The sequence below is a fragment of the Oncorhynchus mykiss genome, chromosome 13, assembly GCF_057628025.1.
Source record: "Oncorhynchus mykiss isolate SJ-2025 chromosome 13, ASM5762802v1, whole genome shotgun sequence".
In the NCBI taxonomy this organism is placed as follows: Eukaryota; Metazoa; Chordata; class Actinopteri; order Salmoniformes; family Salmonidae; genus Oncorhynchus; species Oncorhynchus mykiss.
Genome location: NC_143034.1, coordinates 64,081,159 through 64,225,337, shown reverse-complemented (window position 1 = coordinate 64,225,337; position 144,179 = coordinate 64,081,159). Strand labels below are relative to the sequence as shown.

The window sequence follows — 144,179 nt, the reverse complement described above, 5'->3', positions numbered from 1 at the left end:
CTGTGGAATGGTGTCAACCAAATGGAACCATATATGTTTGATACCATTCCATTGACTCCATTCCAGCTGCTATTATAAGCTGTCCTCCCTTCATCAGCCTCCGCTGACTTACACACTTGACTTGCTCTATTCAAGATGACTGGATTAGCAACCAAGCCTGTAAGACATTGCTCCCTCACAAACATGCCTCCCTGCTTCAAAGATGACAACATAGTGTACATAATCACAAAGTCTGAGTCCACCCACATTTTGTGAGGTTGTGCCCTAATGAATATGACCGAGGCAAATTTGCTTGTTCCTTCCTGGATCCTAGCTTGTGTCCAGCTCAGGGGCCTCTAGCTGGGTCCAGGTCAGCCCAGAGATGAACCCCTGCATCCTGGGGCCAGGTCAGCCCAGAGATGAACCCCTGCATCCTGGGGCCAGGTCAGCCCAGAGATGAACCCCTGCAGCCTGGGGCCAGGTCAGCTCAGAGATGAACCCCTGCAGCCTGGGGACAGGTCAGCCCAGAGATGAACCCCTGCAGCCTGGGGCCAGGTCAGCCCAGAGATGAACCCCTGCCTCCTGGGGCCAGGTCAGCCCAGAGATGAACCCCTGCAGCCTGGGGACCAGGTCAGCCCAGAGATGAACCCTGCATCCTGGGGCCAGGTCATCCCAGAGATTAACCCCTGCAGCCTGGGGCCAGGTCAGCCCAGAGATTAACCCCTGCAGCCTGGGGCCAGGTCAGCCCAGATATTAACCCCTGCAGCCTGGGGCCAGGTCAGCCCAGAGATGAACCCCTGCAGCCCGCTGCTCCCCTGACAGATGGGGAGGCAGGGATCAGTGAACCAGAAGTGGGGCAACGGTACCGGACGGCAGGCAGGCTCTGGGGCAGGCAGAGTGGTCAGGCAGGCGAGTTCAGAGTCAGGACAGGCAAGGGTCAAAACCAGGAGGGCAAGAAAAAGAGAGACATAAAAACGCTGGTTGTCTTGACGAACAAGACGAACTGGGAACAGACAAACAGACAACACAGGTATAAATACACAGGGGATAATGGGTAAGATGGGTGACACCTGGAGGGGGGTGGAGACAATCACAAAGACAGGTGGAACAGATCAGGGTGTGGAAATGAGCTGTGGGAAAAAAATATATATTTTCAGTTATTTGGTATGAGAGCTGTGGGAGAAAAAAATATATATTTTCAGTGATTTGGTATGAGAGCTGTGGGAGCTCTAGCTCTCTAATCAGAGACAGTATGAATATCTCTGCAGCCTCTGGTTTGTAAAGAGATGCGTGGAGATATGTGGTGAACTAGAGTCCTTTGTGTCATTATCGTCACAGGCTTGTGTTACTGGGACAAATGATGGTCAGCTCCAGTGTTATACGCTGTCACGCCCTGACCTTAGTTGTCTCTGTTTTCTTTTGGTTAGGTCAGTCAGTCAGCTCCAGTGTTATACGCTGTCACGCCCTGACCTTAGTTGTCTCTGTTTTCTTTTGGTTAGGTCAGTCAGTCAGCTCCAGTGTTATACGCTGTCACGCCCTGACCTTAGTTGTCTCTGTTTTCTTTTGGTTAGGTCAGTCAGTCAGCTCCAGTGTTATACGCTGTCACGCCCTGACCTTAGTTGTCTCTGTTTTCTTTTGGTTAGGTCAGTCAGTCAGCTCCAGTGTTATACGCTGTCACGCCCTGACCTTAGTTGTCTCTGTTTTCTTTTGGTTAGGTCAGTCAGTCAGCTCCAGTGTTATACGCTGTCACGCCCTGACCTTAGTTGTCTCTGTTTTCTTTTGGTTAGGTCAGTCAGTCAGCTCCAGTGTTATACGCTGTCACGCCCTGACCTTAGTTGTCTCTGTTTTCTTTTGGTTATTATTTTGGTCAGGTCAGGGTGTGACTAGGGTGGGTATGTTAGTTTTTGTCTTGTCTAGGTTTTTTTTGTATATCTAAGGGTTTTGTAATCTAGGGATATGTATGTCTATGGTGGCCTGAATTGGTTCCCAATCAGAGGCAGCTGTTTATCATTGTCTCTGATTGGGGACCATATTTAGGTAGCCATATTCCTTGGGTATTTTGTGGGTTCTTATTCTATGTTTAGTTGCTTGTCTGCACTGGCCGTATTAGCTTCACGGTTGTTCAGTGTTGCATTTCTTTTATAAATTAAGAATATACGCTTACCATGCTGCGCCTTGGTCTCCTCCTTATGACGGACCGCTCAGCTTGTGTGTGTGTGTCAGTGTGTGCCTGCATGTGTTCATGCTTGTTTATGTATGTGTCTGTTTGTGTGTGTGTCAGTGGTGGAAAAAGTACCCGGTTGTCATACTTGAGTAAAAGTAAAGATACCTTATTTATAGAAAATGACTCAAGTGAAAGTCCTCCAGTAAAATACTACTTGAGTAAAAGTCTAAAAGTATTTGGTTTTAAATATACTTAAGTATCAAAAGTACATGCAATTGGTAACATATACTTAAGTATCAAAAGAAAAAGTAGAAGTACAAATAATTTCAAATTCCTTATATTAAGCAAACCAGATGGCAAGGTTTTCTTGATTTTAAGATTTACTGAAAGCAAGGGGCCCAGCACTCAGACATAATTTACAAACTAAGCATTTGTGTTTAGTGAGTCTGCCAGATCAGAGGCAGTAGGGATGACCAGGGATGTTCTCTTGATAAGTGTGTGAATTGGTCCATTTTCCTGTCCTGCTAAGCACTCAACATGTAACGAGTACTTTCGGGTGTCAGGGAAAATGTAAAAAACAAAAAGTACATAATTTCTTTAGGAATCTAGTGAAGTAAAAGTTGTCAGAAATATAAACAGTAAAGTCAAGTACAGGTACCTAAAAAAAAGACTTAAGTAGTACTTAAAAGTTTTTTTACTTGAGTACTTTAGACCACCGCTGTGTGTTTAATTAGACTTTTGCACAGTGGGGTCTGAGGACCTCAAGCGATACATTTCCATCCAGTCACGAGGGTCCCCCGGGAGAGAGCCGTCTACAGTATCAATCCATGTATTACAGTAATAATACACACACACACACACACACACACACACACACACACACACACACACACACACACACACACACACACACACACACACACACACACACACACACACACACACACAGAGAAGCTATTCTTATCTTTCTCCAATGGTTGTTGAACCCAGACACCTCTTTCTGAAATGGCTGCACATGTTTTCTAGTTATTAGTGAAAGGCCTCTCACCCAGACCCTGAACTGCTGGGGGCATGCTGTTTGCAACAGTCAGACTTTTGGGAGAGAGGACGGTGATTTTGTTACTCTGGAAATAAAAAGCAGGGCGTTGGGGGCGTGTGTGCCTGTATGTGTGTGTGGTGCTTGTGTCATGGTCCAAACATCACCTTGGACCGAAACAGCTAAACTAATTTCACTTGGGTCTCAAGATGTGCCTCATCATGGAACAGCTGATTCTCTCTCGCTCTCTCTCTCTCTCTCTCTCTCTCTCTCTGTCTCTCTCTCTCTCTCTCATTCTCTCTCTCTCTCTCTCTCTCCTTCTCTCTCTCTCTCTCTCTCTCTGTCTCTCTCTGTCTCTCTCTTTCTCGCTCTGTCTCTCTCTCACTCTCTCTCTCTCTCTCTCTCTCTCTCTCTGTCTCTCTCTCTCTCTCTCTCTCTCTCTCTCTCTCTCTCTTTCTCACTCCGTGTCTCTCTCTCTGTCTCCTCTCCTTTCCCCCCTCCATTATTTTCTGCTGCGCATCTCTTCCTCAGTCCTTCTCTCTGTCTCTCTATCCAACTCTCTCTTCCTCCCTTACACCTTCACCTCTACACTTTCTATCTTTTCTATTCTCAAATGGGTCGAGGTAGAGAGAATGATGCCTGTTCTTGTTATCCATCACCTTCTGTGTCACCTTGATTTATTTTATCACTTCGGTGGTACATTTTGACAATTCTAAGCACAAAAATCAAAACACATCATCAAAACTCTAAGCACACTTTCAATCGACTGACTACGACAAACAAATTCACAAAGTAACTTGTTCACTGCACCAAATCACTCTTTCGATTTGGATACATGTTCAATCTAATTGCTGAAACACCTGTGTTGTATATACAAATATATTCCACTCATTATGTGAATGTTATTGATACAATAAGCTGATGAATTTCAAGCAGAGAGACAGGTGATACTCTATCAGTTGACTTGTCGAAAAGGTGATCTTGTACATTGTGTCATGGGGCAGAAATGGCCTACAACAGGATGCTATGTTTGACAGTAGCCAACTGCTTTACAATACCTCTATTTCTGATGATTTGTCCCCCAGTATGTACTGTATAAGGATAATGAAAGTGTAAGACTAGCATACTGTGTTACTCAGCATGCTCACCACCTGCCATTGGACACAAACAAACATGTCAAGTTATCGTAAAATACTGTACGGAAAACTATATCCACTATTTGTTCTATTCGGCAATTCAAAAATGACCGTTTTGAGATGTGTATCTTGTATATTTAATGGTAGTTAAATTGACTAAATGCTGAACCTGTCATTATCTGATGTATTGGTGACTAAATGAAATGTTCTCATGGTTTTTCACTGCTGAAACTGATTTTGCATGAATGACTCAGGGGTGAAAGATGTGTGAAACCCCAATGAAAGAACAATCAAAGGTTTTGAACATAAGATAGGGGTCATAACCAGTGTTACCAGTTTACACTTTTGTACTTAACCGCATACTTGTGAAAATAGCACCAAAGTAATTGAAAAAAATGAACTCATATATTATAATCATAATAATGATTTATACCATGTAGCAAACCCTTTTATCCAAAGTGACTTACAGTAGTGCGTGCATACATTTCCATTTCCATCCTTGACCTCCTTCAGAGTGATGTAGTAATGGCTTGACCTCCTCCAGAGTAATGTAATAGTGGCTTGACCTCCTCCAGAGTAATGTAATAATGGCTTGACCTCCTTCAGAGTGATGTAGTAATGGCTTGACCTCCTCCAGAGTAATGTAATAATGGCTTGACCTCCTCCAGAGTAATGTAATAATGGCTTGACCTCCTCCAGAGTAATGTAATAATGGCTTGACCTCCTCCAGAGTGATGTAATAATGGCTTGACCTCCTCCAGAGTAATGTAATAATGGCTTGACCTCCTCCAGAGTAATGTAATAATGGCTTGACCTCCTTCAGAGTAATGTAATAATAGCTTGACCTCCTCCAGAGTAATGTAATAATGGCTTGACCTCCTTCAGAGTAATGTAATAATGGCTTGACCTCCTCCAGAGTAATGTAATAATGGCTTGACCTCCTCCAGAGTAATGTAATAATGGCTTGACCTCCTCCAGAGTGATGTAATAATGGCTTGACCTCCTCCAGAGTGATGTAATAATGGCTTGACCTCCTCCAGAGTGATGTAATAATGGCTTGACCTCCTCCAGAGTGATGTAATAATGGCTTGACCTCCTCCAGAGTAATGTAATAATGGCTTGACCTCCTCCAGAGTAATGTAATAATGGCTTGACCTCCTCCAGAGTGATGTAATAGTGGCTTGACCTCCTCCAGAGTGATGTAATAATGGCTTGACCTCCTCCAGAGTAATGTAATAATGGCTTGACCTCCTCCAGAGTGATGTAATAGTGGCTTGACCTCCTCCAGAGTGATGTAATAATGGCTTGACCTCCTCCAGAGTAATGTAATAATGGCTTGACCTCCTCAAGAGTAATGTAATAGAAGCCAGGCTTCCCCAAAACATTTACCAAGAAAAAAATAATTAAACATAAAATAATTTAACTTTCATAAAATAATTTAACTGTCTCTTTGTGTTTTCATAGTTTTCCTTCAATTCAGAAGAGGATGAATGTATCTCACCGGAGAAATCATCCGAGCCAGTGAAACAGCGCCCCTCTGCCTCTATATATGTAGTCATCTATCCGATGCTGTCTGGTCAGAAAGAGTATGATATTGTTGCCGCCTGTAGCATTGAATGCAAGGGAAGCCAGCGAGCATTTGACCTCTAATGATACAAATAAAAGAGTAGCCAATAATAGCCAATCAGCGTTGAGTTAAACTGAGGGAGCACAACTGTGATTGGTCCTGGCACACCAAAAAAAGCATCAAGGGAAGCCAGCTTGGATTTAGCTTCTCACCAATCACATCACATCGAGAACAAAATGTAATTGACAGAAAAAAAATGTAATTGTTGCATCTTGTTGTGTTGTCCTCTGATGGCTAGCGAGCTAGCTAAAATTGTCCCTTTCCTAAATTAGCCATGGATGGAGATAGGGATTTAGACTTGCGGTTTTACTTAATTGTCCGTACTGGCCAATGATTATAAAGGCGATTCTGATCCAACCATTAATTCATACATTGTGCCCCTGGCCTGAGAGGATGGAAGTTCAATATGTAGCTAGATGTAGAAGGCTAATGTTAACTAGCTAACATTGCCCATGAATGGAAGTTACGCTAGCGAGCAAGCATTTTAGCCAGGTAGCCTAGGTACAACCATAGACACAGCCACATATATAGATACAGCTACAACCATAGATACAGCTACAACCATAGGCACAACCACAACCATAGATACAGCTATAACCATAGACATAACCACAACCATAGATACAGCTACAACCAGAGACACAGCCACATATATAGATACAGCTATAACCATAGATACAGCTACAACCAGAGACACAGCCACATATATGGATACAGCTAAAACCATAGATACAGCTACAACCATAGACACAACCACAACCATAGATACAGCTACAACCATAGACACAGCTACAACCATAGATACAGCTACAACCATAGATACAGCTATAACAATAGACATAACCACAACCATAGACACAGCTACAACCATAGACACAGCCACAGATATAGATACAGCTATAACCATAGACATAACCACAACCATAGATACAGCTACAACCATAGACATAACCACAACCATAGATACAGCTACAACCATAGACACAACCACAACCATAGATACAGCTACAACCACAGACACAGCCACAACCAAAGATACAGCTACAACCATAGACACAGCTACAACAATAGATACAGCTACAACCATAGACACAGCTACAACCATAGATACAGCTACAACCATAGATACAGCTACAATAGATACAGCTACCATAGATACAGCTACAACCATAGACACAACCACAGCCATAGACACAGCTACAACCATAGATACAGCGACAACCATAGACACAACCATAGATATAGCCACAGATATACATACATCTACAACTATAGATACAGCTACAACCATAGACACAGCCACAGCTATAGATACAGCTATAACCATAGATACAGCTGTAACCATAGATACAGCTACAACCATAGATACAGCTACAACCATAGATACAGCTACAACCATAGACACAGCTATAACCATAGATACAGCTATAACCATAGATACAGCTACAACCATAGATACAGCTACAACCATAGACACAGCTACAGATATAGATACAGCTAGAACCATAGATACAGCTACAACCATAGACACAGCCACAACCATAGATACAGCTACAACCATAGATACAACCACAACCATAGATACATCTACAACCATAGACACAGCTACAGATACAGCTTCAACCATAGATACATCAACAGACACAGCTTCAACCATAGATACATCTACAACTGTAGACACAGCTACAGACACAGCTTCAACCATAGATACATCTACAGACACAGCTTCAACCATAGATACATCTACAGACACAGCTTCAACCATAGATACATCTACAACCATAGACACAGCCACAACCATAGATACATCTACAACTGTAGACACAGCTACAGATACAGCTTCAACCATAGATACATCTACAACCATAGATACATCTACAACCATAGATACATCTACAACCATAGATACATCTACAACCGTAGACACAGCTACAGATACAGCTTCAACCATGGATACATCTACAGACACAGCTTCAACCATAGATACATCTACAGACACAGCTTCAACCATAGATACATCTACAACCATAGATACATCTACAACCATAGATACATCTACAACCATAGATACATCTACAACCATAGATACATCTACAACCGTAGACACAGCTTCAACCATAGATACATCTACAACCATAGATACATCTACAACCATAGATACAGCTACAACCAGAGACACATCTACAACCATAGATACATCTACAACCATAGATACATCTACAACCATAGATACATCTACAACCATAGATACATCTTCAACCATAGATACAACCACAACCATAGATACATCTACAACCGTAGACACAGCTACAGATACAGCTTCAACCATGGATACATCAACAGACACAGGTTCAACCATAGATACATCTACAGACACAGCTTCAACCATAGATACATCTACAGCCATATTTAACCCTTATTTTACCAGGTAAAATGACTGGGACCATATTCTCATTTACAGCAACAACCTGGGGAATAGTTACAGGGGAGAGGAGGGGGATGAATGAGCCAATTGTAAGATGGGGATTATTAGGTGGCCATGATGGTATGAGGACTAGATTGGGAATTTAGCAAGGACACTAGGGTAAACACACCTACTCTTACAATAAATGCCATGGGATCTTTAGTGACTACAGAGAATCTGGACACACGTTTAACGTCCCATCCAAAAGACAATGCCCTACACAGGGTAATGTCCCCAATCACTGCCCTGGGGCATTGGGATATTGTTTTAGACCAGAGGAAAGGGTGCCTCCTATTGGCCCTCCAACATCACCTGGTCTCCAATCCAAGGACTGACCAGGAAAAAACCTGCTCAGCTTCAGAAGCAAGCCAGCAGTGGGATGCAGTGTGGTATGATGCTGGCTAACCATACATGTAGATGCAGCTACAGCCATAGATATAGCTACAACCACAGCCAAAGCTACAGCCAGCCAAAGCCACGGCCAGCCAAAGCCAAAGCCACAGCCAGCCAAAGCCACATCCAGCCAAAGCTACAGCCAGCCAAAGCCACAGCCAGTCAAAGCCACGGCCAGCCAAAGCCAAAGCCACAGCCAGCCAAAGCCACATCCAGCCAAAGCTACAGCCAGCCAAAGCCACAGCCAGTCAAAGCCACGGCCAGCCAAAGCCAAAGCCACAGCCAGCCAAAGCCACATCCAGCCAAAGCCACAGCCAGCCAAAGCCACGGCCAGCCAAAGCCAAAGCCACAGCCAGCCAAAGCCACATCCAGCCAAAGCTACAGCCAGCCAAAGCTACAGCCAGCCAAAGCCACGGCCAGCCAAAGCCAAAGCCACAGCCAGCCAAAGCCACATCCAGCCAAAGCTACAGCCAGCCAAAGCTACAGCCAGCCAAAGCCACAGCCAGCCAAAGCTACAGCCAGCCAAAGCTACAGCTAGCCAAAGCCACAGCCAGTCAAAGCCACAGACACAGTCCTCCCACTTACAGTCTAACAGTCACGCAGACTGATTACATGGTCGGCCTTGTCTGCTGGTGACATTTCCTGGCCTGCAACGAATGGCTGATGCGAGGCAATCTATGTTTCCATGGAGACCAGCGAGCTGCAGTTGGGTTTAGATGTGCGTGGGGAGCAGAGGGAGCTGATGGAAAGGCCTAGAGGGCCCAGAGGTTTCCACACCACATCTGCGGTCCCACCTGAGCATGATAAGTGGTTCACTCTCCAAACAGGAGTGCATAATTGCAGCGATATTGAACGGATTTAGTTTAATCGCCAAGGCAACCTGAGTCGAGGTTTCGGACTCAGAGAAATCTCACCTCCCTTGCAGCAATATCTCCTTGCTGGCAACCAGGTCAGGTTTCATGATATATTACAAAGGGGACAATATTGGGTTGAGTGTTGAGTGTGTGTGAGTGTGTGTGTGTGTGTGTGTGTGGAGGGGGGGGGGGGGGGGGGGCATGCGTGAGACATGGTTGGCTAACCTGCTGCATTCACAACAGCATTGGTGTTCTTATTATCTAACTGTGATTGACCCCTGTATATAGAGGTTCTGATATACCCCTGTGTATAGAGGTTCTGATAGACACTGGTGTGTAGAGGTTCTGATTGACCCCTGTGTATAGAGGTTCTGATTGACCCCTGTGTATGGAGGTTCTGATTGACCCATGTGTATAGAGGTTCTGATTGACCCCTGTGTATAGAGGTTCGGATTGACCCCTGTCTATGATGGTTTTGGTCCTGAATCAGCAGGGATGCATTCCCTGTTAGAACGGGTGCTGATATGTAACCATGGCAACAGGGCCAACTTCTAGCTTCAATCACTCTTCAAAAGGTCACATCTGCATGTTTAATAAAGATTAACACACACACACTGCACTTACACACTCATGCACCCACCCACCCACGCACACACGCATGTACAAACACACACACAAACGTACACACAAACAGACACAGGCAAACACACACACACACTTACGATGCTAAGCTTCCTCTCTACTTTGACTCCTTTCTTTAAAGAAATTGCTCAATTGCATCATAATTATGCAATAATAAAAGTAAAGAGAATCTACCATCTAATGAATTTTACTGGGAAATCAGCTCAACTAGGAAATGCATAGATATCTGTGGCAGGACAATGTATGTAGATATTATGCTAAACGATTCATCAGAAACAGATGCTCTGTGTATTTTTTAACAGAACTCTCCATATATCCGTATTAATTAACATTTAAACACTCAAGAAGACACATCAAGGTCATTTAATTAATTAATTCCACTCCTTTCATTCGCCTTCCAAAGATTTGAGACCTCAGATATCTAACAGATGCTAAGCTACTATAAAATTACTTTTTTGCCCAGCTACCTTAGCAACAGTGACAGGGCGGGCTTGGCGGCATTCATTTGCAGTGTTGACACTTCTATTACAGCTTGGAGAGGTGTTCCATCTTCCAATGTGTTATTGTCAACTCTCAATCGTGCCTCCACTCAAACAATAGGAGTTGGTGTGAAGGGTGAAGGTGTGGGTGACTGATAAAGGGAGCGGTATTCAGCATGAGTGTGTGTGTGTGTGTGTGTGTGTGTGTGTGTGTGTGTGTGTGTGTGTGTGTGTGTGTGTGTGTGTGTGTGTGTGTACCTAGAGGAACGACACAGTGAAGAGATCCATCACAGTTTAAAGGATTAGTCATCTCTGGCCAGGACACCAGGCTCCATCTCAAATGGTATCCTATTGTAGAACACTACTTTTGACCGAGGCCCATAGGGCTCAGGTCAAAAGTAGTGCACTTTATTAGGGAATAGGGTGCCATATGGGACGCAGAACCACAACACCACAAGGACCAGGAACAGGATTGGGAAACAATGGTCTAGGCTCTAGGGGATAGATGTGCTGCTGTTGGGTGAACAGTTTCCAAATGTATTTACATCAGGATATTGTCAAAGGCAATAACAAACATAATGTTAAATTAATATAGTACAAAGTACAACTGTTTCTATTGAGAGATTACTGTCCCAAACCTTGACTCCTAAACTTCATGTTTCAAGTAAAAGTTTTTTATTTTATTTCAATAGAACATCTTGAGTTGTTTATTTATGACATTGAAAAATACTGATCTAATTAGTAGTTTTGTTTATATAGAAGAAGTCTCTGTCACTACACCCACTTTAAAAGAGTGTAGAATGAACATGGCTTAAGCAACAACCCTACAGACATCACCAGGTGATGGGATGCACCCCTCTTCACTATGGACACATGGTGAGTAGTCTGTCTGCAAACACTATGGACACATGGTGAGTAGTCTGTCTGCAAACACTATGGACACATGGTGAGTAGTCTGTCTGCAAACACTATGGACACATGGTGAGTAGTCTGTCTGCAAACACTTTGGAGAAAATTTGTGAGCAAGTTGGTCAGTCTTTGTGTATTTGTAAGAAGTGTCACTACCGAACATTTAATATATCAAAAAATATGAAGAAGACAATGTTCTCTGATCATTGGCTGGTCACTCCCAACCCATAGGAATCCCTGTCCAGTTGACAACTTTTAAATTGTGGAAGCCCTCAATGGCAACATCTATACCAAAACAAGTTATTTTTCATTTGGAGTCCTTTGTTTATTTCTGTGATTGACACTTGACACCGAAACTCCTGTTATTTTGCCTAAATAAAAATAAGGTGAACTGATAATTTAAACATCTAACAACATAATTAATTTGATGCGTAAGCGATTCAGTCAATCAACAAGTTTCAGATTCATACAATCAACATTGAACATTTTCCAGAGAACAATAGATATTATATTTTCTCTACATTCAATTGAAAAGATTTTGAAAATCAGTTTAAAATCCTGTTTTTACTGAATAGAGTAATCTGGTATGCAAATATAATTTCCAAAATGTATCTGTAATAGAAGGTTCATCAGAATGATCACTACTGTCCATGGTTCTCCCGTCACTGCAAACGTTTCAGAAGTGACACATTTAGAGGGGAGGTAAGGAATTCAGCTAAGCATTTCAAATATGCAATATAAAGTGTGTGACTAGTGTATACTGTGTATACTAGTGTATACTGTATACTGTGACTAGTGTATACTGACTAGTGTCTACCTGACATGTGTTGGAAGGCATGTGTGCTGAAAGTTTGGGAGAAGTAGAATACAAAATGTTGTTTCTACACCCAATTTACACCACTTCTGTAGAAGGACCCCATATAGGGAATAGGCTGTCATTCTGACTGGAAAACACAGCCTTTCTGACAGGTAACAGAAGACAGAAGATCACTGCAGAGGGAACAGCTTACCCTGTCGGTAGACATGCTGGAGTTGATCATTAGGCAGGAGGAACAAACAGTCTTCGACTTTACACGGTTTTCAGGCATGGAGTGTGTGTGTGCATAAGTGTGCATGTGTGCGTATGATTCAGTGTGTGTGTGTGCGCTCCACGTGTGTGTGTGTGTGTGTGTGTGTGTGTGTGTGTGTGTGTGTGTGTGCGCACATCCTGATAAATGTTGTTAATAACGCTTGCTACGGTCTCAAACCTTTCTGATTGGTTCAAAAGAGACTGGCTGCACTTAGCAGCTTCTCATAACATCTGATAATGTAATTTTCTCCAATTATATCCTTTGGCTGCGTTTCTGACTGTGAGGATGCCACATGAACCACTTGTGCTTGACTCCAGATCTACATGAAGGCCATTCATAAGGTTACACTGTTCTAATCAATTAAGTTTCACCTTTGGGATGATGAGTGTTTAAGAAGAACTGTAGAGATCTCTTGTCTGACTCAACATCATGTATGTCATCTCTATAGGCCCTGTAATGCATGCACTCGAACGCACCTAAACACTATAGAGGGGACTGCATAGTGTGTGTGTGTGTACGTGTGTATGTGTGTGTGTGTGCGTGTGCATGTGCATGTGCATGCATGTGTGCTTATGCTAGTGTGCTAAAAAATTGTGTGCATCTGAAATGGCACCCTATTCCAGGGCCCTAGTCAAAAGCAGTGCACTATATAGGGAATACCATGATATTTGAGACACAAACCTCCACCTATCCATGCCTGCTCACCTGCCTGGGCTACTGAGCTGAAGCTGAAGCATACACAAACAAGCTACCTGTTACACATTCCATGGACACACATTAAATTTGAATGTTCATGGGATGGTTCCATTACTGAACAGTTGACTATAAATGCCAGCATATTGCCTGCTCAGTATTCTACTGGGGATGTCTCTGGCATTCGTATTACCTAACTCCTACACTCTAAAAAGAAAAGGTTCCTGGAAGATCTTTTAGGGGTTCTTAAAATTGAAGCTGTGGAGGAACCTCTATAAATACCTCGAAGAACCCTTTAGAAGGGTTCTTCAAAGAACCCCCTTTAATTATTATTATTATTAATCAGCATAACAAGAACTCAATCTTTTATTTGTTAATGTTTATTATCATTTTAGTGGCAAAGCAGAATTCAAACATCTAAATATGAGATAAACTCTCAGCAGAGCTTCAAGTTCAATCAGTATATCCTCTGGCCTGTTAATGTGTTGATGACCTTGATAACCTTCGTCTCCGTAGCCAGAATGATTTTGCAGTGCATGGTGATTGAGCGGGGGGGGGGGGGGGGGGGGGGTTGAAGTGTGTGAATAGAAACATATACAGATGATCAACAAAACGTGCACCTGACAGTATTCATACCTTGGTTTTGTATTAAATGTGAATGAAAGAACTGTTCACTTTTTTACCACGGTTTTCATACACACACACCTTGTCCATAATGTGGGATCTGGGATCTTCATTGAAGAGGTCAGGGGGGAGGAAGATGGCTGCTGTGACTGAGTCCTATAATGTTTTAGAGAAACCATTAATACAAATTAGATGATAGTCTACATGTGATCTGCATAACATTATGCGACAAACCAAAACCAATTGTACATATGTGCCTCCTCGTCAGTATACCTGCAGGCATCTGGGGCCAATGCAGCTGTAGCTTACAACATATTCTTACCTCTTTGTTGATTGACATCTGTTGAATTGTGACCATTTTCTGTTTTAGAAAGACATTTAAAAGGGAGAAAGTGCCAAACATTGCCATTTTCACAAATACGAAAAATGTGATGTTATAATCATAAAACAATATACATTTAGTGTCAGTCTTCTAGTAGTGGGTTTGGAGTCAGGCCCAGAGAGCAGAGGGTTTGAATAATTGTATTTATTTCTGGTACAAACGGTCAAGCCAAAAACAGTAGGTGCATAAACTGATCGGCCCAAACACAGGACCCAAACACAGGACCCAAACACAGGACCCAAACACAGGACCCAAACACAGGACCCAAACACAGGACCCAAACACAGGACCCAAACAGTCTGGAGAAAATAAAATAGGAATGAACATCCACAAACTAACAGAGGAAGAATCCCACACAAACTTAGACGGGCCTAACAGGCTTAAATAGACATAACTCAATAAATAAAATGAGAGACAGGTGCAACCAATAAGACCAAACGAACAGAAAAGGAAAACGGGATCGGTGGCGGCTAGTAGACCGGCGACGACGACCGCCGAGTGCCGCCCGAACAGGCAGGGGAGCCACCTTCATTGAGAGTCATGATATTTAGATCAAACAAGGCAGAAACCTCAAACTGAGGAGATGTAAAACATGTTCAGTTAAGTACCTGCACCTGCTGTTTTCTCCAATTCAAATCCAAAGTTAGGTTCCTGCAGGAACCTAGGAGGTTCCTCGACGATCCCCACCTCCTATGGGGTTCTTGGAAATACCTTTTAACGGGAATGTTTCAGTGGTACAAATCCTAAGGTTCTTCAGAGATCTTTGTTTATCCTTCATTTATCTATTTATAAAATAGCCATTATATGGTTGAGTGGAAGAAAATGAGAAGAGCCCTGGATAACAGCAACACATGCACTATCAGACGATAACATCATTCATCTCCACTGAGCATTTCAACATAAGGGGTCTCACAAATGACACCCTATTCCCTGTACAGTGCACAACTTTTAACCAGAGCCCTTTGGGTCTTGGTCAAAAGTAGTGCACTATCAAAGTAGTGCACTATATAGACAATATGGTGCCATTTGAGACGCAATGACTGACAGTCCTATTCAGCTCAACCCGAGCTGTCTGTGAATAGAAGTCTGTGAATGGAAACATATACAGATGATCAACAAAACGTGCACCTGACAGTATTCATACCTTGGTTTTGTATTAAATGTGAATGAAAGAACTGTTCACTTTTTTTACCACGGTTTTCATACACACACACCTTGTCCATAATGTAGAGACCTCTGGGATCTTCATTGAAGAGGTCAGGGGGGAGGAAGATGGCTGCTGTGACTGAGTCCTATAATGTTTTAGAGAAACCATTAATACAAATTAGATGATAGTCTACATGTGATCTGCATAACATTATGCGACAAACCAAAACCAATTGTACATATGTGCCTCCTCGTCAGTATACCTGCAGACATCTGGGGCCAATGCAGCTGTAGCCTACAACATATTCTTACCTCTTTGTTGATTGACATCTGTTGAATTGTGACCATTTTCTGTTTTAGAAAGACTTTTAAAAGGGAGAAAGTGCCAAACATTGCCATTTTCACAAATACGAAAAATGTGATGTTATAATCATAAAACAATATACATTTAGTGTCAGTCTTCTAGTAGTGGGTTTGGAGTCAGGCCCAGAGAGCAGAGGGTTTGAATAATTGTATTTATTTCTGGTACAAACGGTCAAGCCAAAAACAGTAGGTGCATAAACTGATAGGCCCAAACACAGGACCCAAACACAGGACCCAAACACAGGACCCAAACACAGGACCCAAACACAGGACCCAAACACAGGACCCAAACACAGGACCCAAACACAGGACCCAAACAGTCTGGAGAAAATAAAATAGAAATGAACATCCACAAACTAACAGAGGAAGAATCCCACACAAACTTAGACGGGCCTAACAGGCTTAAATAGACATAACTCAATAAATAAAATGAGAGACAGGTGCAACCAATAAGACCAAACAAACAGAAAAGGAAAACGGGATCGGTGGCGGCTGGTAGACCGGCGACGACGACCGCCGAGCGCCGCCCGAACAGGCAGGGGAGCCACCTTCATTGAGAGTCATGATATTTAGATCAAACAAGGCAGAAACCTCAAACTGAGGAGATGTAAAACATGTTCAGTTAAGTACCTGCACCTGCTGTTTTCTCCAATTCAAATCCAAAGTTAGGTTCGTTCAGGAACCAAGGAGGTTCCTTGACGATCCCCACCTCCTATGGGGTTCTTGGAAATACCTTTTAACGGGAATGTTTCAGTGGTACAAATCCTAAGGTTCTTCAGAGATCTTTGTTTATCCTTCATTTATCTATTTATAAAATAGCCATTATATGGTTGAGTGGAAGAAAATGAGAAGAGCCCTGGATAACAGCAACACATGCACTATCAGACGATAACATCATTCATCTCCACTGAGCATTTCAACATAAGGGGTCTCACAAATGACACCCTATTCCCTGTACAGAGCACAACTTTTAACCAGAGCCCTTTGGGTCTTGGTCAAAAGTAGTGCACTATCAAAGTAGTGCACTATATAGAGAATATGGTGCCATTTGAGACGCAATGACTGACAGTCCTATTCAGCTCAACCCGAGGTCCCCATCAACACTAACAATTCCCTCAGACGACTCATAAAGACAGAACAGTCTCTACAAAGAGGTACATTTGCATGATAATAATATTGTGTCAGTTGGAGCGGCAAAACCTTGGACCCGATATAGCTGAACTGCTCTTCTATTTGACTGACAGCACTGTGTGTGTGTGTGTGTGTGTGTGTGTGTGTGTGTGTGTGTGTGTGTGTGTGTGTGTGTGTGTGTGTGTGTGTGTGTGTGTGTGTGTGTGTGTGTGTGTGTCACGGAAGGCTGGTAAGGGGAGGACAGATAATAATTATGGCTGGAATGGAGTCAATGGAAACCATGGAAACCCTGTGTTTGATAACATTCCATCAATTCTGTTCCAGCTATTACTATGACTCTGTCTTCCCTAATTAAGGTGCCACCAGCCACCTGTGGTGTGTGTGTGTGGTCCTCTTCTATCTGACTGACACCTCTGAGGCTCGAGGCTCTAACAGCTGCATGTTGCCTACTGTTGCATTATTCACATTATATTCATAGGTGTCACATAGAATTCAACTAACAGTGATGGCTGGTCACTTGGTGTGGCCATAAACCCCCACATTAAGTGCAGGTTCGTGTAAGAATGTAAGAATGCACAGAAATGCAGTTTATAATGGTTGGCTGGGACCCCACTGTCAGGGGGAGTTGGGATATTTAAAAATACATCTTGCAGAGGTTACTGCACATGCATGGAAACACGTTGCATTTAAGCACCCCCCACCTTACCTTTTCAACAAGCCGTCTGAGGTACAACGTTCAGCTGTGAATAAGGTCTATTCAATCCCCCGCTCTTCAACATCTCATTCTGCTCATGTCCTGTAAGACCCACACAATGCAGTTGGTATTCACTTAACAATGCAGACTTACTGAAACTTTGGAGTGGCAGTAGCCTCAAGGTTAGGTTACTACAGGCAGCCAGCCAAATAACAGAGTATACTTTATTTTCAACAACTTTTGAACATTGGTGAATTTTGTATTTTTGCGTCATTGTAGGTCGGTATAAATGTGTATTGTATTCTTTCACAGTTTGACCATGAAAAGCTATGAGCTATGGGAGTTCACTCACAGCTGAATGTAAAGTCGTCCCTGAGAAGCGTAGCTACAATTGTTTTAATTTCATCTCTCATATGTTTCTTTTTTTGTCCTCCAGAGGGGTGTGACCTTTCTCAGTGTATGATCCATCATCTAATCAACTGTATTTATGAAACCCTTCTTACATCAGCAGATGACACAAAGTGCTTGTACAGAAACCCAGCCTAAAACCCCAAACAGCAAGAAACGCAGATGTAGAAGCACGGTGGCTAGGAAAAACTCCCTAGAAAGGCAGGAACCTAGGAAGAAACTTAGAGAGGAACCAGGCTCTGAGGGGTGGCCAGTCCTCTTCCGGCTGTGCCGAGTGGAGATTATAAGAGTACATGGCCATTAAGGCCAGATCGTTCTTCAAGATGTTCAAACGTTCATAGATGACCAGCAGGGTCAAATAGGGTTATCCATCGCACAGACCTAACTTTATAAAAGTCAGCTTTCAAAACAAAGTTACATTCTCCTGAATCAGCCAATGAATGAGCCAGGCCTAAGGTGAATGTTTGTCGCTTATTTCCAAGTCAGAACAATTCATCTTCAGACAGATTGGCAGACAGAATGATGAACACTTGATGCTAAAGATTGACAGTGGATATCAATGAGACCAACCTGTATTCAAAGGTTCAATAAAAAATAATAATAGACAGACTGACAGACGTCCGGCTAACCTATAGATAGATAGAGATTAAATGAAACAAAACACCCACCATCAGCCGGTCTTGCCATCTGTCCCCAGCCAGAGAGGAGAGTTATCCCCTGGACAGCTGCCTGGCCTGGGTGTACTGTAGCCCCAGCAGGCTGTGCAGTACCTGGCTCTCAGCCCCAACCTCCAGCCAAGCCCTGTCAGCAAGCATGGAGCTCCACACCAGCTGGAGGCCACAGGCATTAGTCTTGAACCTGTGGGGACAAAAGGAGAAAAGAGTTCAGTATCTTTGGTGCTGATATAAACTGGACACTGTGCTGTCTGCTGCTTTAGGGAGGAGCTTGAGGCCAAGGGCTCAACTAGTATATCCATATAACGATGCGGTTTAACGCTGGCCTCACACAGTGTAAACGTTTCAAATATCTTCACCATTGCATTTCTTTGGGTTGGGTTAGGGTTAGCTAACGCCCCCTCGTTTCCTAACCTTAACCTAAGTCTCTTTAAACCTCTTAAATGTAAAGTCCCCATATTCAGGGACCCTTTTTGATTTGTTTTATTCAATTAAGTCTGGTATGAGAACGGTAGCCCCTATCTGCAAACGCAGGGTATATGCTGAAAGCTGACTATATTGGCTATTGAATGATGCCTTCAAATCTTTGGTATGACTTACTACCATATATGGGCATACAAATGTATAATGGCTGTGCCGATGACCTTATTTCAAGGTGGTTGCTACTTACATTACGGTTAGCGTTGTGAAGTATAAACTAAATTAACACGGAATACGTTGATTCACACCGAAAGCCGGGACTCCACAGATCATGAGGATATCTTACGTGTCTGCCTGTGACCTACCGTTATTCATCACCAGCCTCGAGAGTCAACATGTTTATTTTACACACCGTTTTCACCAAACAGCAATAATCTTACAAGGTAAGCTTCCATTTGGTGTGTGTTTGAGCTATGGCTACATGGGTGGTATCAAATGAATCCTTAGGTTGGTAGGAACAAATACTGCGTATTGCCTGATGATGTATGACTTAATGGCAACATCGAATGTCCACCGAGTGACTATATCTTTGCACATCAATATGATGTTGCCTGCTTCCGCGCTGAGGCATCCATATCTCCTGTATGTCCCCCGACACCACCACAATGTTTGAGAGAGGTTGATGTTGTAGGAATTTAGTTTTTATAGTGAACAATAACTTTAAGGCACATCCAGTGTGCATAAACAGTGCAATTACCACATTAGGACACTTTGGAGAGGTTGAAAGGACACCTGAATGTACCCTGGATACCCCAGAACACCACCACAATGTTTGAGTGAAGCTGATATGGTATAAATTGTGTTTTTATGCTGAACAAATAATATTTAGGGATTGCAAATATGTTATAGCACTGGAAGTATCTAATTTTCATACATATGTCACTTTGGAGAGGTTTAGGGGGACACACCTGACACAACTTACTAAAACATCTGCCCATTTCTAATTGTTAGACGTATCAATCCCATTTATTTTCTGATATTGTTCACATGTTGTGGAAGCCATGTGATGTGTTTCCAGCTCTAGTCATCAATAATTCACTTACAGCTTGTCAATGAAAGATGACCTTAAACATAAAAATAACTCTTATTTTGTGTGTACTTGATCTTGTGTATTCTGAGCTGTGTAACTCCCATCTATCTTCTGATCATTCCCTCCTAATCTCCCAGATGTCTTCTTTCCATATATACCACGTTTTTGCATGTCAGAATCATGTAATTACACGTGAATAGCAGTTACTTTTGGGTATGTCTAATTAACCAGAAATCTACATTTTGCCATTACATTTGTCTCTTAACCTGCTATCCTAACCTGCTAAATAAGATATACTAACCTGTTGTGAAAAGTCTGTATTCCCTCTAGTCAAAACAAATCATTTCCAATAATGCAATTACACCCAGATTTGGTGCCCAGTCACGCCCAGTTTGAAGGCACCAGTTTTGACACTGGGGTATAGTTTCTCCCTGTTTGTTATGTTGAGAATATAAATGTAAAGCCATGTATTATTTTTTGTATGGACATTTGGTTCATTCAGATAGGAGGGTTACCAACTGGTGTTTATGCCTGTCTGTTTCAGACCTTCAGCGCTGGAGGAAGGGGTTAAACTGCTAGTTACCTGCCTGCCTATCCTTACACAATTTTCAATGTTACACAATATCATGTTTCAAGTTTCAAGTGCGAGATGCCCGTTGTGAAGAATTCCTCAGAGGATTACAGTTCAAGGCTGAAGGACTACATTTCAAAGCTGTAGTTCACTCTCAGTGTTTGCTAAAAAGTTTATTCTAGTTCTTATTTTCTGGATTTCGTTTTGTAATTTTGTCGATTGCTGAACATTTATCACTTGCTGTAAATAAAACACCTGACTTTACCTGGGAGACTGTTATCCAGCAGCTTCTTGCCATCTCCCTTGGCCTGAGCACATTACGTTTTCTCAATCCAAACCAGTCAAATGGGAGAAATACGCAGGAATCTGTATTCTGTGTGGGCAAAACATGTAGAAATGTGTGATGTTACACATCTCTCACTCTCGCTCTCTCTCCCTCTTGTTTTCTCTCTCTTTCTTTCATCCTCATCAAACTGGCTAAGGCTTTTTAGAATAGACGTTCAGCGATGACATCTAGTGTTAGAGATACGTACATGCGTTGATGCTCAGGGATTATTATATTGAACGATAATACATTAGAGATAACATATCTAGCTAGATTATTCTCTACATGAGTTTGATCAGTGGCCCAGGCCTATGTGATGGAGATAAGTAGGCTGAAGAAAGAAGTGAAGAAGCAAGGCCACACCTTAAGGTGAATGTTCTTTCAGTAGATTAATAATTGTTTTCATATTTGGGGAACACTTTACTTGACACCCACATGACTTTGTCATAACCATGTCATAATATGTCAAAACAGCTGATATGACTTGTCATAACCATGTCATAATATGTCAAAACAGCTGATATGACTTGTCATAACCATGTCATAATATGTCAAAACAGCTGATATGACTTGTCATAACCATGTCATAATATGTCAAAACAGCTGATATGACTTGTCATAACCATGTCATAATATGTCAAAACAGCTGATATGACTTGTCATAACCATGTCATAATATGTCAAAACAGCTGAAATGACTTGTCATAACCATGTCATAATATGTCAAAACAGCTGATATGACTTGTCATAACCATGTCATAATATGTCAAAACAGCTGATATGACTTGTCACAACCTGTTATAACAAGGACCTACAAAACGTACCACACAAGGCAAAACATTGCATTATACCATAGCCTACATGTCAACAGTATGTTTATGTTGTATATATATTAAATTATCATTGTAATGTACTGTATGTGATAGGCCTATCTGGCTTATGTCATTATGGTATTCATAATCTTTTTTGACTGTCATAAAGTGTCTTCCTAGTCCAAGTAAAGTAACACAGGATGGTCATAAATCTCCATGACAGTGGCAGAAAATTATTTTAAATATGATGAAAAAAACCATGACTAATTTATTCATTACAACATCAACAAAGGATAAAAGAAACAAACTTTTAAACGAAATTACAACGTCAACAAAGGATTTAAGAAACAAACTTAAACGAAAGGAATTTTCTTTGCAGGGAAAACCTCATTTCTGTGTTTGTGGGTTTTGATACGCCTATGCAGGTCTGATAACCAGTCATAAAATAATGCAATATATGTCACAACAGGTGTAAATATATGGGTCATGACAATGTTTGACCATATTATGACAGGTTATGACATACAGTATTATGATGTGGTTATGACCATGCCATAAAGTGTCATGGCACTGGGTGTCAAGTAAAGTGTCATGGCACTGGGTGTCAAGTAGAGTGTCATGGCACTGGGTGTCAAGTAAAGTGTCATGGCACTGGGTGTCAAGTAAAGTGTCATGGTACTGGGTGTCAAGTAAAGTGTCATGGTACTGGGTGTCAAGTAAAGTGTCATGGCACTGGGTGTCAAGTAGAGTGTCATGGCACTGGGTGTCAAGTAGAGTGTCATGGCACTGGGTGTCAAGTAAAGTGTTATGGCACTGGGTGTCAAGCAAAGTGTCATGGCAATGGGTGTCAAGTAAAGTGTTATGGCACTGGGTTTTAAGTAAAGTGTTATGGCACTGGGTGTCAAGTAAAGTGTTATGGCACTGGGTGTCAAGTAAAGTGTCATGGCACTGGGTGTCAAGTAAAGTGTTATGGCACTGGGTGTCAAGTAGAGTGTTATGGCACTGGGTGTCAAGTAGAGTGTCATGGCACTGGGTGTCAAGTAGAGTGTTATGGCACTGGGTGTCAAGTAGAGTGTTATGGTACTGGGTGTCGAGTAAAGTGTCATGGCACTGGGTGTCAAGTAGTGTCAAGTAGAGTGTTATGGCACTGGGTGTCAAGTAAAGTGTCATGGCACTAGGTGTCAAGTAGAGTGGCATGGCACTGGGTGTCAAGTAGAGTGTTATGGCACTGGGTGTCAAGTAAAGTGTTATGTTACTGGGTGTCAAGTAAAGAGTTATGGCACTGGGTGTCAAGTAAAGTGTTATGGTACTGGGTGTTAAGTAAAGTGTTATGGCACTGGGTGTTAAGTAAAGTGTTATGGTACTGGGTGTCAAGTAAAGTGTCATGGCACTGGGTGTCAAGTAGAGTGTTATGGCACTGGGTGTCAAGTAAAGTGTCATGGTACTGGGTGTCAAGTAGAGTGTTATGGCACTGGGTGTCAAGTAAAGTGTCATGGCACTGGGTTTTAAGTAAAGTGTCATGGCACTGGATGTCAAGTAAAGTGTCATGGCACTGGGTGTCAAGTAGAGTGTTATGGCACTGGGTGTCAAGTAAAGTGTTATGGTACTGGGTTTTAAGTAAAGTGTCATGGCACTGGGTGTCAAGTAAAGTGTTATGGTACTGGGTTTTAAGTAAAGTGTCATGGCACTGGGTGTCAAGTAGAGTGTCATGGTACTGGGTGTCAAGTAAAGTGTCATGGCACTGGGTGTCAAGTAAAGTGTCATGGCACTGGGTGTCAAGTAAAGTGTTATGGTACTGGGTTTTAAGTAAAGTGTCATGGCACTGGGTGTCAAGTAGAGTGTCATGGTACTGGGTGTCAAGTAAAGTGTCATGGCACTGGGTGTCAAGTAAAGTGTCATGGCACTGGGTGTCAAGTAAAGTGTTATGGTACTGGGTTTTAAGTAAAGTGTCATGGCACTGGGTGTCAAGTAGAGTGTTATGGCACTGGGTGTCAAGTAGAGTGTTATGGTACTGGGTTTTAAGTAAAGTGTTATGGTACTGGGTTTTAAGTAAAGTGTCATGGCACTGGGTGTCAAGTAGAGTGTTATGGCACTGGGTGTCAAGTAAAGTGTTATGGTACTGGGTTTTAACCTGTCTACGATACTGGTTCCCAATTGGGGATCAACCCTCCCACGTTCAGCTGAAACGGTGGCGCATGGAACGCAAAAATATTCTTACAAATATTTAACCTCCACACATTAACAAGTCCAATAGCTCAAATGAAAGATAAACACCTTGTTCATCTAGCCAGCAAGTCAGATTTCTAAAATGTTTTACGGCGAAAACATAGCACATATATATGTAAAACCACCACCAGACACAGCTCATTTCAATAGCCAAAACATGCAATCAACAAACGCAGGATTAAAAAATAAATCGCTCACTAACCTTTTGAAAATCTTCATCAGATGACAGTAATATGACATATTACACAGTACATATTTTTTTTTTTCAATAATATGCCATTTATATCCATAAATGTCCATTTACAGTGAGTTCACCTTCAGAAATTACTCAAAAATGCCCGCAGGAAATCTATGTAGCGCGGCAAGATAACGTAAATAGACATCATAAACTTTGACTAAATATACATGTTCTACATATAGTTAGAAAGATACACTGCTTCTTTATGCAACCGCTGTGTTAGATTTATTTTTAATGTTACAGAAATCGCACACTATTCCATATGCTGAGACAGCGCTCAGTTCCAAGCTACATTTCCACGTAATGTTGGAGTCAACAGAAACACAGATTTAAGCATAAATATTCCCTTACCTTCGATGGTCTTCGTTCAGAATGTTCTGGAAGGCTTCATACTTACCCAATACATCGTTTGGTTTCAAGTCTTGCGTCTTTGTATTAGCTACTGCTAATAACATCAGCTGAAATGCACCCAAAACGTCCTCTGGTCCGGATAAGTTGCGCATCAAAACTTCAAAATTACACATTATATGTCGACTAAACAGGTCAAACTAAGTGCAGAAGCAAGCTTTATGATGTTTTAGACATGCAAAACAAACTTCAATTCAATCGGCCATCGTCTGCCCTTCTCTTGAGTGCTGGAAACAAAGGAATGGCTGAGACCAATTCGCGCCCATACGCACAGCCTATTCTCTCGTGGCACGCACTAATTTCCCATAGGGTCAATTCTCGCGGGATTTGAACGATTTGAAGCTCTAATGAAAGAGGACATCTAGCGGAAGAGAAAGAAAGTGTCCCCAGAATCATAGCTCGTTGGGAAGGGTGGGGGCCATGACGTCAAAGTTGCTCCAACTTTCATGGCCACAAAAACTAGTTTGGAAGAATGCCTGCCCTGTGAGTTCTGCTATACTTACAGACATAATTCCAACGGTTTTAGAATCTTTAGAGTGTTTTCTATCCAATAATAATTTTTATTTGCATATATTAGCAATTTTTGACAGATTTTTTTTCCAGTTTACTAGGGGTACCCAATCTCTCCAAAGGGGGTGTATGTCTGCCATATCCTTAACAGTAAAGTGTCATGGCACTGGGTGTCAAGTAAAGATGGGTGCTGTTAATCAGCTAGGATGCCTATCAGATGTAATTATTAATTCCTACATTAATACACACCTCCTTATGAGAGCAAGGAGCTATTTACTTTTTGCTAATAATCTCAAATCAAAATTAAATTTCTCACTTGGCACAGATATCAGTTCAATGTTTTTATTTACGTTTGGCTGAGTTGTCAACTATTGTGAATTCAGTGTGACAAAAGAGGACATTCCCTAACATTGATGACTTTTTGCAAATCCAATCAGTTTTCCACATTGATTCAATGTCATCAAGTATGTTTTGTTGTTGTTGAACTGATGTGGAAATGATATTGATTCCATGTCATCAAGTATGTTTTGTTGTTGTTGAACTGATGTGGAAATGATATTGATTCCATGTCATCAAGTATGTTTTGTTGTTGTTGAACTGATGTGGAAATGATATTGATTCAACCAGTTTTTTGCCTGGTGGGGTGCTATGCCTTAATGTAATAGGCCAGGGTTTTCAAACCTTTCCTCGGGACCTCCAGCCTTTCCATGTATTGTAACTATTCCACAGCTAGCATGCCTGATTCAACTTGTCAACTAATCATCAAGCCCTTGAATAGGTGAATCAGGTGAGCTAGTTCCCTGGCTACAACAACATTGTGTGGAACGTCTGGGAGATATGTTTGAAAACCACTGTAGCAGACTTTCACCCCTTGCAAGCTCTGAGGTTTGATATATCGGCCATTTCAGCACCATGGACAGCGCCCGCCTGACCGCACGAGACTGTAGGGCAGAATGTCGCAAATGAGTGCACTGCAATTTCACTGCACTGATTGCTTTGAAATAACATAGGCTTTTGTAATTTAGCACGAGTTGTGACGGCGTGTCACCTTTAATTTTCCCGTAGGCAAACACACATGTGTCCTTTTCAAAATAAAATCCGGAAAATTAACATTCGCTTCTAATTGTGACGTACCGTTTTGGGGCTTTACAGTGATTTGTGATGCTACGCTATGAATCTATGAACTGGCTTTATTTGAACTATTTTTACTAGATCCATGCACTGCAATGTAGGCAAAAAAATCCTATAGCCTACCATTATTCACATTAGGGAAGGTTATGCAATAATGCAATCCATGTATTTCATAAGCTATAGCGCACAGTTATGATTGCACAAATTAAATATTTTTCTGAAGAAAAAAATACATTGGTTTATTGTAGGTTTTGTGAAACGGGTTATTTATGTTTGGTGATCTCTGGCTGAGCTGCATACACCGCTGCTCATGCGCCCAGGGTTGAAGGCTGTAGGGTGACTTCAGTTGCAGCATCCTATTTCAGCCTGGTCTCATAGAATAGAAGTAACATAGTAATTATAATCCTGGATTGGAACGAGTATGATATATTATGGTTGATATGGTTACATAAGGCAGATGATTACTTAAAGGAAAAATGAAAGTAGCCTTGTTGGTTGGAATGGATGGGTGGGCATACAACACAACATCTAGCAACCCAAGGTTGAGAGTTTTATTTTTTAAATTTGATTTCACATGTATTTAACCGGGTAGGCTAGTTGAGAACAAGTTCTCATTTGCAACTGCGACCTGGCCAAGATAAAGCATAGCAATTCGACACATACAACAACACAGAGTTACACATGGAATAAACAAAACATAGTCAATAATACAGTAGAACAAAATAAAACAAAAAGTCTATATACAGTGAGTGCAAATGAGGTAAGGGAGTTAAGGCAATAAATAGGCCATGGTGGCGAAGTAATTACAATATGGCAATTACACACTGGAATGGTAGATGTGCAGAAGATGAATGTGCAAGTAGAGATACTGGGGTGCAAAGGAGCAAGATAAATAACTAAATTCAGTATGGGGATGAGGTAGGTAGATAGATGGGCTGTTTACAGATGGGCTATGTACAGGTGCAGTGATCTGTGAGCTGCTCTGACAACTGGTGCTTAAAGCTAGTGAGGGAGATATGAGTCTCCAGCTTCAGAGATTTTTGCAGTTTGTTGCAGTCATTGGCAGCAGAAAACTGGAAGGAAATATGACCAAAGGAGGAATTGGCTTTGGGGGTGACCAGTGAGATATACCTGCTGGAGCGCATGCTACGAGTGGGTGCTGCAATGGTGGCCAGTGAGCTGAGATAAGGCGGGGCTTTACCTAGCAGAGACTTGTAGATAACCTGCAGCCAGTGGGTTTGGCGACGAGTATGAAACGAGGGCCAACCAACGAGAGCGTACAGGTGGTACAGGTCGGGTAGTTTATGGAGCTTTGGTGACAGTTCAATTCTCATTGTGGACAATTTTGGCATTTTAGATCGGCTAACTTTTCAAATAATTACTACTTTTCAGCTACTTTTCAACTACTTAGCATGTTAGCTAACTCTTTGCCTAACCTTAACGTTAACCATTTTAGCTAACTCTTCCCCTTCCCCTAACATTTTAAAATAACTCCTAAACTTAACCCTAACCCTATCCCCTAACCTAGCTAACATTAGCCAGCTAGCTAATGTTGGCCACCTAGCCACCTAGCTAGCTTCGTAACATATCATACGTTTTGCTAATTCGTAACAAATTGTATATTTAGAAAATTCGTAACATATTGTACAACATACAAATTCGTAAAATATTTTGCATTTTGAAAATTCTTAACAAATAATATGAATTGTAATTTGTAAAATAACACATGAAATGGGTGATGGACATCCACAAATGAATACATGCCATACAAAATGAGTATCTCGGATTTACATAAATAATATTACGAAATGCTCTGAGACCAGGTTGCCTATTTCCAGATCGGAATGAATGGGCAGTTGTTTTCTGTTCATTGCGAAGTAAAGAGGGAGTGCTGAATGTTGCAATAGAGTATCGTCAGTTTACCGCCAGACAGCAGCATCACCTTGATGATGTAGCCGAACAACAACAGCAAACTCGCCAATTTTGATTTGGGACCAACGTGGCTCAATTCAGAGCTCACTGTGTGCTTGCTTTGTCCGGGACGTTAGCGCTGCCACACGACACTTCGGATGAGTCTTGGATAGTGCTCAGGGGAATTTAGCCTAGAGTTCATCACCGTTTTTGTAATGCTTTTCTTTTACAACTAATATTACCATCAGAAGCGTTGCTGATCTTTACCGTGCCAATTATTTAGCTAATGGGTCGTTTTAGTGGATGTTCCCTCATGATTTCAGTGAGAAGATGACTGCATTTACTTTGCTCTGCTCGGTCGTGTGATTGCAGTGGGATAGCGGACGCTCACATTCAACGCTGGACTGAGATAGCATAGTTGTTCTAATCAAATATAAAGATTGTTTTGTTTTTTATCAGTCTCGTGCTTATCTTTGATGACAATTGCCTAGCGCTGGCATAAGTTTGAGTTGACATAGACCGCCAAAAGACACAGAACCTAAACGTCGTTTCAACTTCTAGTCGTTTTTTTGACAACAGTCTTGACGGAGGAAGAATATGTTGATGAAGGAATATAGAATATGTATGCCGCTCACTGTGGAAGAGGTAAGTTAGGGTACTTATATCTCCCAGTTTTTCTGAACATTTTGCGTTTTCTTCTGTCCTACTAAACCTAAAACTGTGAAAGGTTTAGGCTGTTGCATGGTAGGTATCGCGTTGGTCATTGTATGGAATGTCTACCATGCTAGTTGCAAACTGGATGGAGTAGGTAGTTATGCCATTTTCTTGTGAAGAACTTTTGTACCACACTGATTGTAGGAGCTATTTAGAGTACTGTAGGCTAAACCACAGGGTGGTGCTGTTGGAAGTATGCTAGGCCTACGCCATACTTTCCTTGTTTGTTTTTTGGGCTTTAAGTGCCAAATCTTCACATGCATATCTAAGACACCAAGCAAAACATGTAGAGATGTTACAGTATGTTGTTGTCTGTGTGTGTCACTCTGCTAGCCTACTCATACGACCATCAGTTAGGACTTGTGTCACTCTGCTATTCTACTCATATGACCATCAGTTAGGACTTGTGTCACTCTGCTAGCCTACTCATACGACCATCAGTTAGGACTTGTGTCACTCTGCTAGTCTACTCATACGACCATCAGTTAGGACTTGTGTCACTCTGCTAGCCTACTCATACGACCATCAGTTAGGACTTGTGTCACTCTGCTAGCCTACTCATACGACCATCAGTTAGGACTTGTGTCACTCTGCTATTCTACTCATACGACCATCAGTTAGGACTTGTGTCACTCTGCTATTCTACTCATTCGACCATCAGTTAGGACTTGTGTCACTCTGCTAGCCTACTCATACGACCATCAGTTAGGACTTGTGTCACTCTGCTATTCTACTCATACCACCATCAGTTAGGACTTGTGTCACTCTGCTATTCTACTCATACGACCATCAGTTAGAACTTGTGTCACTCTGCTATTCTACTCATACGACCATCAGTTAGGACTTGTGTCACTCTGCTAGCCTACTCATACGACCATCAGTTAGGACTTGTGTCACTCTGCTAGCCTACTCATACGACCATCAGTTAGGACTTGTGTCACTCTGCTAGCCTACTCATACGACCATCAGTTAGGACTTGTGTCACTCTGTAACTACAATGCCTCTGTAACTGTTTTCCCTCTGGTACAAATATAGAGTTAACTGATCGAAAGTGTTTGCTACCCTTCCCCAGACCTGTGCCTCGACACATTCCTGTATTGGAGCTCTACAGACAATTCCTTCAACCTCCTGGCTTGGTTTTTGCTCTGACATGCACTGTCAACTGTGGGACCTTTTATATAGACAAATCATGTCCAAATCATGTAAATATACTACAGGTGAACTCCAATCAAGTTGTAGAAACATCTCAAGGATGATCAATGTAAAGAGTATGCACCTGAGCTCAATTTCGAGTGTCATTGCAAAGGGTCTGAATACTTATGTAAATAAGGTATTTCAGTTTTTTTATTTTTGATAAATTAGCTAACATTTCTAAAAACCTGTTTTCGCCTTGTCATTATGGGCTATTGTGTGTAGATATATATATATATATATATATATATATATATATATATATATATAAAAATCCATTTTAGAATAAGGTTGTAACATAACAAAATGTGGAAAAGGTGAAGGGGCCTGAACACTTTCCGAATGCACTGTATGTGGGGGTGTTCATTCCCTTAATTTAAAGACACAAGTAAACTCCTGTAATGATCATTAGTATTTCCTATTTGTGTCCTTTTAGGGATGGTTTCTAAGAAATGACTTCATTTAAAAATAACTGGATCGTTCACATGTTGTTCTATAGTGAAAAATATATAAATGCAACATGCAAAAAATGTCAAAGATTTTTACAGAGTTACAGTTCATATAAGGAAATCAGTCAATGGAAATAAATTAATCTATGGATTTCTCATGACTGGGAATACAAATATGCATCTGTGGGTCACAGATGCCTTTAAAAGGCAGGGGCGTGGATCAGAAAACTAGTCAGTATCTGGAATTTTTTCGATGGGAAGTTAAGCCCTAGGAATTTTTGCTTAAATTCATCTAAAAGTTAGCTAATAACAGTGAACCTTTTTTTGTGGGATACACGTAAGGCAATTCTACGTCTTGTGGCATATTTTGGTTAAACTATCCTCAATTCAATGGAATGGAATGGAATCACATGTACAGCTGATTCTCAAGATCTTGCACACAAATGAGATGCTATTGAGCCCACACTACTACACTGTCAGAGGCAAGGACTACATGCTTTTTGATTACAAAACTGGGTGGGGTGAATATATTTTATATGACATACATGATTTTTTGTTAACTAGTAAATAGTAGCCTAAATGTGTTTTTAAATCATTTCTAACTTTTTAACAATTTATGCTAATTATTTTTTGATACCATGTAGGTTTTAGCATGCTTGAGCCTGCTAACTGAGGAGTGTTAATTCACCTGTTTCCATACATGTTTAATTTTAAAACATTTGTCTTACAAAGGTGTTGTTTAATCTATCTGTTTAACTATTTATCTGTACATGAAATTGTATTTGTTTTTTAAAAACCTATTTAAAAAAAAATCTTTACAGGAAAATGCCACGGGCGCTATCTGATGTGTGGAGACATTTCCCTGCAGCTAATGTAGAAGGAAAAGCTGTGTACTTTTGCAAATACTGTGCCAAATCATATGTGAAAAATGCAACAAAAATGCAGAATCATCTGGCCAAGTGCATAAAGTTCCCTCAGCGCTCACAACAAGCAATCTCTGACAAAAGTCCCTACACTTCTATTCGAGGTGAAAATGATGAATCCGACACCTTAGCGATAGCAACAGCTCATGGTCCTCCTGGAATCTGATGTTTTTTTTACTTAGTGGAGGAACGTAGTCAGAGAAATGCTGATGAATGTCTTGCTCGATCTGTGTATACAACTGGTTCAGCTCTGATGCTCACAGGCAATGTGTATTGGAAGAGATTTCTGAATGTTCTTCGCCCAGCATACACTCTTCTAACCAGACATGCATTGTCTACTCATTTGCTGGATGCAGAGTTCAACAGAGTTTAAGTGAAGGTCAAGCAAATCATAGAGAATGCAGACTGTATTGCAATCATCTCTGATGGGTGGTCGAATGTTCGTGGGCAAGGAATAATTAAACTACATCATCTCCACCCCTCAACCAGTATTCTACAAGAGCACAGAAACAAGGGACAACAGACACACCGTTCTCTACATTGCAGATGAGCTGAAGGCAGTCATCAATGACCTTGGACCACAGAAGGTATTTGCACTGGTGACAGACAATGCTGCGAACATGAAGGCTGCTTGGTCTAAAGTGGAGGAGTCCTACCCTCACATCACACCCATTGGTTGTGCTGCTCATGCATTGAATCTGCTCCTCAAGGACATCATGGCACTGAAAACAATGGATACACTCTACAAGAGAGCCAAGGAAATGATTAGGTATGTGAAGGGTCATCAAGTTAGAGCAGCAATCTACCCCGCCAAGCAAAGTGAGAAGAATAAGAGCACCACATTGAAGCTGCCAAGGAACACCCGTTGGAGAGGTGTTGACATCATGTTTGACAGTCTTCTAGAGGTAAAACAGTCTGCCGATATGGACAGCCCCATCAAGAGGAGTCTCCTGGATTATGTATTTTGGGAGAGAGTGGTAAGCAGCCAGAAACTCCTGAAACCTATAGCAGTTGCCATTGCACGGATTGAGGGACAATTCCATCCTGTCTCATGTTCAGACTCTGCCTGCAGATGTAAGAGAAGAAATCCGTATTGCCCTGCCCACTTCACTGTTGCTCCAAGCAGAGGAAACTGTAGTTCTGAAATACATCAAAAAGCGTGAAGACTTCTGCCTGAAGCCCATTCATGCTGCAGTGTACATGTTGGACCCCAAGTATGCTGGCAAGAGCATCCTGTCTGGTGCAGAGATCAACAAGGCCTATGGTGTCATCACTACTGTGTCTCGCCACCCTGGCCTAGATGAGGGTAAGGTTCTTGGCAGTCTGGCGAAGTACACTTCCAAGCAAGGGCTTTAGGATGGAAATGCAATATGGCAGTCGTCCCAACATATCTCATCAGCCACCTGGTGGAAGGGACTTTGTGGATCTGAGACTCTTTCCCCTGTTGCCTCCTCCATCCTCCAAATCCCACCAACATCGGCCGCCTCAGAGCGCAACTGGTCCATGTTTTGGAACACACACACCAAAGCACGCAACAGGCTGACCAATACAAGGGTTGAAAAATTGGTGGCCTTCCGGGCAAATTTGAGGCTTTTTGAGCCTGACAACGAGCCATCCTCAACAAGGTTAGAAAGTGATAGTGAAGATGAGGCCTCAGAGTTTGATATTCAAGAGATAGATATTGAGGAGGTCCAGGGAGAAGACATGGAAGCCTGAGAGGAAGACAACCAAGGCTTTAGTTTCTAGACTGTCATTTTACACATGTATGTTGAAAACATTGTTGGGAGATGTGATGGATAATTGGGGATCCTTCAATATTCCCTTTTGTTGTTCAGTGAAATCATCCCATGTGAAGAGTCAACTCATTTAATTAAAGTTAAATTCGTAACTAAATCGTTTTTTAAATTTCTATTGGAAGGATTTAATAATTTGCAATTATGTCTACTTATGATAAGGTAAAAGGTTTATGTTTATGTCTCCATATGATATGGTAAATATATCCAATGCAAAAAACATCTACATTTCACTGGTATTAATATTAATTTGCATATATTACCATTAATTCCAATATATTCCCGTTAATTCCCACGGAAGGTTTCCACTTCTGAATATTCCCCAAAATGTGCAACCCTATCTGGATGTTTTTAGTTCAGCTCATGAAACATGGGAGCAACACTTTACATGTTGTGTTAGTATTTTTGTTCGGTATATAATGTATATTTAAACATTTTGAACTTAAAAAATTAAGCTTTGTAAAAATGTTATAATGGTTTTATGAGTTCTGTCACATATCATCTCTACAGCTGCATCCCAGACAGGGTCTGTAGTTGTTGTGAAGCACTGTGTGTTGTTCCTGATTAGAGGAAACACTCCCACCGTGGCCACTCTAACCATACAACATTGGTCTGCTGGCACCGCAGTGCTTTTCAATTTTGTCGACAAAATTATGCAGATGTGTTCACAGGCTGTGGGAGTTCCCTGGCTGCGAGACACTGGCAGTTAATTTACTGCATTCTGGGATGATGAGATACAGTACGTTTGATCTCAGGGGCATTACACTTGATCTTCAATGGGCAGAAAAACTATTTTAGTTCCCTGTGGATCATATTACTGTATCTTCAGAGAGAGAGAGAGAGAGAGCTCTGCTACCCACAGACTGTTTGTTTGATGCCAGAATAGGATCCTGAGCCTTCTTTGTTTCATGACCTTGCTGTGTTCTGATACCCCTGCCCTCAGTCATGACCTGAGAGAGGTTTACAGTATATGCAGGGAATGAGGGTATGTGTTCCTGCTAAGGCCAAACAATGATGGCTTGTGTGGGGACAAAAGCCCTTAGTATAGTCCTTCTGGAGAAGTAAGCCTATGACTTCCTGACCTCACAGCACACAAATCTGCATTTCAGAATCTTTGTTACTTTCAGTCTGACCCTGTGTATCAACTTGTAACTCTTGAACATCTTGGTTGAAATGATAAATTAAGGCCCTCTTCAACCTTTAGATTCCTGTTTGCTATAAGATGATGACCAGAGTTGACACTGCATTCCTCTATTCCTCAGCAAGAGGAATCATCTGTTTCCCCTGAAACATCAATTAGGCCTATTACTGTGTCATAAAGTCACAGGATCCAGGAGTCATTACACCCATTCCAAACATGTCAACACTTCACAAGAACGAGGTTCTCTTACGTAAAAATAAGCTAATTAACCCTTAGTTGCCATGGAAATGTCATAAAGGGGTGTAAGTCATAAAGTCAACCGAAAAGCTTTCTGTCACGGCCGTCTGGAAGGAATAAGTAGTCCAAAGCGCAGCGTGGTGGGCGTACATTTTCTTTATTTGATAAAAATGTTGCCAACAAAACAAAGAAACGACCGTGAAGCTTAACTGGGCGATAATGCCATTAACAAAGTCAACAACCCACACTGAAAGGAGGGAAAAAGGGCTACCTAAGTTTGATTCCCAATAAGAGACAACGATCGACAGCTGTCCCTGATTGAGAACCATACCCGGCCAAAACATAGAAATAAAGAAAACTAGAAATAAAAAAATAGAATGCCCACCCCACATCACACCCTGACCTAACCAAAAAGAGAAATAAAACGTCTCTCTAAAGTCAGGGCGCAACACTTTCTGCTTATAGAGACACGTACCTATGGACCCTCTTTAGGTCTCTACAGAACATTGACTGAGGTGTTTCTATATGGACTCTCTGGTCTCTACAGAACATTGACTTAGATGTTTCTATATGGACCATCTTTAGGTCTCTACAGAACATTGACTGAGGTGTTTCTATATGGACCATCTTTAGGTATCTACAGAACATTGACTGAGGTGTTTCTATATGAACCATCTTTAGGTCTCTACAGAACATTGAATGAGGTATTTCTATATGGACCATCTTTAGGTCTCTACAGAACATTGACTGAGGTGTTTCTATATGGACTCTCTGGTCTCTACAGAACATTGACTTAGATGTTTCTATATGGACCATCTTTAGGTCTCTACAGAACATTGACTGAGGTGTTTCTATATGGACCATCTTTAGGTCGATACAGAACATTGACTGAGGTGTTTCTATATGGACCCTCTTTAGGTCTCTACAGAACATTGACTGAGGTGTTTCTATATGGACTCTCTGGTCTCTACAGAACATTGACTGAGGTATTTCTATATGGACTCTCTGGTCTCTACAGAATATTGACTGAGGTATTTCTATATGGACCATCTTTAGGTCTCTACAGAACATTGAATGAGGTGTTTCTATATGGACCATCTTTAGGTCTCTACAGAACATTGACTGAGGTATTTCTATATGGACTCTCTTTAGTTCTCTACAGAACATTGACTGAGGTGTTTCTATATGGACTCTCTGGTATCTACAGAACATTGACTGAGGTGTTTCTATATGGACCATCTTTAGGTCTCTACAGAACATTGACTGAGGTGTTTCTATATGGACTCTCTTTAGTTCTCTACAGAACATTGACTGAGGTGTTTCTATATGGACTCTCTGGTCTCTACAGAACATTGACTTAGATGTTTCTATATGGACCATCTTTAGGTCTCTACAGAACATTGACTGAGGTGTTTCTATATGGACCATCTTTAGGTATCTACAGAACATTGACTGAGGTGTTTCTATATGAACCATCTTTAGGTCTCTACAGAACATTGAATGAGGTATTTCTATATGGACCATCTTTAGGTCTCTACAGAACATTGACTGAGGTGTTTCTATATGGACTCTCTGGTCTCTACAGAACATTGACTTAGATGTTTCTATATGGACCATCTTTAGGTCTCTACAGAACATTGACTGAGGTGTTTCTATATGGACCATCTTTAGGTCGATACAGAACATTGACTGAGGTGTTTCTATATGGACCCTCTTTAGGTCTCTACAGAACATTGACTGAGGTGTTTCTATATGGACTCTCTGGTCTCTACAGAACATTGACTGAGGTATTTCTATATGGACTCTCTGGTCTCTACAGAATATTGACTGAGGTATTTCTATATGGACCATCTTTAGGTCTCTACAGAACATTGAATGAGGTGTTTCTATATGGACCATCTTTAGGTCTCTACAGAACATTGACTGAGGTATTTCTATATGGACTCTCTTTAGTTCTCTACAGAACATTGACTGAGGTGTTTCTATATGGACTCTCTGGTATCTACAGAACATTGACTGAGGTGTTTCTATATGGACCATCTTTAGGTCTCTACAGAACATTGACTGAGGTGTTTCTATATGGACTCTCTTTAGTTCTCTACAGAACATTGACTGAGGTGTTTCTATATGGACTCTCTGGTATCTACAGAACATTGACTGAGGTGTTTCTATATGGACTCTCTGGTCTCTACAGAACATTGACTGAGGTGTTTCTATATGGACCATCTTTAGGTCTCTACAGAACATTGACTGAGGTGTTTCAATATGGACCCTCTTTAGGTCTCTACAGAACATTGACTGAGGTGTTTCTATATGGACCATCTTTAGGTCTCTACAGAACATTGACTGAGGTGTTTCTATATGGACCCTCTTTAGGTCTCTACAGAACATTGACGGAGGTGTTTCTATATGGACTCTCTGGTCTCGCAGCAGGTACAGTCCAAACAAACACCTCAGTTACAATGCTTTATTTCCATGGTGACATTGTTTTGCCGTGGAAATGAGAGCGGTGAAGGTTATCCCTTTTAATAGACCGAGCACAGCAGAATAGTTTGACAGATGGCCTCTCATTTAGCTGCTGCGCGGGATGTGCAATTAACAGAAGGGACAGTGAGTTCAGGGTTTTAAGTCATTTTCTTTCAGGACTCTCCGCTTGCAGGTTGAAACTACTCGACTTTCAGAGTCCACTTAAAGGAGGAAATGATCAAAAGGACGAGGTTGAGAATTTTATCATTCAATGGGCATATCTGATGTGCTATATCCTATTACAACCACTTCAAAATAAATGTATCCTATGTGTGCCATTACCATAACATCACTTCAAGCTCAATTCAATGTTATACAGTGCCTTGCGAAAGTATTCGGCCACTTGAACTTTGCGACCTTTTGCCACATTTCAGGCTTCAAACATAAAGATATAAAACTGTATTTTTTTGTGAAGAATCAACAACAAGTGGGACACAATCATGAAGTGGAACGACATTTATTGGATATTTCAAACTTTTTTAACAAATCAAAAACTGAAAAATTGGCCGTGCAAAATTATTCAGCCCCCTTAAGTTAATACTTTGTAGCGCCACCTTTTGCTGCGATTACAGCTGTAAGTCGCTTGGGGTATGTCTCTATCAGTTTTGCACATCGAGAGACTGACATTTTTTCCCATTCCTCCTTGCAAAACAGCTCGAGCTCAGTGAGGTTGGATGGAGAGCATTTGTGAACAGCAGTTTTCAGTTCTTTCCACAGATTCTCGATTGGATTCAGGTCTGGACTTTGACTTGGCCATTCTAACACCTGGATATGTTTATTATTGAACCATTCCATTGTAGATTTTGCTTTATGTTTTGGATCATTGTCTTGTTGGAAGACAAATCTCCGTCCCAGTCTCAGGTCTTTTGCAGACTCCATCAGGTTTTCTTCCAGAATGGTCCTGTATTTGGCTCCATCCATCTTCCCATCAATTTTAACCATCTTCCCTGTCCCTGCTGAAGAAAAGCAGGCCCAAACCATGATGCTGCCACCACCATGTTTGACAGTGGGGATGGTGTGTTCAGGGTGTTGCTTTTACGCCAAACATAACGTTTTGCATTGTTGCCAAAAAGTTAAATTTTGGTTTCATCTGACCAGAGCACCTTCTTCCACATGTTTGGTGTGTCTCCCAGGTGGCTTGTGGCAAACTTTAAACGACAATTTTTATGGATATTTTTAAGAAATGGCTTTCTTCTTGCCACTCTTCCATAAAGGCCAGATTTGTGCAATATACGACTGATTGTTGTCCTATGGACAGAGTCTCCCACCTCAGCTGTAGATCTCTGCAGTTCATCCAGAGTGATCATGGGCCTCTTGGCTGCATCTCTGATCAGTCTTCTCCTTGTATGAGCTGAAAGTTTAGAGGGACGGCCAGGTCTTGGTAGATTTGCAGTGGTCTGATACTCCTTCCATTTCAATATTATCGCTTGCACAGTGCTCCTTGGGATGTTTAAAGCTTGGGAAATCTTTTTGTATCCAAATCCGGCTTTAAACTTCTTCACAACAGTATCTCGGACCTGCCTGGTGTGTTCCTTGTTCTTCATGATGCTCTCTGCGCTTTTAACGGACCTCTGAGACTATCACAGTGCAGGTGCATTTATACGGAGACTTGATTACACACAAGTGGATTGTATTTATCATCATTAGTCATTTAGGTTAACATTGGATCATTCAGAGATCCTCACTGAACTTCTGGAGAGAGTTTGTTGCACTGAAAGTAAAGGGGCTGAATAATTTTGCACGCCCAATTTTTCAGTTTTTGATTTGTTAAAAAAGTTTGAAATATCCAATAAATGTCGTTCCACTTCATGATTGTGTCCCTCTTGTTGTTGATTCTTCACAAAAAAATACAGTTTTATATCTTTATGTTTGAAGCCTGAAATGTGGCAAAAGGTCGCAAAGTTCAAGGGGGCCGAATACTTTCGCAAGGCACTGTAGCTCCATAATGTCATGAATGACTAAAATAGCCTTGGCTTTTAATGCGGGACATATCTTTGTTCGATCTGTTCTATCTGTAGGCCATCTGTTGTTTCCAGGTGGTGCTTCAGTTTCTAATTCCCGCCTCCTGGACTTGAGCATATGGAATGGATTTATTTCCTCTTGTAACTACCCATCCCAGATCTGGGAGCGTAATCATCAACTGACACTAATTAGCATAACGCAACGGACATAAATATTACTAGAAAATATTCATATTCATGAAATCACAAGTGAAATATATTGAGACACAGCTTAGCCATTTGTTAATCACCCTGTCATCTCAGATTTTGAAAATATGCTTTACAGCCAAAGCAAGACAAGCATTTGTGTAAGTTTATCGATAACCTAGCATAGCATTATGCCTAGCTAGCAGCAGGCAACCTGGTCACGAAAATCAGAAAAGCAATCAAATTAAATTGTTTACCTTTGATGATCTTCGGATGTTTTCACTCACGAGACTCCCAGTTAGAGAGCAAATGTTCCTTTTTTCCAAAAATATTATTTTTGAAGCCGAAATACCTCCATTAGTTTTTCACGTTTGGCTGAGAATTCGACCGGAAATTGTGGTCACGACAACGCCGAAAAATATTCAAAATTAGCTCCATAATATCGACAGAAACATGGCAAACGTTGTTTATAATCAATCCTCAAGGTGTTTTTCAAATATCTATTCGATAATATATCAACCGGAACAGATGGCTTCTTAGTAGGAAAGAGAGAAACAATGACCGCATTTGTCCTTTACGCACAAAACACTCTGAGAGACTTCAGCTGACCACTGACGCGTTTTCAAAATAAAAGCCTGAAACTATGTATTGTGACACTAGACACATTAGGGAAGCCATAGAAAAAGGAATCTGGTTGATATCTCATTCACTGCTCAATAGGGACACATAGGAACGCAGAGGTTTCTAAATAAGAGTCACTTCCTGATTGGATTTTTCTCAGGCTTTCGCCTGCAATAACAGTTCTGTTATACTCACAGACAATATCTTTACAGTTTTGGAAACTTTAGAGTGTTTTCTATCCTAAGCTGTCAATTATATGCATATTCTAGCATCTTGTCCTGACAAAATAGCCCGTTTACTTAGGGAACGTTATTTTTCCAAAAATGAAAATAGTGCCCCCTAGATTCAAGAAGTTTTTAAGCTTATTGGTATCTGTAGAGTGTTTGTTGTGTTTTGGTATGTTAGGAATAGTTGGCCTTACTGTCTTCACTACCCCTAGTGTTTCTTTGAGGTCGTAATGATTTAACCATCTACGTGACCAGGTGTACTATTCCCCACAGTTATTAACAAATGAGAACATTGCCTACTCCCCATTGAAGAGACCAAGTGAGAAAGTATCACCCTCTGAAGTCTATCGAACCTCATCCAACCATATTGTTCTCTCATCAACCCCACCAGTAAATTGTTCTTGTGTGTTGCCGTGTGATTGTGATTATAGGTCTGTCACTATATCACGGCTCTGGACAGGCTTAGTCTAGCTGGCTGAACACTGGCGGTCTGGCCACTGGCTATAAACCAGATGGGGTTCTTTTTTTGGGCTCACTTGTGATTGAAGATTATATTTTCCCTCCCGACCAGGCTGCCGGTTTAATCTGTTGATGATATCACTGGACTGACCTCCAGTCAGTTTGATGACGTGGTCTAGCTCCAGCCAGTTGCATGGCAGTATGGATCTGTCTCAGAATTGAAATGACCCTTTGCATTTGTCTGAATGTTCACAAATAAGTATCTGTCAGATAAAAAACACATTTTTACCTTGAAATATCACAGACACAGTGCTTCAGACACAGTGCTTCAGAGACAGTGCTTCAGAGACAGTGCTTCAGAGGCAGATGGATGTTGGCCCTTGCTATATCAAAAGCATATACTATATCAAGTGTTGATTATGTAAGCTACTTGTTTCTTTTAGTCCATTCAAGTAGAGAAAATCCTGGTGGTTACCTTGTTCTAACTAAATCATAGCTCAATGCGTTTTCCTCAGCGTTGGGTAGGATACTTTCTAAACGTAATCTGTTAGTTACTAGTTACCTGTCCAAAATTGTAATCCGTAACGTAACTTTTGGATTACCCAAACTCAGTAATGTAATCGAATTACATTCCCCCTTAAGAGGCATGAGAATGCATTTGGTGTCATCATAATGGCCTCTGACTTGTCGTCAGACTCGCTCAGGTGGAATAAACTTAAAGTTGCGCCTTTTTTCAATGCTGAATTGAATGTCGTTGAGAAAACAGAAAGGTGTAATTTCCCGCAAACATCCTTTCTGCATTTAAAAGTAATCCAAGAAGTAATTTAGTTTTTCAAAAGTATCTGTATTCTGATTACAATATTTTTGCTGGTGATGTAACCGATTACAGTTTGTTTTTTGTAATCATATTACATGTAACTGATTACATGTAAGCAGTTACTACCCAACCCTGGTTTTCCTGTTCTAAACCATTCCATCCCCTGGTGCGGGTCATCTGCATTGCTAATACTTTCCATAAGATAACGGAACTGTCACGACTCTTCTCATCACATGTCATCACTGCATGGCTTGCAGAGCCATCAAGAGAGACACAGAAAAGTGTAATTAAGTCAGAGAATAGATTGTTTTGATGTGTGAAGCTTCGGGGGACACAACTCCATGTTCGCTGCACTGCTTAAGGATTTAGAAAATCAAATCAAACAAATCACATTTTATTTGCTCTGTGATGTGGTCTGTGATGTGGTCTGTGGTGTGTGTGCGTGTGTTTAGACTATGCTAGGCTATTTTCTTCTCGCTGAAGCTCTCCCATGGAGCTTGAGGGGCGTGATGGAGTGTCTCTAATGTTGGCCCTGCATTACAATGGTGTCTCATAGCATCTCTCTGAGGCATAAAAAACTAAACTAATTTCTTAGAAATAACCAATCATTTGTCTCTCTTGTGAAACAAACGACCAACAACGACACACAGACTAATCTACTGACGAGACAACACAGAGAATGGGTCAATGTCTTTTTCTGCACTGGCTATCAGATGATTTGATTGCGTCTCCCAGAGTTGAGCTTTGAAAGCTCCGGGCAGTGTTCAATAGGCTGAAAACTGGAGAAAACATGTTGAAACGAATAGTCACTACCTGAACTCCTATCAGAATGCTCTTTTAGATTTATTTGTTTCATTATGTTTTTCCGTTTGGTGCCTACTGAACACTACCCAGGAGCTCTATTGTTTCACCAGCTCCCCTGTACTACTCTGCTCTTATGCTCTGCCTTTCCCCACAGGTCCCTACGCTATTGGCATTTGATTTCAAATCACCCACAAACAGCTCTGCTGTCTAGTGACACAGGAACACTGCACACAGTTATATGACATCCATGTTTGAGTGATTGAACAGCTAGATCTTAAATCTCATGCAGGGAGACTGAGGAAGGAACAGTGAATGAAATATCAAAGTATTGGGGGCTGAATGAACAACTGGAGTTTGTGTGTGGTGTGCGTGTGCGTACGTGCTTCTGTATTAGAGGTCGACCGATTATGATTTTTCAACGCCGATACCGATTATTGGAGGACCAAAAATGCCGATACCGATTAATCGGCCAATTTTACATTTTAAATTTATTTGTAATAATGACAATTACAACAACACGGAATGAACACTTATTTTAACTTAATATAATACATCAATAAAATCTATTTAGCCTCAAGTAAATAATGAAACATGTTCAATTTGGTTTAAATAAAAAAACAAAGTGTTGGAGAAGAAAGTAAAAGTGCAATATGTGCCATGTAAGAAAGCTAACGTTTCAGTTCCTTGCTCAGAACATATGAAAGCTGGTGGTTCCTTTTAACATGAGTCTTCAATATTCCCAGGTAAGAAGTTTTAGGTTGTAGTTATTATAGGAATTATAGGACTATTTCCCTCTATACCATTTGTATTTCATTAACCTTTGCCTATTGGATGTTCTTATAGGCACTTTAGTATTGCCAGTGTAACAGTATAGCTTCCGTCCCTCTCCTCGCTCCTCCCTGGGCTCGAACCAGCAACACAACGACAACAGCCACTATCGAAGCAGCATTACCCATGTAGAGCAAGGGGAACAACTACTAGAAGGCTCAGAGCGAGTGACGTTTGAAATGCTATTAGCGCGTGCTAACTAGCTAGCCATTTCACTTCGGTTACACCAGCCTCATCTCGGGAGTTGATAGGCTTGAAGTCATAAACAGCGCAATGCTTGACGCACAACGAAGAGCTGCTGGCAAAACGCACGAAAGTGAATGTTTACGCGCCTGCTGGCATATAATCTGAGAGCTGCTGGCATATAATCTGCTGCTTGTATGCTCAGTCAGATTATATGCAACGCAGGACACGCTAGATAATATCTAGTAATATCATCAACCATGTGTAATTAACTAGTGATTATGATTGATTGTTTTTATATAAGATAAGTTTAATGCTAGCTAGCAACTTACCTTGGCTTACTGTATTCGCGTAACAGGCAGTCTCCTTGTGGAGTGCAACGAGAGAGAGGCAGGTCGTTATTGCGGTGGACTAGTTAACTGTAAGGTTGCAAGATTGGGTCCCCCGAGCTGACAAGGTGAAAATCTGTCTTTCTGCCCCTGAACAGGCAGTTAACCCACCGTTCCTAGGCCGTCATTGAAAATAAGAATGTGTTATTAAATGACTTGTCTAGTTAAATAAAAGGTAAAAAAAAAATAAAAATACAGATTTCCGATTGTTATGAAAACTTGAAATCGGCCCTAATTAATCGCCCATTCCGATTAATCGGTCGACCTCTATTCTGTATGTGCATTCTGGCTCAAGTCAGTTGTCAGTTTATTCATTTGGTAGTAGTGCTTTCTTCCCTCACTTTGAAGAGGCTACAGCTGTTCGGGGTGTTACCGCTAACGACTCCCTGATGAGCATCGAGGAAATGTTTAGTATTCAGCTCGCGGGTCACCGACGTAATCATGTTCTGGCATCACAGTGTGAACCAACCAACCCTCTGTCAGCACCACTAACATCACTGACGTCCCTATTCTCTATTCACCCAGACAGGTAGGCTAGGTACACAGAAGATAAGGTGAAAACTTCAGAATAAATGACACTTATTTTGGGACTTATTCCAGACTGTGGGAGGTTACAGAACGTTCCTATAGAAATACATGGTGTGCACGAGACATGATTTGCTGATCCTGATTCAGCTAATCAAAGTTTTGGAGGATTAGTTGAGTAGTTAAACCAGGTGTTGTTGTGCTGGGCCGGGACAAAAGCCTGCTGGTGGCCAAACCCAGAAGGAAGAACTCTACCGTAGCGCGTAGCAACAGACTGAACTGTAGGTAATTAAGAGAACACTCTTTCTCCTTTGAATTTAGGCAAATAGAATGTCATGGCAACAGCTTATTCAGTGGCTCTGAGGCTTGTGGCTCATGACAGGCTAAGTGGTTCTGTAATCTCTATCTCATCTCTTTGTATCTCCAATCTCTCTCTGACGATGATGATTATTATTATTGACTGACAGCAACTTGTATTGTATTAATCTCACATTTCAGAATGAGAGAAACCCATCTTCAATCCTCTGAAATGTGTGTGTGTGTGTGTGTGTGTGTGTGTGTGTGTGTGTGTGTGTGTGTGTGTGTGTGTGTGTGTGTGTGTGTGTGTGTGTGTGTGTGTGTGTAAAACGCAGCATAAAACTACAGTATTCTTCATGGTGGCGGAGCTAATTGAAACTAACAGTCTCAGCCTTGCTCTCCAGTCCCCAAGGTAGAGGTTCTCTTCTCTGGCTACGAGGGGACTGTTCCCTTGCCTCTGTCTGGATCTCATCGTTCAGACTGGCCTGGCACAGAGAGACCAGACGGAAGGAGACACACTCAGCTATCCCATCTGCTAGATGTCAGGGGGTGAGTGTAGTGTGATATGCAGAACCCTCTCTGTTCCCTCACTGCGTCTCCTCCATGGCCTGGTGGCCAGTCTGTTTCTGCTCCACCATGCCAACTTGCCATTGTCTTGCCAATTATTGGCACCGATGCATTCCAGACTGTTTGGTAAAGCAATGATACAGTGTAGCGTTGTTATAGAAACAGTGATGTGTGCTATAGAGGCTTGCATTTTCAGGCACTCCGTCAAGAATTTGTCCATAAAGGGAAGTGGTCATATTAACACATGATGTAGTTCCTACTAAAGGGTTTGCCTCGTTGCCTCTGTCCTCTCCAATGTATGGCAAGGGAGGGAAATGCCTGTAAACAAGGAGGACGTTGTGGTATGTAGCCTACATTGATTTTCATTACAGCACTTGGACTTCCAGTTTGTCTTAAAGTATTTCAACCTCAGTGCTCCTGGTTATTATGGTTCTCATCCAGTAAATTGGCAGTTTAGGATCCTGTTTGGCCTCTTCCTGAACGGAGAGATGAACTGTCCTCTCCTTGTGCTCAGGCCACAGTGTAATGAGGCCTGAAGAATGGAGGGAGCACATAGACAGAATAAAGCAATAAGAGTGTCATTGTTGCTCTGGCAACCACTTTAGATTACAAAGTGTCTACTCTGCATATCCTTTCCAATAAAACTGGATCTGTGTGTGTGTGTGTGTGTGTGTGTGTGTGTGTGTGTGTGTGTGTGTGTGTGCGCGAGCGAGCATGTGTCCATTGAGCTCTCTGGAGCTCTCAGTGCCAGCCAGCATTGTGACTGCAGTACTTTTAATCATGCTGTTGGCCTGGACTGGACTTGCTCTAAAGACACCTTGGAGAGGAAATCTCTCTGAATGAAGTGTGTGTGTCATAGAAAGACTCCAGAGTGTGTTTGTGTGTGGTGTAGAAAGACACCAGAGTGTGTTTGTGTGTGTGTTGTAGAAAGACTCCAGAGTGTGTTTGTGTGTGTTGTAGAAAGACTCCAGAGTGTGTTTGTGTGTGTTGTAGAAAGACTCCAGAGTGTGTTTGTGTGTGGTGTAGAAATACTCCAGAGTGTGTTTGTGTGTGTTGTAGAAAGACTCCAGAGTGTGTGTGTGTGTGTTGTAGAAAGACTCCAGAGTGTGTGTGTGTGTGTTGTAGAAAGACTCCAGAGTGTGTTTGTGTGTGTTGTAGAAAGACTCCAGAGTGTGTTTGTGTGTGTTGTAGAATGACTCCAGAGTGTGTTTGTGTGTGTCATAGAAAGACTCCAGAGTGTGTGTGTGTGTGTTGTAGAATGACTCCAGAGTGGGTTTGTGTGTGTCATAGAAAGACTCCAGAGTGTGTTTGTGTGTGTTGTAGAATGACTCCAGAGTGTGTTTGTGTGTGTCGTAGAAAGACTCCAGAGTGTGTGTGTGTGTGTGTTGTAGAATGACTCCAGAGTGTGTTTGTGTGTGTTGTAGAAAGACTCCAGAGTGTGTTTGTGTGTGTTGTAGAATGACTCCAGAGTGTGTTTGTGTGTGTCGTAGAAAGACTCCAGAGTGTGTGTGTGTGTGTGTGTTGTAGAATGACTCCAGAGTGTGTTTGTGTGTGTCGTAGAAAGACTCCAGAGTGTGTTTGTGTGTGTTGTAGAAAGACTCCAGAGTGTGTGTGTGTGTGTTGTAGAAAGACTCCAGAGTGTGTGTGTGTGTGTGCGTGTGGACTGACTCAACAATGCATCACTTACACATGCTGTTTGTATCTACAATTGTCAGTCACCAGATGAGCCCATGTCTCCATTAACTTCCACTTCATCACAGCAGGATCACTACAACACTATTCATTCTCAGTGTGACACTCATGGCTATGTTCTGATATGAACTGAAATAAAAGCATGACTGTTTCACTAACAAATGGACTTTTAGCAGAGCAGTGTGTCTTTCTCTTCCGCTATCCTCTATAGAACACCTGACAACACTTCAGTAGCCATCCCTTAAAAATCCTCTACAGCAAGGCACATGTCCTATAATACTCCTGTATTACCCTGTAATTCATCCAAGGCTATTAAACCATATCTCAGATAAAGGTAGCTAGCCTTGATATGGCTGTAGTAGCATCTAGTATTATGGAACATGGAGTGTAAATAATGGAGGCTATATCAGGGCTAGTGAAGCAGCAGGAGAACACTAACCTAACCCCCTTTTTCAGGGGAAACGGAAGTTAGGTTGAAAATACTGTATCCCTGAAAACCGAAAACATCCGCTTTCTGTCAACGCCGCTGTGGGTGGGAGGACACTGATGTACTCTCTCACTCTACCTCCCAGTCAATCAGTTGTCAGTGTTACGGTTGAATTATGTCACTGTGTTACTCTGTCTGGAGGACACGGCCCATTAGCTATTACTGTGATGGAGTCTCTCTACCACACACACTTTGGAGTCAGACAGACTCCCCAGGCAGACTACATTAGAGAATGTCTGCGTCCCAAACGACACCCTGTTCCCTATCAAGTGCACTACTTTTGACCAGGACCCATATTAATGCACTATGTAGGGAATAGGGTGCAATTTGAGAGTCATTCTATGATTTAGCCCAGTTGGGGCTGAAAGAGCCCACTAAGCTTGGCCCACAAGGGGTAGTACTGTTGATAATGGACAGACTGGGGGTGGAGGGAGAAGTCTGTGGTCAAATATGCTGAGTAATACAGTACCAGTCAAAGGTTTGGACACTCATTCGACCATGAAGGCCTGATTCACACTGTCTCCTCTGAACAGTTGATGTTGAGATGTGTCTCGTACTTGAACTCTGTGAAGCATTTATTTGGGCTGCAATCTGAGGCTGGTAACTCTAATGAACATATCCTCTGCAGCAGAAGTAACTCTGGGTCTTCCTTTCCTGTGGCGGTCCTCATGAGAGACTGTTTCATCATAGCGCTTGATGGTTTTTGTGACTCCATTTGAAGAAACTGCTCCTTATTGACTGACCTTCAAATCTTAAAGTAATGATGGACTGTCGTTCCTCTTTTTTTACTTGAGCTGTTCTTGCCATAATATGGACTTGGTCTTTTAACAAATAGGGCCGTCTTCTGTATACTCCCTACCTTGTCACAACACAACTGATTAGCTCAAACACATCAAGAAAGAAATACCACAAATGAACTTTTAACAAGGCACACCTTCTGAAACACATTCTCACTTACATATTCCTGTCAACAAACTGATATGAAGTAAATGTCATTCAAATGTTTTATAATTATACAGTAGTATTTACATGGCTATTAGAACCTGTCTTCTAATGGCTTTCGTTTCTATGGAAAATGACTCATGTGCACCAATGTGAAGTTTATAGGAGCATATTATGAATTTATTAAGTGATTTAAAACTTCTGTTACCAAACTCGTAACGGAATTACAAAAAAATCTGTAACGAAATTACTATACTTTTTACTCCTTTTTCTCCATTCAATTGGTAGTTATTCAAATGGTAGTTAGTCTTGTTCCATCGCTGCGACTCCCGTACCGACTCGAGAGGCAAAGGTCGAGAGCCATGCATCCTCCAAAACCCGACCCTGCCAAGCCGCACTGCTTCTTGACACACAGCTCGCTTAACCCGGAAGCCAGCCGCACCAATGTACGCGACTGAAGTCAGCGAGTATGCATACGGCCCACCACTAGGAGTCGCTTGAGCGCAATAGGACAAGGATATCCCGGCCGGACAAACCCTCCCCTAACCCAGACGACGCTGGCTCTGCGACACAGTCTGGGATCGAACCCGGGTCTGTAGTGATGCCTTTAGCACTGCGATGCAGTGCCTTAGACCGCTGTGCCTCTCGGGAGGCCCTGGCCTTGATGTTAACATCATCAGATGGACTGGACTGGACCAGATCTGAACCTATCATATATGTATGTATATTTAGATTTATAGATGTATGCACATTACAGTGAGTACAGTACAGTAAGTAGAGTGAGCAGAGCAGAGTACAGTACAGTGGGCAGAGTAGACTACAGTACAGTGAGCAGAGTAGAGTACAGTACAGTGAGCAGAGTAGAGTACAGTACAGTGAGTAGAGTACAGTACAGTGAGTAGAGTACAGTACAGTGAGCAGAGTAAAGTACAGTACAGTGAGCAGAGTAGAGTACAATACAGTGAGCAGAGTAGAGTACAGTGAGTAGAGTAGAGTACATTACAGTGAGTACAGTACAGTGAGTAGAGTACAGTACAGTGAGTAGAGTACAGTAAGTAGAGTGAGTAGAGTACAGTACAGTGAGTAGAGTACAGTGAGTAGAGTAGAGTACAATACAGTGAGCAGAGTAGAGTACAGTGAGTAGAGTAGAGTACATTACAGTGAGTACAGTACAGTGAGTAGAGTACAGTACAGTGAGTAGAGTACAGTAAGTAGAGTGAGTAGAGTACAGTACAGTGAGTAGAGTACAGTGAGTAGAGTAGAGTACAGTGAGTAGAGTACAGTGAGTAGAGTACAGTACAGTGAGTAGAGTACAGTACAGTAAGTAGAGTACAGTACAGTGAGTAGAGTACAGTACAGTTAGTAGAGTAGAGTACAGTGAGTAGAGTAGAGTACAGTGAGTAGAGTACAGTGAGTAGAGTACAGTACATTGAGTAGACCAGAGTGAAATGAGTAGAGTAGAGTACAGTACAGTGAGTAGAGTACAGTACAGTAAGTAGACCAGAGTAAAGTGAGTAGAGTAGAGTACAGTAAGTACAGTACAATGAGTACAGTACAGTGAGTACAGTACAGTGAGTACAGTAAAGTGAGTACAATGAGTACAGTACCGTGAGTAGACTACAGTACAGTGAGTACAGTACAGTGAGTAGAGTACAGTAAGTAGACCAGAGTACAGGGAGTAGAGTACAGGGAGTAGAGTACAGTGAGTAGATTACAGTACAGTACAGTGAGTAGAGTAGAGTACAGTACAGTGAGTAGAGTAGAGTACAGTACAGTCAGTACAGTACAGTGAGTACAGTACAGTGAGAAGACCAGAGTAAAGTGAGTACAGTGAGTAGGTTACAGTACAGTGAGTAGAGTACAGTACAGTGAGCAGAGTAGAGTACAGTACAGTGAGCAGAGTAGAGTACAGTACAGTGAGCAGGGTAGAGTACAGTACAGTGAGCAGAGTACAGTACAGTGAGCAGAGTACAGTGAGTACAGTACAGTAAGTAGAGTACAGTGAGTAGAGTAGAGTACAGTGAGTAGAGTACAGTGAGTAGAGTACAGTGAGTAGAGTACAGTACAGTAAGTAGAGTGAGTAGAGTACAGTACTGTAAGTAGAGTGAGTAGAGTACAGTACTGTAAGTAGAGTGAGTAGAGTACAGTACAGTGAGCAGAGTAGAGTACAGTACAGTGAGTAGAGTAGAGTACAGTACAGTGAGTAGAGTACAGTGAGTAGAGTAGAGTACAGTGAGTAGAGTAGAGTACAGTGAGTAGAGTAGAGTACAGTGAGTAGACCACAGTACCGTGAGTACAGTACAGTGAGTAGAGTTCAGTACAGTGAGTAGAGTACAGTACATTGAGTAGACCAGAGTAAAGTGAGTAGAGTACAGTACAGTACAGTGAGTAGAGTACAGTACAGTAAGTCGACCAGAGTAAAGTGAGTACAGTACAGTGAGTAGAGTACAGCGAGTAGAGTACAGTGAGTAGAGTAGAGTACAGTGAGTAGGGTAGAGTACAGTACAGTGAGCAGAGTAGAGTACAGTGAGTAGAGTACAGTGAGTAGAGTACAGTGAGTAGAGTAGAGTACAGTGAGTAGAGTACAGTGAGTAGACCACAGTACCGTGAGTAGAGTACCGTACAGTGAGTAGAGTACATTACAGTGAGTAGAGTACAGTACATTGAGTAGAGTTCAGTACAGTGAGTAGAGTACCGTACAGTGAGTAGAGTACATTACAGTGAGTAGAGTACAGTACATTGAGTAGACCAGAGTAAAGTGAGTAGAGTACAGTACAGTACAGTACAGTGAGTAGAGTGCAGTGAGTAGAGTAGAGTACAGTGAGTAGAGTACAGTACAGTAAGTCGACCAGAGTAAAGTGAGTACAGTACAGCGAGTAGAGTACAGCGAGTAGAGTACAGTGAGTAGAGTAGAGTACAGTGAGTAGAGTAGAGTACAGTGAGTAGATTAGAGTATAGTGAGTAGAGTACAGTGAGTACAGTACATTGAGTACAGTGAGTACAATGAGTACAGTACAGTGAGTAGACCACAGTACAGTGAGTAGAGTACAGTAAGTAGACCAAAGTACAGTGAGTAGAGTACAGTACAGTACAGTGAGTAGAGTACAGTGAGTAGAGTACAGTGAGTAGAGTACAGTACAGTGAGTACAGTACAGTGAGTACAGTGCAGGGAGTAGAGTACAGGGAGTAGAGTACAGTGAGTACAGTACAGTGAGTAGAGTTCAGTACAGTGAGTAGAGTACCGTACAGTGAGTAGAGTACATTACAGTGAGTAGAGTACAGTACATTGAGTAGACCAGAGTAAAGTGAGTAGAGTACAGTACAGTACAGTACAGTGAGTAGAGTGCAGTGAGTAGAGTAGAGTACAGTAAGTCGACCAGAGTAAAGTGAGTACAGTACAGCGAGTAGAGTACAGCGAGTAGAGTACAGTGAGTAGAGTAGAGTACAGTGAGTAGAGTAGAGTACAGTGAGTAGATTAGAGTATAGTGAGTAGAGTACAGTGAGTACAGTACATTGAGTACAGTGAGTACAATGAGTACAGTACAGTGAGTAGACCACAGTACAGTGAGTAGAGTACAGTAAGTAGACCAAAGTACAGTGAGTAGAGTACAGTACAGTACAGTGAGTAGAGTACAGTGAGTAGAGTACAGTGAGTAGAGTACAGTACAGTGAGTACAGTACAGTGAGTACAGTGCAGGGAGTAGAGTACAGGGAGTAGAGTACAGTGAGTACAGTACAGTGAGTAGAGTATAGTGAGTAGAGTACAGTACAGTGAGTAGAGTACAGTACAGTGAGTACAGTACAGTGAGTACAGTACATTTAGTACAGTACAGTGAGTAGAGTACAGTGAGTAGAGCACAGTACAGTGAGTAGAGTACAGTACAGTGAGCAGAGTAGAGTACAGTACAGTGGGTACAGTACAGTGGGTACAGTACAGTGAGTACAGTACCGTGAGTACAGTACAGTGAGTAGACCAGAGTAAAGTGAGTAGAGTACAGTACAGTAAGTACAGTACAGTGAGTAGAGTAGAGTACAGTACAGTGAGTAGAGTACAGTGAGTAGACCAGAGTAAAGTGAGTAGAGTACAGTACAGTAAGTACTGTACAGTACAGTGAGTAGAGTGCAGTGAGTAGAGTAGAGTACAGTGAGTAGAGTACAGTACAGTAAGTCGACCAGAGTAAAGTGAGTACAGTACAGCGAGTAGAGTACAGCGAGTAGAGTACAGTGAGTAGAGTAGAGTACAGTGAGTAGAGTAGAGTACAGTGAGTAGATTAGAGTATAGTGAGTAGAGTACAGTGAGTACAGTACATTGAGTACAGTGAGTACAATGAGTACAGTACAGTGAGTAGACCACAGTACAGTGAGTAGAGTACAGTAAGTAGACCAAAGTACAGTGAGTAGAGTACAGTACAGTACAGTGAGTAGAGTACAGTGAGTAGAGCACAGTACAGTGAGTAGAGTACAGTACAGTGAGCAGAGTAGAGTACAGTACAGTGGGTACAGTACAGTGGGTACAGTACAGTGAGTACAGTACCGTGAGTACAGTACAGTGAGTAGACCAGAGTAAAGTGAGTAGAGTACAGTACAGTAAGTACAGTACAGTGAGTAGAGTAGAGTACAGTACAGTGAGTAGAGTACAGTGAGTAGACCAGAGTAAAGTGAGTAGAGTACAGTACAGTAAGTACTGTACAGTGCAGTGAGTAGAGTACAGTAAGTAGACCCGAGTAAAGTGAGTAGAGTGCAGTAAGTAGACTAGAGTACAGTACAGTACAGTACAGTGAGTAGTGTACAGTACAGTGAGTAGAGTACAGTGAGTAGAGTACAGTACAGTGAGTAGACCACAGTACAGTGAGTAGAGTACAGTGAGTAGAGTACAGTACAGTGAGTAGAGTACAGTAAGTAGACCAGAGTACAGTGAGTACAGTACAGCGAGTACAGTGAGTAGAGTAGAGTACAGTACAGAGAGCAGAGTAGAGTACAGTACAGTGAGTAGATTGCAGTATAGTATAGTGAGTAGAGTAGAGTATAGTGAGTTGAGTACAGTGCAGTATAGTAGAGTACAGTACGGTGAGTAGAGTAAAGCACAGTACAGTGAGTAGAGTAGTGAGTACAGTACAGTGAGTAGAGTACAGTACAGTGAGTAGAGTACAGTACAGTGAGTAGACCAGAGTACAGTGAGTACAGTACAGCGAGTACAGTGAGTAGAGTAGAGTACAGTACAGAGAGCAGAGTAGAGTACAGTACAGTACAGTGAGATCTCTGTTGTGCTGTACTGTTCTGCACTGTACTCTACTGATCTTAGCTGTATTATTCTGCACTGTACTCTACTGATCTCTGCTGTGCTGTATTGTTCTGCACTGTACTCTACTGATCTCTGCAGTGAGTAGAGTACAGTGAGTAGAGTACAGTACAGTGAGTACAGTACAGTGAGTACAGTGCAGGGAGTAGAGTACAGGGAGTAGAGTACAGTGAGTACAGTACAGTGAGTAGAGTATAGTGAGTAGAGTACAGTACAGTGAGTAGAGTACAGTACAGTGAGTAGAGTACAGTGAGTACAGTACATTTAGTACAGTACAGTGAGTAGAGTACAGTGAGTAGAGCACAGTACAGTGAGTAGAGTACAGTACAGTGAGCAGAGTAGAGTACAGTACAGTGGGTACAGTACAGTGGGTACAGTACAGTGAGTACAGTACCGTGAGTACAGTACAGTGAGTAGACCAGAGTAAAGTGAGTAGAGTACAGTACAGTAAGTACAGTACAGTGAGTAGAGTAGAGTACAGTACAGTGAGTAGAGTACAGTGAGTAGACCAGAGTAAAGTGAGTAGAGTACAGTACAGTAAGTACTGTACAGTACAGTGAGTAGAGTGCAGTGAGTAGAGTAGAGTACAGTGAGTAGAGTACAGTACAGTAAGTCGACCAGAGTAAAGTGAGTACAGTACAGCGAGTAGAGTACAGCGAGTAGAGTACAGTGAGTAGAGTAGAGTACAGTGAGTAGAGTAGAGTACAGTGAGTAGATTAGAGTATAGTGAGTAGAGTACAGTGAGTACAGTACATTGAGTACAGTGAGTACAATGAGTACAGTACAGTGAGTAGACCACAGTACAGTGAGTAGAGTACAGTAAGTAGACCAAAGTACAGTGAGTAGAGTACAGTACAGTACAGTGAGTAGAGTACAGTGAGTAGAGCACAGTACAGTGAGTAGAGTACAGTACAGTGAGCAGAGTAGAGTACAGTACAGTGGGTACAGTACAGTGGGTACAGTACAGTGAGTACAGTACCGTGAGTACAGTACAGTGAGTAGACCAGAGTAAAGTGAGTAGAGTACAGTACAGTAAGTACAGTACAGTGAGTAGAGTAGAGTACAGTACAGTGAGTAGAGTACAGTGAGTAGACCAGAGTAAAGTGAGTAGAGTACAGTACAGTAAGTACTGTACAGTACAGTGAGTAGAGTGCAGTGAGTAGAGTAGAGTACAGTGAGTAGAGTACAGTACAGTAAGTCGACCAGAGTAAAGTGAGTACAGTACAGCGAGTAGAGTACAGCGAGTAGAGTACAGTGAGTAGAGTAGAGTACAGTGAGTAGAGTAGAGTACAGTGAGTAGATTAGAGTATAGTGAGTAGAGTACAGTGAGTACAGTACATTGAGTACAGTGAGTACAATGAGTACAGTACAGTGAGTAGACCACAGTACAGTGAGTAGAGTACAGTAAGTAGACCAAAGTACAGTGAGTAGAGTACAGTACAGTACAGTGAGTAGAGTACAGTGAGTAGAGTACAGTGAGTAGAGTACAGTACAGTGAGTACAGTACAGTGAGTACAGTGCAGGGAGTAGAGTACAGGGAGTAGAGTACAGTGAGTACAGTACAGTGAGTAGAGTTCAGTACAGTGAGTAGAGTACCGTACAGTGAGTAGAGTACATTACAGTGAGTAGAGTACAGTACATTGAGTAGACCAGAGTAAAGTGAGTAGAGTACAGTACAGTACAGTACAGTGAGTAGAGTGCAGTGAGTAGAGTAGAGTACAGTGAGTAGAGTACAGTACAGTAAGTCGACCAGAGTAAAGTGAGTACAGTACAGCGAGTAGAGTACAGCGAGTAGAGTACAGTGAGTAGAGTAGAGTACAGTGAGTAGAGTAGAGTACAGTGAGTAGATTAGAGTATAGTGAGTAGAGTACAGTGAGTACAGTACATTGAGTACAGTGAGTACAATGAGTACAGTACAGTGAGTAGACCACAGTACAGTGAGTAGAGTACAGTAAGTAGACCAAAGTACAGTGAGTAGAGTACAGTACAGTACAGTGAGTAGAGTACAGTGAGTAGAGTACAGTGAGTAGAGTACAGTACAGTGAGTACAGTACAGTGAGTACAGTGCAGGGAGTAGAGTACAGGGAGTAGAGTACAGTGAGTACAGTACAGTGAGTAGAGTATAGTGAGTAGAGTACAGTACAGTGAGTAGAGTACAGTACAGTGAGTAGAGTACAGTGAGTACAGTACATTTAGTACAGTACAGTGAGTAGAGTACAGTGAGTAGAGCACAGTACAGTGAGTAGAGTACAGTACAGTGAGCAGAGTAGAGTACAGTACAGTGGGTACAGTACAGTGGGTACAGTACAGTGAGTACAGTACCGTGAGTACAGTACAGTGAGTAGACCAGAGTAAAGTGAGTAGAGTACAGTACAGTAAGTACAGTACAGTGAGTAGAGTAGAGTACAGTGCAGTGAGTAGAGTACAGTGAGTAGACCAGAGTAAAGTGAGTAGAGTACAGTACAGTAAGTACTGTACAGTACAGTGAGTAGAGTGCAGTGAGTAGAGTAGAGTACAGTGAGTAGAGTACAGTACAGTAAGTCGACCAGAGTAAAGTGAGTACAGTACAGCGAGTAGAGTACAGCGAGTAGAGTACAGTGAGTAGAGTAGAGTACAGTGAGTAGAGTAGAGTACAGTGAGTAGATTAGAGTATAGTGAGTAGAGTACAGTGAGTACAGTACATTGAGTACAGTGAGTACAATGAGTACAGTACAGTGAGTAGACCACAGTACAGTGAGTAGAGTACAGTAAGTAGACCAAAGTACAGTGAGTAGAGTACAGTACAGTACAGTGAGTAGAGTACAGTGAGTAGAGCACAGTACAGTGAGTAGAGTACAGTACAGTGAGCAGAGTAGAGTACAGTACAGTGGGTACAGTACAGTGGGTACAGTACAGTGAGTACAGTACCGTGAGTACAGTACAGTGAGTAGACCAGAGTAAAGTGAGTAGAGTACAGTACAGTAAGTACAGTACAGTGAGTAGAGTAGAGTACAGTACAGTGAGTAGAGTACAGTGAGTAGACCAGAGTAAAGTGAGTAGAGTACAGTACAGTAAGTACTGTACAGTGCAGTGAGTAGAGTACAGTAAGTAGACCCGAGTAAAGTGAGTAGAGTGCAGTAAGTAGACTAGAGTACAGTACAGTACAGTACAGTGAGTAGTGTACAGTACAGTGAGTAGAGTACAGTGAGTAGAGTACAGTACAGTGAGTAGACCACAGTACAGTGAGTAGAGTACAGTGAGTAGAGTACAGTACAGTGAGTAGAGTACAGTAAGTAGACCAGAGTACAGTGAGTACAGTACAGCGAGTACAGTGAGTAGAGTAGAGTACAGTACAGAGAGCAGAGTAGAGTACAGTACAGTGAGTAGATTGCAGTATAGTATAGTGAGTAGAGTAGAGTATAGTGAGTTGAGTACAGTGCAGTATAGTAGAGTACAGTACGGTGAGTAGAGTAAAGCACAGTACAGTGAGTAGAGTAGTGAGTACAGTACAGTGAGTAGAGTACAGTACAGTGAGTAGAGTACAGTACAGTGAGTAGACCAGAGTACAGTGAGTACAGTACAGCGAGTACAGTGAGTAGAGTAGAGTACAGTACAGAGAGCAGAGTAGAGTACAGTACAGTACAGTGAGATCTCTGTTGTGCTGTACTGTTCTGCACTGTACTCTACTGATCTTAGCTGTATTATTCTGCACTGTACTCTACTGATCTCTGCTGTGCTGTATTGTTCTGCACTGTACTCTACTGATCTCTGCAGTGAGTAGAGTACAGTGAGTAGAGTACAGTACAGTGAGTACAGTACAGTGAGTACAGTGCAGGGAGTAGAGTACAGGGAGTAGAGTACAGTGAGTACAGTACAGTGAGTAGAGTATAGTGAGTAGAGTACAGTACAGTGAGTAGAGTACAGTACAGTGAGTAGAGTACAGTGAGTACAGTACATTTAGTACAGTACAGTGAGTAGAGTACAGTGAGTAGAGCACAGTACAGTGAGTAGAGTACAGTACAGTGAGCAGAGTAGAGTACAGTACAGTGGGTACAGTACAGTGGGTACAGTACAGTGAGTACAGTACCGTGAGTACAGTACAGTGAGTAGACCAGAGTAAAGTGAGTAGAGTACAGTACAGTAAGTACAGTACAGTGAGTAGAGTAGAGTACAGTACAGTGAGTAGAGTACAGTGAGTAGACCAGAGTAAAGTGAGTAGAGTACAGTACAGTAAGTACTGTACAGTACAGTGAGTAGAGTGCAGTGAGTAGAGTAGAGTACAGTGAGTAGAGTACAGTACAGTAAGTCGACCAGAGTAAAGTGAGTACAGTACAGCGAGTAGAGTACAGCGAGTAGAGTACAGTGAGTAGAGTAGAGTACAGTGAGTAGAGTACAGTGAGTAGATTAGAGTATAGTGAGTAGAGTACAGTGAGTACAGTACATTGAGTACAGTGAGTACAATGAGTACAGTACAGTGAGTAGACCACAGTACAGTGAGTAGAGTACAGTAAGTAGACCAAAGTACAGTGAGTAGAGTACAGTACAGTACAGTGAGTAGAGTACAGTGAGTAGAGCACAGTACAGTGAGTAGAGTACAGTACAGTGAGCAGAGTAGAGTACAGTACAGTGGGTACAGTACAGTGGGTACAGTACAGTGAGTACAGTACCGTGAGTACAGTACAGTGAGTAGACCAGAGTAAAGTGAGTAGAGTACAGTACAGTAAGTACAGTACAGTGAGTAGAGTAGAGTACAGTACAGTGAGTAGAGTACAGTGAGTAGACCAGAGTAAAGTGAGTAGAGTACAGTACAGTAAGTACTGTACAGTGCAGTGAGTAGAGTACAGTAAGTAGACCCGAGTAAAGTGAGTAGAGTGCAGTAAGTAGACTAGAGTACAGTACAGTACAGTACAGTGAGTAGTGTACAGTACAGTGAGTAGAGTACAGTGAGTAGAGTACAGTACAGTGAGTAGACCACAGTACAGTGAGTAGAGTACAGTGAGTAGAGTACAGTACAGTGAGTAGAGTACAGTAAGTAGACCAGAGTACAGTGAGTACAGTACAGCGAGTACAGTGAGTAGAGTAGAGTACAGTACAGAGAGCAGAGTAGAGTACAGTACAGTGAGTAGATTGCAGTATAGTATAGTGAGTAGAGTAGAGTATAGTGAGTTGAGTACAGTGCAGTATAGTAGAGTACAGTACGGTGAGTAGAGTAAAGCACAGTACAGTGAGTAGAGTAGTGAGTACAGTACAGTGAGTAGAGTACAGTACAGTGAGTAGAGTACAGTACAGTGAGTAGACCAGAGTACAGTGAGTACAGTACAGCGAGTACAGTGAGTAGAGTAGAGTACAGTACAGAGAGCAGAGTAGAGTACAGTACAGTACAGTGAGATCTCTGTTGTGCTGTACTGTTCTGCACTGTACTCTACTGATCTTAGCTGTATTATTCTGCACTGTACTCTACTGATCTCTGCTGTGCTGTATTGTTCTGCACTGTACTCTACTGATCTCTGCTGTATTATTTTGCACTGTACTCTACTGATCTCTGCTGTGCTGTATTATTCTGCACTGTACTCTACTGATCTCTGCTGTATTATTCTGCACTGTACTCTACTGATCTCTGCTGTGCTGTATAGTTCTGCATTGTACTCTACTGATCTCTGCTGTGTTGTATTGTTCTGCACTGTACTCTACTGATCTCAGCTGTGTTGTATTGTTCTGCACTGTACTCTACTGATCTCTGCTGTATTATTCTGCACTGTACTCTACTGATCTCTGCTGTGTTGTATTGTTCTGCACTGTACTCTACTGATCTCTGCTGTGTTGTATTGTTCTGCACTGTACTCTACTGATCTCTGCTGTGTTGTATTGTTCTGCACTGTACTCTACTGATCTCTGCTGTATTATTCTGCACTGTACTCTACTGATCTCAGCTGTGTTGTATTGTTCTGCACTGTACTCTACTGATCTCTGCTGTATTATTCTGCACTGTACTCTACTGATCTCTGCTGTGTTGTATTGTTCTGCACTGTACTCTACTGATCTCTGCTGTATTATTCTGCACTGTACTCTACTGATCTCTGCTGTGCTGGGCTGTGATGTCTAAACTTGTGAAACATGAGTGGAATGACATTCATATTCATAATTCTGCATTTATTTGTGGTACAGATCAGGGACCCATGATGTAATTCCGTTACCTGGTGTAAATCCACTTCACTTACTGCAATTCAATAACCCAAATGTATTTTTTCAAACTCAAGGTGACACCCCATTCTTTCTACAGAAATCTTTGAATCTTTATTGGGAGCAGATATTTACGAGTTTTTGGAAGATGTGTTCTCATTAAAATCTGAGGATCTTCCTCTAAATTAGTTTTTGTAAAATGTTCAGTGTAAATTGTTGAAATAGTCCTTGTGCATAGAGTTGTATGGTTTGTTAAAATGTGAAATAATTTATTTTGTTTGGCCTAGATTGTAAAGTGAAATTCCGTTACTGTGGAATTGCCCTTAAAGGTGCTGCATGGTCAGTCCAACGTCTGCATTGGCTGTGCAGCATTTACAGTGATACGGCCTCAGGACGTTCATACTTCTTACCCTTCACTGAGCAGTGCAGAGCTGTTGTGAAGGAAGTTGTCAAGGAAATGAGTTTGTGTTTATACAGGACCTCCCGCTCCAAACTACTGTCAACCAGTCATGTCAATACGGAGCTATACGGAGCCCTTCGCATTGTTACAACATTTGATAGTCGCACGGCGATGCGGTACGGGGCTCAATTTGGCCTCTGCATGCCTTCGGAGGCTCCACTATTGCGTCACACCACGTTTTAGGATCAACATAAATTGGGACTTAGGTTATAAAGTATAATGTATCTTTCTTCCAGGGTCCTAATGTTAACACATATTCACTGGCCTATATTTTCTACACCAGTACCAACCACAGCTATTATGTAACAGCTGTATATATCAACAGCTGTTGTGAGCTGGGCTTTTTTATATCAGTGTTTCAGTGTAGTTTTTCTTTGCCCTGTGTATTCACATGAAGTATTTGGCCTAGATGTCTTTGTGACCTGCCATCTCTGGCTGTGCACTGTGTCCAGAACAGCTCTAGTCTCTCCTCTCCTCTCCTCTCATATCCTTTCCTCTCCTCTCATATCCTTTCCTCTCCTACTCCTCTCACCTCTACTCCTCTCACCTCTACTCCTCTCAACTCTACTCCTCTCATATCCTCTCCTCTCTACTCTTCTCACATCTACTCCTCTCACCTCTACTCCTCTCACCTCTACTCCTCTCATCTCTACTCCTCTCACCTCTACTCCTCTCATATCCTCTCCTCTCTACTCTTCTCACCTCTACTCCTCTCAACTCTACTCCTCTCACCTCTACTCCTCTCAACTCTACTCCTCTCACCTCTACTCCTCTCACCTCTACTCCTCTCACCTCTACTCCTCTCATCTCTACTCCTCTCACCTCTACTCCTCTCAACTCTACTCCTCTCAACTCTACTCCTCTCACCTCTACTCCTCTCACCTCTACTCCTCTCACCTCTACTCCTCTCATCTCTACTCCTCTCACCTCTACTCCTCTCAACTCTACTCCTCTCACCTCTACTCCTCTCATCTCTACTCCTCTCTACTCTACTCCTCTCATATCCTCTCCTCTCTACTCCTCTCACCTCTACTCCTCTCACCTCTACTCCTCTCATCTCTACTCCTCTCAACTCTACATCTCTCATATCCTCTCCTCTCTACTCCTCTGCTATCCTCTCCTCTCCTCTTATATCCTATATCCTCTCCTATCCTCTCCTCTCCTCTTATATCCTATATCCTCTCCTATCCTCTCCTCTCCTCTTATATCCTATATCCTCTCCTATCCTCTCCTCTCCTCTTATATCCTAAATCCTTTCCTATCCTCTCCTCTCCTCTTATATCCTATATCCTCTCCTATCCTCTCCTCTCCTCTTATATCCTATATCCTCTCCTATCCTCTCCTCTCCTCTTATATCCTACATCCTCTCCTATCCTCTCCTCTCCTCTTATATCCTATATCCTCTCCTATCCTCTCCACTCCTCTCATATCCTATATCCTCTCCTATCCTCTCCTCTCCTCTCCTCTTATATCCTATATCCTCTCCTATCCTCTCCACTCCTCTCATATCCTCTCCTCTCTACTCCTCTCCTATCCTCTCCACTCCTCTTATATCCTCTCCTCCTCTCCTCCACTCCTCTCATATCCTCTCCTCTCTACTCCACTCCTCTCCCCCCATATCCTCTCCCGTCATATCCTTTCCTACTCCTCTCCTTTCTACTCCTCTCATATCCTCTCCCCTCATATCCTTTCCTACTCCTCTCCTTTCTACTCCTCTCATATTCTCTCCTATCTACTCCTCTCCTATCCTCTCCACTCCTTTTATATCCTCTCCTCCTCTCATCCACTCCTCTCCTCTCATATCCTCTCCTCTCCTCCAAATGTGTAAGTTTTCCACTCTGAAAAATAAAGATCCTGAGGTCTCATCTCACACACAGTCATCTGTTCTACCATCTGGCGTGAAAAAACACTACTCAGGACTTGAGAGCTTATCTAAGCACAGATGAAAGAGTAGACTCACAACAAAGTAGTGTAATGTACAGTCAGCAAGCTCTGTTTGTTATGTAAGGTCTAATCCAGGCTAAAAACATGTCTAGGCTTTCATCTACAGTGTAGAGGCTGCTGTATGGAGTTGTGTTACTGTACGGGGGTGGATATGGTCATGCAAATCCTACTAGGATGGGAACATGCTCTCTGTGTGTGTGGTACAGTCTAAGCATCCTTAGATAGATGGAGGTTCTTATTGGCCTATAATTACATGGGGTTCTTACATGATTGCTTGGTTGATAATGAGCTATCTCTGTTTAGCTAAACAGAGCAGGAAATCTTCTATCACCTTTCTCCCTCCCTCTCACCCCTCATCACCCCTTCCTCCTGTCTCACTTCCCCTATATCTCACCCCTCCTCACCCCTTCCTCCTGTCTCACTTCCCCTATCTCTCACACCTCCTCACCCCTTTCACCTGTCTCACTTCCCCTATCTCTCACCCCTTTCACCTGTCTCACTTCCCCTATCTCTCACCCCTCCTCACCCCTTTCACCTGTCTCACTTCCCCTATCTCTCACCCCTCCTCACCCCTTCCTCCTGTCTCACTTCCCCTATCTTTCACCCCTTCCTCCTGTCTCACTTCCCCTATCTCTCACCCCTTCCTCCTGTCTCACTTCCCCTATCTCTCACCCCTCCTCACCCCTTTAACCTGTCTCACTTCTCCTATCTCTCACCCCTCCTCAACCCTTTCACCTGTCTCACTTCCCCTATCTCTCACCCCTCCTCACCCCTTTCACCTGTCTCACTTCCCCTATCTCTCACCCCTTTCTCCTGTCTCACTTCCCCTATCTCTCACCCCTCCTCACCCCTTCCTCCTGTCTCACTTCCCCTATCTCTCACCCCTCCTCACCCCTTTCACCTGTCTCACTTCCCCTATCTCTCACCCCTCCTCACCCCTTTCACCTGTCTCACTTCCCCTATCTCTCACCCCTTTCTCCTGTCTCACTTCCCCTATCTCTCACCCCTCCTCACCACTTTCTCCTGTCTCACTTCCCCTATCTTTCACCCCTTCCTCCTGTCTCACTTCCCCTATCTCTCACCCCTTCCTCCTGTCTCACTTCCCCTATCTTTCACCCCTTCCTCCTGTCTCACTTCCCCTATCTCTCACCCCTTCCTCCTGTCTCACTTCCCCTATCTCTCACCCCTCCTCACCCCTTTAACCTGTCTCACTTCTCCTATCTCTCACCCCTCCTCAACCCTTTCACCTGTCTCACTTCCCCTATCTCTCACCCCTCCTCACCCCTTTCACCTGTCTCACTTCCCCTATCTCTCACCCCTTCCTCCTGTCTCACTTCCCCTATCTCTCACCCCTCCTCACCCCTTCCTCCTGTCTCACTTCCCCTATCTCTCACCCCTCCTCACCCCTTTCACCTGTCTCACTTCCCCTATCTCTCACCCCTTTCACCTGTCTCACTTCCCCTATCTCTCAACCCTCCTCACCCCTTTCACCTGTCTCACTTCCCCTATCTCTCACCCCTCCTCACCACTTTCTCCTGTCTCACTTCCCCTATCTTTCACCCCTTCCTCCTGTCTCACTTCCCCTATCTCTCACCCCTTCCTCCTGTCTCACTTCCCCTATCTCTCACCCCTCCTCAGCCCTTTAACCTGTTTCACTTCTCCTATCTCTCACCCCTCCTCAACCCTTTCACCTGTCTCACTTCCCCTATCTCTCACCCCTCATCACCCCTTTAACCTGTCTCACTTCCCCTATCTCTCACCCCTCCTCACCCAGGGACAAACCTAGTTGACTGTGGACATCCTGTCTCCTCAGGGACAAACCTAGTTGACTGTGGACATCCTGTCTCCTCAGGGACAAACCTAGTTGACTGTGGACATCCTGTCTCCTCAGGGACAAACCTAGTTGACTGTGGACATCCTGTCTACTCAGGGACAAACCTAGTTTACTGTGGACATCCTGTCTACTCAGGGACAAACCTAGTTTATTGTGGACATCCTGTCTCCTCAGGGACAAACCTAGTTGACTGTGGACATCCTGTCTCCTCAGGGACAAACCTAGTTGACTGTGGACATCCTGTCTACTCAGGGACAAACCTAGTTTACTGTGGACATCCTGTCTACTCAGGGACAAACCTAGTTTATTGTGGACATCCTGTCTACTCAGGGACAAACCTAGTTTACTGTGGACATCCTGTCTACTCGGGGACAAACCTAGTTTATTGTGGACATCCTGTCTACTCAGGGACATACCTAGTTTATTGTGGACATCCTGTCTACTCGGGGACAAACCTAGTTTACTGTGGACATCCTGTCTCCTCAGGGACAAACCTAGTTTACTGTGGACATCCTGTCTACTCGGGGACAAACCTAGTTTACTGTGGACATTCTGTCTACTCAGGGACAAACCTAGTTGACTGTGGACATCCTGTCTCCTCAGGGACAAACCTAGTTTACTGTGGACATCCTGTCTACTCGGGGACAAACCTAGTTTACTGTGGACATCCTGTCTCCTCAGGGACAAACCTAGTTTACTGTGGACATCCTGTCTACTCAGGGACAAACCTAGTTTACTGTGGACATCCTGTCTACTCAGGGACAAACCTAGTTTACTGTGGACATCCTGTCAACTCAGGGACAAACCTAGTTTACTGTGGACATCCTGTCTCCCCAGGGACAAACTTAGTTTATTGTGGACATCCTGTCTACTCAGGGACAAACCTAGTTTATTGTGGACATCCTGTCTACTCAGGGACAAACCTAGTTTACTGTGGACATCCTGTCTCCTCAGGGACAAACCTAGTTGACTGTGGACATCCTGTCTACTCAGGGACAAACCTAGTTTATTGTGGACATCCTGTCTACTCAGGGACAAACCTAGTTTACTGTGGACATCCTGTCTACTCAGGGACAAACCTAGTTTATTGTGGACATCCTGTCTACTCAGGGACAAACCTAGTTTACTGTGGACATCCTGTCTCCTCAGGGACAAACCTAGTTGACTGTGGACATCCTGTCTACTCAGGGACAAACCTAGTTTACTGTGGACATCCTGTCTACTCAGGGACAAACCTAGTTTATTGTGGACATCCTGTCTCCTCAGGGACAAACCTAGTTTACTGTGGACATCCTGTCTCCCCAGGGACAAACCTAGTTTACTGTGGACATCCTGTCTACTCAGGGACAAACCTAGTTTATTGTGGACATCCTGTCTACTCAGGGACAAACCTAGTTTACTGTGGACATCCTGTCTACTCAGGGACAAACCTAGTTTACTGTGGACATCCTGTCTACTCAGGGACAAACCTAGTTTACTGTGGACATCCTGTCTCCTCAGGGACAAACCTAGTTTACTGTTGACATCCTGTCTCCCCAGGGGCAAACCTAGTTTACTGTGGACATCCTGTCTACTCGGGGACAAACCTAGTTTATTGTGGACATCCTGTCTCCTCAGGGACAAACCTAGTTTATTGTGGACATCCTGTCTACTCAGGGACAAACCTAGTTTACTGTGGACATCCTGTCTCCTCAGGGACAAACCTAGTTTATTGTGGACATCCTGTCTACTCGGGGACAAACCTAGTTTACTGTGGACATCCTGTCTACTCGAGGACAAATCTAGTTTATTGTGGACATCCTGTCTACTCAGGGACAAACCTAGTTTACTGTGGACATCCTGTCTACTCGGGAACAAACCTAGTTTATTGTGGACATCCGTCTCCCCAGGGACAAACCTAGTTTACTGTGGACATCCTGTCTACTCAGGGACAAACCTAGTTTACTGTGGACATCCTGTCTACTCGGGGACAAACCTAGTTTATTGTGGACATCCTGTCTCCTCAGGGACAAACCTAGTTTATTGTGGACATCCTGTCTACTCAGGGACAAACCTAGTTTACTGTGGACATCCTGTCTCCTCAGGGACAAACCTAGTTGACTGTGGACATCCTGTCTCCTCAGGGACAAACCTAGTTTACTGTGGACATCCTGTCTCCCCAGGGACAAACCTAGTTTACTGTGGACATCCTGTCTACTCAGGGACAAACCTAGTTTACTGTGGACATCCTGTCACCCCAGGGACAAACCTAGTTTATTGTGGACATCCTGTCTACTCAGGGACAAACCTAGTTTACTGTGGACATCCTGTCTCCTCAGGGACACACCTAGTTGACTGTGGACATCCTGTCTCCCCAGGGACAAACCTAGTTTACTGTGGACATCCTGTCTCCTCAGGGACAAACCTAGTTTACTGTGGACATCCTGTCTACTCAGGGACAAACCTAGTTTATTGTGGACATCCTGTCTCCTGAGGAACAAACAATGGCTGCTTTAAATAGAACAGGACTGACACATTCGTGTCTGTGTTAGAGTTAGGGCCACATCTATCACAGCCAGATGAACAGTAGAGAGAGACAGGCTGCAACTGAAGGCACCATACTACTGGGTGTGATGTAGTATAGTGTCAGGGTCTGTAATACTGGGTGTGATGTAGTAGAGTGTAAGGGTCTGTAATACTGGGTGTGATGTAGTAGAGTGTAAGGGTCTGTAATACTGGGTGTGATGTAGTAAAGTGTAAGGGTCTGTAATACTGGGTGTGATGTAGTAGAGTGTAAGGGTCTGTAATACTGGGTGTGATGTGGTAGTGTAAGGGTCTGTAATACTGGGTGTGATGTGGTAGAGAGTAAGGGTCTGTAATACTGGGTGTGATGTAGTAGAGTGTAAGGGTCTGTAATACTGGGTGTGATGTGGTAGAGTGTAAGGGTCTGTAATACTGAGTGTGATGTAGTAGAGTGTAAGGGTCTGTAATACTGGGTGTGTTGTAGTAGAGTGTAAGGGTCTGTAATACTGGGTGTGATGTAGTAGAGTGTAAGGGTCTGTAATACTGGGTGTGATGTGGTAGAGTGTAAGGGTCTGTAATACTGGGTGTGATGTAGTAGAGTGTAAGGGTCTGTAATACTGGGTGTGATGTAGTAGAGTGTAAGGGTCTGTAATACTGGGTGTGATGTAGTAGAGTGTAAGGGTCTGTAATACTGGGTGTGATGTAGTAGAGTGTAAGGGTCTGTAATACTGGGTGTGATGTAGTAGAGTGTAAGGGTCTGTAATACTGGGTGTGATGTGGTAGTGTAAGGGTCTGTAATACTGGGTGTGATGTAGTAGAGTGTAAGGGTCTGTAATACTGGGTGTGATGTGGTAGTGTAAGGGTCTGTAATACTGAGTGTGATGTAGTAGAGTGTAAGGGTCTGTAATACTGGGTGTGATGTAGTAGAGTGTAAGGGTCTGTAATACTGGGTGTGATGTAGTAGAGTGTAAGGGTCTGTAATACTGGGTGTGATGTAGTAGTGTGTAAGGGTCTGTAATACTGGGTGTGATGTAGTAGAGTGTAAGGGTCTGTAATACTGGGTGTGATGTAGTAGAGTGTAAGGGTCTGTAATACTGGGTGTGATGTAGTAGAGTGTAAGGGTCTGTAATACTGGGTGTGATGTAGTAGAGTGTAAGGGTCTGTAATACTGGGTGTGATGTGGTAGAGTGTAAGGGTCTGTAATACTGGGTGTGATGTGGTAGAGTGTAAGGGTCTGTAATACTGGGTGTGATGTGGTAGAGTGTAAAGGTCTGTACAGAATGGAGTCGCTCCATTGAACTGTTGATTGGTGCTCATTCAGACAAACAGGAGGACGTATGTGTATACACACCAGAGTGTGCATGCAGCCACGCACACACACCACAACTTTCTCTCACACTCTACTGAAGGTGTGCAGCATAGTCTGCTGTGGTTTGAACTAGAGGTCAACCGATTAATCGGAATGGCCGATTTATTAGGGCCGATTTTCATACCAATCGGAAATCAGTATTTTTGGGCACCAATTTGCCGATTTTTATTTTATTTTTTATATACCTTTATTTAACTAGACAAGTCAGTTAAGAACACATTCTTATTTTCAATGACGGCCTTGGAACGGTTGGTTAGCTGCCTTGTTTAGGGGCAGAACGACAGATTTTCACCTTGTCAGCTCGGGGGATATAATCTTTCAACATTACAGTTAACTAGACCAACGCAATAACGACCTGCCTCTCTCTCGTTGCACTCCACACGGAGACGGCCTGTTACGCGAATGCAGTAAACCAAGGTAAGTTGCTAGCTAGCATCAAACATATCTTATAAAAAACAATCAATCATAATCACTAGTTAACTACACATGGTTGATGATATTACTAGATATTATCGAGCGTGTCCTGTGTTGCATATAATCTGACTGAGCATACAAGCATACAAGTATCTAAGTATCTGACTGAGCGGTGGTAGGCAGAAGCAGGCGCGTAAACATTCACTTTCGTGCGTTTTGCCAGCAGCTCTTTGTTGTGCATCAAGCATTGTGCTGTTTATGACTTCAAGCCTATCAACTCCCGAGATGAGACTCGTGTAACCGAAGTGAAATGGCTAGCTAGTTAGCGCGCGCTAATTGTCATTGTGTTGCTGGTTCGAGCCCAGGGAGGAGCGAGGAGAGGGACGGAAGCTATACTGTTACACTGGCAATACTAAAGTGCCTATAAGAACATCCAATAGGCAAAGGTTAATGAAATACAAATGGTATAGAGGGAAATAGTCCTATAATTCCTATAATAACTACAACCTAAAACTTCTTACCTGGGAATATTGAAGACTCATGTTAAAAGGAACCACCAGCTTTCATATGTTCTCATGTTCTGAGCAAGGAACTGAAACGTTAGCTTTTTTACATGGCACATATTGCACTTTTACTTCTCCAACACTTTGTTTTTGCATTATTTAAACCAAATTGAACATGTTTCATTATTTACTTGAGGCTAAATTGATTTTATTGATGTATTATATTAAGTTAAAATAAGTGTTCATTCAGTATTGCTGTAATTGTCATTATTACAAATAAATAAAAAATAAAAAATTGGCCGATTAATCGGTATAGGCTTTTTTTGTCCTCCAGTAATCGGTATCGTTGTTGAAAAATCATAATCGGTCGACCTCTAGTTTGAACCCTGTGAACTGAGCTCCCACTTCACCATCACCAGCCAATGAACCTTGCTCCATCACCTCTGTGAACCGTCAGTCTAATTATAGATCCAGTCTACACAGAGTCTGAAGTCCAACCATAGAGAATCATAGAGATGTCTCTCCGCATACATTAAAATGAGCTGAGATTTCAGTCTGTCTGCACGCATAGTGCATACTCTGCCTCCGGCCAGAGGTAGGCTAGGGGTTAATGTAGGCTGTAGCATTGGGCGAGAGATAGCGATATCGTAGACAAGTAGAGAAAAACATGTTCACACACGCAGGGAAAATAACAGAGAATTGACCCGAGCACAGAGGCGAGTGAGTATCCCCGGTTGCCATGGGAACATGTGCAGCGACACTACTGATTAGTCGTCTCTTTGAAGATGAAGTGATGTGTGTATATTCTCCTAGGACCACTTGAGTCTAGCTGACCCATGGCCTCTATCCATTCAGTAGCAGTCATTAAAGTATGTTTACTCACCCCCTCCCACACACACAGAAACACAGATGTAGTCTTTAACACACAGTACCATTTTTCAAAGAAAGGGTGTGAAATGGTTTACTCAAGATGAACTTGTAACCTAAAGTTCAGTGTTTGATGGTGTGACTGTATCATCATTTTAAAGGTCTCCCTGACTGGATCATAACAGACAACACCACTCCACACAGAGACATCAATCCTGCTCCCTGCAAAACACCCTCTGCCTGCATCCCAAATGGCACCCTCTTCCTCATAGGGCTCTAGTCAAAGGTAGTGCACTATATTGCTAACACTGCCTCAGTACAGACCTATTTATATATTGAGAGGAGACATGGAATACAATGGCATTGAGTTTGGGTAGTCGTGACTGGGAGAGTGTCAATGGCTGCTTCTCATACTAGTGTTTCTCTCTCTCTCTCTCTGGACTGGTCTCTAAAGGGAATATCCCCCTGCTGCCCTCCCCCTTTCTCTCCTCCATACCCCTCTATCTCTGTACGGTCGTCTCTGTCTCTTCCCCACCTCTCCTCTCAGTGAGGGATTGATAGGCATGTTGCTCCGCTGATTGGTTGATTTACTTAATGGGACATACCAGAAAGAGAAAGAGTGTGAGGGAGTGAAATCCCAGTGAGCAGAGCTGGACAGGCACCTTCCCTCTCTGCTCTGATGTGTAGAGAATGCCTGTCTCCCAAATGGCACCCTATTTCGTATTTAGTGAACTACTTTTGACCAGGAACTATAGGGCTCTGGTCAGAAGTAGTGCACTATTCTATAAATAGTGTCATGACGTTGGCCTCTGAGTATAGCAACCCCATCCCCCGCTCCCTGCCTCCCCCCTTTCCTCCTTCAACTAGGCTGCTGTGGTCAGAGGTCGTAAATTCCTCAGAAGACCCTGCCTCATGGCCACACAGTATTAGAGATAGGGTACGTTTTTCATGGAGACAAAGGAAATCCTTCCACGTCACAGAACTTGAGGTACGAACAAATGTCATGTTCCAGAGAAAGTGTAAAAGATTGGTGAAGAATCCAGCTACGAACTGGTCTGTTTGTCACAACTTGGGAAGCTCAAGAGAGACGGTGTGGCCACATTACCATAACGCTGTTTATTTAATAGCCTCAGATATGAGGTTTACATCTAATTGTTGCATAAGATGAATGAGTGAGTATGATACTGTTTGTAAAATTGTGTAATGTGATTTTGGACTGTTTAATGAAGGAAACTCCAATTCCCTTTTGATTTGAACTAAATCAGAGGACCGCCCATGAGCCAGTTAGGGTCAGACATCCTGGGACAGCCCCTGAGCCCAGTTAGGGTCAGACATCCTGGACCGCCCCTGAGCCCAGTTAGGGTAAGACATCCTGGGACAGCCCTTTTCTGCCATTCTGAATAAAACCCAACTTTTAGAAATCATCACCAGACCATGTTTATCTCAATCACGGGAGAACAAAGGTGGCAGACCATTGCTGAATCTTTTAACCATACCACGTGGTTAAACTCCTAGACTATCGATACCGACAGAATAAGAACAAGTCTTTGATACTAATTACTAGTCTGCAGCTAGGAATTCGGCATCATTGAACGCGAAGAACGACAACCGCCGAAACATCCATTCTATAACGAATGTCACTTTGAACTATCCCCTCTAATCAAGACAGAGGGAGAGAGACAGACAATTCTACAAAAGAAAGACTTTTCACTAGCGATCAAGACGACACACTGAGCGTAAATATATATGTTGATTGCAATTGTTCCCGAATGAGTGAGCGTTCATGTGTAAAGGATTAGCATTTTAATTGTTATAGTTAACTCTGTAGTGACTTCTTAGTCGACCCCCCCCATTGCCCCTTTGTCTATCAAGCCGCCATGCAGGTTCAGCCCACTAGGGCACATCCTATCATTTAATGTAACCATATTTACTGTTTGTTTATGCATTTCTGTGAATTACTTAGTTAGTAATAAATAAACGATTTAAGACAATTGATGTATGGATGACTCATAGTGAAGACGGGGTTCGTGCAGATAACCAATAATTTACGACGTTTGGAATGAGACTAACTTGAGGTTAAATAAATAAAATCATTAATCAGAAGACTTTTGATCGGATATGAAAATATCTGTAAGGTTATATTGGTAAATTATAACTTTGTAATCTGAATACTTTCCTTGGTGCACCAACTTCCTAGTTAATTACAGTTACATGATTATTCAGTTTAATCAAGTAACTAATTACAGAGAATCTTTGATAAAACAAAGTCTTCAGTTTAATGATGGTAAAGACACGACAACAGTATGGGCTCTGAGTCACACAAAATGACTGACATACAGGCATCCAGGGCTGGCATGCAGCCTGCTCAGCCCTCACATTAACTATATGGTTTTTATAGGCTGTCAGCAAAGCCTAATACTATACAACTAGGATCCACGCTGCTTCTGAAATAGTTTGACCCCTAGCCAGGGCTGCTGCTGGTCTGAATACATCCTGGAGTGCCAAGCCAGTCGATGACAATGTGTGTGTGTCAGTGTTTGTGACTGGTGTGTGTGTGTGTGAACATCTACATAGAGGTGTGTGTGTGTGTACGTGTATGAATGCTCTATGTACATTTCAATGCATAATAAAACCTTGGCACACTCTACAGAGGACAGGGTCAGGTTGGCCTTGACCAGATCTGTTTGTTGGGTCTGCTGGGACGGACAGACAAAATCAACAGATGTCAGAGGGAGGGGGACCCAGCTCCATGCAGGCAGCACCAGCTGTGCCCCATCCTGACTGGCAGTGAGCGGAGAGGTCTTGCAATAGCACACTGAGCAGATGAGGTGGCCAGAAACAACAACAAGACACAAACACACACACACACTCACACACACTAGCACACGCACTCTAAACACACACACACTCACACACACTAGCACACACACTCTACACACACACACACACACACACACACACACACACACACACACACACACACACACACACACACACACACACACACACACACATACTCACACACACTAGCACACACTGACACACACACTCTACACACACACACACTAGCACCCGCACTCTACACACACACTCTACACACACACACACACACACACACACACATACACACACACACACACACACACACACACACACACACACACACACTAGCACCTGCACTCTACACACACACACACTAGCACCCGCACTCTACACACACACACTAACACACTAGTACACACACACACTCTACACACACACACTCACACACTAGCACACGCACTCATACACTAGCACACACACTCACACTCTAGCACACACACTCTACACACACACACTAGCACACACACTCTACACACTCACACTCACACTAGCACACGCACTCAACACACACACTCACTCACACTAATACACGCACTCTACACACACACACTTACACACGCACTCATACACTAGCACACACACTCACACTCACACACTAGCACACGCACTCTACACACACACACTCACACACTAGCACACGCACTCTACACACACACACACACACACACACACGCACTCTACACACATACACACTAACACACGCACTCTACACACACACACTAACACACACACTCTACACACACATACAATAACACACGCACTCTACACACACGCACTCTACATACACACTCACACACACTAACACACGCACTCATACACTAGCACACACACTCACACTCACACTCACACTCTAGCACACGCACTCTACACACACACACTCACACACTAGCACACGCACTCATACACTAGCACACAAACTCATACTTACACACTAGCACACGCACTATACACTCACATACTAACACACTAGCACACGCACTCTACACACACACACACACTAGCACACGCACTCTACACACTCACACACTAGCACACGCACTCATACACTAGCACACGCACTCTACACACACACTCACACACTAGCACACGCACTCTACACACACACACACACTAGCACACGCACTCTACACACTCACACACTAGCACACGCACTCTACACACTAGCACACGCACACTACACACTCACACACTAGCACACGCACTCTACACACTCACACACTAGCACATGCACTCTACACACACTAGCACACGCACACACACACTCTACACACACACACACACACACACACACACACACACACACACACACACACACGCACTCTACACACACACACACTAACTAACACACACACTCACACACTAGCACACGCACTCATACACTAGCACACAAACTCATACTTACACACTAGCACACGCACTCTACACTCACATACTAACACACTAGCACACGCACTCATACACTAGCACACGCACTCTACACACACACTCACACACTAGCACACGTGGTCTACACACACACACACACACTAGCACACGTACTCTACACACTCACACACTAGCACACGCACTCTACACACTAGCACACGCACACTACACACTCATACACTAGCACACACACTCACACTCACATTCACACGCTAGCACACGCACTCTACACACACACACTCGCACACTAGCACACGCACTCACACACTAGCACACGCACTCTATACACTCACACTCACACTAGCACACGCACTCACTCACACTAATACACGCACTCTTCACACTCACACACTAGCACATGCACTCACACTCACACTCTAGCACACGCACTCTACACACTCACACTCACACTCACACACTAGCACACGCACTCTACACTCACACACTAGCACACGCACTCTACACACACACACTCACACACTAGCACACGCACTCATACACTCCTTCAGGTCTGCATTATTGCCTCCGCCAGGTCGTCAGGTCTGCAGTATAGCCTCCGTCAGGTCTGCAGTATAGCCTCCGTCAGGTCTGCAGTATAGCCTCCGTCAGTTCCGCAGTATGGCCTCCTTCAGGTCAGCAGTATAGTTTCCGTCAGGTCTGCAGTATAGCCTCCGTCAGGTCTGCAGTATAGCATCCGTCAGGTCTGTAGAATAGCCTCCGTCAGGTCTGCAGTATAGCCTCCTTCAGGTCAGCAGTATAGTCTCCGTCAGGTCTGCAGTATGGCCTCCTTCAGGTCAGCAGTATAGCCTCCGTCAGGTCAGCAGTATGGCCTCCTTCAGGTCAGCAGTATAGCCTCCGTCAGGTCGGCAGTATAGTTTCTGTCAGGTCTGCAGTATAGTTTCTGTCAGGTCTGCAGTATAGTTTCCGTCAGGTCTGCAGTATAGCCTCCGTCAGGTCTGCAGTATAGCATCCGTCAGGTCTGTAGAATAGCCTCCGTCAGGTCTGCAGTATAGCCTCCTTCAGGTCAGCAGTATAGCCTCCGTCAGGTCTGCAGTATGGCCTCCTTCAGGTCAGCAGTATAGCCTCCGTCAGGTCAGCAGTATGGCCTCCTTCAGGTCAGCAGTATAGCCTCCGTTAGGGCTGCAGTATAGTTTCCGTCAGGTCTGCAGTATAGCCTCCGTCAGGTCTGCAGTATAGCCTCCGTTAGGTCTGCAGAATAGCCTCCGTCAGGTCTGCAGTATAGCCTCCTTCAGGTCAGCAGTATAGCCTCCGTCAGGTCTGCAGTATGGCCTCCTTCAGGTCAGCAGTATAGCCTCCGTCAGGTCAGCAGTATGGCCTCCTTCAGGTCTTGAGTATGGCCTCCTTCAGGTCTTGAGTATGGCCTCCTTCAGGTCTGCATTATTGCCTCCGTCAGGTCAGCAGTATAGCCTCCGTTAGGTCTGCAGTATGGCCTCCTTCAGGTCAGCAGTATAGCCTCCGTCAGGTCAGCAGTAGGGCCTCCTTCAGGTCTTGAGTATGGCCTCCTTCAGGTCAGCAGTATAGAGTCCGTCAGGTCTGCAGTATGGCCTCCTTCAGGTCAGCAGTATAGCCTCCGTCAGGTCAGCAGTATGGCCTCCTTCAGGTCTTGAGTATGGCCTCCTTCAGGTCAGCAGTATAGCCTCCGTCAGGTCTGCAGTATAGCCTCCGTCAGGTCTGCAGTATAGCCTCCGTCAGGTCTGCAGTATAGCCTCCGTCAGGTCTGCAGTATAGCCTCCGTCAGTTCCGCAGTATGGCCTCCTTCAGGTCAGCAGTATAGCCTCCGTCAGGGCTGCAGGATAGTTTCCGTCAGGTCTGCAGTATAGCCTCCGTCAGGTCTGAAGTATAGCCTCCGTCAGGTCTGCAGAATAGCCTCCGTCAGGTCTGCAGTATAGCCTCCGTCAGGTCAGCAGTATGGCCTCCTTCAGGTCAGCAGTATAGCCTCCGTCAGGTCTGCAGTATGGCCTCCTTCAGGTCAGCAGTATAGCCTCCGTCAGGTCAGCAGTATGGCCTCCTTCAGGTCTTGAGTATGGCCTCCTTCAGGTCTGCATTATTGCCTCCGTCAGGTCAGCAGTATAGCCTCCGTTAGGTCTGCAGTATGGCCTCCTTCAGGTCAGCAGTATAGCCTCCGTCAGGTCAGCAGTAGGGCCTCCTTCAGGTCTTGAGTATGGCCTCCTTCAGGTCAGCAGTATAGAGTCCGTCAGGTCTGCAGTATGGCCTCCTTCAGGTCAGCAGTATAGCCTCCGTCAGGTCAGCAGTATGGCCTCCTTCAGGTCTTGAGTATGGCCTCCTTCAGGTCAGCAGTATAGCCTCCGTCAGGTCTGCAGTATAGCTTCCGTCTGGGCTGCAGTATAGTTTCCTTCAGGTCTGCAGTATGGCCTCCTTCAGGTCAGCAGTATAGCCTCAGTCAGGTCAGCAGTTTGGCCTCCTTCAGGTCTTGAGTATGGCCTCCTTCAGGTCAGCAGTATAGCCTCCGTCAGGTCAGCAGTATGGCCTCCTTCAGGTCTTGAGTATGGCCTCCTTCAGGTCTGCAGTATAGCCTCCGTCAGGTCTGCAGTATAGCCTCCGTCATGTCTGCAGTATAGTTTCTGTCAGGTCTGCAGTATAGTTTCTGTCAGGTCTGCAGTATAGTTTCTGTCATGTCTGCAGTATAGTTTCTGTCAGGTCTGCAGTATAGTTTCTGTCAGGTCTGCAGTATAGCCTCTGTCAGGTCTGCAGTATAGTTTCTGTCAGGTCTGCAGTATAGCCTCTGTCAGGTCTGCAGTATAGCCTCGGTCAGGTCTGCAGTATAGCCTCCGTCAGGTCTGCAGTATAGCCTCCGTCAGGTCTGCAGTATAGCCTCCGTCAGTTCCGCAATATGGCCTCCTTCAGGTCAGCAGTATAGCCTCCGTCAGGGCTGCAGGATAGTTTCCGTCAGGTCTGCAGTATAGCCTCCGTCAGGTCTGAAGTATAGCCTCCGTCAGGTCTGCAGAATAGCCTCCGTCAGGTCTGCAGTATAGCCTCCGTCAGGTCAGCAGTATGGCCTCCTTCAGGTCAGCAGTATAGCCTCCGTCAGGTCTGCAGTATGGCCTCCTTCAGGTCAGCAGTATAGCCTCCGTCAGGTCAGCAGTATGGCCTCCTTCAGGTCTTGAGTATGGCCTCCTTCAGGTCTGCATTATTGCCTTCGTCAGGTCAGCAGTATAGCCTCCGTTAGGTCTGCAGTATGGCCTCCTTCAGGTCAGCAGTATAGCCTCCGTCAGGTCAGCAGTAGGGCCTCCTTCAGGTCTTGAGTATGGCCTGTCAGGTCTGCAGTATAGTTTCTGTCAGGTCTGCAGTATAGCCTCCGTCAGGTCTGCAGTATAGTTTCTGTCAGGTCTGCAGTATAGTTTCTGTCAGGTCAGCAGTATAGCCTCTGTCATGTCTGCAGTATAGTTTCTGTCAGGTCTGCAGTATAGTTTCTGTCAGGTCTGCAGTATAGCCTCTGTCAGGTATGCAGTAGAGCCTCTGTCATGTCTGCAGTATAGTTTCTGTCAGGTCTGCAGTATAGCCTCCGTCAGGTCTGCAGTATAGTTTCTGTCAGGTCTGCAGTATAGCCTCTGTCAGGTCAGCAGTATAGCCTCTGTCATGTCTGCAGTATAGTTTCTGTCAGGTCTGCAGTATAGCCTCCGTCAGGTCTGCAGTATAGTTTCTGTCAGGTCTGCAGTATAGTTTCTGTCAGGTCTGCAGTATAGTTTCTGTCAGGTCTGCAGTATAGCCTCCGTCAGGTCTGCAGTATAGTTTCTGTCAGGTCTGCAGTATAGCCTCTGTCAGGTCTGCAGTATAATTTCTGTCAGGTCTGCAGTATAGCCTCCGTCAGGTCTGCAGTATAGTTTCTGTCAGGTCTGCAGTATAGTTTCTGTCAGGTCTGCAGTATAGTTTCTGTCAGGTCTGCAGTATAGTTTCTGTCAGGTCTGCAGTATAGCCTCTCTCAGGTCTACAGTATAGCCTCCGTCGGGTCTGCAGTATAGCCTCCGTCAGGTCTACAGTATGGCCTCCTTCAGGTCAGCAGTATAGCCTCCGTCAGGGCTGCAGTATAGTTTCTGTCAGGTCTGCAGTATAGCCTCCGTCAGGTCTACAGTATAGCCTCCGTCGGGTCTGCAGTATAGACTCTCTCAGGTCTACAGTATGGCCTCCTTCAGGTCAGCAGTATAGCCTCCGTCAGGGCTGCAGGATAGTTTCCGTCAGGTCTGCAGTATAGCCTCCGTCAGGTCTGAAGTATAGCCTCCGTCAGGTCTGCAGAATAGCCTCCGTCAGGTCTGCAGTATAGCCTCCGTCAGGTCAGCAGTATGGCCTCCTTCAGGTCAGCAGTATACCCTCTGTCAGGTCTGCAGTATGGCCTCCTTCAGGTCAGCAGTATAGCCTCCGTCAGGTCAGCAGTATGGCCTCCTTCAGGTCTTGAGTATGGCCTCCTTCAGGTCTGCATTATTGCCTCCGTCAGGTCAGCAGTATAGCCTCCGTTAGGTCTGCAGTATGGCCTCCTTCAGGTCAGCAGTATAGCCTCCGTCAGGTCAGCAGTAGGGCCTCCTTCAGGTCTTGAGTATGGCCTGTCAGGTCTGCAGTATAGTTTCTGTCAGGTCTGCAGTATAGCCTCCGTCAGGTCTGCAGTATAGTTTCTGTCAGGTCTGCAGTATAGTTTCTGTCAGGTCAGCAGTATAGCCTCTGTCATGTCTGCAGTATAGTTTCTGTCAGGTCTGCAGTATAGTTTCTGTCAGGTCTGCAGTATAGCCTCTGTCAGGTCTGCAGTAGAGCCTCTGTCATGTCTGCAGTATAGTTTCTGTCAGGTCTGCAGTATAGCCTCCGTCAGGTCTGCAGTATAGTTTCTGTCAGGTCTGCAGTATAGCCTCTGTCAGGTCAGCAGTATAGCCTCTGTCATGTCTGCAGTATAGTTTCTGTCAGGTCTGCAGTATAGCCTCCGTCAGGTCTGCAGTATAGTTTCTGTCAGGTCTGCAGTATAGTTTCTGTCAGGTCTGCAGTATAGCCTCCGTCAGGTCTGCAGTATAGTTTCTGTCATGTCTGCAGTATAGCCTCCGTCAGGTCTGCAGTATAATTTCTGTCAGGTCTGCAGTATAGCCTCCGTCAGGTCTGCAGTATAGTTTCTGTCAGGTCTGCAGTATAGTTTCTGTCAGGTCTGCAGTATAGTTTCTGTCAGGTCTGCAGTATAGTTTCTGTCAGGTCTGCAGTATAGCCTCTCTCAGGTCTACAGTATAGCCTCCGTCGGGTCTGCAGTATAGCCTCCGTCAGGTCTACAGTATGGCCTCCTTCAGGTCAGCAGTATAGCCTCCGTCAGGGCTGCAGTATAGTTTCTGTCAGGTCTGCAGTATAGCCTCCGTCAGGTCTACAGTATAGCCTCCGTCGGGTCTGCAGTATAGACTCTCTCAGGTCTACAGTATGGCCTCCTTCAGGTCAGCAGTATAGCCTCCGTCAGGGCTGCAGTATAGTTTCTGTCAGGTCTGCAGTATAGCCTCCGTCAGGTCTACAGTATAGCCTCCGTCAGGTCTGCAGTATAATTTCTGTCAGGTCTGCAGTATAGCCTCCGTCAGGTCTGCAGTATAGTTTCTGTCAGGTCTGCAGTATAGTTTCTGTCAGGTCTGCAGTATAGTTTCTGTCAGGTCTGCAGTATAGCCTCTGTCAGGTCTACAGTATAGCCTCCGTCAGGTCTGCAGTATAGTTTCTGTCAGGTCTGCAGTATAGTTTCTGTCAGGTCTGCAGTATAGCCTCCGTCAGGTCTACAGTATAGCCTCCGTCGGGTCTGCAGTATAGCCTCCGTCGGGTCTGCAGTATAGCCTCCGTCAGGTCTACAGTATAGCCTCCGTCGGGTCTGCAGTATAGTTTCTGTCATGTCTGCAGTATGGCCTCCGTCAGGTCTACAGTATAGCCTCCGTCAGGTCTGCAGTATAATTTCTGTCAGGTCTGCAGTATAGCCTCCGTCAGGTCTGCAGTATAGTTTCTGTCAGGTCTGCAGTATAGCCTCCGTCAGGTCTACAGTATAGCCTCCGTCAGGTCTACAGTATAGCCTCCGTCAGGTCTGCAGTATAGTTTCTGTCAGGTCTGCAGTATAGCCTCCGTCAGGTCTGCAGTATAGTTTCTGTCAGGTCTGCAGTATAGCCTCTGTCAGGTCAGCAGTATAGCCTCTGTCAGGTCTACAGTATAGCCTCCGTCAGGTCTGCAGTATAGTTTCTGTCAGGTCTGCAGTATAGCCTCCGTCAGGTCTACAGTATAGCCTCCGTCAGGTCTGCAGTATAGTTTCTGTCAGGTCTGCAGTATAGCCTCCGTCAGGTCTACAGTATAGCCTCCGTCAGGTCTACAGTATAGCCTCCGTCAGGTCTGCAGTATAGTTTCTTTCAGGTCTGCAGTATAGCCTCTGTCAGGTCTACAGTATAGCCTCCGTCATGTCTGCAGTATAGTTTCTGTCATGTCTGCAGTATAGTTTCCGTCAGTAGTTAATGTGCTGTGTGTGTCTGTGCTCAGAGTATCTGTAGGTCAGTAGTTAATGTGTTGCATGTGTCTGTGCTCAGCGTATCTGTAGGTCAGTAGTTAATGTGCTGTGTGTGTCTGTGCTCAGAGTATCTGTAGGTCAGTAGTTAATGTGTTGTGTGTGTCTGTGCTCAGCGTACCTGTAGGTCAGTAGTTAATGTGTTGCGTGATGCTGTGCTCAGCGTATCTGTAGGTCAGTAGTTAATGTGCTGCGTGATGCTGTGCTCAGAGCATCTCTATGGTCAGTAGTTAATGTGTTGTGTGTGTCTGTACTCAGAGTATCTGTAGGTCAGTAGTTAATGTGTTGTGTGTGTCTGTGCTCAGAGTATCTGTAGGTCAGTAGTTAATGTGTTGCATGTGTCTGTGCTGATCTATTATCTGCTGGTCTGATTGCGCTTCTGTTCTGTAAGGACACTCTGTATGATGGAGCTGTGTGAAGAACAGCCCCATGCTGCCAGGGACCCACGCAGTGTGTGTGTCTGTGTGTGTGTGTGTGTGTGCGTGCGTATTTGTGCTGATTCCCACTCCTATCCTGCATGTTCACACCTTGTCTGCCAGCTCAGTGGGCGAGTGGAGAGCAGTGGGATATCTCATCTTCTCCTGCAGGGCCGTGATTAACTGGACCTTATTCCACTGACCCTCTGGCAGCGCACGGACCGACACGCACACAGACACGCGCATACACACACGTGTGCATACACGCACCGACACGCACACACACACGCGTGCATACACGCACCGGCACACACACACGTGTGCAGGCACCGACGCGCACACACACACGTGTGCAGGCACCGACACGCACACACACACGCGTGCAGGCACCGACACGCACACACACACGCGTGCAGGCACCGACACGCACACACACACGCGTGCAGGCACCGACACGCACACACACACGCGTGCAGGCACCGACGCGCACACACACACGCTGTTGAATCCTATCAACCATAGTTTGATGATTCACAGTTCACATGAACTATACAGCTCCAAGTTTCAACTCTTGCCATGTTGTTCCAGTTTGTTTAACTCTGTTACCATCCAGCCCTCAATAAAAAGTCCAAACAGTAAAACTTCTATCAGAATACTTCATATCATTAGAGAGTTGTCTCTTAAACTGTCTCAGAAGTCGTTTGCGGTGGCTGCACTAGTTTGTCTTCTTTGATCATCTGCTGACAAGCTAAAGCTTGGCTCCCTAATAGGACTCCTCACGGCTGTCTTCTGACTGAAGAAGTTCAGCTGGACTAATAGGACTCCTCACAGCTGTCTTCTGACTGAAGATCAGCTGGACTAATAGGACTCATCACAGCTGTCTTCTGACTGAAGATCAGCTGGACTAATAGGACTCCTCACAGCTGTCTTCTGACTGAAGTTCAGCTGGACTAATAGGACTCCTCACAGCTGTCTTCTGACTGAAGAAGTTCAGCTGGACTAATAGGACTCCTCACGGCTGTCTTCTGACTGAAGAAGTTCAGCTGGACTAATAGGACTCCTCACAGCTGTCTTCTGACTGAAGATCAGCTGGACTAATAGGACTCCTCACGGCTGTCTTTTGACTGAAGAAGTTCAGCTGGACTAATAGGACTCCTCACAGCTGTCTTCTGACTGAAGTTCAGCTGGACTAATAGGACTCCTCACAGCTGTCTTCTGACTGAAGGTCAGCTGGACTAATAGGACTCCTCACAGCTGTCTTCTGACTGAAGAAGTTCAGCTGGACTAATAGGACTCCTCACAGCTGTCTTCTTAATGAAGTTCAGCTGGACTAATAGGACTCCTCACAGCTGTCTTCTGACTGAAGGTCAGCTGGACTAATAGGACTCCTCACAGCTGTCTTCTGACTGACGTTCAGCTGGACTAATAGGACTCCTCACAGCTGTCTTCTGACTGAAGGTCAGCTGGACTAATAGGACTCCTCACAGCTGTCTTCTGACTGAAGTTCAGCTGGACTAATAGGACTCCTCACAGCTGTCTTCTGACTGAAGGTCAGCTGGACTAATAGGACTCCTCACAGCTGTCTTCTGACTGAAGTTCAGCTGGACTAATAGGACTCCTCACAGCTGTCTTCTGACTGAAGTTCAGCTGGACTAATAGGACTCCTCACAGCTGTCTTCTGACTGAAGGTCAGCTGGACTAATAGGACTCCTCACAGCTGTCTTCTGACTGAAGATTAGCTGGACTAATAGGACTCTTCACAGCTGTCTTCTGACTGAAGTTCAACTGGACTAATAGGACTCCTCACAGCTGTCTTCTGACTGAAGGTCAGCTGGACTAATAGGACTCCTCACAGCTGTCTTCTGACTGAAGATCAGCTGGACTAATAGGACTCCTCACGGCTGTCTTCTGACTGAAGTTCAGCTGGACTAATAGGACTCCTCACAGCTGTCTTCTGACTGAAGTTCAGCTGGACTAATAGGACTCCTCACAGCTGTCTTCTGACTGAAGTTCAGCTGGACTAATAGGACTCCTCACAGCTGTCTTCTGACTGAAGATCAGCTGGACTAATAGGACTCTTCACAGCTGTCTTCTGACTGAAGGTCAGCTGGACTAATAGGACTCCTCACAGCTGTCTTCTGACTGAAGATCAACTGGACTAATATGCTACATCAACTACAGGGACAGGTAAATAGTTAGAACATTTAGGAACTGAGTTTGTCAAACAAACACCCAACCTGAAACAAGGTCATTAGGGCTCACCAAAGGGTCCGCAGCTTAATTGACTATGGCTGTGATTCAAACAAACTGCAGTATGGTGACATGGCAATGCATTCGACTTAATTTATGTTTGTGTTGATATTCACAACGTTTAGCGGATATGTGATTGCTGGGAACCTCAGGGAAATTGCAGCGAGATGTCAGTGCAGTATGGTTTTGTATCAATCCAGGGCTATGAGAGTCTATTTAACTACTGTGAATAAAGGCCTACATACTGACTGTATAAGGACGTGTACTGAACTTCAAACATAGTGTCATTTAATAGATGTAGAAATACACCCATTAGGAAGCTGTGGTGGTGCTGTCTGTCGCTGGACATGTTATCCACCAGGATATGTGACTGGGGGTAATTGAAAGCCATGTATCAGACAGCCAGCAGGTCAGTGACGGGGCCACAGACTCTGGTATGGTTCCTCTCCTCAGCTCTGTGTGGGGCTGGATGAATGACCAGACCATCTGAATCTCACTGCTCTCTAGCCATGACCCACAGCAGCCATGTGTGTAAAATGACTGAGCTCAAATAGCGATATTGAGAAAGTGTGTGTGTGTGTGTGTGTGTGTGTGTGTGGAAGAGAGAAAATAGCAGGAGTGTGTAGGCTTCTGTTTGTGTCTCTTCCTCTATGTTTATTGTCATCTACAGAGTCAGATCACCTGTTACTGTCAGGGCCCTCCACACAGACACACAGACAGGCATGGAATCACCATGTCCTCCTACTCACTGCACTTCAACACGCCGCTGATTAATCCTCATTTATCAGACGCCTCTTTTCTGACCCCTCAGCCAATCAGATCACCTGTTACTGTCAGGGCCCTCCACACAGACACACAGACAGGCAGGGAATCACCATGTCCTCCTACTCACTGCACTTCAACATGCCGCTGATTAATCCTGATTTATCAGACGCCTCTTTTCTGCCCCCTCAGCCAATCAGAGCTCCTAATGAAGTCTCTGCCGACTACATAGTGTGTGTGTTTGTGGGGGGGGGGGCTGTGTGTGTGATTGTGGGTGTATGCAGTCTCCTTTGGGGTCTCCAGCTGTGTTGTATCACGTTCCCCCTGAGCGTCTCCTTGTCATTACTGCTGATTGGGCCAAATATGATGACACCCAATTAGACAGCCCATATGCTGTTGGGAGAGGAGATGGAGTGTATCGTTCAGTTGTCACTATTAGATATGTGGCAGGAATTGGATCTGTGAAAGGTACAACAAAAATTAGAATTTTGTGGAATTGGAAACACTCCACACTCACGTTCACAGCAGCTGAGGCTGGTGAGGGGAGGACGGCTCATAATAATGGCTGGAATGGAGTCAATGGAATGGTAACCACCACATGGAAACCAGGTGTTTGATGTGTTTGATTCCATTCCATTGACTCCATTCCAGCCATTATTATGCAGTATTACCGTTCTCTATGGGCTCTGGTCATAGTAGTGAAATATATGCCATAGGGTTCCACTTCTCTGTTGTACTGCAAACCCTGTTTACATAGCATCATGATATTACTGTCAAGGACACGTCATTGTTATCAAAGGTAATTGTTTCGTTTCCATGACAACAAGAACCCTCTTCCTGTACACAGGCCCTTGTCAATAGAAGTGGAATGTAAAGAATACATTGACCGATCATTGGCCCTTGTGTATGAGATGAAAAATAGGTATATTTCTGTATAAGAAAAATGGACAAAAGACCCAGTTGGCTTACAAAGAAACAAGTATTGCTCGTGAATGAAATGAACTGAATAGACATCTTGACTCTGCCGCTGTCTAGGCTAGTTGGCGTCTGTCTTCACTCTGTGTTGAGTGAGTGGAGACACCACTGACCTCAATAGAGTGGATTATATTAGCTATGTCTGTGCTTCTCAAATGGCACTAATTTTTACCAGAGAACTATGGGCCCAGGAAAAAAGCACAGGGCTCTGGACAAAATGAGGGCCCTATATGGGGTCTAGGGTGACATTTTGCACACAGTCTATCTCTATTGGAGCCACACTCAATGAACCTCAACAAAGATCTCAACCCACCGATTGGTTTGAGATAGGTCAACACTGGTTCCTCAAACTCCCCTCCTGTCACCCAATGAGTAAACATCCTGATAATCATCCTAACCATCCTGCTAATCATCCTGATAACCATTCCGCTAATCATCCTGAATACCATCCTGCTAATCATCCTGATAACCATTCTGCTAATCATCCTGATAACCATCCTGCTAATCATCCTGATGACCACCCTGCTAATCATCCTGATAATCAACCTGCTAATCATCCTGCTAACCATCCTGCTAATCATCCTGATAACCATCCTGCTAATCATCCTGATAACTATCCTGCTAATCATCCTGATGACCATCCTGCTAATCATCCTGATAACCATCCTGCTAATCATCCTGATAACGATCCTGCTAATCATCCTGCTAGTCATCCTGATGACCATCCTACTAATCATCCTGCTAATCATCCTGATGACCATCCTGCTAATCATCCTGATAACCATCCTGTTAATCATCCTGCTAATCATCCTGAACTGTCCCCCGGTTTTCTCTAATTAGTTTCTGTCAGGAGTCGGTCATCACTCTTATGGACCGTGGGGAATGTCTAGGGGCTAACAAAAGCTGGGAAGTGTGTGTATGTGTTTTTTGTCACGAGCCTGACTAGGTCACACAGAGGGCGATTTATATTTATTGTGTGTGTGTGTGCACGTACGTGTACTGTATATGGTCCATGTCACACACACACACAATCACACACACATCACACACGCCAGTCACAAACACTGACACACATTGTCATCGCCTGGCTTGCACTCCAGGATGTATTCAGACAAGCAGCAGCCCTGGCTAGGGGTCAAACTATTTCAGAAGCAGCGTGGAAATGTAACTTGACTACTGACAGGCCTGCACTTCAGTTCCACTGCATGGTGCAACACCGATAAGAGTCCCCCTGGGGCTGTCTGTTATTCAGATTGAGTCAAGAAACAAAGAAAACAACCACACACACACACAGACACACACACACACACACACACAGGGTCTTTATTTCATTGAGATATAACTAAGACACATGGGTTTTCAGGACACTGTGAGAATATCATTTGGGTGAGAATTAACAATAGAAAAGGACAGAGTGTGCTTAGCTAAGGCCTGCGTCTGAAATGGCACCCTATTCCCTATGAAGTGCACTCCTACCTCTCTAGTGAGTTATCTCCTAGTAGGATCTTCCTCTGGCCTGGAGAAGAGAAGAAAGACAAAGACAGAAAGAGAAAGAAAAGGTCTAAGAACTGAGGTTTGTTTTCAGCTTGTTTTTCATGTTGCTGGTCTTTGATTATTTCTTATTAATGAATGGGGGGAAAAATAGAGACTGTTACATATCGGGATATTCTTTTTCACGATTTGTCATATCATTTTGACAATATCGCAATATTATTTTTGAGCTAGTTGACTGTATCTGCACCATCTTCTTTTTAATTGGGGAGCCAATTAGTTTTCAGCACTTTTATTTCCATGATGACAACTTGTTTTCTCAGGGCTCTCTCTTGTCCCCCTGCAGCAGTATTGAACTACAATACATATAGAATCGTGTGCATCGCAATACATGTCGGATCAGCACCATCATCTTCGGCACCATCATCTCCATACATCATCTCCATACATCATCTCCATACATCATCTCCATACATCATCTCCATACATCATCTTCAGTGGACAGATCATGTAGAATGAAGAATCTGCCAGGACTGAATGGGATGCGTGAGATAACGAGCAGCATTAGTTCCATTTTGGGGTTTTCATCACTGGTTATTTGGACGTATCAGGATTGGGCGAAGGCGGTGCTTAAACTGCGAAGGTAGAGACTACATTTTTGACGGAACTCTCAATTTCTGACACGAATGAGTACAGACATTAATCACGCAGCTGAACAAATTACACAATATTTCACTTCTGGGTTAACAGATTAAGCCGTTTGTGTGTCTACATCAGGCCTGCATCCCAGGTTACCTAGAGAGACATAGCCGTACCATACAGTAAGAGGACCCTGTAGACAGAGGTACTGTAGGGTGAGGGTCAGCTCTTACATTCTTTCCACTAACAGTCTTGTGACAGATCACCTGCGTTGTGGGTAATGCGTTTCAAATTGAACATGTTCCGTAATCAGATGACTTTTATGTGTAACGGAGTAAAGTAACACGTGACTCTATCTCTTCCGGCCGTGTGTTTCCATGATCCGATCTCCACTTGTTTCCACATTTAGTTCTGGAGCGAGCTAAGAAAGAGAAATGTCATGACAGCTGCTGTCCATAGAGATGTATAGAGCACACTGCTTTGATCTTTGCCGTTGTGGCTCAGTTGTTAGAGCATGGCACTTGTGTTCAATTCCCACGGGGGACCAGTAAGAAGATGTTTTACTACAGTAAGTCACTCTGGATAAGAACGTCTGCTAAATGACTCAAATTAAAATGTTCAAAAAGAAATAGTGCACTACTTTTGACCAGGGTCCATATGTAAGGAATAGGGAGCCATTTGGGACACCCCCTCAGTCACTGCATAGCCTTGCCAGTGAGATGATAACATCCAGTCAGAGGCTAACTCTCACCCTGTGGTTCACTCATCTGAGTCTAATGTTGACTGTTTACTCACAACCGGCTAACTGTCTGCCTCCTCTGTTACATTCAGTCAACACCCCCTCCCACCTGTCTCCCTCCCATCTGATGGAAGCAACAGAAAGAGAGAGGGATAGAGAGAGAGATAAATAAAGAGCGAGAGAGGGGACAAGAATGAGGAAAAAGCCATAGGGGACAAAAACAGAGAGAGGGCAAGAAAGAGAGTTGAGCCTGTCAAGCTGCACCCTGGATGTCTTTAACCCAGCTCCGTACCCCAGCGTCCCCCACATCAAATCTCCTCTCCACCTATATCTGCTTGTCTGGCTCCTGAGTGGCACAGCGGTCTAAGGCACTGCATCTCAATGCTAGAGGCGTCACAGTAGTGCCTGGTTTGAATCTGGGCTGCATCACATTTGGCCGTGATTGTGAGTCCCTAAGGGACCCCTCCCCGCGCACAGTTGGTCCAGGTTTGTCCGGGGAAGGCCGTCATTGTAAATAAGAATTTGTTCTTAACTGACTTGCCTAGTTAAATAAAGGTTAAAAAACCTCCACTGACCTTTCAATGGTCACCATTCAGTCAACACCCCTTTCCCTCCTCTGTTGTTACATTCAGTCAACACCCCTCCTACCTGTCTCCCTTCTCTGTTGTTACATTCAGTCAACACCCCTCCTACCTGTCTCCCTACTCTGTTGATACATTCAGTCAACACCCCTCCTACCTGTCTCCCTACTCTGTTGTTACATTCAGTCAACACCACTCCTACCTGTCTCCCTCCTCTGTTGTTACACTCAGTCAACACCCCTCCCACCTGTCTCCTCCTCTGTTGTTACACTCAGTCAACACCCCTCCTACCTGTCTCCTACTCTGTTGTTACACTCAGTCAACACCCCTCCCACCTGTCTCCTCCTCTGTTGTTACATTCAGTCAACACCCCTCCTACCTGTCTCCTCCTCTGTTGTTACATTCAGTCAACACCCCTCCCACCTGTCTCCTCCTCTGTTACATTCAGTCAACACCCCTCCTACCTGTCTCCTCTGTTGTTACATTCAGTCAACACCCCTCCTACCTGTCTCCCTCCTCTGTTACATTCAGTCAACACCCCTCCTACCTGTCTCCTCCTCTGTTGTTACATTCAGTCAACACCCCTCCTACCTGTCTCCCTCCTTTGTTGTTACATTCAGTCAACACCCCTCCTACCTGTCTCCTCCTCTGTTACACTCAGTCAACACCCCTCCTACCTGTCTCCCTCCTTTGTTGTTACACTCAGTCAACACCCCTCCTACCTGTCTCCTCTGTTGTTACACTCAGTCAACACCCCTCCTACCTGTCTCCCTCCTTTGTTGTTACACTCAGTCAACACCCCTCCTACCTGTCTTCTCCTCTGTTACATTCAGTCAACACCCCTCCTACCGGTCTCCCTCCTTTGTTGTTACACTCAGTCAACACCCCTCCTACCTGTCTCCCTCCTCTGTTGTTACACTCAGTCAACACCCCTCCTACCTGTCTCCCTCCTCTGTTACAGTCAGTCAACACCCCTCCTACCTGTCTCCTCCTCTGTTACACTCAGTCAACACCCCTCGTACCTGTCTCCTCCTCTGTTGTTACACTCAGTCAACACCCCTCCTACCTGTCTCCCTCCTCTGTTACACTCAGTCAACACCCCTCCTACCCGTCTTCTCCTCTGTTACATTCAGTCAACACCCCTCCTACCGGTCTCCCTCCTTTGTTGTTACACTCAGTCAACACCCCTCCTACCTGTCTCCCTCCTCTGTTGTTACACTCAGTCAACACCCCTCCCACCTGTCTCCCTCCTCTGTTGTTACATTCAGTCAACACCCCTCCCACCTGTCTCCTTCCTCTGTTGTTACACTCAGTCAACACCCCTCCTACCTGTCTCACTCCTCTGTTGTTACACTCAGTCAACACCCCTCCCACCTGTCTCCCTCCTCTGTTGTTACATTCAGGCAACACCCCTCCCACCTGCCTCCCTGCTCTGTTACACTCAGTCAACACCCCTCCCACCTGCCTCCCTCCTCTGTTGTTACACTCAGTCAACACCCCTCTTACCTGTCTCCCTCCTCTGTTACAGTCAGTCAACACCCCTCCTACCTGTCTCCTCCTCTGTTGTTACATTCAGTCAACACCCCTCCTACCTGTCTCCCTCCTCTGTTACAGTCAGTCAACACCCCTCCTACCTGTCTCCTCCTCTGTTGTTACATTCAGTCAACACCCCTCCCACCTGTCTCCTCCTCTGTTATCTCTTATGTCTGTCTCTTTCCGTTTTGTCACCAAAGCCCCATATACCACCCACCACTGCGACCTGTATGCTCTCGTCGGCTGCCCCATGCTACATATTCGCCGCCAGACCCACTGGGTCCAGGTAATCTATAAGTCTATGCTAAGGTCAGCCTTATCTCAGCTCACTGGTCACCATAGCAATAGCCACCCGTAGCACACTGGTCATGCCAAAAGCCAACACCTCTTTTGGCCGCCTTTCCTTCCAGTTTTCTGTTGCCAGTGACTGGAAATAATTGCAAACCTCGCTGAAATTGGAGACTTATATCTCATTCACTAACTTTAAACATCAGCTGTATGAGCAGCTTACCGATCGCTGCAGCTGTACACAGCCCATCTATAAATAGCCCATACAATCTACCTACCTCATCCCCATATTGTTGTTACTTACTTTTTTTCTCTTTTGCACACCAGTATTTCTACTTGCACATCATCATCTGCACATCTATCACTCCAGTGTTAATTTGCCAAATTGTAATGACTTCGCTACGATGGCCTATTTATTTCCTTACCTCCTCACGCCATATATACTTTTTCTATTGTGTTATTGACTGTACGTTTGTTTATTCCATGTGTAACTCTGTGTTGTTTGTGTCACACTGCTTTGCTTTATCTTGGCCAGGTCACAGTTGTAAATGAGAACTTGTTCTCAACTGGCCTACCTGGTTAAATAAAGGTGAAATAAAATAAATGTAAAAAAAATATCTCTTCCCCTGATCTCTCCTCTACTTGTCTTTCTATTCTGTCTCTCCTCTACTTGTCTTTCTATTGTGTGTCTCTCCTCTCTACTTGTCTTTCTATTCTGTGTCTCTCCTCTACTTGTATTTCTATTGTGTGTCTGTCCTCTACTTGTCTTTCTATTGTGTATCTCCTCTCTACTTGTCTTTCTATTGTGTGTCTCTCCTCTACTTGTCTTTCTATTGTGTGTCTCTCCTCTCTACTTGTCTTTCTATTCTGCCTCTCCTCTCTACTTGTCTTTCTATTCTGTCTCTCCTCTCTACTTGTCTTTCTATTCTGTGTCTCTCCTCTACTTGTCTTTCTATTCTGTGTCTCTCCTCTACTTGTCTTTCTATTGTGTGTCTCTCCTCTACTTGTCTTTCTATTGTGTGTCTCTCCTCTACTTGTCTTTCTATTGTGTGTCTCTCCTCTACTTGTCTTTCTATTGTGTGTCTCTCCTCTACTTGTCTTTCTATTGTGTGTCTCTCCTCTCTACTTGTCTTTCTATTCTGCCTCTCCTCTCTACTTGTCTTTCTATTCTGTCTCTCCTCTCTACTTGTCTTTCTATTCTGTGTCTCTCCTCTACTTGTCTTTCTATTCTGTGTCTCTCCTCTACTTGTCTTTCTATTGTGTGTCTCTCCTCTACTTGTCTTTCTATTGTGTGTCTCTCCTCTACTTGTCTTTCTATTGTGTGTCTCTCCTCTACTTGTCTTTCTATTGTGTGTCTCTCCTCTACTTGTATTTCTATTGTGTCTCTCCTCTCTACTTGTCTTTCTATTGTGTGTCTCTCCTCTCTACTTGTCTTTCTATTGTGTGTCTCTCCTCTACTTGTCTTTCTATTGTGTGTCTCTCCTCTACTTGTCTTTCTATTCTGTGTCTCTCCTCTACTTGTCTTTCTATTCTGTCTCTCCTCTACTTGTCTTTCTATTCTGTATCTCTCCTCTACTTGTCTTTCTATTCTGTGACTCTCCTCTACTTGTCTTTCTATTCTGTGTCTCTCCTCTACTGGTCTTTCTATTCTGTGTCTCTCCTCTACTTGTCTTTCTATTCTGTGTTTCTCCTCTACTTGTCTTTCTATTCTGTGTCTCTCCTCTACTTGTCTTTCTATTCTGTCTCTCCTCTCTACTTGTCTTTCTATTCTGTGTCTCTCCTCTACTTGTCTTTCTATTGTCTCCCCTCTCTACTTGTCTTTCTATTGTGTGTCTCTCCTCTACTTGTCTTTCTATTCTGTCTCTCCTCTACTTGTCTTTCTATTGTGTCTCCCCTCTCTACTTGTCTTTCTATTGTGTGTCTCTCCTCTACTTGTCTTTCTATTGTGTCTCCCCTCTCTACTTGACTTTCTATTCTGTGTCTCTCCTCTCTACTTGTCTTTCTATTCTGTCTCTCCTCTACTTGTCTTTCTATTGTGTCTCTCCTCTCTACTTGTCTTTCTATTGTGTCTCTCCTCTCTACTTGTCTTTCTATTGTGTATCTCTCATCTACTTGTCTTTTTATTGTGTCTCTCCTCTACTTGTATTTCTATTGTGTCTCTCCTCTACTTGTCTTTCTATTGTGTCTCTCTACTTGTCTTTCTATTCTGTGTCTCTCCTCTACTTCCACCTGTCTATCGTTCCTTCTCCTTCTTTCTCTCTCATAGCACTTATTTCTCTCTCTCTCTGCCTGTCTCTCTCCATCTCCCGTTTCAATAATTTCTCTCTCACTCTCTCTCTCAATTTCTCTCTCTCTCTCTCTCTCTCTCTCTGTCTCTTGCTCTCTCATTTTCTCCGCCACTCTGTCTCTCTCTCAATTTCTATGTCTCTCTGTCTCTCTCTCCCTCTCTCTCCATCCCTCTGTCTCTCTCTCTCTCTCTCTCTCTCTCTCTCTCTCTCTGTCTCTCTCTCTCTTTCTCTCTCTCTCAATTTCTCTGTCCCTCTCTCTCTCTTAATTTCTCTGTCCCTCTGTCTCTCGCTCTCTCGCTCCGTCCCTCTCTCTCTCTCGCTCTCTTTCTCCGTCCCTCTCTCTCTCTCTCTCTCTCTCTTTCTCTCTCCGTCTCTCTCTCTCTCTCTCACTCTCTCTCCGTCTCTCTCTCTCTGTCTCTCTCTCTCCGTCCCTCTGTCTCTCTCTCTCTCCGTCCCTCTCTCTCTCTCTCTCCGTCCCTCTCTCTCTCTTTCTGTCTCTCTCTCTCACTCTCTCTCTCCGTTCCACTGTCTCTCTCGCTCTCTCTCTCCATCCCTCTGTCTCTCTCTCTCTCTCTCTCCCTCTGTCTCTCTCTCTCTCCCTCTCTCTCCGTCCCTCTCTCCATCCCTCTCTCTCTCTCTCTCTCTCTCTCTCTCTCCGTCCCTCTCTCTCTCTTTCTCTCTCCGTCTCTCTCTCTCTCTCTCTCTCTCTCTCTCTCTCTCTCTCCGTCTCTCTCTCTGTCTCTCTCTCTCCGTCCCTCTCTCTCTCTCTCTCCATCCCTCTCTCTCTCTCTCTCCGTCCCTCTCTCTCTCTTTCTATCTCTCTCTCTCTCTCCGCCCTCTGTCTCTCTCTCTCACTCTCTCTCTCCGTTCCACTGTCTCTCTCGCTCTCTCTCCATCCCTCTGTCTCTCTCTCTCTCTCCCTCTCTCTCCGCCCCTCTCTGTTTCTCTCTCTCTCCATCCCTCTGTCTCTCTCTCTCCCTCTCTCTCCGTCCCTCTCTCTCTCTCTCTCCGTCCCTCTGTCTCTCTCTCTCTCTCCCTCTCTCTCCGTCCCTCTCTCTCTCTCTCTCTCGCTCTCTCTCTCTCTCTCTCTCTCTCTCTCTCTCTCTCTCTCTCTGTCTCTCTGTCTCTGCCGTGTGGCATTGATCCCTTTGTAAGCAGCTCTCTGATCCTATCTTACATTCACACTCCTACATGGCCCCAGTGAGCCCAGAGACTATAGCAACAACTCTTAAATCCCCCCCTCACCAGTTCACTATGCGCTAAAACACACACACACACACACACACAGACACACACACACACACACTCTCTCAGCAGTTTAGACTAGATACATCACACCCACCCCTTAAGAATAAGAATATTCTAGCTTTTAAATGAAGCCCTATAGAGTGAAAGACAGGCACAGAGAAAGAGAGGAAGGGAGAGTGGGAGAGAGAGTGTAAGAGATGGATGAATGGAAAGGGTGAATGAGGGGAAAGGGGAGGAGGAGATGGTGAGAGAGAGTGTTAACATCTAAGGTTGGTGAACAGTGATTGTAGAAATCAGGGCAGCAGTAGTGAGATGGGACCAGCCCTCACTACTTCTCCCCCACTGAGTGGACTACAGAGAGTTAAACATACGGTACAGATCTCTCCCTGTATGTCTCACTACATTGCTCTCTCTCCCTCTCTCTGTTCCTCTCCCCCTGTCATCTCCTCCAGTACAGTACACTCCTCACCACATTCATAATGGATACGGTTCCCACAGAAGCCCAGACAGGGAGAGACACTGCTGCACTACAGTCTATACCAATAGAGACATATAGCCTTGCTTATGTAACATGAAAGCAGTGGCTGATTTCTTGTTGAGTGAAATCATGTCTGCTGATGTGGAAAGACTTTCGGGGGTTGTGTTAACAGGAAATATTTGGAACACACTTTGACAAGTAGCTCACCTTTCTTCTGTGGTGTACACCGTTTCTATTTGGATTCCAATTGATAACACGTTGTGATGATTGCCATTCACTTAAAGCCAACACTCGAAGGTCAGACGGACTTGGGTTGAGAGGGAGGGGATAAAAGAGAGAGGGAGAGATAGACAGAAATCAATATAACTTCACATTTGAGCTTATCCATCGAGCTGCAGTATGCTTGATGCTGATGGAGGGTTGTGTGAGGGTTGTGTGAGGGTTGTGTGAGGGTTGTGTGAGGGTTGTGTGAGGGTTGTGTAAGGGTTTGGAGGATAATGATAAAGAGAGAGAGATGCCACTGCATCAGAATAGGTTCTTGTTTTGTTTTATTATGTCCTTCAATTAAAATCGCTGAACAATGGATCATAAGAAGTTAATGGACTTATGTAACCTCTAAGTCAGCCTTTAACCAGATGGATGAGAAAGATCCACAAAGAATTCAAAAACAAATCCAACATAAACTCCCATATCTATTGGGTGAAATTCCACAGTGTGCCATCACAGCAGCAAGATTTGTGACCTGTTGCCACGAGAAAAGGGCAACCAGTGAAGAACAAACACCATTGTAAATACAACCCATATTTATGCTTATTTATTTTATCTTGTGTCCTTTAACCATTTGTACATTGTTAAAACACTGTATATATATATAATATGACATTTGTAATATCTTTATTGTTTTGAAACTTCTGTATGTGTAATGTTTACTGGGAGAGGGAGAGGGAGAGGGAGAGATGAAGAGGGAGGGAGAGGGAGAGGGAGAGATGAAGAGGGAGGGAGAGGGAGAGACAGAGGGAGGGAGAGGGAGGGAGGGAGGGACGGAGAGGGAGAGGGAGTGACTGAGAGGGAGGGAGGGAGAGACGGAGAGGGAGGGAGGGAGAGATGGAGAGGGAGGGAGGGAGAGACGGAGAGGGAGGGAGGGAGAGACAGAGAGGGAGGGAGAGACGGAGAGGGAGAGACGGAGAGGGAGGGAGAGAGGGAGGGAGACGGAGAGGGAGGGAGAGATGGAGGGAGACGGAGAGGGAGAGAGACGGAGAGGGAGGGAGAGATGGAGGGAGACGGAGAGGGAGAGAGACGGAGAGGGGAGGGAGAGAGACGGAGAGTGATAGAGGGAGAGAGACGGAGAGGGAGACGGAGAGAGAGGGAGAGGGAGAGAGACGGAGAGGGAGAGAGACGGAGAGGGAGACGGAGAGGGAGACGGAGAGGGAGAGGGAGACGGGGAGAGAGAGGGAGAGGGAGACGGAGAGAGGGAGAGGGAGGGAGACGGAGGGAGAGAGAGGGAGACGGTGGGAGGGAGAGAGAGGGAGACGGGGGGAGGGGGAGAGAGAGAGACGGAGGGGGAGAGGGAGAGAGGGAGACGGAGGGAGAGAGAGAGAGAGACAGAGACGGAGAGGGAGGGAGAGAGAGACGGAGGGGGAGAGAGAGAGAGGGAGACGGAGAGGGAGGGAGGGAGGGAGAGAGAGACGGAGTGGGAGGGAGAGAGAGAGAGAGGGAGACGGAGGGGGAGAGAGAGAGAGGGAGACGGAGAGGGAGGGAGGAAGAGGGAGACGGAGTGGGAGGGAGGGAGAGACGGAGGGGGAGAGAGAGAGGGAGACGGAGAGGGAGGGAGGGAGAGGGAGGGAGAGGGAGACGGAGTGGGAGGGAGGGAGGGAGACGGAGACGGAGTGGGAGGGAGAAAGAGAGGGAGGGATAGACAGAGACGGAGAGGGAGAGAGAGACGGAGGGAGAGACAGAGAGAGGGAAAGACAGAGACGGAGAGGGAGAGAGAGAGGGAGGGAGAGAGAGAGGGAGAGACAGAGACGGAGAGGGAGAGAGAGAGGGAGGGATAGACGGAGAGGGAGAGAGAGAGGGAGGGATAGACAGAGACGGAGAGGGAGAGAGAGGGAGGGATAGACAGAGACGGAGAGGGAGAGCGGTACAAAAGTAGGATAAATATGAAAAGGGAGACAGACAAGCAGATAGACAGCGAGAGGGAATGAGAGTGAGATATGTAGAGAGAGTTACAAAGGGAGGAGAAATAAGGTAAATATGAAAAGAGAGACAGACAGGCAGATGGACAGGGAGAGAGAGTAAGATTGTCTCCTCACTGTCTTCATTCTGCTGCACTGCTGTTTCCCCTTCCATCTCTCTCTCCCCCTCTCTCACTCTCTCTCCCCCACCCCTGCTGTTTCCCCTTCCATCTCTCTCTTCCCTCTCTCGCTCTCTTCTCCCCCCCCCCCCCCCCCCCCCCTCTATTAGTGTTGTCACGATACCAGAGTTTTGACATTGATACCAGGTCCAGTATCACGATGCTCAATACCAAAACGATACCACAGCTAAAGAAGAAGGAAGCCTCTATCAGCCAGAGTCACAGAATGGCTCTTGATCCAGACAGATAAACTCAGCTACTGCTCTGTTCAATTGTTGGGCATCTTTAGAGTTCAATATCACTGCATTTGAATAGTTTTACATCAACATCAGAGAAAGCATTAATTCATTAATTATACAATCAATTTGACTTTGGTTTTACCAATCAACATAACAACATAATAGTAATCACTTATTTGAGTGGTAAATCTCTATTGATAAACTGGGTAAATCAAGATGTAGCCTCGCCCTTTTCACCATACAGAGGAATGGATATTTAATAGTACTGTTTGCATTGAGTTATCAAGCTTGTTTTGGCTCATTTCATGGGGCTCCAGATACAATAACAAACGCTCTGCTTCCTTTCCATCTGGGACTTGTTTTATTGTACTGATCAACAACATTTGCATAGAAGTAGTTTATTTTCTAAAAGTGAGCGCTGTCTCTTTAACCAGTAATGATGTCATTCAGATGACACCCTGCTATAAACAAGGTGCTGAGGCAATAGACCATCTTTGGCTGATGGACAGACGTGACAAAGACACCTATTAAGTGAATGAATAACGAATAGCAATCGGCTTTGAAATCAGCATATTTTACATATGGACATTGTTTTGCAATCAGTAATTAACAATTTCAACCTTTCTACATGCCGTGTCGTATTATTCAAGTGTGTTAACTTCTGTACAGTATGAGTGTGTAGCTAACATGATGTAGCCCAGACTCCCAGTACAGCATGAGTGTGGAGCTAACATGATGTAGCCCAGACTCCCAGTACAGCATGAGTGTGGAGCTAACATGATGTAGCCCAGACTCCCAGTACAGTATGAGTGTGTAGCTAACATGATGTAGCCCAGACTCCCAGTACAGTATGAGTGGGTAGCTAACATGATGTAGCCCAGACTCCCAGTACAGTATGAGTGTGGAGCTAACATGATGTAGCCCAGACTCCCAGTACAGTATGAGTGTGTAGCTAACATGATGTAGCCCAGACTCCCAGTACAGTATGAGTGTGGAGCTAACATGATGTAGCCCAGACTCCCAGTACAGTATGAGTGGGTAGCTAACATGATGTAGCCCAGACTCCCAGTACAGTATGAGTGTGGAGCTAACATGATGTAGCCCAGACTCCCAGTACAGTATGAGTGTGTAGCTAACATGATGTAGCCCAGACTCCCAGTACAGTATGAGTGTGGAGCTAACATGATACAGCCCAGACTCCCAGTACAGTATGAGTGTGTAGCTAACATGATACAGCCCAGACTCCCAGTACAGTATGAGTGTGTAGCTAACATGATGTAGCCCAGACTCCCAGTACAGTATGAGTGTGTAGCTAACATGATGTAGCCCAGACTCCCAGTACAGCATGAGTGTGGAGCTAACATGATGTAGCCCAGACTCCCAGTACAGTATGAGTGGGTAGCTAACATGATGTAGCCCAGACTCCCAGTACAGTATGAGTGTGGAGCTAACATGATGTAGCCCAGACTCCCAGTACAGTATGAGTGTGTAGCTAACATGATGTAGCCCAGACTCCCAGTACAGTATGAGTGTGGAGCTAACATGATACAGCCCAGACTCCCAGTACAGCATGAGTGTGGAGCTAACATGATGTAGCCCAGACTCCCAGTGCAGCATGAGTGTGTAGCTAACATGATGTAGCCCAGACTCCCAGTACAGCATGAGTGGGTAGCTAACATGATGTAGACCAGACTCCCAGTACAGCATGAGTGGGTAGCTAACATGATGTAGCCCAGACTCCCAGTACAGCATGAGTGGGTAGCTAACATGATGTATCCCAGACTCCCAGTACAGCATGAGTGTGGAGCTAGCAGCGATCGGTAAGCGGCTCTGACAGCTGATGCTTAAAGTTAGTGAGGGAGATATGTCTCCAAATTCAGCGATTTTTGCAATTCGTTCCAGTCATTGGCAGCAGAGAACTGGAAGGAAAGGCGGCCAAAGCAGGTGTTGGCTTTTGCGATGACCAGTGAAATATACCTGCTGGAGTTCGTGCTACGGGTGAGTGTTGTTATGATGACCAGTGAGCTGAGATAAGGTGGATATTTACCTAGCAACGACTTATAGATGTCCTGGAGCCAGTGGGTCTGGCGACGAATATGTAGCATGGGCCAGCCGACGAGAGCATACAGGTCGCAGTGGTGGGTGGTATATGGGGCTTTGGTGACAAAACGGAAAGAGACAGATATAACAGAGGAGGAGACAGGCTCCCCTACCTCTCTCCCTCCCACTCTCTCTCCATCTCCTTCCCCACCTACCTCCTTCTGTCCCTCCCTCCCTCTCCATCAATCCCCCTCTCTCCATCTCCCACCCCTACCTACCTCCTTCTCTCCTTCTCTCCCTCCCGCTCCACCCCCCCTCTCTCCATCTCCTTCCCTACCTTCCTCTCTCCCTCCCTCCCTCTCCATCCCTCCCCCATCTCTCAATCTCCTTCCCTCCCTCCCTCTCTCCTTCCCTCTCCCTCCATCTCCTTCATTACCTACCTATCTCCCACACTTTCCTCCCCCCATCTCGATCTCCCTCTATCTCTCCCCCCTTCATCTTCTCTCCCCCATCTCTCTCTAGTGTGTGTGCAAATGAAAACAGGCTTCCACAAGTACACCTACTGGCAGGTTGCAGTGTAAACCAGCTGAGTGAACCGTAGTGATCTGTCAATTATGTCATCTCTATTCAGACGATCTCCAGACACATGTTAGTGGAGACAGGTATCAAGGAGAGGAGGGAGAGGGAGGGAGGGAGAGAGGAGGAGAGAAGGGTGTGGGAGAGATGGGGGCTGAGGAGAGGGGGAGAGACAGAGAGGGAGAGGGATAGCAGTCTTTCCCACTACAATCTGCATCATTAGTATCACTGTCACATTACCACAGCCTGTTTGTATGTAATGACAGTCGTGTAGCTTTCACATTATTAATGCTAGCTAGACAGACGCACAGCGCACCCAAAGGTTGGAAACAGAAGCATTGGAAGGTTCAAGTGATTTGAAATCCAGAACAGCAGAGATGCATCATTTGATGAGGGAGCCTCCATTGTGCTCCTCCACCTTCATTGGAAAAGAGTTAAATGGCTTGTACAGTGGGAAGCCATTTTGACATATTGTATATATTGTACAATTTGGTTTAGGCTTTGACACAATGTATAGTGAAACAATGTGTTAAACTTAGTGGTGTACAGTGTGTCATTGTCCAAAGGAGTCCTTGTCTTGCCCATAGGGGCAGAACATGATGTAGATATGAGTCAGACTACTGTCCTCAGTGTATGTGCTGATACTCACGTACACACACAAAATGTCACATGTTCATGTAATCACTCACATGTACAGTACACACACACATGAATGTTTTAGCACACAGATACAGTATAACTGCTCACACACACACATGAATGTTTTAGCACACAGATACAGTATAACTGCTCACACACATCAAATAATTGTCTTCTGAAGCAGCATAGGCACACATGCTGTATGTACACACTCACTCACCCCCCCCCCCCCCCCCCCCCAAGCACACACACACACACACTGTACATGCACACACACACACACACCATACACACACTGTACATGCATGCACTGTATACACACTGTACACACACACATATACACTGTACACACACACACACACACACACACACACCGTACAAGCGCACACATACACACAGACACACACAGTGTTATTTATGCTGAAGCAGCACCCTCCAGGCTGCAGTAGATGTAGGGCTCTCCACTCAGCCCGCTGCCGCCGGTAACAGCCAATCACCACAGGGACAGGCCTCACCACTCTCTGAGTAAGGGCACCTTGCCAGCAAACACACACACATACACATACACTGTCCTGTCTTATTTACGGCAACAGCTCCCATGACAGAGACTCTCCTCTGCAGTCCTGCTGCAGTTCTGTATCATCACTACTACTGACTTTATACCTTCCACAGTCTGTCTCTGTCTCTGTCTCTGTCTCTCTCTCTCTCTGTCTCTCTCTGTCTCTCTCTCTCTCTCTGTCTCTCTCTCCCTCTCTCTCTGTCTCTGTCTCTCTCTCCCTCTCTCTCTCAGTCGCTCCCTCTCTCTCTCTCTCCCTCCCTGTCGCTCTCTCTCTCTCTCTCTCTCTCTCTCTCTCTCTCTCTCTCTCTCTCTCTCTCCCTCTCTGTTTCCCTGGCTCTATATATCTCTGTCTGTTTCTCTCTCTCTGTCTCTCTCTGTCTCTGTTTCTCTCTGTCTCTCTCTCTCTCTCTCTGTCTGTCTTTCTCTCTCACTCTCTCGCTTTCTTTGTCTCTATTGCTCGCTCTCTCTCTCACTTTCTTTCACACACACACTCACTCAGGCCAATAACCCATCAAGTAGTGACTGTTCTCTCTCTGAAAACAACAGAAGTTGTGTTCCAGAGCAACAGCTGGAATAATTCAGGTGTGTGTGTGTGTGTGTGTGTGTGTGTGTGTGTGTGTGTGTGTGTGTGTGTGTGTGTGTGTGTGTGTGTGTGTGTGTGCAGTTTCATTTCCAACTGTCATTGATCAAACAATTGGTTCGAAGGGAGAAAATAGTTAAGAAAAGAAAACAGTTAAGAAAAGGAGCTTGAGAGGGTCAACAGAGAGGGAGAAAGTGGGAATGAGATTAAGAGAAAAGGAGCTTGAGAGGGTCAACAGAGAGGGAGAAAGTGGGAATGAGATTAAGAGAAAAGGAGCTTGAGAGGGTCAACAGAGAGGGAGAAAGTGGGAATGAGATTAAGAGAAAAGGAGCTTGAGAGGGTCAACAGAGAGGGAGAAAGTGGGAATGAGATTAAGAGAAAAGGAGCTTGAGAGGGTCAACAGAGAGGGAGAAAGTGGGAATGAGATTAAGAGAAAAGGAGCTTGAGAGGGTCAACAGAGAGGGAGAAAGTGGGAATGAGATTAAGAGAAAAGGAGCTTGAGAGGGTCAACAGAGAGGGAGAAAGTGGGAATGAGATTAAGAGAAAAGGAGCTTGAGAGGGTCAACAGAGAGGGAGAAAGTGGGAATGAGATTAAGAGAAAAGGAGCTTGAGAGGGTCAACAGAGAGGGAGAAAGTGGGAATGAGATTAAGAGAAAAGGAGCTTGAGAGGGTCAACAGAGAGGGAGAAAGTGGGAATGAGATTAAGAGAAAAGGAGCTTGAGAGGGTCAACAGAGAGGGAGAAAGTGGGAATGAGATTAAGAGAAAAGGAGCTTGAGAGGGTCAACAGAGAGGGAGAAAGTGGGAATGAGATTAAGAGAAAAGGAGCTTGAGAGGGTCAACAGAGAGGGAGAAAGCGGGAATGAGATTAAGAGAAAAGGAGGAAGAGAGAATGAGGGGATAGAGAGACAGACAAGAGAGAGAAGGAAAGGAGGGCGATTAGATAGGAGAAATATACAATGATAGTATTGTGCTAGGTGAATGACACACACACACACACACACACATACACACGGGTAAACAAACTAACAAGCGAAAACAAACCTCTTTACCTTGTATTCAGTGTAAGTTCCATTGTATATATGCATTAGCCTCGAGCTATGCACCCCATCATCTACCTTTGTGATGAGACAGAAGCCTGCTTTTCACAAGGTTTTTGTCCCAAATCGCACCCTATTCCCTATATCGTGCACTACTTTTCGTAGTGCAGGATATAGGGAATAGGGTTATTCCCTATAGTGCACTACTTCTGGTAGTGTACATTGTAGGCAATAGGGTGCCATTTTAGCCGTTGCCCAGAGAGCTGTTTGATGAATGAGATGTGCGTTTCATTGTTCTCTTTAGAAAGGCAACTCATACAGATGAATACAGGTAGCTGGTTAGAAAGGCCTCTTTGGTTAAAGTGCCTGTAAATCATTCATTATTCTCTCCCTCCTTTCTTCTTGCTCCCTCGCTTTTTCTCTCCGGAGGCTGGACAGATGTGCATAGAGATAAGTGGAGTGGGAGCCGGAGGGGTGGAGAGATGGTGGAATGGCTTAGAGGCAATTAACAAGGGGATGAATAATACCAGAAAAAGGGACAACATTGAATCACTCACCACCCCAAGCCTCTTCCCCTCTTTCACCTTTCTCCTCTACCGACCTTCTCTTCCCCTCGTTCACCTTTCACCTTTCTCCTCTACTGACCTCCTCTTCCCCTCTTTCACCTTTCTCCTCTACCGACCTCCTCTTCCCCTCTTTCACCTTTCTCCTCTACCGACCTTCTCTTCCCCTCGTTCACCTTTCACCTTTCTCCTCTACCAACCTCCTCTTCCCCTCGTTCACCTTTCTCCTCTACCGACCTCCTCTTCCCCTCTTTCATTTTTCTCTTTTCCCTCTACCGACCTCGTCTTTCACCTTTCTCCTCTACCTTTCTCCTCTTCCCCTCTTTCACCTTTCTTCTCTACCGACCTCCTCTTCCCCTCTTTCACCGTTATCTTTCTCTTCTGCCGACCTCCTCTTCCCCTCTTTCACCTTTCTCCTCTACCAACCTCTTCTTCCCCTCTTTCACCTTTCTCCTCTACCAACCTCTTCTTCCCCTCTTTCACCTTTCTCATCTACCGACCTCCTTTTCCTCTTCATCATCTCTCTCTTTCTCCACTACCTCCCTCCTCTTCCCTCTCTTCACCCTACGTATCACCACCCTTTCTCTGTGCCCCAGATGTGTCCTTGGTTGTCTCTGTGGGTGTTACTACACCGGGTAATGGCCAAAACTCAGACACCATTGTTACAGAGTCAGAGGACATCTGTCAGAGTTAGAGAGAGCTCTTTCTACTCTGAGTTTAATGGTCTGCTATTTCAGAGATTACAGTGGGCTACAGTGTTCTCTGGCTCCTTAGACCGACACTGATTTGACTAAATCTAAAAAACAGACTTGCTAAAGTTTTACTCTGTCCCTATCATAGTCCCTATGCAGAATATACTAGCATGTTAGCTAACTGGGGCTGAATCCACTCTATCATAGTCCCTATGCAGAATATACTAGCATGTTAGCTAACTGGGGCTGAATCCACTCTATCATAGTCCCTATGCTTGAAATGTGTTTCCGCACACAATGGCTGCATTCCTGCAGAAAGATGTTTTCTGTCTTTTCTTTCCCTCCGTTTATTGTTTCTCTATAAAACATTATCTTTCCCTCCTTCATCTGTCGTTTCTCTATAAAACATTCTCTTTCCCTCCTTAATCTGTCGTTTCTCTATAAAACATTCTCTTTCCCTCCTTTATCTGTAGTTTCTCTATAAAACATTCTCTTTCCCTCCTTCATCTGTAGTTTCTCTATAAAACATTCTCTTTCCCTCCTTCATCTGTCGTTTCTCTATAAAACATTCTCTTTCCCTCCTTCATCTGTCGTTTCTCTATAAAACATTCTCTTTCCCTCCTTCATCTGTCATTTCTCTATAAAACATTCTCTTTCCCTCCTTCATCTGTCGTTTCTCTATAAAACATTCTCTTTCCCTCCTTCATCTGTAGTTTTTCTATAAAACATTCTCTTTCCCTCCTTCATCTGTCGTTTCTCTGTAAAACATTCTCTTTCCCTCCATCTTTCTTTTCTCTATAAAACATTCTCTTTCCCTCCATCTGTAGTTTCTCTATAAAACATTCTCTCTCCCTCCATCTGTAGTTTCTCTATAAAACATTATCTTTCCCTCCTTAATCTGTCGTTTCTCTATAAAACATTATCTGTCCCTCCTTCATCTGTCGTTTCTCTATAAAACATTCTCTTTCCCTCCTTCATCTGTCATTTCTCTATAAAACATTCTCTCTCCCTCCATCTGTAGTTTCTCTATAAAACATTCTCTTTCCCTCCTTCATCTGTCGTTTCTCTATAAAACATTCTCTTTCCCTCCTTAATCTGTCGTTTCTCTATAAAACATTCTCTTTCCCTCCTTCATCTGTCGTTTCTCTATAAAACATTCCCTCTCCCTCCATCTGTAGTTTCTCTATAAAACATTCTCTTTCCCTCCTTCATCTGTCGTTTCTCTGTAAAACATTCTCTTTCCCTCCATCTTTCGTTTCTCTATAAAACATTCTCTCTCCCTCCATCTGTAGTTTCTCTATAAAACATTCTCTTTCCCTCCTTCATCTGTCGTTTCTCTGTAAAACATTCTATTTCCCTCCATCTTTCGTTTCTCTATAAAACATTCTCTTTCCCTCCATCTGTAGTTTCTCTATAAAACATTCTCTCTCCCTCCATCTGTAGTTTCTCTATAAAACATTATCTTTCCCTCCTTAATCTGTCGTTTCTCTGTAAAACATTATCTGTCCCTCCTTCATCTGTCGTTTCTCTATAAAACATTCTCTTTCCCTCCTTCATCGGTCGTTTCTCTATAAAACATTCTCTCTCCCTCCATCTGTAGTTTCTCTATAAAACATTCTCTTTCCCTCCTTCATCTGTCGTTTCTCTATAAAACATTCTCTTTCCCTCCTTCATCTGTTGTTTCTCTATAAAACATTCTCTTTCCCTCCTTTATCTGTAGTTTCTCTATAAAACATTCTCTTTCCCTCCTTCATCTGTCGTTTCTCTATAAAACATTCTCTTTCCCGCCTTCATCTGTCGTTTCTCTATAAAACATTATCTTTCCCTCCTTTATCTGTAGTTTCTCTATAAAACATTCTCTTTCCCTCCTTCATCTGTAGTTTCTCTATAAAACATTATCTTTCCCTCCTTCATCTGTCGTTTCTCTGTAAGGGAGGGAGGATCGATAGAGACACTACACAGGGTCAAATAGATAACCACAGGCCTGCTCCATGCTAATAGTCCACTGCTACTGCTCTTAGTACTGATACTAGGGTTGTGATGATACCAGTACTGCAACATTTTTGTCTTCGTCTTTGGTCCTATAAAAAGCTACTGTATGTAAAATATTGTGTGCTATAGCCTGGAAAAAAAGTAAATATGACTCTGGGTGAACACACAATGATGTTTGTTTCCAACATTAGGGCTGTTTTCCTAAAGAAGTTAAATCTGTTTTGTGTTTTGTTTCCTTGCCACGATACTAACAAGCATCATGATACTGGTATTGTCCCAACCCTACTAAGTACACCACTGGTTACCAGTGATGGTTGGATGACAACCCTGTCTTCTGTTGAACACACACAAGTATTTGATACGCTGCCGATTTTGGAGCTTTTCCTACTTACAGAGCATGTAGAGGTCTGTAATTTTTATCATAGGTACACTTCAACTGTGAGAGACGGAATCTAAAACAAAAATCCGGAACGTCACATTGTATGATTTTTAAGTAATTAATTTGCATTTTATTGCATGACATAAGTATTTGATCACCTACCAACCAGTAAGAATTCCGGCTCTCACAGACCTGTTCGTTTTTCTTTAAGAAGCCCTCCTGTTCTCCACTCATTACCTGTATTAACTGCACCTGTTTGAACTCGTTACCTGTATAAAAGACACCTGTCCACACACTCAATCAAACAGACTCCAACCTCTCCACAATGGCCAAGACCAGAGAGCTGTGTAAGGACATCAGGGATAAAATTGTAGACCTGCATATGGGCTACAGGACAATAAGCAAGCAGCTTGGTGAGAAGGCAACAACTGTTGGCGCAATTATTCTAAAATGGAAGAAGTTCAAAATGACGGTCAATCACCCTCGGTCTGGGGCTCCATGCAAGATCTCACCTCGTGGGGCATCAATGATCATGAGGAAGGTGAGGGATCAGCCCAGAACTACACGGTAGGACCTGGTCAATGACCTGAAGAGAGCTGGGACCACAGTCTCAAAGGAAACCATTAGTAACACACTACGCCGTCATGGATGAAAATCCTGCAGCTCACACAAGGTCCCCCTGCTCAAGCCAGCGCATGTCCAGGCCCGTCTGAAGTTTGCCAATGACCATCTGGATGATCCAGAGGAGGAAAGGGAGAAGGTAATGTGGTCTGATGATGCAAAAATAGAGCTTTTTGGTCTAAACTCCACTCACCGTGTTTAGAGGAAGAAGAAGGATGAGTACAACCCCAAGAACACCATCCCAACCGTGAAGCATGGAGATGGAAACATCATTCTTTGGGGATGCTTTTCTGCAAAGGGGACAGGACGACTGCATCGTATTGAGGGGAGGATGGATGGGGCCATGTATCGCGAGATCTTGGCCAACAACCTCCTCAGTAAGAGCATTGAAGATGGGTCGTGGCTGGGTCTTCCAGCATGACAACGACCCAAAACACACAGCCAGGGTAACTAAGGAGTGGCTCCGTAAGAAGCATCTCAAGGTCCTGGAGTGGCCTAGCCAGTCTCCAGACCTGAACCCAATAGAAAATCTTTGGAGGGAGCTGAAAGTCCGTATTGCCCAGCGACAGCCCCAAAACCTGAAGGATCTGGAGAAGATCTGTATGGAGGAGTGGGCCAAAATCCCTGCTGCAGTGTGTGCAAACCTGGTCAAGAACTACAGGAAACGTATGATCTCTGTAATTGCAAACAAAAGTTTCTGTACCAAATATTAAGTTCTGCTTTTCTGATGTATCAAATACTTATGTCATGCAATAAAATGCAAATTAATCATACAATGTGATTTTCTGGATTATTGTTTTAGATTCCGTCTCTCACAGTTGAAGTGTACCTATGATAAAAATTACAGACCTCTACATGCTTTGTAAGTAGGAAAACCTCCAACATCGTCAGTGTATCAAATACTTGTTCTCCCCACTGTATATGCACCATGCACGCACGCTCACACACACACTTTCACACGCACAGACAGACACACACACACACACCATGTCCACAGAAAAGCAGGTGGGGGCGAGAAGCTTGTGCTTACAGCCAGGGAATGTTTTTCTAGATATTTTTGGGGCTAGAACCGGCACACGGCAACCCACACGGCAACTCACACGGCAACCCAGCGCTAACTGACAGACAATGGTCTACTCAACACAACGATGTAATTCAAATGTGAACATAGACAGACTAATTACTGCTAATATAGCTCTCCATATATCTTAGTTACAGGCTAAATGACTGGGCTTCTGTGTGAGGAGAGACAATTGAAGCTAAAACACATCTCAACCATACCAAGAGGACTGAAGGAGGTCATTATTATTGTAAACCTAGTGTCTTATCTATGTGTTTCTTCTCTGGGAGGATGGATGCAGCAGACTGTCTATATGTAACGCCAGCTTACACTACGCCAACAACAGTGATTTGATGCTTCCAAATTGGCTCCCTACATAGTGTTCTCCAATGGACACTGGTCAAAAGTAGTGCACTATATAGGGAATAGGGTGCCATTTTGAATGAAGCCATTGACTAATACAGCTGACAATGTGGTTGCCAGTCTTTGCCATTGACGTGTAGGCAACCTACATCTGAATGAGATCTTGCATACATTTTGAGCTTTATAAAAAAAATGATTAGTCAGAATATAAGTCTGTGTTAGAGCCTCAGCGGGCTGGGGTACTGTGCTTTGGCGAAGAGCGAGAGAGAGAGAGATATGGAGAGAGAAATAGATGCATAGAGAGAGATATGGACAGAGAAATAGATGCATAGAGAGAGAGAAATGGACAGAGAAATAGATGCATAGAGAGAGAGATATGGACAGAGAAATAGATGCATAGAGAGAGAGATATGGACAGAGAAATAGATGCATAGAGAGAGAGATATGGACAGAGAAATAGATGCATAGAGATAGAGATATGGACAGAGAAATAGATGCATAGAAAGAGAGAAATAGATGCATAGAAAGAGAGATATGGACAGAGAAATAGATACATAGAGAGAGAGAGAGATATGGACAGAGAAATAGATGCATAGAGAGAGAGATATGGACAGAGAAATAGATGCATAGAGAGAGAGATATGGACAGAGAAATAGATACATAGAGAGAGAGATATGGACAGAGAAATAGATGCATAGAGATAGAGATATGGACAGAGAAATAGATGCATAGAAAGAGAGAAATAGATGCATAGAAAGAGAGATATGGACAGAGAAATAGATACATAGAGAGAGAGAGAGATATGGACAGAGAAATAGATGCATAGAGAGAGAGATATGGACAGAGAAATAGATGCATAGAGAGAGAGATATGGACAGAGAAATAGATGCATAGAGAGAGAGATATGGACAGAGAAATAGATGCATAGAGAGAGAGATATGGACAGAGAAATAGATGCATAGAGAGAGATATGGACAGAGAAATAGATGCATAGAGAGAGAGATATGGACAGAGAAATAGATGCATAGAGAGAGAGATATGGACAGAGAAATAGATGCATAGAGAGAGAGATATGGACAGAGAAATAGATGCATAGAGAGAGAGATATGGACAGAGAAATAGATGCATAGAGAGAGAGATATGGACAGAGAAATAGATGCATAGAGAGAGAGATATGGACAGAGAAATAGATGCATAGAGAGAGAGATATGGACAGAGAAATAGATGCATAGAGAGAGAGATATGGACAGAGAAATAGATGCATAGAGAGAGATATGGACAGAGAAATAGATGCATAGAGAGAGATATGGACAGAGAAATAGATGCATAGAGAGAGAGATATGGACAGAGAAATAGATGCATAGAGAGAGAGATATGGACAGAGAAATAGATACATAGAGAGAGATATGGACAGAGAAATAGATACATAGAGAGAGAGATATGGACAGAGAAATAGATACATAGAGAGAGATATGGACAGAGAAATAGATACATAGAGAGAGATATGGGCAGAGAAATAGATACATAGAGAGAGAGATATGGACAGAGAAATAGATGCATAGAGAGAGAGATATGGACAGAGAAATAGATACATAGAGAGAGATATGGGCAGAGAAATAGATACATAGAGAGAGAGATATGGACAGAGAAATAGATGCATAGAGAGAGAGATATGGACAGAGAAATAGATACATAGAGAGCAAGAAATAGATACATAGAGAGAGAGCGAGGTGAAGTGAGAGAGATGATTATTATTATTCTAATTCATATTGTTGCTGTTAATGGTAATACCATTTCCACTACTACTATTACTGTTATTATTGATACCTTATTGCAGTTGGTCCTACCATTGTTGTTATAAGTGTATTTTGACAACATAAGTCATTTAACTTGCCATGTTAATAAAGTCTACTGAATTTAATTTAATTGAGAGATATGGAGATGGAGAGAGAAAAATAGATGCAGAGAGAGAGAACATCATTTAATTTAACGTCTGTACTTCAGCCTTCAGTTTGAGAAATCACCTCCGCGAGAGGCCCTGTAAACAGAGGCAGCACTAAACATCACATATCAGATCATAGAATTCCATTAAAAGTGTCACCTCGCCCTAATGCGCAGCTGCGTCAGGGAGCCCATTGTGATGAATGGCACTGCGCTCCTGTGCGTCAAAGGGGTCTCAGTGTAATTAACGGGATTAGGAGTCCCACGGTGGAGCTGCACCACCAAGCCTACTGTAATAATAAGGTATACTGCATTAGGGTACCATTGTGACAGAAACCTAATTTGGTGTGACAGCAAAAAGGTTGTTATTGTGACCAGAATATATAGCATATTCCCCCATTTGCTTTAGTGAACCAGCCATTACCACAGTCTGAAAGTTCCAAAATGATTGGATTGTTGGGCATAATATAAGTATTTGTAGTTTAACTTGCACTCACACCCCCACATGTTGTTTCTTCCTGCCACTGGTTCTGCTGATAGTGCTATTTCTAAGAATGGTCTTCTTTTTCCCTAATCCTCCACACCTTACTCTTGGACGTCTTGGGAGTACATCATCAAAAGAGGTGTCAGCCACAAGTCAGAGCCCCGTGGCCTGTTTCTGTTCCCCCTCCTAGATTAGTCTAGGTCTCTCTGAAACTCTATAGGAAGCTACACTCTGAGGCACTGGTTGAGTCCCAAATGGCACCCTAGTCCCTATATAGTACTCTAGTTTTGACCGGAGCCCTATGGGTCCTGGTCTAAAGTAGTACACTGTGTAGGGATTTGGGATACAGGCACTGAGCCCCTGTGTCCCTGAGAGGACTACCAGGGTCATATATGTTAGTCACAGTTCAGTATTGATTTCCTGGACTACGAATGGGAATGCCAGCAGTCGGAAAACCGCGCTCCCAAAGCTGTCGAGATCCCCCCTCCTGCTCTCCCTACTCAGGTTTTCCACCGAGTTGGAAATTGTTACCGTATGACACCATCCCTGTCGCTCACAGCAACATGGTCGTTACGCCCTCACGGTCCATGCCGGTGTGCGATGAGTGAAGGATGGTGAGTGTTGACTAGACTGGAGGCCTCTGGGATATGGTATCACCTAGCGTGGGCAACTGTTGCTATTGTTCTGTTGTTTAGAGCTAGCTCGGGGGTGGGACTGATATGGACGTTTCTGTTGTTATGGTGTGGGTGACTCTTTTAAACCATGTGTTTGGTTGTTATGGAGATGGTTACCAGGTGTGAATATGCCATGGTTGTTGTAACTCTGGTATTTATGATGTTGGGATAGCACCTGATCTGGGCTTATATGTTTAATGATGGTCATGAAGTTATTGTTCTGATGCCTAACATTAAATGGGAGATTTACTAGTGGTTTTATTTTACCATCATTCTTCAACAACCTTAGATTTTCACTCAATAAAATTCCTATTTATACTCAACTAATCTTAATTTATTAATGATCTTTAAATGTCCTCATGCTAAAGCTGTCGTCTTGCTCTATATATTCCTGCAAACAATGAACGTTCCTACAATGTTTGGAAACATTCCAATTTGTTGTACAGCTAACATTAGAATGGTGGATCTAAAACCACGTCTATCTGTCTGTCTGTCTGTCTGTCTGTCTGTCTCTCTGTCTGTCTGTCTGTCTGTCTGTTCTGTCTGTTCTGTCTGTCTGTCTGTCTGTCTGTCTGTCTGTCTGTCTGTCTGTCTGTCTGTCTGTCTGTCTGTCTGTCTGTCTGTCTGTCTGTCTGTCTGTCTGTCTTCCAGTACAGGATTGGCCAGCTGTATATGATCAGCAAGCACAGCCATGAGCAGAGTGAGCGTGGAGAAGGAGTGGAGGTGGTGCAGAACGAACCCTACGAGGACCCCACACATGGACAGGGACAGTTCACAGAAAAACGGGTCTACCTCAACAAGTAAGTGTGTACTCACCAACTGTGTTGGAAAAAGTACTCAATTGACATGAGTGAAAATAAAGGCTTTCCCGAGTGGCGCAACGGTCTAAAGCACTGCACTGCGGTGCTTGAGGCGCCACTACAGATCCAGGCTGTGTCACAGCTGGCCAAGACCGGGAGACCCATGAGGCGGCGCACTATTAGCCCAGCGTCGCCCGGGTTAGGGGAGGGTTTGGCCTGCCGGGATATCCTTGTCCCATCGCGCTCTAGCGACTCCTGTGGCAGGCTGGGCAAATGCACGTTTACACGGTCATCAGTTGTACCTCCTACACATTGGCTTCCGGGTTAAGCGAGCGGTCTGTCAAGAAGCAGTGCGGCTTGGTAGGGTTTTGTTTCGGAGGAATCATGGCTCTCAACATTCGCCTCTTCCGAGTTGGTACGGTAGTTGCAGCGATGGGACAAGACTGTAACTACCAATAGGATATCACCAAATTGTGGAGGAAAAAGGGTAAATAGTACACAAAAAATATATGTAAAGTTACTTTAATAGAAAACGACTTAAACGACTTAAGTAAAAGTGAAAGTTTCCCAGTAAAATACTAGTTGAGTAAAAGTATAAAAGTATCTGGATTTATGTGTACAGTGGTGGGGAAAGTACTCAATTGTCACACTTCAGTAAAAGTAAAAAATGAAATGAAATGCTACACATCAAATTCCTCATATTAAGCAAACCAGACGTCAAAAAGCCATGGTCCTGCCAGGTTGAATACTGCCCACAGAAGATACAGTAAACACAGAAGTCACATACTGTATACTCCGAAGGATCCTGTCAAATGATTTAAGCACAAGGTGTTGTGTAGTTTATTCCCATTAGTAAGCTACAGCAGGACTAATCTCCTGGCACTAGCGGAGAGCGTCTGACATATCCTTGGGGAGTGCCATATTCACTGTCTTCATTGGGTGAGTCAGTGCCACTGGAAAGTTTAGGACAGTACTTATCTCCTCCAGGCTAGATGGATGTCATATTGTCATAATGTGTCTCCTCTTCTCGTAGGCCTAGATTAGATAGTTGCATTCAAGACAAGGTAATTTTCATTGATCTCAGTTTGTCAGTGTCAGTAGAGTATCCTAGGCCTACCCTGTCATGTTTGTGGTATCATATTAAAGATTCTGATGATGAATGTCATATAATTGCCTGAAATGTGTTTATAAAATGCTCCTTAAAAATGTTCCTCTAGTTGGGGCTGAATTGCTACACTAAACATGAAACTCACACGCCTCCTATGATGTTGTGTATTTCATTATGATTGTTTACTGTCTGAGTTGGACAGTCTGCCTGTTTTGTCAGCAGTGTTGCTGTAAGAGGTTGTAACGTGTGTAGCTGCCCTGGCTACAGATGTAGGATCTTAGTAGAAATATTAGTAGTGTATTGGAGGTTTAAAAAGGCTTCTGAAGTTTGTAGTTTACACATTGACATTTCAGACTTGATTTTCCTTTACAAAATATGTATCTACCCCCACAAAAATGTAAATGTTATCATGTTCCACAGAACAATTCACATTTCCTGTTGCTGCAGAATTATTTTCATGCTGTAGCAAACTTGCTCAAGTTAAGATCTTACATCTGTACTTGGCAGTAGGCCTAAAAAGGGCTTGTTGGACAAGGACATTTTGTGGTGTTTCTTGGTCACATTTATCATGTTTTAAATGATGCAATGTGATTGTAAAAATGTTCAGTTATTTTTGCTGCATTTTTACTGGAAAATGTTGGCCCTGTCACTTTTACTCAAGCCCAGTCACTTTTACTCAGGCCCAGTCACTTTTACTCAGGCCCAGTCACTTTTACTCAGGCCCAGTCACTTTTACTCAGGCCCAGTCACTTTTACTCAGGCCCAGTCACTTTTACTCAGGCCCAGTCACTTTTACTCAGGCCCAGTCACTTTTACCCAGGCCCAGTCACTTTTACTCAGGCCCAGTCACTTTTACTCAGGCCCAGTCACTTTTACTCAGGCCCAGTCATTTTTACCCAGGCCCAGTCACTTACACTCAGGCCCAGTCACTTTTACTCAGGCCCAGTCACTTTTACTCAGGCCCAGTCACTTTTACCCAGGCCCAGTCACTTTTACTCAGGCCCAGTCATTTTTACCCAGGCCCAGTCACTTTCCCTCAGGCCCAGTCACTTTCACTCAGGCCCAGTCACTTTCACTCAGGCCCAGTCACTTTCACTCAGGTCCAGTCACTTTTACTCAGGCCCAGTCACTTTTACTCAGGCCCGGCCATTTTATAATCTAAATCAAATCAAATCAAACTTTATTGGTCACATACACATGGTTAGCATATGTTATTGCGAGTGTAGCTACAGTGCCTTGCGAAAGTATTCGGCCCCCTTGAACTTTGCGACCTTTTGCCACATTTCAGGCTTCAAACATAAAGATATAAAACTGTATTTTTTTGTGAAGAATCAACAACAAGTGGGACACAATCATGAAGTGGAACGACATTTATTGGATATTTCAAACTTTTTTAACAAATCAAAAACTGAAAAATTGGGCGTGCAAAATGATTCAGCCCCCTTAAGTTAATACTTTGTAGCGCCACCTTTTGCTGCGATTACAGCTGTAAGTCGCTTGGGGTATGTCTCTATCAGTTTTGCACATCGAGAGACTGAATTTTTTTTCCCATTCCTCCTTGCAAAACAGCTCGAGCTCAGTGAGGTTGGATGGATGGAGAGCATTTGTGAACAGCAGTTTTCAGTTCTTTCCACAGATTCTCGATTGGATTCAGGTCTGGACTTTGACTTGGCCATTCTAACACCTGGATATGTTTATTTTTGAACCATTCCATTGTAGATTTTGCTTTATGTTTTGCATCATTGTCTTGTTGGAAGACAAATCTCCGTCCCAGTCTCAGGTCTTTTGCAGAATCCATCAGGTTTTCTTCCAGAATGGTCCTGTATTTGGCTCCATCCATCTTCCCATCAATTTTAACCATCTTCCCTGTCCCTGCTGAAGAAAAGCAGGCCCAAACCATGATGCTGCCACAACCATGTTTGACAGTGGGGATGGTGTGTTCAGCTGTGTTGCTTTTACGCCAAACATAACGTTTTACATTGTTGCCAAAAAGTTCAATTTTGGTTTCATCTGACCAGAGCACCTTCTTCCACATGTTTGGTGTGTCTCCCAGGTGGCTTGTGGCAAACTTTAAACAACACTTTTTATGGATATCTTTAAGAAATGGCTTTCTTCTTGCCACTCTTCCATAAAGGCCAGATTTGTGCAATATACGACTGATTGTTGTCCTATGGACAGAGTCTCCCACCTCAGCTGTAGATCTCTGCAGTTCATCCAGAGTGATCATGGGCCTCTTGGCTGCATCTCTGATCAGTCTTCTCCTTGTTTGAGCTGAAAGTTTAGAGGGACGGCCAGGTCTTGGTAGATTTGCAGTGGTCTGATACTCCTTCCATTTCAATATTATCGCTTGCACAGTGCTCCTTGGGATGTTTAAAGCTTGGGAAATCTTTTTGTATCCAAATCCGGCTTTAAACTTCTTCACAACAGTATCTCGGACCTGCCTGGTGTGTTCCTTGTTCTTCATGATGCTCTCTGCGCTTTTAACAGACCTCTGAGGCTATCACAGTGCAGGTGCATTTATACGGAGACTTGATTACACACAGGTGGATTGTATTTATCATCATTAGTCATTTAGGTCAACATTGGATCATTCAGAGATCCTCACTGAACTTCTGGAGAGAGTTTGCTGCACTGAAAGTAAAGGGGCTGAATAATTTTGCACGCCCAATTTTTCAGTTTTTGATTTGTTAAAAAAGTTTGAAATATCCAATAAATGTCGTTCCACTTCATGATTGTGTCCCACTTGTTGTTGATTCTTCACAAAATAATACAGTTTTATATCTTTATGTTTGAAGCCTGAAATGTGGCAAAAGGTCGCAAAGTTCAAGGGGGCTGAATACTTTCGCAAGGCACTGTAAATGCTCGTGCTTCTAATTCCGACAGTGCAGGAATATCTAACAAGTAATCTAACAATTCCACAACAACCACCTAATACACACAAATCTAAAGGGATGGAATAAGAATATGTACATATAAATAAATGGATGAGCAATGACAGAGCGGCATAGGCAAGATGCAATAGATGGTATAAAATACAGTATATACAAATGAGATGAGTAATGTAAGATATGTAAACATTATTAAAGTTATTTGTGATCCATTTACTAAAGTGGCCCATGATTTTGCGAGTCTGTATGTAGGCAGCAGCTTCTCTGTGTTAGTGGTGGCTGTTTAACAGTCTGATGGACTTGAGATGGAAGCAGTTTTTCAGTTTCTCGGTCCCAGCTTTGATGCACCTGTACTGACCTCGCCTTCTGGATGCTAGCGGGATGAACAGGCAGTGGCTCGGGTGGTTGTTGCCCTCTTTTTGGCCTTCCTGTGACATCGGGTGCTGTAGGTGTCCTGGAGGGCAGGTAGTTTGCCGCCGGTGATGCGTTGTGCAGACCACACCACCTTCTGGAGAGCCTTACGGTTGTGGGCGGTGCATTTGCCGTACTAGGCGGTGCTACAGCCCAACAGGATGCTCTCAATTGTGCATCTGTAAAAGTTTGTGAGGGTTTTAGGTGACAAGAACCATTTCTTTAGCCTCCTGACGTTGAAGAGGCGCTGTTGCGCATTCTTCACCACACTGACTGTGTGGGTGGACCATTTCAGTTTGTCCGTGATGTGTATGCCGAGGAACTTAAATAGTATTGTGATATCCTCATATCATTATGGGTCACTTAATAGAATAGAATGTAACATAATAGAATAGAAAAGAATATAACATTATGGAATGGAATAGTATAGAATAGATCAGAATAGAATGGAATAAAACATACTGTACACAGTAATGGGCTGCCGTATGGACATGGAGGTTCCATAAAACACTCATAAGAGGACATAAAGATTTTAAGACATTATAGGTCTCACAGGTTCTAGCCATAGAAGAGCAATGTATTTTATTGCATGTGTCATTTCAATCCCATTTTCTCTGTTAGTCCATCTCCACACTCTGTTGAACATGATTACTGTGTGAAATTGAATATTTGATTCTCCATTATGTAGATTTAGATCACAATTGAATTTGCTGTTAAACGCACTGGTGAGTCTGAAATACACGTTCTGCTTCACTAATGCCCTTTCTGTGAGTTGGCCCTGGATTTGACCCAATCAGTCACACACTTCCACACACAGAGACACATGATAACATACACACTGCATGCACAAGCAAGCCCACCTGCTCTTTCATACTCAAACATGCATACTGTATACTTCTGTCTCTCTTTCTCTGTCTTTGTCTCTCCCTCACTCTTTCTCCCTATTTCTTTCTTTTTAAAATGTTTTGTTCTTTCTCTTTATCTCAAACACACACACATCTTTCTCTTTATCTCAAACACACACATCTTTCTCTTTATCTCAAACACACACACATCTTTCTCTTTATCTCGAACACACACATCTTTCTCTTTATCTCAAACACACACACATCTTTCTCTTTATCTCAAACACACACACATCTTTCTCTTTATCTCAAACACACACACATCTTTCTCTTTATCTCAAACACACACACATCTTTCTCTTTATCTCAAACACACACATCTTTCTCTTTATCTCAAACACACACACATCTTTCTCTTTATCTCAAACACACACACATCTTTATCTCAAACACACACACACATCTTTCTCTTTATCTCAAACACACACACATCTTTATCTCAAACACACACACATCTTTCTCTTTATCTCAAACACACACATCTTTCTCTTTCTCTTGTAGTAATACTGACAGATCAGAGTCAATCAACTGAGTCACTGACTCATCATCAGAGATGTGACTAAGAACACAGTTTAGCAGAGTGGGTTCATTCCAGTTTGGAAAATGGTCAAGATGCGGTCGCCAATGGAAACAGCCTCCACCAAATCCTCCACCAGCCAGGCAACCGTCACAACCCAAGGGGTTCTTCATGCACTAAGTGGACAGCGTTGTCGGACAGTCACAGAAAGTCCCGGCCCTGCAGTGTGCTGCTCTGGGAAATCCATCAGGTCTAACTGTGTTCCAGACTGTTTCATTCTGATCACAGCAGACCTGCCTGCCTGGCGGAAGGAACTGCTCTCTATTGATTCCATGGGTCTGGTCCCTATGGAGCGTTATCTATCTCCCATTCACTGACTTCATTAGATGTCTGGGAAGCGAGGAGACACTCTGATTGGTTTCCAGGGGGTCAGATAGGTACAAACCGGGTCAGCGATGGGCGACATCTTAAATGGCACCCTAATCCCTTTATAATGCAATATTACTTTTGACCATAGGGAATATAGTGACTTTTGGGAAGCAGGTCATGATAATGGGTGGTACCAGTAATGTATGGTATCTATGGGTTGGACCAGTAATGTATGGTATCTATGGGTGGCACCAGTAATGTATGGTATCTATGGGTGGCACCATTAATGTATGGTATCTATGGGTGGTACCAGTAATGTATGATATATATGGGTGGTACCAGTAATGTATGGTATATATGGGTGATACCAGTAATGTATGGTATCTATGGGTGGTACCAGTAATGTATGGTATCTATGGGTGGGACCAGTAATGTATGATATATATGGGTGGTACCAGTATTGTATGGTATCTATGGGTGGCACCAGTAATGTATGGTATCTATGGGTGGCACCATTAATGTATGGTATCTATGGGTTGGACCAGTAATGCATGGTATATATGGGTGGTACCAGTAATGTATGGTATCTATGGGTGGTACCAGTAATGTATGGTATCTATGGGTGGTACCAGTAATGTATGGTATATATGGGTGGCACCATTAATGTATGGTATCAATGGGTGGTACCAGTAATGTATGGTATCTATGGGTTGGACCAGTAATGCATGGTATATATGGGTGGTACCAGTAATGTATGGTATCTATGGGTGGTACCAGTAATGTATGATATATATGGGTGGCACCATTAATGTATGGTATATATGGGTGGTACCAGTAATGTATGGTATATATGGGTGGTACCAGTAATGTATGGTATCTATGGGTGGTACCAGTAATGTATGGTATCTATGGGTGGGACCAGTAATGTATGATATATATGGGTGGTACCAGTAGTGTATGGTATATATGGGTGGCACCATTAATGTATGGTATCTATGGGTGGTACCAGTAATGTATGGTATCTATGGGTGGTACCAGTAATGTATGATATATATGGGTGGTACCAGTAATGTATGGTGTATATGGGTGGTACCAGTAATGTATGGTATCTATGGGTGGTACCAGTAATGTATGGTATCTATGGGTGGCACCATTACTGTATGGTATCTATGGGTGGTACCAGTAATGTATGGTATCTATGGGTGGTACCTGTAATGTATGATATATATGGGTGGTACCAGTAATGTATGGTAGATATGGGTGGTACCAGTAATGTATGGTATCTATGGGTGGTACCAGTAATGTATGGTATATATGGGTGGTACCAGTAATGTATGGTATCTATGGGTGGTACCAGTAATGTATGGTATGTATGGGTGGTACCAGTAATGTATGGTATATATGGGTGGCACCATTAATGTATGGTATCTATGGGTGGTACCAGTAATGTATGGTATATATGGGTGGTACCTGTAATGTATGATATATATGGGTGGTACCAGTAATGTATGGTATATATGGGTGGTACCAGTAATGTATGGTATCTATGGGTGGTACCAGTAATGTATGGTATCTATGGGTGGTACCAGTAATGTATGGTATCTATGGGTGGTACCAGTAATGTATGGTATCTATGGGTGGTACCAGTAATGTATGGTATCTATGGGTGGTACAGGGTCCCAGTTCACAGGTTACAGATGCCCACTTCTGAAACTCAAGTTTTTAAACGTAATTTCAAAACCTTAGTTCTAATTTAGCACACATTATGTTACCATTCACTTCCCTGTAGAACGTGTGACGGTTTTAGATTTTAAAATGCCAGGCGAGGCAGAAAGAGAAAGAACTGGAAAAGACAGAGAGGAGTGGGGGTTTTCAGACAGAAGTAAGACTGGTAGCTGCCTGTGTGAGCTCTGATGGGAGAGGAGATCAGTGTTGTGTAAGTGGTGGATCATTTAAACAGTCACGTTGGGATGCTATACCTGCCTTCCCACCCACAGACCACCTGCTACCACAGACAGACAAGTACGTAAGTGCGTGTGAGAGTTTGTGTGTGCAGAAAGGGAGGGTGAGGACATAAAAGTGGTCCTCTATACTTTGCTATTTAAAGGTCCGTCAGTGAGAGTGCAATGAACACAGCATGTCAGTCCTCTGTGGAACTGACAGGAGATTAGTGACTGGAGGATCTGTAGACTGGGACCAACAGGAACACAATATTCAGTCCACAGGAGGCTGCTGAGGGGAGGACGGACCATAATAATGGCCGTAACGGAGCACATGGAATGGCACCAAACACATGGAAACAATGTGTTTTATGTATTTGATACCGTTCCACCAGCCCGTCCTCCCCAATTAAGGTGCCCCCATCCTCATGTGATTCAGCCATCTAATCAACAAGGCTGAGGGAGGGAGGGTTGTGCTCCAACATTACTCAGTCAATTTAGCATTTTGAGTGGGAATCCTCCCCCAGTGGCATTTGGCTGTTTAAAATGGCAGCCGCCCACCTTCTGTTGACAGAGCTATTTGCAACTTTATGGCTGGCCTGGTGCTGCAGTCTGCACTTCTCCAATGTATGATATTGACTGCAGTAAACTACCCCACCCGTGACACCCACAATATTTATGGGTCTGTGTCCCTGATACACAGCCGTTTGGGCTGTAACTGTTGGCTTTTGCTGTTGCGGGCTTTCTGCTTCGATTCATCCTCACAAATGTAGTGTCCGGATGGAATTGGGATAAAATATACTTTATGCCTCTAATAAAGTTTATGCCTCCACCCAAGAGCTCAAAATCTCAGTGTCAATTTAATTTGTTCTCATAGGATTCTTGTCCTCTCTCCTCGTATTTAACAGTTTTAACTCAGCATTTTGCTTTTCCAAACTTTGCCAAAATATAAACATCCACCTCAGCATCACAGCAGCAGACATCTTTGCTGCTCATCCTTCCAGCTCTGGTTCTCTGGTTAGGGTTTAGATAGGACATTCTTGAATGGGTTCTCCCTGATTGGCTACAAGGTCAGACCATGATGGTCACAGAGGTTCCTTTAGTTCTGATTGAGAAAACCCCTGTCTGTGTCCTCTGTGCTCCGTCCTCTCCCTTTTACCGCAGGTTGCCCAGTAACATCACCATCATCTACAGAATTTTGAGCCGCAATGTCCACCCAGCAGTCTCCATTTTCAGCTCCTCACAGCTGGCGCCAGATACTGTATAGGGTCTAACAGTGAGGAAGGGATAGCAAGGGGTGGAAAGGTTCAGGTCTATGATTCAGATGGATGTCGTGTCTTCTCTCGTTTCTGCTTGATGCTGTTCTCTATTTCTCTCACTGTGCTCCACCTTACCTCTACTTCTCCCCTCTTCTTGTCTCTTCTCATCCCTTGTTCCCTTGCTTCTCTCTTTTCTTCACTCTACTCCTCCCTTATTTCATTCAGCTCACTTGTCTTCTTTTGTCTCTTTCAGTAAGCTCCCTAGCTGGGCCAGGGCTGTGGTCCCTAAAATCTTCTATGTGACAGAGAAGGCCTGGAACTACTACCCCTACACCATCACAGGTAACCACTCCTAGGACCATTACACTGTAACACCTCTACACTACTACCTACACCATCACAGGTAACCACTCCAAGGACCATTACACTGTAACACCTCTACACTACTACCTACACCATCACAGAAGAGCAGTACAGGAATGCACAGTGTGTCTGATAATGGAAAGGAGGAAAGGGGATACCTGGTCAGTTGTACAACTGAATGCATTCAACACAAATGTGTCTTCCACATTTAATCCAAGCTCTCTGAATCAGAGAGGTGCGGGGGCTGCCTTTATCGCCATCCACGTCATCAGCGCCCGGGGAGCAGGTGGTGTTGGGGGTTAACTGTCTCGCTCAAGGTGAAGAACGACACATTTTTACACTTTGCCGGCTCGGGGATTCAAACCATGGACTGTACTGTACTCTGATAGACATTGTGATAATAGTCTATAGATAGGTGATGGACTGTACTGTACTCTGATAGACATTGTGATAATAGTCTATAGATAGGTGATGGACTGTACTGTACTCTGATAGACATTGTGATAATAGTCTATAGATAGGTGATGGACTGTACTGTACTCTGATAGACATTGTGATAATAGTCTATAGATAGGTGATGGACTGTACTGTACTCTGATAGACATTGTGATAATAGTCTATAGATAGGTGATGGACTGTACTGTACTCTGATAGACATTGTGATAATAGTCTATAGATAGGTGATGGACTGTACTGTTCTCTGCACAGGGACTGTTTGTTCTGGCTGGCTAGTTTGGACTGGACTGACTAAGAGCTCTATCTGTTCTCAACCTTCTCTATCTGTTCAGACCCAACGTATTCCCTCGCTTCATCCCTCTACCACACACACACACACACACGAACACACACACGATATTTCTTTCCTCAGAGAGAAGAATCCCAATAGCTTGTTGGGAGGGATGGAGGGAGTGATGGATGATAACATGATGAGAGGATCATATTATTATAGCCCTCTAAAATAAAACAAGCTCCTGCTGCTCCTTGTTGTCCTTCTCAGGTGTCCTCTTAACACATGATGCTCTCTCTCCCTCTCTTCTCTTGTCCCCTCTTCCACTCCCTCTCTCTCTCTCTTTTTCTCTCTCTCCATCTCTCCTCTTGTTAAACTCCCTCCCCTCTTCCACTCCCTCTCTCTCTCTCTTTTTCTCTCTCTCCATCTCTCCTCTTGTTAAACTCCCTCCCCTCTTCCACTCCCTCTCTCTCTCTCTTTTTCTCTCTCTCCATCTCTCCTCTTGTTAAACTCCCTCTCCTCTTTCACTCCCTCGCTCTCGCTCTCTCTCTTTTTCTTTCTCTATCTCTCCTCTTGTTAAACTCCCTCTCCTCTTTCACTCCCTCGCTCTCGCTCTCTCTCTTTTTCTTTCTCTCCATCTCTCCTCTTGTTAAACTCCCTCCCCTCTTTCACTCCCTCTCCCTCTCTTTCTCTCCCCCTCCATCCCATCTTTCTCTCTCGCGCGCTCTCTCTCTCTCTCTGTCTCTCTCTCGCTCTCTCTCTCTCTCTCTGTTTCTCTCTCTGTCTCTCTCTGTCTCTCTTTCTCTCTCCTCTTGTTAAACTCCCTCCCCTCTTTCACTCCCTCTCTCCCTCTCTCTCTCTCTTTTTCTCTCTCTCCATCTCCTCTTGTTAAACTCCCTCCCCTCTTTCACTCCCTCTCCCTCTCTTTCTCTCTCTCCCCCTCCCTCCCATCTTTCTCTCTCTCGCGCTCTCTCTCTCTCGCTCTCTCTCTCTCTCTTTCTCTCGCTCTGTCTCTCCCTCTCTCTCTCTGTTTCTCTCGCTGTCTCTCTCTCTCCTCTTGTTTAACTCCCTCCCCTCTTTCACTCTCTCTCTCCATCTCTCTCTGGTCCTGGATTCTTCACCTGCTGTGACGCAGAGTACACTGTGAGTATACCACTGATGTTCCTTACACACGCACGCACGCACGCACGCGCACACACACACACACACACACACTGTGTCACAACCGGCCGTGTCACAACCGGCCGTGATCGGGAGTCCTATAGGGCAGTGCACAATTGGCCCAGCGGCGTCCGAGGCTGGGGCGGGGTAGACAGTCATTGTAAATAAGAATTTGTTCTTAACTGACTTGTCTAGTTAAATAAACTAGTAGACATGCAGAGCAGTCTGCCAGAAGTCAAGGGTTAGGTGAGCTGTGCTCTGATGACTGACAGAAGAGTATGAAATGTTGTATTCCTGTAGAATTCCATCTCTGTTTTGAATCAGTGAATGGTTCCCCCAGAGATGTACAGAGCAGCAATACAACGCTACAGTAATGCTGTGTGGGTCCTTAAATCCCAAATCTAATAGCTAAATGATCCTTGGTATGACCATCTTAAAACAATTCCATATGTTCACTTAATAGCTTAGACTCTTATGTAAAGCACAAGCTCAATTTGATTAGGCTTTGAATGTCATTAAAGGGACTTTAATTCGCCTATAATTTTTCAATGAGTTTTACAGACAGCTTCATCTATTGTTCTGGTTCTATATTTAGCCATTGAGGATTTATTTTCAACCACCTCAGTCTGCGTCCTAAATGGCACCCTTTCCCCTATATACTGCACTTCTTTTGACCAGAGTCCTATGGGCTTTACATAGGGAATAGGATGGTATTTGGGACCCAGCCTCATTCATGTATGGGCTTTTACTGAAATTATTAAAGGAGAGCTGCTCGGTTACACAATGCACTGAACCTGGTGTGTGTGTGTGTGTGTGTGTGTGTGTGTGTGTGTGTGTGTGTGTGTGTGTGTGTGTGTGTGTGTGTGTGTGTGTGTGTGTGTGTGTGTGTGTGTGCGCGCACTTTAATGAAGCTAAATGAATGGAAGAGATGGAGCACGTGTTCGTTAACAGGAGTTGACTACAGTGAACATGTTCAACATGGGGTTCTTGGTTGTGTGCGTCTCCTGCTGTGTAGTTTTGTAGGACAGGAGATGTTATTTAAAGAAACAAAAGGGATGGATGTGCTGAAGATAATGTTGGTTCAGATGAAGATAAGGACACACCCTCTCTCTAGATAAGCACACACACACACACACACACACACACAACCTCCTGCAGCAAGCCTATAGCCTGGGCCCCACCCCATGCTGCTGCGCTGTGGACATATTCATTCCTTCCCATTCTCTCTATTCTAAAGAGACATATGAACACACACACACACAACCTCCTGCAGCAAGCCTATAGCCTGGGCCCCACCCCATGCTGCTGCGCTGTGGACATATTCATTCCTTCCCATTCTCTCTATTCTAAAGAGACATATGAACACACACACATACAGAAACACACTCACTCACTCATACCGTTATGTAACTGGAGATCTATTGAGCTTTGTTGTAATTGCGGTGTTAAAGAGTTAATCTAATCAAAGCCTATGGTGAGAGCAGTGTGAGTGATAGTTGACTAGCCATGGGGGGATGGGGAGGAAGGTATGAGTGATAGTTGACTAGCCATGGGGGGACGGGGAGGAAGGTATGAGTGATAGTTGACTAGCCATGGGGGGACAGGGAGGAAGGTATGAGTGATAGTTGACTAGCCATGGGGGGACGGGGAGGAAGGTATGAGTGATAGTTGACTAGCCATGGGGGACGGGGAGGAAGGTATGAGTGATAGTTGACTAGCCATGGGGGGACAGGGAGGAAGGTACGAGTGATAGTTGACTAGCCATCGGGGGACGGGGAGGAAGGTATGAGTGATAGTTGACTAGCCATGGGGGGACAGGGAGGAAGGTATGAGTGATAGTTGACTAGCCATGGGGGGACGGGAAGGAAAGTATAAGTGATAGTTGACTAGCCATGGGGGACGGGGAGGAAGGTATGAGTGATAGTTGACTAGCCATGGGGGACGGGGAGGAAGGTATGAGTGATAGTTGACTAGCCATGGGGGGACGGGAAGGAAGGTATAAGTGATAGTTGACTAGCCATGGGGGGACGGGGAGGAAGTTATGAGTGATAATTGACTAGCCATGGGGGGATGGGGAGGAAGGTATGAGTGATAGTTGACTAGCCATGGGGGGATGGGGAGGAAGGTATGAGTGATAGTTGACTAGCCATGGGGGGACGGGGAGGAAGGTATGAGTGATAATTGACTAGCCATGGGGGGACAGGGAGGAAGGTATGAGTGATAGTTGACTAGCCATGGGGGGACGGGGAGGAAGGTATGAGTGATAATTGACTAGCCATGGGGGGACGGGGAGGAAGGTATGAGTGATAATTGACTTGCCATGGGGGGACAGGGAGGAAGGTATGAGTGATAGTTGACTAGCCATGGGGGGACGGGAAGGAAAGTATAAGTGATAGTTGACTAGCCATGGGGGACGGGGAGGAAGGTATGAGTGATAGTTGACTAGCCATGGGGGACGGGGAGGAAGGTATGAGTGATAGTTGACTAGCCATGGGGGGACGGGAAGGAAGGTATAAGTGATAGTTGACTAGCCATGGGGGGACGGGGAGGAAGGTATGAGTGATAATTGACTAGCCATGGGGGGATGGGGAGGAAGGTATGAGTGATAGTTGACTAGCCATGGGGGGACGGGGAGGAAGGTATGAGTGATAATTGACTAGCCATGGGGGGACAGGGAGGAAGGTATGAGTGATAGTTGACTAGCCATGGGGGGACGGGGAGGAAGGTATGAGTGATAATTGACTAGCCATGGGGGGACGGGGAGGAAGGTATGAGTGATAATTGACTTGCCATGGGGGGACAGGGAGGAAGGTATGAGTGATAGTTGACTAGCCATGGGGGGACGGGAAGGAAAGTATAAGTGATAGTTGACTAGCCATGGGGGACGGGGAGGAAGGTATGAGTGATAGTTGACTAGCCATGGGGGACGGGGAGGAAGGTATGAGTGATAGTTGACTAGCCATGGGGGGACGGGAAGGAAGGTATAAGTGATAGTTGACTAGCCATGGGGGGACGGGGAGGAAGGTATGAGTGATAATTGACTAGCCATGGGGGGACGGGGAGGAAGGTATGAGTGATAATTGACTTGCCATGGGGGGACAGGGAGGAAGGTATGAGTGATAGTTGACTAGCCATGGGGGGACAGGGAGGAAGGTATGAGTGATAGTTGACTAGCCATGGGGGGACGGGAAGGAAAGTATAAGTGATAGTTGACTAGCCATGGGGGACGAGGAGGAAGGTATGAGTGATATTTGACTAGCCATGGGGGGACAGGGAGGAAGGTATGAGTGATAGTTGACTAGCCATTGGGGGACGGGGAGGAAGGTATAAGTGATAGTTGACTAGCCATGGGGGGACAGGGAGGAAGGTATGAGTGATAGTTGACTAGCCATGGGGGGACGGGAAGGAAAGTATAAGTGATAGTTGACTAGCCATGGGGGACGAGGAGGAAGGTATGAATGATAGTTGACTAGCCATGGGGGGACAGGGAGGAAGGTATGAGTGATAGTTGACTAGCCATGGGGGGATGGGGAGGAAGGTATGAGTGATAGTTGACTAGCCATGGGGGGACAGGGAGGAAGGTATGAGTGATAGTTGACTAGCCATGGGGGGACGGGAAGGAAAGTATAAGTGATAGTTGACTAGCCATGGGGGACGAGGAGGAAGGTATGAGTGATAGTTGACTAGCCATGGGGGACGGGGAGGAAGGTATGAGTGATAGTTGACTAGCCATGGGGGGACAGGGAGGAAGGTATGAGTGATAGTTGACTAGCCATGGGGGACGGGGAGGAAGGTATGAGTGATAGTTGACTAGCCATGGGGGGACGGGAAGGAAAGTATAAGTGATAGTTGACCTGCCATGGGGGGACGGGGAGGAAGGTATGAGTGATAGTTGACTAGCCGTGGGGGGATTGGGGGGAGGTTCAGGGTGTGGACGAGGAGCCAGTAAATCCACAGGGCGATATAATATAATCATTATTACTGAAGACAGGGGCAATAAAACACACGCAATCACACTCAGCATGACACACACACATGCGTATACGTGCACACACACACACACACACACACACACACACACACACACACACACTGCCCATAAAACACCTCACCCTGCAGGCTGACCACAAAGACCCAGGAATATATTCCCTCTGTCTTTCCTGAGCTTGTATGGATAGTGGTAGAAAGATTCTATCCCATCTCCCATGGAGATCAGTTTCCCCAGTGCTCCACACCTTGTTGGAGATGATTCGGATTTAACCACTCTACATTTAGGTTATGTCCCAAATGGGCAATAGCCTATGTAGTGTTTTGACCAAGGCCCACTATGGAGCCAACATAGTGCGTCCTGGTCAACAATAGTGCACTACATAGGCAATAGGGTACTATTTGGGACTCAGACATAACAAGTCAAAATATTGTCTTAATGTGTCTATATTCTGTGTGTAATCTCCTGCTGTTCTCTCCTCTTCTCTAGTGTTCCTTTCTGCCAAAGTTCTCCATTCACATAGAGACCAAGTATGAGGACAACAAAGGCAGCAATGACAATGTCAGTATGGTTGTCTGTGCATGGTCATGGTGTGTGTCTGTGCATGGTCATGGTGTGTGTCTGTGCATGGTCATGGTGTGTGTCTGTGCATGGTCATGGTGTGTGTCTGTGCATGGTCATGGTGTGTGTCTGTGAGTGGTCATGGTGTGTGACTGTGAGTGGGCATGGTGTGTGTCTGTGAGTGGTCATGGTGTGTGTCTGTGAGTGGTCATGGTGTGTGCACTTGAATGCCACATACAACATTCAGTCCCATCTTTTTCTCTCACTTCTAAACGAGTGGATGGAGTCAGAACAGGGGGATGCTGGGATGAATAAGAACACGGGTCTAATATATTCACGATGCCCCAACCAACTCATCAGAATGCACGTTTATTTCATTGGCTAGGCTCTCCCTCACTAAAATCAGTGAGATTACCATTCAGTCTGTGGGCTTCAGGGCCCATATTCATAAAGCATCATTATTAGGAGTGCTGATCTAGGATCAGGTTCCCCTTGTTCAAGTCAAAACTGGTCCTAGATCAGCACTCCAACTCTGAGAGGCCCAGGCCTCCGAGTCAAGTGGAAGTGGTTCTTTCTCCAGCCTTTCAATGTGGAGCATATCAAATCAAGTTGGATATGGGTTAATCCGTTGGGGTGGCAGGTAGCCTAGTGGTTAGAGCATTGGGCCAGTAGCCAAAAGGTTGCTAGATCAAATCCCTGAGCTGACAAGGTAAAAATCTGTCATTCTGCCCCTAAACAAGGTAGTTAACCACTAGGCTGTCATTGTAAATAAGAATTTGTTCTTAACTGACTTGCCTAGTTAAATAAAATATGGATAACTGTGGGGTAAAGGCTGTGTGATAGGAGAGTTTATATCGTATACATCTGTGATAGGAGAGTTTATATCGTATACCTCTGTGATAGGAGAGTTTATATCGTATACCTCTGTGATAGGAGAGTTTATATTGTATACCTCTGTGATAGGAGAGTTTATATTGTATACCTCTGTGATAGGAGAGTTTATATCGAATACCTCTGTGATAGGAGAGTTTATATCGAATACCTCTGTGATAGGAGAGTTTATATCGTATACATCTGTGATAGGAGAGTTTATATCGTATACCTCTGTGATAGGAGAGTTTATATCGTATACCTCTGTGATAGGAGAGTTTATATCGTATACCTCTGTGATAGGAGAGTTTATATTGTATACCTCTGTGATAGGAGAGTTTATATCGAATACCTCTGTGTTAGGAGAGTTTATATCGAATACCTCTTTGTTAGGAGAGTTTCAATAATGCATTATCTTGGTTGGGTTTGCTATCAGATGCCCATTGCTTCATGTTACACAATGGGTTTACTCATCCCCCTTCTTCTGGTTTGAAGGACATGTCAAGGACATCCTTAGTACACCAAGGTCTTACTCTGTCACATATCTGCATCTCAAATGACAATCTATTCCCTATGTAGTGCACTACTTTTGACCAGAGCCATGCACTGCATAGGCAATAGGGTGCCATTTGAGATGTAGACAACAGTTGTTTTCAGCCACGTTCGCCTGCTGCACCTTCTCTTTGTGAGAGTTGGTATGTCAGGGAGAAAGGGATGATTGCCTACAGCTCCTTGGCTACATATTTGAATTCCCTACAGTATGAAGGGCTGATATCCAGACAACCAGAGTTGAGAGAAGGGGGAGTAAGATAGAAAGGAAATAAGATATAGGGAGATATTGTGTGTATCTGTCTGCATGTCTGATCCAGTCCTTTAAGCAAGGACTGTTGCTTCTTGTTCCTCTCACCACTGATCCTCATTTCCTGGTGGGGGACACATTCACATTACCATTCCACAACATTTACATGATGTCATATCATAAAACTGATCTTGTCTGTCCTGGGTCGTGTTCATTAGGACATAACGGAAACCATTTCAAAACGTTTTGCTATAGACAAAAGAAACGTTTCTTATTGGACATTTCCAGGTAATCCCTCCCTGTTTCAGCTGATTTTCTTGTGTTTGGTGCAAAACGAACACGACCCTGACTTCATTCCTGAGACTAAAGTATGTATTTGCTGAATTTTAAATTCATCCCATCAATGCCTCAATTTCCCAAGGCTTACTTCCTCTACTCTCAAAGACATCATTATTCAGTTCAGTTTTTCATCCTCTCAGTCTACTTATCATGCAAAGGTTGGTAGATGAATATACATTGATGTCAGTAATGGATGGATTTTTGTCTGGATTATTCAACTATTTCAAGGAGGTTATTACTGCACCAGCTCTGTCTCTGTCTCTCCTGTTTCTTTCTCCCTGCTAAATGAGCTAAATGTATCCTCCGGGCGAAAGCACCTGTCACCTGACGAGGTCTAATGGCTTTAATGGGGAAAGGAGTAAAGCATTCATAACCGTTAAAAGCCTCGCTTTCCTCCTTCAAACAATGTCATTCTCTATATGATTGGCAGCTCTGGCCGATCAGTATCATGAAATGATCAGTATCATGAAATGCTCGCTCGCTCAACTTACCCAAACATCAGAGCTCCACCTAGTGGCTGCTGTTGAGCCTCACTCCTAAGATCACTGATATACATCTACATAGATAAGGTGTTGCTGAAATACAACGTCCTCATCATGGAGAACAGTTGATTATGTTCTCTCTCTTTCTCTCTCTCTCTCTAAAATGACATGCCCATCTCTTTTTCTCTATCCCTCAGATCTTTGACAGCGAGCCCAAAGGGGAGGAGGAGATAGAGGTGTGCTTAGTGGATATCGCCTACGACGAGATCCCAGAGCGCTACTACAAGGAGTCTGAGGTGAGGAGGTCAAAGGTTAGAAGTCAAGGGTTAGGAATCCCAAGTCACTGTTTCAGCAGCAGTGGACTTCGACAGTCACAATTCTCCATCGTTTTCCAGTACAAGTGTGTACACTCACCGGCATGGATATAAAACCATATAATTGGTGTAAGCATTGGCTGGCGTGAGTTTCTACCATTGTTAAACCCATGTTAGAAAGTGTGGAAGTGTACTTTTTGGGAGGAGTGGGGGGGGTGAGCTCTGGGTGCTAGCAACCTGGTTGTTTCACAAAGTCAGAAAAAGTGTAAGAGTCTGATAACAAAATATCTAAGAGAATATAGTCTTAGAAAAACTGCACTATCTAGAACCTAAAAGGTTTCTTTGGCTGACCCCATAGGAGAACCCTTTGAAGAACCCTTTTTTGGTTCCAGGTAGAACTACTTTGGTTCTAGGTTGAACCCTTCTACCTGGAACCAAAAAGGGTTCTCCTATGGGGACAGCCGAAAACCCTTATGGAACCCTTTTTTCTAAGAGTGTTTACAAATCCCCATTTCTCTCATATCTCATTTGCTCATTTCTCCTCTCAGCCCTGATGGTCAGCTAGCTGCTAGTTTCATCAGAGAGAGAGACCTCAAGCTGGTCATATCTCCCCTCTCAGCCCGAGGGTCAGCTAGCTGCTAGTTTCATCAGAGAGAGAGACCTCAAGCTGGTCATATCTCCCCTCTCAGCCCGAGGGTCAGCTAGCTGCTAGTTTAATCAGAGAGAGAGATCTCTAGCTGGTCATATCTCCCCTCTCAGCCCGAGGGTCAGCTAGCTGCTAGTTTCATCAGAGAGAGAGACCTCTAGCTGGTCATATCTCCCCTCTCAGCCCTGAGGGTCAGCTAGCTGCTAGTTTCATCAGATAGAGAGACCTCTAGCTGGTCATATCTCCCCTCTCAGCCCCGAGGGTCAGCTAGCTGCTAGTTTCATCAGAGAGAGAGACCTCTAGCTGGTCATATCTCCCCTCTCAGCCCTGAGGGTCAGCTAGCTGCTAGTTTCATCAGAGAGAGAGACCTCTAGCTGGTCTTGGCTGCCATTAACCATGTTCACTGCTGTGTCCCTGCTCTCCTTCACGTTCCATTCTTTTCTCTTCACAAGCCTCAGGGAGGGTTGATGTAGGGGTGGATGGAGGGAAGGGGGTGGAGGAATGGAGGAATACACGGCGTTATCTTCCTCAAACAGCCTCTTAAAGCTTCTCACTCCTCTGATCACCAACTGGCTATCTGCCTCGCCATACGTGTGTGTGTGTGGGGGGGGGGGGGGGCTCTAATACCATGTCTGTTATTAGAGTCAGGGGGACAGCAATGGATCTGTCTTTTATGTTTGACCAGAGGACAGGGATTGATGCCCTAGCCACCAGATGCTTTTTCCTGGAATACAATACAATGTCAACCAGCCTATTTAAGTATATTTGATTTGATCTGAGCCAGTTTTAGATCCCTGATACCTGCTGTGTTCAGGAGAGCATAGACTTAGACTTATATGTTGCCAACTGCAGTAACGTTTCAGCTGTCATAGTTCAAATGTAAGTACAAAGAGACAAATGGTCATACTATTACATTAAGCTAGGGCTGCAAAATTCTGGTAAATTTCCCCAAATTTTCCAGAAATCCTGGTTGGAATATTCCTGGAATCAGGAGGGAATAAACAAATAAATTGGAATATTCCAACCAGGATTTACAGAAACCTGGGAATTTTGGGAAAGTTGCTGGAATTTTGCAACCCAAATTCACATTATACCAGAACAATGATATACAGTTGAAGTCGGAAGCTTACATACACCTTAGCCAAATACATTTAAACTCAGTTTTTCACAATGACATTTAATCCTAGTAAAAATTCCCTGTCTTACGTCAGATAGGATCATCATTTGATTTTAAGAATGTGAAATGTCAGAATAATAGTAGAGTGATTTATTTATTTCATCACATTCCCAGTGGGTCAGAAGTTTACATACACTCCATTAGTATTTCGTAACATTGCCTTTAAATTGTTTAACTTGGGTCAAACGTTTCAGGTAGCCTTCCACAAGCTTCCCACAATAAGTTATGGTGAATGGTGAATTTTGGCCCATTCCTCCTGGCAGAGGTGGTGTAACTGAGTCAGGTTTATAGGCCTTCTTTCCCGCACACGCTTTTTCAGTTCTGCTCACAAATCTTATATAGGATTGAGTTCAGGGCTTTGTGGTGGCCACTCCAATACCTTTGTTGTCCTTAAGCCATTTTGCCACAACTTTGGAAGTATACTTGGGGTCATTGTACATTTGGAAGACCCATTTGCGACCAAGCTTTAACTTCTTGACTGATATCTTGAGATGTTGCTTCAATATATCCACATAATTTTCCTTTCTCAAGATGACATCTATTTTGTGAAGTGCATCAGTCCCTCCTGCAGCAATGCACCCCCAACAACATGATGCTGCCACCCCCATGCTTCACGGTTGGGATGGTGTTCTTCTATTGTTGTTTCATCAGACCAGAGGACATTTCTCCAAAAAGTACAATATTTGTCCCAATGTTCAGTTGCAAACCGTAGTCTGGCTTTTTTATGGCGGTTTTGGAGCAGTTGCTTCTTTCTTGCTGAGCTGCCTTTCAGGTTATGTCGATATAGGACTCGTTATACTGTGGATATAGCTACTTTTGTACCTGTGTCCTCCAGCATCTTCACAAGGTCCTTTGCTGCTGTTCTGGGATTGATTTGCACTTTTGGCACCAAAGTACGTTCATCTCTTGTCCTATCCTCCTCCGTAAGTTCTCCTAACCTGCTAGGTTAATTATCCTATCCTCCTCCGTAAGTTCTCCTAACCTCCTTCCTGAGCGGTATGACGGCTGCGTGGTCCCATGGTGTTTATACTTGCGTACTATTGTTTGTACAGATGAACGTGGTACCGTCAGGTGTTTGGAAATTGCTCCCAAGGATGAACCAGACTTGTGGGGGTCTACAACTTTTTTCTGAGTTCTTGGTTGATTTCTTTAGATTTTCCCATGATGTCAAGCAAAGAGGCACTGATTTTGAAGGTAGGCCTTTCAATACATCCACAGGCACACCTCCAATTGACTCAAATTATGTCAATTAACCTATCAGAAGCTTCTAAAGCCGAAAGTGACACATAAATCGTCAAAATGTAAATTTGTTGGTGGTTTGGGGGAGAATTGTAGCATTTCAACTAACCCTAAGCCTAACCATTGTCCTAACCTTAACCTAATGCTCCTAACCCGCTAGGTTATTATCCTATCCTGCTCCGTAAGTTCTCCTAACCTGCTAGGTTAATTGTCCTATCCTGCTCCGTAAGTTCTCCTAACCTGCTAGGTTAATTGTCCTATCCTGCTCCGTAAGTTCTCCTAACCTGCTAGGTTAATAAATGTATCCTCCTCCGTAAATTCTCCTAGCCTGCTAGGTTAATTGTCCTATCCTCCTCCGTAAGTTCTCCTAACCTGCTAGGTTAATTGTCCTATCCTGCTCCGTAAATTCTCCTAACCTGCTAGGTTAATTGTCCTATCCTCCTCCGTAAGTTCTCCTAACCTGCTAGGTTAATTGTCCTATCCTGCTCCGTAAGTTCTCCTAACCTGCTAGGTTAATTAATGTATCCTGCTCCGTAAGTTCTGCTAACCTGCTAGGTTAATTGTCCTATCCTCCTCCGTAAGTTCTCCTAACCTGCTAGGTTAATTGTCCTATCCTCCTCCGTAAGTTCTCCTAACCTGCTAGGTTAATTATCCTATCCTCCTCCGTAAGTTCTCCTAACCTGCTAGGTTAATTGTCCTATCCTCCTCCGTAAGTTCTCCTAACCTGCTAGGTTAATTATCCTATCTTCCTCCGTAAGTTCTCCTAACCTGCTAGGTTAATTGTCCTATCCTCCTCCGTAAGTTCTCCTAACCTGCTAGGTTAATTGTCCTATCCTCCTCCGTAAGTTCTCCTAACCTGCTAGGTTAATTATCCTATCCTCCTCCGTAAGTTCTCCTAACCTGCTAGGTTAATTGTCCTATCCTCCTCCGTAAGTTCTCCTAACCTGCTAGGTTAATTATCCTATCCTCCTCCGTAAGTTCTCCTAACCTGCTAGGTTAATTGTCCTATCCTCCTCCGTAAGTTCTCCTAACCTGTTAGGTTAATTGTCCTATCCTCCTCCGTAAGTTATCCTAACCTGCTAGGTTAATTGTCCTATCCTCCTCCATAAATTCTCCTAACCTGCTAGGTTAATTGTTGTAACGTTCATTGTCAAGGGTAGAGACCAAGGCGCAGCGTGATTTGAGTTCATCATATTTTATTAAAATGGGAACCAGAAAAATAAACCAATAAACAATACAACGATTGAAAAGCTTAGGAGTGCAACCCATGCAACAAACAAAGACAAGATCCCACAACTGAAGGTGGGAAAAAGGGCTGCCTAAGTATGATCCCCAACCAGAGACAACGATAGACAGCTGCCTCTGATTGGGAACCATACTAGGCCAGCAAAGAAAAAGAAAACATAGATATACAAAAACTAGAGTACCCACCCTAGTCACACCCTGACCTAACCAAAATATAGAGAATAAACAGGGATCTCTAAGGTCAGGGCGTGACAATTGTCCTATCCTGCTACCTAAGTTCTCCTAACCTATCTGGATTAATTATTGTATCCTGCTGCGTAAATTCTCCTAACCTGCTAGGTTAATTATCGTATCCTGCTGTGTAAGTTCTCCTAACCTGCTAGGTTAATTATCCTATCCTGCTGTGTATGTTCTATCCTGCTGTGTGTGTGTGTGTTTCTGTGTGCGTGCATGTGAGACGCATCCCTTCTCACCATCCCAACAGTGAGACACCTGACCTTGCAAATGAGCATTACAGTCCCCAGGGAAGTGTGATTAATTCATGCGTAATGGGTACTGTTTGTAATGAGAACCCCCCCCCCCAGCGGGCTGCTCCAGGCTGAGCTCTCCATGAGACTTGTACCCACCTGGTACCTACCATCCATTCTGCTGGACTGCTGGACAAAGAAACATGGTTCATTCATACTTGTCAGAATGTTTACTGCAAAACTCATTGGGTCAGGAATTGAATTGCATTCCTGTATAGAGACAAAACAATGAGGTGAGACAGTGGCACTAAGCTCAGGAGGTATGTGAAAGTTATATTCTTCAATGTCACTATGTCAAAAGATGTCCAACATTGGATGTACCAATCCCGGTCTGTAGCTTTAATACTGTCCATACTGTGTTTCCATGGTTCCCTGTAGGACTTGCGGTACTTTAAATCAGAGAAGACAGACCGGGGTGTTCTGCAGGAGGGCTGGATCGACAACCAGGAACCCATCATGTGCTCCTACAAACTGGTGACAGTCAAGTTCGAGGTGTGGGGTCTTCAGACACGGGTGGAGCAGTTTGTACACAAGGTCAGTCCAGTTATGTCCACCCACCATTTCTGTATTCACACACACAATTCAATATAGCCCCCTCCACCCCTACCTATACCCCTGTTCCCACTCTGAGCTGTCCCTCTCCTTGCCTAAGGGTCTCTTTCCCTAACATCACACACACAGCATTACTCATACAGGGACACACATGGCTAACATTAACTGGTGGAGGAGTGAAAGAAAGACAGAGAACAACTCTTAAAGTTCATCCTCTCTGACTCATCCTCTCTGACTCACTAAGTCTTCTAACCTCCTTTCCTCTCTGACTCACCTGTCCTCTCACTAAGTCTTCTAGCTTCCTTTCCTCTCTGACTCACCTGTCCTCTCACTATGTCTTCTAGCTTCCTTTCCTCTCTGACTCACCTGTCCTCTCACTAAGTCTTCTAACCTCCTTTCCTCTCTGACTCACCTGTCCTCTCACTAAGTCTTCTAGCTTCCTTTCCTCTCTCACTCACATGTCCTTTCCCTAAGTCTTCTAGCTTCCTTTCCTCTCTGACTCACCTGTCCTCTCACTAAGTCTTCTAGCTTCCCTTCCTCTCTGACTCACCTGGCCTTTCCCTAAGTCTTCTAGCTTCCTTTCCTCTCTGACTCACCTGTCCTCTCACTAAGTCTTCTAACTTCCTTTCCTCTCTGACTCACCTGTCCTCTCACTAAGTCTTCTAGCTTCCTTTCCTCTCTGACTCACCTGTCCTCTCACTAAGTCTTCTAACTTCCTTTCCTCTCTGACTCACCTGTCCTCTCACTAAGTCTTCTAGCTTCCTTTCCTCTCTGACTCACCTGTCCTCTCACTAAGTCTTCTAACCTCCTTTCCTCTCTGACTCACCTGTCCTCTCACTAAGTATTCTAGCTTCCTTTCCTCTCTGAACCACCTGTCCTTTCCCTAAGTCTTCTAGCTTCCTTTCCTCTCTGACTCACCTGTCCTCTCACTAAGTCTTCTAGCTTCCTTTCCTCTCTGACTCACCTGTCCTCTCACTAAGTCTTCTAACCTCCTTTCCTCTCTGACTCACCTGTCCTCTCACTAAGTATTCTAGCTTCCTTTCCTCTCTGAATCACCTGTCCTTTCCCTAAGTCTTCTAGCTTCCTTTCCTCTCTGACTCACCTGTCCTCTCACTAAGTCTTCTAACCTCCTTTCCTGTCCACCCTTCTTTCTTTCTTGCTCCCTCCCTCCCTCCCTCCCTCCCTCCCTCCCTCCCTCCCTCCCTCCCTCCCTCCCTCCCTCCCTCCCTCCCTCCCTCCCTCCCTCCCTCACTTTCTTTCTCACTCTCCCTCTTTACCTTCCTTGTCCTTCTCTCTCCATCCTCAGGTTATCCGTGACGTCCTGCTCCTAGGACACAGACAAGCCTTTGCATGGGTGGATGAGTGGATTGGTGAGTTTGCATCTTGTCTCTGTCCCAGTTAGTTGACATGTATGCTCAGATGTGAGCTAGCTTCTTTATACTGTGTGTATATATATATTATTATTATTATTACATTTTTAAAATGTATATTTCATAGTATTTGTATTTTAGTGAGTAAGGAGATGGAGAGGGAGGGAGATGCAGACTAGTGCTAGGGCCAGGATTCTTACCCACACTGAGGGGTGACGTGTATGTGCTGCAGTGGCCCAGTTACCTGCTAGACCAGCCTCTGGCGCATAACTACTATCTACTTCTATGTGACCATGATCTTCGCTCTGCCTAATGTAGGACCTTGGCCACGGCACCAAGCACTGCTACTATCTATTATCTGTATATTTGAGTTTGTGTTCATTTGACTGTTTCCTGAAAGCTATCTCAAAATGTCAGTAACTCATCTATACAAGCATTGATTTGTGTTAATAACCATTATTTTATATGAGGTTTTTAGTCTGAGAATTTCTTGTCTAAACATGACTTCAGTGTTTCATTGATTTACTTCACTGTTTCAACATGAGCAAACGGCTTATAAAATGGATCTGTGTGGCCAGGATGGTCAAACACAAGGTACACTGCAATAAGACCTGAGTTCAACACTACAGTATTTCAAATAGCTTAAGCGTTTGCTTTAACCTGCCTGGAGGGCCAGGTGGGCGGGGTTTGTATTTCCAATACTTTTTTATTAGTTCCAATGCAACAGGCCAGCTCAATCAACCACAGCTTCACTATTTCAAATCATTTCTAACAGTATTTAAATGCAGATCTGACTGAAACTACACTTCTCACCCTGTTGTTACATTTGTTAGCAGCCTTTTATTTTAGGAAAAAAGACAATTGATAGGCCAGACCACTCTTTTGTACATTTTGAATTATGTACTTAACTTTGTGTTTTTGAAAAGCTGACGCATCACGATTGTCATGGAGAAGGAAGATAAACATTCTTAATTATAACAATAATGATGAATTATTGATTGATTCAGTATTTATAAATGTTATTTTTAATCCCAGGCCCCAGTCCCCGTCAATGTAAATAAGAATGTGTTCTTAACTGGCTTGCCTAGTTACATAAAGGTTCATTTAAATATATAAAGCCCATTTCTCACAACCAATACGCTTTCTCACTGACCTTCATCAGAGAAGCTCCCACTTGAGATGTATCCACTGCAAGATAATGATTCAGAGCGTGTGCACACAGGTACAGAGAGCACTTGACTCAGTACTGTATGGGTAAGAAGATGAGAGAATGTGGCAGTATGCCAAGAGTCAGTAGCTATTTTATTTGGGACTTACGGAGCCTGGCTTTAACGATAGAGGAACATTTAAGACCACACGAGCCTGCTCTTTATCCCTATTCACATACAACATGAACTAGTATACAGTACATAATTAGCACAGTAGATACACTCTAGCCTTAGGTCAATCTAGATTGCATTGTTCCCCTTCCTCCAAGAGCTGTGGGAGATTCAGTGAAAGTGGCTGTATCACTGGAGGCCACTGAGGGGAGGACGGCTCATAATAGTGGCTGGAACGGAGTGAATGGAATGCATCAAACACATTTGATACAATACCACCAATTCTACTTCAGTCATTACCACGAGCCTGTACTCCCCAATTAAGGTGGCACCAACCTCCTGTGGGCTGTATATCATCTGGGTCATATTAATTTAGCACCAAACAGAAGAAAATCAACTGAATCAAAGGGACTACCTGTCCAATAAGAAAAACACGTTTTGATTTTCTGTTGCAAAACATTTACAAACGTTGTGTGCCCTAAACGAACACGGCCCTGCTGTACAGCAGTGGTCCTTCCCTCCATCCTTGCATTGTGGTTTTCCACAGCCTACATTACTAAGGCTTGTCAAATAATATTCCCGTGTATCTTATACCATAAACCACCACTATATCAAACCACCCTGTGTCCACCCACTAATGTGCTGCTCCACTTCACATTAAAGGCCCAGTGCAGTCAAAAATGTGATTTTCTGTGTTTTATATTTATTTTCACACTACACTCTTACAAAAAAATGGTTCCAAAAGGGTTCTTCAGTTGTCCCCATAGGAGAACTCTTTTTGGTTCCAGGTACAACCTGTTTTGGTTCTAGATAGAACCATTTTTGTTTACATGTAGAAAGGAACCAAAAGAGTTTTACCTGCAACCCAAAAGGGTTCTTCAAAGGGTTCTCCTATGCGGACAGCCGAAGAACCCTGTAAGGTTTTATATAGCATCTTTTTTTCCCAAGAGTGTATGAGGTTGAAATAATACTGTTAAATTCTGAACATTATGATAATTCCCTTTTAGTGTTGGAGCTATCTAAAATGATTCCCTTTTGTAAGAGCTATCTAAAATGTCACATCACCAGGTGGTAAATTAGTTCATAGACTGATAAGAAAGAGAGTTCCAAACCTCTCTGCCAATAACAGCTGTTTTTTCTCCCATCTCAGACCACTCCCAGACAGTCCTATAAACATTATTGCTTGAGAAATTGTTCTTTGCTAAGATACAATGTTTGTTTTTATTTGACCATTTTAATTGAACTCAATCACAGTAAGGTACTTAATTGTTACCCCAAAATGATTTGATATTAAGATAAAAAATGTTTGCATTGGGCCTTTAACCTATATCCATACCTGCCCAGTACATACTCTATCTCACCAAGGGACTGGTTTCCCAGAGCCAGGTAAAGTCTTTGATTTAAATACTTCTCAAATGAGAATCTCAATTGAAAGTGCAAGTGTTTGTCACTAATGGTTAACTACCCGCAGACTACGCCAACTTCCTCAGCTCTTTATGGTTGTGACCACCTGACTGACCTCTTGCCGACCCTTCCCACAAGACCTTGCTCCTCCTGCACCAAGTGCCCTAGCTAGCTAACAGGTGGCGTGGTGGTGGTCTGGAACATCTCCACAGATATAACTTGGGATGATGTGCAGGAGTACCAGAAACACATGCATTAGAGTTGGCCATGTCCAACAACCACAGCATACCACAGCATAAACTCACCTGCCACCCACCGCCATCACTGGACATGGTAGAGAGCCTTGTGACAGCCAGCCGTATGTCTTCACTCTTCCTTCACTGTTTCTCTGTCTGCTGGTGACTCAGCTCCCTCTTCCTCTCTGACTCATTTCATGTCATCCATTCAAACGGACTCAAACGTTCATGCATTGTCAATGACTGAATCAAACTTCATGCTTTGTTTGTCCTACCGGAACAGCACAGAACACGTGTACGGACCCAAACACACACACACACACACACACACACACAAGTGAGCAAGTCACTGTTAGCATTTCACTGTTAGTCTACACATGTTTTTTACAATACATGTGATGAATTTGATTTTATTTGACACACTCATTAATGTACACACACACACACACACACACACACACACACACACACACACACACACACACACACACACACACTTGTGAGCGAGGAGGATGACTGTGTTACTGTGTCTCCTTTGGAACACACACAACTGATTATGAATTCAGATTTGTGTTCAGAGCAGGGAACATCCTTTCATGTATTGCTTGTATTCATCTCCAAGAGCCTTTGAAATGGAAGCTCTTTTAAATGCAACAGGTGAAGTCAGATACGTATTTACTGTATAATGTAATTGTGTTATTACACTACAATGCTAAGACATACAGTAGATGTCATGGGGTTGAAATTATATCCCTCTCTCTCCCCCCCTGAAGAAATGACCATGGACGAGGTGAGAGAGTACGAGCGGGCCACCCAGGAGGCCACCAACCGTAAGATCGGCCCCTTCCCCCCATCCATCTCCATCACCGAGACCCCCTTGGCCTCAGTGGCCCGCAACGGGCCCTCCAGCGCCCCCTCCACCCCCCTCTCCACAGAGCCTCCAGAGTACCTCTCCGTGCCCAAGGACCGACCCAGAAAGAAGTCAGCCCCAGAGACCTTGACCCTCCCCGACCCCAATCGCAGGGACTCAGGCTTCAGGCTGGCTAGCATCTTCTCCTGGGGCTCAACCCCTAACCCCCAGCCTGAATGAGAGGGGGACCCATAGGTGTGGTATACACCTATCTACATTCAGGGAGTGGCCATTTTGTCCCCTAGACAACTTATGTAAAAGGGAGTGTTGTTCACAGACCTCCTGTAACTTGGTGGTGTGGTAAACGCCTCTCCACAGACAGTTGCTGGTATCACCCTGAAGCCAGCTACTGTCACCAACTAACTGTGTCTTGGTCTGCTTTTGCAGAGAGAGAGTCAGTCTGATCACCACGCAACACTTGGAGAGGAGTCTCAAGGCACACACCAAATACATGTACGCGCAAACACACACTCACTCACATACACACACACACACACACACACACACACACACACTGAGTGTCTTTTAAAAACCTCTTGAACCTCTCCATTGGTCCCATCAAAACACAGCAACCAGCACCATCTACCAGCCAGAAAGCTCATGTGGAGGTCAATTATAGTCTGATTTAATTTAGTTCACATTCCTCTGAATACTTTGCTTCTCTTCAGTGTCTCAGTCCTCTTTCATCTCAGTTGATACTGTATCTCAGGGTTTGTTACCTAGATACACAGAGATCTGATAAATAGACTCTTCAATCAGCACACTCAATCTTTCTTCATATGGATATAAATGTGTGGGATGATCAAACTCATTTCCTCCTCTCTCCTTGCAGTCAAGCCCTCTTATTGGTTGGAAATTGACACCATGTAATTTCAGATGTAATTGTGTGTTGGTTGTTATTCATGGTTTGTTGTAGGTCGCTGTGAACAGAGAAAAACGGTGGATTTCAGGAGAGTGTTATTTTATCTTGTGTTTTGTTTTGTAAATATGTATATTTAAGAATTATCTATTGTAAAAATGCTGAATTCATTGATGTCTTTCAATGCTATGGAATTGCTGTAATCTCTGCATTGGAGAGAGAGAAAGAGGTCTGTGTAGAGCTCTAAAGTGGAGGCATTCTCTTTCTGAATCTGAGTTCTGTTGGTATGGTTTTGTTGGCCACGGTGCCCTTTTAAAGACATATAGAAAAATGCATGGTCTGAATATCCAGCCTCTGCTTTTCTTTTAAACTGGGGAGAAAATGTACCTTTTGAAATGTCTGTCTTCTATACGGTTTGGGGCTTTTCCTTTGCTTGTTACAGACTACGACAGGACAAAACATCTGATCAATGTTGTGATTTGGCTTTTAGGGATGATTTAAGTCATGAATTTGCAATCATGTTGTTGTTGTGTTTTATATCAAATCAATAAATTAAATATTGCTCAAACATCTGGTGTCATTCATATAAACGAAATGACAATAGGTGGGGGAATTGTGATATCTGTAGTTCATCAGTTTCTTGTTTGGTTTATTAAACTGAAGTGACACATGGGTTAGGTTAGTAGGGTCAACTTGTGACTTGCAGTCACTGGATGCTTATTGTACGTTGGGGTAGGGTCCTTGCTATAGCTTTTTTACAACCAACCTACATTGTTTATGTAAATAGCATGTTGTGGAAGGGTCCAGACACTTTTTTGTGTGATTTCACTTGTTTTTGAGAAACTTACCCCCAACCAATGATTCATTTCCTTATCCTAGTTGTGCACTATGGGGGCTCTGAAACAACATGAACAAAGGCGGGAAAAACACTTTTAGAAACAGAAAAGCTTTAAGTATAGTAATGCAAGTCTTCACGTGTTGTACACATTAAATTGTGTTATTTCTTTACTTCTGCAACGTTATATTCCATTTTGTTGAGACTCGAGTGATACCTCTCTGTCCATTCTACATGTAACTGCCAAAACAAAAGAAACACGAGTAAATGAGGAATACAAAGTATATTGAAAGCAGGTGCTACCACACAGGAAGTTCCAGACACTTGTAGAATCTATGCCGAGGTGCATTGAAGCTGTTCTCATGGTGGCCCAACACCCTATTAAGACACTTTATGTTGGTGTTTCTTTTATTTCGTCACTTACCTGTAGCAGCAGGCTACACAGAGAATGGAACAGCTGGATTGGGGAAGCAGCTCGAGTCGCAATAAATGGAATATAAAGTCTGGAATGACACAATTTCATGCTATACTAACAGTGTTTTTGTTTCTAAAAGGATGTATTTGGGTGTTTTTGGAGCATTTGTTCATGTTTTTTCGGTGCCACCGTACTGCAAAACAAGGATGAGGAGGTATGAGAGTGTAAAATTCCTTGGCGTCCACATCACCAACAAACTAACATGGTCCAAGCACACCAAGAAAGTCGTGACGAGGGCACGACAAAACCTATTCCCCCTCAGAAGACTGAAAAGATTTGCCATGGGTCCTCAGATCCTCAAAAGGCTCTACAGCTGCACCATCGAGAGCATCTTGACTGGTTGCATCACTGCCTAGTATGGCAACTGCTCAGCCTCCGACCGCAAGGCACTACAGAGGGTACTGCGAACGGCCCAGTACCTCACCGGGGCCAAGCTTCCTGCCATCCAGGAC

At 44.0% G+C, this 144,179-nt stretch overlaps 1 protein-coding gene and 1 long non-coding RNA gene across 2 annotated transcripts; one reads left to right on the top strand and one right to left on the bottom strand.

Annotated features, from left to right (window-relative positions):
* Positions 1–16,099: 16,099 nt before the first annotated feature.
* LOC149978966 (uncharacterized) lies at positions 16,100–21,831 on the bottom strand. Its single transcript, XR_016485485.1, has 3 exons — positions 21,215–21,831; positions 18,863–19,052; positions 16,100–17,888 (listed from the first exon to the last, which is right to left on the bottom strand). It is a non-coding gene; the product is annotated as an uncharacterized LOC149978966 (long non-coding RNA).
* A 6,789-nt stretch (positions 21,832–28,620) lies between these two features.
* LOC110514491 (cytoplasmic phosphatidylinositol transfer protein 1) lies at positions 28,621–142,979 on the top strand. Its single transcript, XM_090197158.1, has 9 exons — positions 28,621–29,155; positions 111,784–111,932; positions 121,583–121,671; positions 123,555–123,562; positions 128,058–128,129; positions 130,817–130,915; positions 136,146–136,301; positions 137,626–137,689; positions 141,422–142,979. The coding sequence occupies exons 1-9, from the start codon at positions 29,108–29,110 to the stop codon at positions 141,736–141,738; spliced, it is 1,002 nt and encodes a 333-aa protein (XP_090053284.1). The 5' UTR covers positions 28,621–29,107; the 3' UTR covers positions 141,739–142,979.
* The last annotated feature ends 1,200 nt before the right edge of the window (positions 142,980–144,179 follow it).

What these genes read in the sequence shown, in the direction of transcription:
- LOC110514491 (XM_090197158.1), top strand. Translation starts at nt 29,108, where the DNA reads ATGTTGATGAAGGAATATAGAATATGTATGCCGCTCACTGTGGAAGAG. An exon ending in AAACGGGTCTACCTCAACAA is followed by an intron (nt 111,933 to 121,582) that starts GTAAGTGTGTAC and finishes TGTCTCTTTCAG; the next exon opens with TAAGCTCCCTAGCTGGGCCA. An exon ending in ATGGGTGGATGAGTGGATTG is followed by an intron (nt 137,690 to 141,421) that starts GTGAGTTTGCAT and finishes CCCCCCCTGAAG; the next exon opens with AAATGACCATGGACGAGGTG.